The sequence below is a fragment of the Phyllostomus hastatus genome, unplaced genomic scaffold (genome assembly GCF_019186645.2).
Source record: "Phyllostomus hastatus isolate PE091 unplaced genomic scaffold, TTU_PhHast_1.1 phas_contig_41, whole genome shotgun sequence".
Lineage (NCBI taxonomy): Eukaryota > Metazoa > Chordata > Mammalia > Chiroptera > Phyllostomidae > Phyllostomus > Phyllostomus hastatus.
In genome coordinates, this window is record NW_025333876.1 from 11,845,060 (window position 1) to 11,986,079 (window position 141,020).

The window sequence follows — 141,020 nt, forward strand, 5'->3', positions numbered from 1 at the left end:
AAAGGATCCAGTGGACCATACCTGTAAGAGTGTTGCAGCATTTCCCAAAAAGGATATCAAAATGGTGGTGCTTTTTGAAGTTAAAACCTCTCTCAAATGGCCAGAGTCATAAGAGCATTGAATGGACTTCAGAGATTTTTTTCAGAACCTGGTCAGTGCTACTGTGTCCACCGAGTCCATCGCTCTGATTTTAGCCAATGTTGCAGAGAAATTACAGTTTGTACCTAGAGAGGAACCCAAAGCTAACAGCATGGCTTAGAGTGGCCACAAACTGGTCAGGGGGTGGGGTGGGGTGGGGCGGGGCTGGGAAAGGCATTGGTGTCAAAGGGATATGCACCTAAAATATGGAGAGGGGGTGCATCTGATTAGGTGTGGCTGCCACAAACTGGCTATTGGGCTCGTATAGGCTGGGTAATTCTGCATTATTGGCAATAAAATACAGGATGCCCAATTAAATTAGAATTTCAGATGAATAATGAATCCTTTTTTTAAACATAAGAATGTCCCAAATATTGCATGGAATATACTTTTACTAAAAAAAGTATTCTTCATTTATCAAAAACTTGAATAACATGACATACTATGTTTTTATTTGCTAAATCTGGTCACTCAGCCAAATGGAGTCTCAATGGGAAAGTTTTGTTTTCAGGCAAGTTCGTGACTGCAAGCTCAGGTATGTAACTGGCAGGGATGGCAGATGTTGGCTAAGGTAGGCAATGACTTGTGTTTTCTTATCTCCAGTGCATAAAGCCTCCAGCTGGCCTGATAGCAGGGGGCTCAAATCAGGACTCCCAAGACAGTAAGAGAGAGGCTGGCTTACCACACACTGCTTTAAACCTTTGGGATCTGTGTGCTTTGTGCAACATATCTTACTTGAAAAGCCAAAATCACCTAAAGACACACAGACTAGGTAACATGTGCCCAGAAGCCCTTAGAACCTAGCCCCTGGCCTCTTTCAGGATCACTTTTCTTAAATCCCTCCATCATGTTCTGTCCAAGATCAGCTACACAGAGCTCTTTAAATGCCAGCCTGCTTCATGATCCTGAGGATTTGTAAATCTGGCATCATCTCTTGTGTTCCAGCTACGATTGGGCCCCTGCATGGAGTCCTCCCAGGCCACTGCTAGCATCTCCCCTTTGTTTAAAAAAATGTATTTATTTATTTATTTATTTATTTATTTATTTACTATGTAGACATTCTAAATTTTCATGTTAAATGTATCAAATCTTTTTACTTTATGGTCTGTGCTTTAAAAATTCTATAACCTGAAGTGATAAAGACATTTCCATATACTTTGTTCTAAAAGTTTTCAGGTTTTCTTGCTTCTCATGTTTGGTCTTTAATTCATCTGAAATTATTTTCATTAATGGTGAGGGGCAGTGACCCTGTTTGTATCCCCCTCCATAGTTATTGAGTGATCCGTCCTTTCCTTCCCAGTTTGTAATGGCATCTCTACCATGTCTGCATCTGTGCCCTAAGCACATGTGCACACACCCTTCCTCATCTGCTGTCTTGCACCTGGGCAGTCTGTGCACAGGTCTCTCTTCTCCTGTCTCTGAGCAGCCCAAGGCCTTCAGAACTCAGCTTAGACTCAGATCTGCCTTAACTCTCTTATTCACTAGTTATGCAGTTTGAGACAGGTTAACTTCATCTGCCTGAGCTTCTGTCCTTCTCTGTAATGGGGATAATATGCCAAACTGATGGATTTCTTATGAAGATTAGACCAAATAATGCCAGAAGGGCTAATGTGATACGTGGCATGTACTCTACACCTGTTATCCAGATAACCTCTGTGTACCCTGAGCAGGTGCTGTACCTGCTCTCAGGGTGAATGGTGAACCAGGGAGTTGAGGGCTGGGAAGAGTACAATGTATGACCCAGAGAGACTCCCCACATCCTGAACTTCACCACCCATGCAGCCCCTTTCATCACTCTACCACACTTTATGCAGACCTTCCTTCTTCCTTGCTGGCATGTCTTTTTCCCTAGAGATGGTCCCATGTCCTCTGTGAGGCTGAGCTGGGCAGGAGTCTCCCCTCAGGATGTGGGCTCTACCCAGTTCAGCCTTCCCCTGACCAGTTTTTCTTGCCTAGTCTGGGGCCTTCTCCCTTTGGGACATCCTAAGTGAAATAAGTGGACATTCACCCTAGTGCAAAGGTCTCTGCTTACCTATTCTTCCAGCCTTTAGTTCCACACAGACCCTTTTGGGTGCCTGTATTTGAGGGTTCCTCTGCCTTTTGCAGATGGGTGGTCCACAAGTTATTGCCAGCTATCCTTGGGGAAATATGTCCCCATCAGAGCTGTCTCCTATTCAGCAAGCTGCCTGGGGAAGGAGAAGGCAGCCCCACTCTACCACCCTGGGCAGGCAGAGGGATGATAGGAGGGAGTCATGAGGCCTTTCCCTGAAGAGTCTCTGATGTGTGTAGCATTTGGGGCCATTCAGAGTGAACAGCACAAATGAATCTTCACCACTGTTACCAGGAAATCCTTCAGGGTTGAGGACTCAGTTTGGACCATTGAGTCATTGGTGAAATAATTGGACAAAGAAATAGGAATATATGCCATTAATTCCCTGTGGATACCTCTCCACTGTGGGCTGATGCCCAATCTTAGATTACCCCTTGTTCTTTTTTATCTCCTGGTAACCATATTATATCACCTATCTATCACTGCATACCAATTTCCAAAACTTAGTAAACACCTATCAACTATGTTAGTTTGGGTAGGTCAGGTATTTGGGTACAGATTGGCTTAGGCTCAGGGTCTCTCTTGAGGCTGGGGTCAGATGTTGGCTGGACTTGTGGTCTCATCTGAAGGCTTCACTGGGGCCAGGGATCCACTTCCACCTGATTCATTCCCTTATGGACAGCTAGTGTTGGCCACCCACTAGAGGCCTTGGCTCCTCCCCACCGAGGGCTCTCATGACATGGCAGCTGGTTCCCCAGAGCAAGAGATTCAGGAGAGAAAGGTAGAAGCTGCAATGTGGTACATGTCCTGGTCTCAGAAGTCACCTATTGCAGTGTCCTATTGGCTATGTTATAAGATCAACCCTATTCAAGATGGACACAGCTACACAGGTTCAGGATCACCATGAGGCGACCATCTTTGGGCCATCTTGGGAGTGTCTTCCACATGTTTCTTCTTAGAGAGTGTCACCTCCCTGGTGGAAATACCTCTTTCAGGATGATAGGACTCTTGAACCCCAGTTCTACTTTCTGGCCATGCCCCTTACCCTACTTCTCCTTCTGTTAGTCACCTACCAATACCCCTCACCTTTCAGGTCATTACACCAGGCCAGCCACCATGCTGCCAGCCAGTATTCACCTCTGCCTTCTTAGACAGTTTCTGATTAGCAGGGACCTAAGCCTGGGTCCCCAAGCTCTTATGGGGTCCTGTTGCCAGTCTCCTTGCTCAGGGACATCAGTTGGGAAATGCCTGTGCTGGGGGATGGTGTCGGGTGCTGTTCTTCTCCACATGAGCTGGAAACATCTGGATGGCCTACCTGCCACAGGCCAGGCCATTGTTTATCATAAACTCCAACCATGAATCCTGTATTGTCCTTATTTTATGAAATGAGAACTGGGGTTCCAAGAGGCTCAGTGATGTGCAAAATTGAAAGCTTGTGAGCTGGGATGTGAACTCAGGTGCCTCTGAGAGACTGGCTACCCATCCTGTCACCAGCTGGGTGGGATGGTTCTGAGTCCTCAGCAATGATGGCAGCCAGAAAAACCAGACTTGTCCTCACTTTGTTCTGCAGATTCCTGGAAGGAGTTGCACCTGTATGGAGCCAGGCATAGTTTGGGGTTGTGGAACCCCCAGGGCCCAGCACATGGTGGCTCTCATGGCAATTTGTTATGGAGGTGACCAGGTACTCATCAGCCTTGTTTGTAGAATCTTTGAAATCTTGGGTTGAAAGAAAGTATATCTGGAGGTGAAAGTGGGTAGCATCTCTCAGCCTACTGCCTCTGTTAATCAACTGGTAAATATTTAGAGGAACTGAGGGAGAGAGAAGGTCTCCTGTCCAGCTGCCTCACTTGGGAACCTGTGGAGAAACAGGGCTGTGCATTCAGGGTACATGCCAGGAGAGGTCAGTGTGGGACGAAGGAATCAGCTGTGGCCCCTTGTAGATTTCATTTGTCACACTCACAGGTTACCTGTGTAGGAGGTGGTATCCCCAAGGGGGATGCTACAGTAAGCCCATGTAACATTGAGGAAAACAATGCCCAGGAAAATGGCTTTGTTTTTCAAAAAGCCTGCAAGGTTGGGTGAAGAAACCGTTATTTAAACTTGTTCAGAATTTGTGATCTAAGCCTTGTAGGACCTCTGTGTTTTCATGTAAAAGGGTTGGCAAAAGTAGGTTTACAATTATGAACCTATACTGCAAAACACAGTATACTCATATAATTATTTATTAATTATTGTATCATTTATTTGTATTACAATTGTAAACATACTTTTGTCTGTTCCTATATATTTTTTTAAAGATTTTATTTATTTATTTTTTAGAGAGGGAAGGGAGGGAGAAAGAGAGAGAGAGAGAGAGAAACATCAATGTGTGGTTGCTGGGGGCCATGGCCTGCAACCCAGGCATGTGCCCTGACTGGGAATCGAACCTGCAACACTTTGGTTCGCAGCCCGAGCTCAATCCACTGAGCTACGCCAGTCAGGGTGTCTGTTCCTATATTTACTTTCTCCCTAAAAGTCACAGAGCCCCTCCCCATGGGTGCTAGGAGGGATGGCTGGGTGGAGCAGCCATCACAGGGTCGGTCTGTCTAGGGAGGAGGGCTGACTTCACCCCTGAGAACACCTTGAAATAGCCCATTTTCAGTGGAGTCTCTCAATTTTCTAATCATCTGTGGCCATTTTCACTGTTCCTGACAAAGAAGGCCCTGAGATGGAAGCATCTGAGATAAAGGGTGGTTGGGACCTTTATCTCAGCCCAGGAGGCTGTCGCCTGTGTGTTCTGGGGCTAGTCACACCACTCAGGTCTGCTACATGGCCCTCTCTGAGAGTTCTAATGGAGAGCGCTTTCAGGTTTGCTAAGAAAAGCCCACTGAGGTGGAGGTTGCTTCTTGCAGCCCAGAACCACTCAGGGGCACCACAGTATCCTGTTAAACTTAAAGCTACTGCAGGCTGCAGTGGACTGCTGTTGCCTAGGTCTCAGACAGCCTGGGTTCCAGCCAGTCTGAGCTGAGCTTTCACAAATGACGCAGCTGGAGCACCAGGAAGCTGGGGTATGTGACAATGCGGAAATGCATATGCATATCATTTGGTGACCCATATTGTGAAAACTAGCAAAAGGAAGTGTGTTCTGCTGCTGCCCAAAGTCAGCCCCAGGGAGAAGTTCGAGTGTCCTCAGGGGCAGGTGAGTGGTGCTATCTCCCAGGTCTCTGTGGCCCTGAGAGCTTGGGCTGGTCCTGTAAGGGGCACTTTTGGGTCAGGGGACATTCAGAGGAGGAGCTGTTGGGGACTTGTCTTCAAGGCAGGAAGCTGTCATGGTGACACTCTATGGTGTCTTGTTTTTGTACCTTTGTCTTCCTGTGGTGCCTCTGATATTGCTGTTAAAAGTCAGGTTATTGTGGAATGGCAAATATGCAATCCTTTGTAAACTTGGAGGGCTGAGACAGTGCTGGATGTCATCTGGGGCATCTCAGTCTTTAGCAAAGGTAAACCTGAGCCCAGGAGGGGCTGGGGTCCAAGTGGCTAATCGGTTGAGAGAGATCCCTGCTTCAGTCTGGCCAGCACAGTAGCCAAGTGCCCGGCTTCCCTTCTGTTGCCCAGGCCCAGGGCTATTTGGGTCTTCCTTGCCTGGGCCAAAGAGGGGTGGATGGTCCCAGGCACAGTCTCTAGGGGGCTAGGTCTTTTCACACAATGTGGCTCCAAAAGGTTGCTCAAAACTGCAATCTGCAGTTTTGATACTGACAGCCAGGGCTTGTCTGTGGTAGTGCTACTAGGAAAGAGGGCCAAGCCCACCAGGGCTTCCTCAGGACCCATGATTCACCTAGCGTGGGACAGTGCCAGGCGCACAACCCCAGCTCCATGACTTCAGGCAGCTGCTGACTGTCTCGCTCTGCTGTCTGTGATGTGGGGCCCAAGTGGTGTGAGGCTCCTGCTCTGAGCACAGAGCTCCAAGGCTGGTGTGCTCAGGGCATCGTCCCCAATAGCACCCAAGGCCCACTAGCTCAGCCATTCTTGCAGGAGAGAAAACTGAGACACACTGCATTCCAAGCTTGCCCTAGACCACCCAAACCCAAACCTTGGAGCCTGACAGTTTGCTAGGGCTGGGTGGGGCCTGGTGCAGGGGGAGGAAGTGGTTTATCCCCAGTTGTGTAGTTGCAGGAGGCCCAAAGCCCTGGTTCTGCTCTTTAGGGCTGATGTTTGTCTATGCTCAAAGACCAGCACCTCCTTATGTACAGTGGCTCCTGAAGCTGGACAAGACTGTGTACACCACACAGGTAGAGGCCTGGATTGAAGTTGGTCTGTTAAGGTCAGAGATGAGATAAAGTGCTCAGTGAGATCCCAGTGGATGAGTGGGGCTTTGCTGCTCTGAGCCCCAGGATAGTAACCACAGTAGTGGGAGTTCCCGTCTTGCTGCACCTTCTGCATCTGCCCCAGGTGGACTCTGATGACCCCCACTAGCAGTTGAAGAAACTGAGGCTCCAACATAAAGAGGATGAGGTTGGGAGTCAAAGTGCAGCCTTGGGGCATTACTGACAATGGCACAGATGTGAAACCCAGATCTGAAAGGAATATCATTCACTTTCATGGCCCTGTCTGTCCACCACAGTGAGATCCATCCTGGCTCCACTGTCTAGGTCCCACCTCCATCCCCTCTGGGCTTGGCCCTCTCTAACACACTGCCAGCTCTGCAGATGGCTTGGCTCAATCTTACTTGCTTTTGTGCCCTTCTCTCTGTTAGAACACTGTTTCCTCTGTATGGGATATGTTCCCTCTGTCTGGGATGTTATTTTTTCTGTCTTGAGGTACAGTTCCTCTGTCTAGGACACTATTCTTTCTGAGATACTGTTCCTTCTGTCTGGGATGCTATTTGCTACAGTTTCCTTTCTGTGGGATGCTGTTCCTTTAATCTAGGACTTTGCTTCCTCTGGGAAAATTTTTCCTCTGACTAGGACACTTTTTCCTCTGTTTGAGACAAGTTCCCTTTGTCTGGGATACTTTTTCCTTTGTCTAAGACATTGTTCCCTCTGTCTGGGACACTAGTTCCTCTGTCTGGGTTGCTGTTCCCTTTCTTTGGGGCAGTTTCTTCTGTCTGAGTCTCCATGTGTGGTGGTTATGACTGGTCACCTAGGTGTCCAGTGGATGGTGACCAACCTTACAAGTTAGCTCCTATATCTTAGAGGCCCAAGTGAAGCCTATCATTGCTCAGGACACAGACTTCCTTCTGGTCAGGCATGTGGCTTGGGAGGGTGAATTGCCATCTGGGCAGTCCTTTTACTGTAAATAACCTGATAGAGTGACGGTGCAGTTAAGTGAGGCATCCTGGAGGAGCCAGGCCTAGTGATAGGGTATAGGAAGTGGGCTGTGACCTTCTATACCGATTTGGAGTTTTTATTTTCAAAATTCGGACTTAGCCAGAGGGCATTTTTGTATGTTTATGTAAAAGTACATATTAGAAAAGAAATAAAGGCTGCTTGAAATGCTGATTCAATTCATCCATTCATTTATTCACCAAAATGCTTACTGGGTCCTGTTTGCCATGCAGGGACCATGTAAAGAAGGTGATGTTTTCACCTGTTTCCTCCAGTAGTCATATCCTGGTGTGGAGTGCAGTGGGAAGCTGTGGATGCCTGGGGAGCAGGGCATGTGCAGGCAGTGGGGTAGGCTGTGCCCAAGAAGCCTGAGCCCAGAGGATACTGAGAGTGGCAGAGCTATGTCTGTGTAAGGACTTCAGTGTTGATTGAAGCCTTTGAAGATTCTTGTTTGTTTTGTTTAATTACTTTTTTAAAACAAAAAATTTACAACATCATCAAAAGTAGAGAGAATTATGTAGTGAGCCCAGGGTGCCCATCGGGAAGTCAGCCCGAACTCATGGAATGGTGGTGGTGGGGTGCAGGGGAGGGGAATGGAAACAACTGTACTTGAACAACAGTAAAAAATGTGGAAAAAAAAAGAATGGAATGAGGAGTCCTCCTCCCTATTGCCCCAAGTGTGGACCCCCTGGGGTATGGGGTGCTGCAGGGGTCAACTACTTCATACAAAAACATTATTATACAAATTTTCAAATATTCAGCAAAACTCCAGGAATTTTGCAGTGTCCACCCAAGTTTTGATATGCTTTGTCGCACATCTAGCTACCTGGACAGGTAAAGATTTATTTAATTTAAAGGTTGTGATTTTATTTATGATTATTATCTTTTAATATAAACACCTGTTTCTAGTGTCAGCAGAGTTTTTTATTTTAATCCTCACCTGAGGATATGTTTATTGATTTTAGAGAGGGGGAAAGGGCAGAGAGAGAGAGAGACATCGATGTGAGAAACTTTGGTTGACTCCTGTATGCACCATAACTAGGGATCAAACTCTCAAGCTATGTTTGCACCCTGAGAGAGAATCTAACCCACCACCCCTCAGTGCACTGGACAATGTTCCAACCAGCTGAGCCACCTAGCCAGGGTGTGATTTCTTTTTTATTGTAGCCTTTTATGTGTATGACAATAGACAGTGACTATAGAATTTATATTTATACTCCTTCTAATGAAAATAAAATAAAACAGAAACAAAATAGAAAATAGAAATATAATAAGTATAGAAATTTTAAAAGAAAATAAAAATATGAAGTAAAGCATAAATATTAAGTATTTATATAAGTAAAAAAATTAAGTGGGAAGAGTGCAGTGCTCAGCTTCTCAGGCTCACCCAGCCCTGCATGCAGTGCACTGGACCTTCTGGTTAGCACTGTGTGCTGCACCCATGCATCCCTGGCCTTACTATCCATGAGCTTCTGTCAATCTAGCTGTGGCTCTGCTGGAGCTGAGGAGGTCCTGTGTCAGGGACCTTGGATCTTCATGCAACACTAATGGCCATGTTTGTCTGTAGGATATGGCCTATGGGGGAAGGTGCTGTGCTGTGTGCTGCCTTGGTCTTTAGGGACTTTCTCAGGACCATTGATGTGTTCATTTTACAGACAAGAAAACTGAGACTTGGAGAGGTTGAGGTTGTCTGGCTACCCAAACAGTAAGTGGTAGAAACTGATCAGACTGCATGCAAGCCTGGACCCCTGCACTGCTGCCCCTGCAGATGAACAAAGGAGGGCCTGTGATATGTCTTGCAGTGTGCACTCAGTGGGGGACATTGTGCTCTGAGGGACCCAAGGGGATAGTCTGAGGCCAGAGCAGGGAAACCCTCTGGGGTAGGAGGGGTTTCTATGTCTCCCCTCTTCCTTCCAGGGTGCCATCAGCTGAGGCATCCCCAGACTCAGGAATGCAATCATCCTGAGACTGATACAGGAAATCATCCTGTATTTTCCTAAAAATCATTTACTGAGTCTCTAATGATACCCAGACTCTGTGCTGGCCCCTGAGCTGTCCCTGAGCCTCACTCCTTCAGGTGGAGAACCAGAGGCCAGACCCATACAAAGTGTGGGCCATAGTCGCCACCCCTGCCCCAGGTCTGTGTGAGGCCCCACTCCAGCCTGTTTCCTGAGGAGCAAGGCAGGCAGTGCAGGTAGTGAGCATCAGCAATGGACTAAGGGGTTTGCAAGCAGTGCTGGATCCAGGCCAGGCCAGGGGTCTCACAGGTGGATGTGTAGAGAAAAAGGCCCAGGGGTTGAGGCCTAGGGTGACAGGGCTGCAGGGTGGAAAGTAAATTTTAGGTACTTTTGAGTCATTGTCATCTTGGCACTAATTCACAGAACTTCTGATGAGAAATGCATAAAGCTTTTAAAAATTGCAACATAAAATCTACCATTTAAACCACTTTTAAGTGTCCAGTTCAGTGGTATTAAATTCATTCACATCATTGTGCAACCTTCACCACCAACCACCACCCATCTCCAGAACTCTTCCTCGTGTAAAACTGAAACTCTGTCCCCATTAAACACTAACCTTCCATACCTCTTGCACCTGCCTTTGGCACCCACCATCCTACTCTCTATGATTGGACTACTCTAGGGACCTCAAATAAATGGAATCATACAGTATTTGTTCTTTTGTGACTGGATTATTTCATTCAGCATAATGTCCTCAAGGATCATCTATGTTGTAGCATGTGTCAGAATTCCCTTCCTTTGCCTTTGCTATATTTTATTTATATCCATTCATTGTTGATAGGCACTTGGGTTGCTTCTACCTCTTGGTTACTGTGAATAGTGCTGCTGTGAATATGGGTGTGCAAATATCTGCTCAAGTGTCTGTTTTCAATTCTTCTGGGAGAAATGCATCCCTGAGGATACAGTTGGATTCATGTTAGAACTTGGTGTTGAAACAAAGGCAGCTTCCCTAACACAAGCTGCAGCACCTGGGAGCATCTTCTTTGCTTAGTGTGCCCTGTGGCTTCCTCTTGCCCCAAGGTCCCACTGGCCTCCACCACACGCCAAAGCATGTGGCACCTCATGCATCTCATCCATCTCTGTGTTCTAGGCATGCAGGATAAACACCCCAGGCCATGCTGGCTGCTGCCAGAGGACTTCCAGATCCAGACCCTGGAGGGAAGTTCCCTGTTCTGGATAATGGGGTGACCGGCCATAGGTTGTTCTGTCTTGCATGGCCAGTGCAGCTGGGCCTTTCACACTGCTGTTATGGCTTGGTGGTTTCTGCAGCTTTATCTCCCAGTGTGTGGACCTGTGTGCAAGTGTGCCACACAGGGGTTCCTGGTGTTGACCCCTGGCACTTTCATTATTGTCTAATTACTTCCTGCATGTAACCAACTATCTGAACTTGGTGGAGTAAAGAGAAATCCCACTGAGCATTATCATGTCTCAAAATTATGGGACAGGCAGGGTGCAACTGAACATCTCTCACTGAGGTTTTGCCAAACAGGGTTGGGATAGTTCCAAAGACTTGTCTCAGGTGATTACTCTGGGCCGTCAGCTGGGACCCCATGTGCCAAGGTCACTGGGCCACATCAGTGACTGGACAGGGGAGTTCCCTGACTTCTCAGGGCCTCTGGGGTGCCAGATGACAGGAACAAATGAGATGGGTGTGGTCGTGGTTTTAGCAGGGGCTTCTGTGCTGCTCCTAAGGAGATGTCTGACAGCAGGTGCAGGTGGGCAGTAGGCAGTCTAATGGCCCATCTTTGGGATCATCCCAGTCCAATTCCAGTAGGCACCAAGCCATATGAGGACTTCAGGGCAGAGACCACAACGTTCATGCTACCCCTCCTCCTGCTACTATGCAGGAAACCACTTAAATGGTCCACCATGCCCTGGAGAGTGGGATGCATTTAATTTCTCCATACTTGTGCAGTCCTCACACCTACCCCAGTCCCAGTATTGAGGCCTCAGATGCTGAGTGATGGCAGCCCTAGCTGAGTCCTGCAGCATACATAGCTCACCTAGGGTTGACTCACCTGTGTGCAACTTACCTAGGCTGGGCTCACCTGGAATAGGCAGTTGTCAGCCTCACTCAGCTCAGGCAGCTCAGGGTTTCTAAAAGGAGAGCTGAGTGACCTGGTAGAATTGATAACAGCTCTCCATCACCTATGTGGTGACATGTCCCTTGTCTTGAGAGTATCAGAATGAGCCCAGAGCCCAGTCCTGAGGTTCAGAGCAGCATGTCTGCTAGGCCCAGGTCCTGGGGGCTGTTTTCCTCCAGACCAATGTGTGGCCAGGATCATCCTCACGTCCTCCTTGTCTGAAACATGACCATCACTCATTTCAGTGACTGAAATGGGTGGGCACACAAAAGTGCTTAGCATGGCTCCTGATACATGGTATGTGTAACTGTGTGTATGTGTGCATACATTTGTGTTATGGAGATACGTGTGTATGTGTGACATATGTGCATGTGTATCTCCCCTCCCCAAGGCCCCCTGGCTCCCCTGAGCAGTGTGGAGGGGAGGCTGAAACTGGTCTGGCCAGCTCTGGTGCTTCGTTTGGCCTGGGTAAGGCTTCTGGGGGGCCAGTCCTTAGCTGAGTGAGGCCATGGGTTGCATTGCTCAGTCTCCTGAATCAGATTGGTTGTAGTTTTGGTTGTTCCCCGCTAGGCCCTTTCCCTGCACTGTGCTCTGCTCCCTGACCCCTGGGCTCTTTTGCCTGCCCAAGTGCTGTTTGGCCGCCCTTGCACAAAAGTCCTTGGAAGATGAGAGGATCATGGCTCAAGAGTCTCCAATGGAAAAATGTGCACCTCTCTTTTGGATGGGACTATCATGCCTGCCTTACCACCATCCTCTACATGATTCATTGTCCCTTCTGTGATAAGAAAAATGGCACTAGGGAATGTCAGCAACTTGTCAAGTTTGCACAACTCAGAGGCATCACCTATAAGTTATAATTGACACACAATGAACTTCATGCTTAAAGTGTATGATGCAATGTTTTGACATACATATAAACCCTTGAAACCATCACCACAGTCTGTCACTCTTTAAAAGCTCTGTTGTAACCCCCATACCTCACCTCACCCATTCCCCCTTCCAGGCAACCCTCAGTCTGCAGTCTGATACCACAGATTAGTGTACATTTTCTAAAATTCTATGTAAATGGAAAAGCAAGTATGTATTTTCTCTTTTGTCGGTGTCCTTTCACTTAGCAGTTATTTCTAGATTGATCCATGTTGTGGGGAAATATCCTTTCTTTCCTGAATGTTCTGAAAAAGATTTATGTGGAACTGACACCATTTCTTCCTTAAATGTTTGATAGATTTCACCAGTGAAGCCACCTAATCCTGGAGTTTTCTCTGTGTAAAAATATTTAAATATAAATGTTTCTTGTGCTTCGTGTTTACTGAGTTTCTTAGGTCTGTGGGTTTATAGTTTTCATCAAATAGGGGGAAACTTTGGTTATTATTTCCTCAAACATTCTTCCTGCTCATTCCTTTTTTGAGATTTTAATTACATATGGAGTATCTGATCATACATATATTATGCTGCTTGAAGTTTTCCCTACATCTCACTAACTTTCCTTCTCTGTCCTTTCCTCCCTCCCTCCCTCCCTCTCTCCATTTTGGATAGCACCTATTATCTCTCCAAATTCACTATTTTTTCTTCTACAATGTTTAATCTACTATCAAGAACCCTTCCAGTGGGTCTTGATCTCACAATATGTGGGTTCACCTCCAGAAGTTTAATGTGCATCTTGTATATCCTCCATGTCTCTGCTGACCTGTTGAACATGAAGGAATGAAGACACCTTAGCTGCTTTAATGACCTTGTCTGCTAATTCTCACCTTGGGGCCCACTGTGGGTTAGTTTTCCTTCACTGACTATTCCTCTTCACTGTGGGTTATGTACTCCTGCCCTCTGTGTGCCTCATAATTTTTGGTTTGGGACTAGACACTGTGAATCTCACCTTGCTGGGTGCTGGCTATGTTTGTGTTCCTATAATTTTCTTGAGCGCAGTTCAGGGATGCAGTTAAGTTGCTTGTAAACACAGTGGCTTCCTGTTAAGATTCATCAATATTTGTTAGGTAGGACCTGAGTAGAGCTCACCATGGGACTAACTGTCCCCCACACTGACACAAGACCCTTCCAAGTTGTCTAATGTCCTGTATCTTGGGGTTTTCAGTCAGGCTGGTGGGGACAGACATATGCCCTACCCTGTGTGAATGTCAGGTCCTGTTCCCTTCACCTTCCCAGGATATTCTTTCTCCAGCCTCATGGTTTCCGCACATCTGTGCTGAGCCTTCCTCAAGGGCTCTCTTCACCTTTCCTCTCTCTGTCCCACTCTCTCCTCTCCAGTGCTCCCTCCTGTGACCTCCAGCCATCTGGTCTTCCTAAACTCCCAGCTCCATCTCTGCACTCAGGCATCAACCTGGGGTCCCCTTTTCCAGGCAGCTGGGGTGACATGGGCTACACTGCACCAGTTACTGCCTCTCAGAAGCATGGAGCTTCACTGGTTGGTGTAGGGTGTCTGTCCAGCCACTGTTTCACATGTTTTATCCAGGTTTTTCTGGTTTCAGACAAGAGGCTAAGGGCTGTGTCTGTCATTGTACCTTGACTAGAAGCAGGAGACCCTGAGGTGGAATTGGGGCAGGCTCCACCTGGTGCCAGCTGGCAGCAGGTGCACATACTGTGGCTGAGTGCCAGGCCTGCATTCCATCTGGCATATTTTTACTGTTGTGTCATGTCTGGTTTTTGGAAATTTGAGGTTACCTCTTGTGCTATGAGAAGAATGCAGCAAAGGATTTACTTTATGTTTATAAATCTTAATATTTCTCCTAGATTAGCTTGTTAAGAATGTGGCAGTGGCCAATGTTAAACATGCACCCTGCACTGCTTTTGGTGTCACTTAAAGAGAGGTCTGCTCAGAAGTAGTGAGGCCACAGGAGAATGCGAAGGCAAAGGGGGTTGTTGCAGGATTGGAGTTGGTGCAGGACCACTGGGGCTGATGCTTTACTTCCCACTGAGCTTTGCCAAGAGGCATTTGTGCCATGTGAGCAGCCAAATGTCACACTCTGGGACATCTTCCTGGTTGTGTGTGGGGGGACTTGCATCTCTACTGAGGGCTCTTTACTGTTTAGTGAGTGAGGAGCAGAGTGTGTGAAGAAGCTCTTGGCAGCACAGCCAAGTGAGAGAGTATCAGTGAGGTGTTCAGGGTGTGGGCTGAAAGGTATGTGGTGGTGTCCACCAGCTCTCCTCACACTGGATGGGCGCTGCACACTTAAGGGCACCCTGCCTCCCAGGTGTGGACCTCATGTGGCCAGAGACAGACTTAGTTCTAGCCTGAGAGTGTCAAGCTGGGCTCTAGAAGCTGCCCCACAACAGGGGTCATTACCTCAGGTGCTCAGAGCCAGAGAAGCAGCATACTCTGACTACCTATGGGCCTCTGTGACCTGCCTGGGGTCCACCGTGCAGGGTGGAGATGCCCGCCTTTCCATCCTCTTCATTTAGAACTGGGCTTGTCACCCTGGCCACTCTAAGCACTAGTGGAGGTGGCTTTCATTTTCCTTTCATGTTGCTTTAGAACCTCCTGAACTGCTCTACTTCAAACCTACTGGGCAAGAAAAAGACTTTCAGTGAATTCTCCCAGCCCTGGACAACCAGTTTAGACCCTTGGAACTTGGCCAGCAGGGAGCAGACATTCACTCACCATCCTCAGCACCATCCCCAGTGTCTCTGGGCATCTGGTAAGTGGCCTGACCCTCAGGGATAAGTGACTGTTGCTCCTGGTCCTGTCCTCCTCTGCAACACCACTGAAGGTTTAAAAGGAAGATTTCAGGGAATGTCTATCTCATTCTTAAAAAAAAAAAAGACTTTATTTGTTTATTTCCAGAGAGAAGGGAAGGGAGGAAGAAGGAGAGAAACATCAATGTGTGGTTGCATCTCACACGCTCCCCACAGGGGACCTGGCCCACAACCCAAGCATGTGCCCTGGCTGGGAACTGAACTAGTGATCCTTGGGTTCTCAGGCCAGCACTCAATCCACTGAGCCACACCAGCCAGGGCTATTTCACTTTTGTCTAGTCTCACACTTGACCCTCCTTGGCAGAACTTGCATGCATTCTCTGTGCACCTAGAATAATGCTTGAACTTGCCTCTCCTGAGTGAGGGCTTTCAGGCAAGGTACACTATTGGGGTGTGGAGGTGCCAGTGTCTCCAGAAAGTGCCTGGAAGTGGTGGTGAGTCAGGATCTTGACAGAGATCCTGCCTCACCTCAGAGCCACGTCATAGCATGAAAAGCACTGTGGCAGTACACATTGTAGACCTGATACTCTGTACTCACAATTGTTGTTACTATTACTTTGTGCATATATTTTGAATTCATTGAGCAGTAGGTAGTTTCATACTATAGGATTCCTTCCTTCTTCCCTTCCTTCCTCACTCTCTCCCTTCTTCACTCTCTCCCTTTCTCCCTTGTTCTCTCTCTTCCTTTCTTCTTTTTTACGTAAAAATTTATTTTTAAAATATAATGCTTTCTATTTGCCATTGCCCAAAGGCCTGTTTAGATAGAACCAGCTGAAGCTGGCCAGCTATTCAGTTCACACGAGGCCCAGCTCATTTCCTTCCTATTGACTTTCTCCAGGAAGCTGGAGAAAGCAACATCTGGATACTGCTTTCGGGGGGCCACAGTGGGAGTGGTCCACAGCCCTGCTGTCATTAACTGTGCTCATTTCTCTCTGACAGGAAGCCTGCCTTTCCCCGTCTTGCCCTATATCCAGCTGGCCCCTCCATAGAACTCAGAGAATTCGGCTTTGAGGATGGAATCAGGAGAGGGGGCCTCAACAGCACCAGCTCCTGTTGTCACCCTGGGAAGTCCAGACTCTGGGCCTGGCTGTTCCTCCCTGGAGCTGCCCAGCACAGACCTGGGGAAGCTCCAAGTGCTTCCCACTGGGTCTGGAGTCCACCATGAGGACCATGCCACTAGGAGTCCTGGTGGCCAGGCCGCTGTGGGGAACAACGTCCCAGACAACACTAAGATTCCTAACAGGGACAGTGGGATCGACAGCCCATCCTGCAGCATTGCCAGTGAGCCCTTCCCCTGCAAGGAGGCAGGCCTGGGCTCCACCATCCTGGGACTATGCCCAGAGATGACACCAGACAGCAAGACCCCCCAGAAGGAGGCTGGCAGTGATGTGGACAGGGACAGCAGCGAGGAGCCTAAGCCAAAGAACAGCCCCGCAAGGGCCCATGCAGACCCAGCCAAGGTAGGCTGCTGTCCTGACCAGGGTGGTGGGGTTCTTCCAAGGGGGTGTGAGGTTTGCAGTGGCATCAATCACACTTGGTGCCAGTAGTTGGGTGCCTGCTCAGACACCATGTTCAGAGAGACCCCTTCAATGGCTCATTGGGCAGGCCTTGGGGAAGTACCACACAGGCAACTTCCCCTGATACTTCAGATGAAAACCTCACTCCTGAGCCTGGTTTCCATGGCTACACAGTAGCACAGGGACCCCGCCCCAGGATAACCTGACCATCAGTCTTAGTATGAACAGTCCCGCCACCAGCACCCTTTGCCCATGCTTGCTGGCTACTTTGCAGAACCCCCATGAGGAAGGCAACATGAGTGTTACCTGTTTTGTGAAGAGGTAAACCCCAGAGAAGCCCACAGGGTGGGGAAGAGGTGGGAAGGGAGTCTGTGCACATGTGTGGAGCCCAGAGCAGGTGGCCTGGGGAGCAGCTGTGTCCACAGTGTGATGGGTTGGCTTTGAGAAAAGCTCCTTTGTATCCCTTTAGCATCTTGATCTCTGTGCTCTATACTGGTACTTGTGGGGACATATAAATAAATCAGATAGCCCCTGCCTTGGGGATACCACCTATGCATGGGGAAAATGGCATGAATAAGCTGTAAGTGAATGTGTCCAAAGAGAAACGAGGTAGTGTCTGATGGGTTAGGCCTCCTGGCTCTTGATGACTATGGTGCTGGCTCTTGTGGCAGCACCAGGAGACAGGTCTGGGAAGGCAAAGGGCAGCTGTGAGCCTGTACCCATGAAAGTCAGATTTCTGGCAGATGGACTGGGCCATGTTTTAATCTGGGTTTATTATTATTTGAGTATGGTGAGGCCAATAGATCAGGAGATGACAGCCACTGAAAAATAGTTTGTGTTCCCCTACAGAGGCCACAATTCCCCCACAGAGGCCATGTGGGGAGCATAAGGGTTGGTCTGGAGGCAGTCAAGGGAACTGAGGGCAAAAGCCTTTATAGTAGTTTCTTTGGGAAGGAACAGGTGAGGCAGCTACCACATTCAGGACACCAATTTGACTAAGTGCAGTGGATTCTGTGCACAGGAATGTCCCTTGGTGATCAGGGTAGCGGGGTAGTGGGAATAGCAAATATGAAGGAGGTGGTTGGGGTGTGGGCTAGGGATAGATTAGTTTGCGTAGGAAAGATGTGCTTCCAGGCTAGTCCTTTATATCCCTAGGAATCAGCTATCCCTGGGAGGGTAGTTCCTCTGGGGTAAGCAAGGCTCCAAGATGTCCAAACATCATAAAATAAATAAATGATGTGTTGACTACTACCTGTGACTTTCAAGATGCATTCCAGGGAAGCTGACCACCCCAGTCTCCCACATCCTGGGGGCAAGGCCTGACCCCATCCTGCCTGCACAGGCTCTGGGGGGCTCCCTGAGGCTTCCTGGGGAAGGCCCAAGCCTCTGTATTTGTGACATGAAGATATCATATTACATTGCCACTGGTGGGCATGGGTCTATGTTTTCTGTAATGGGAGTGTGGTTAGAATGCCTTTTATCAGACACTGGCTCGATCCTGGGGTGAGGCTCTGAACCAGGAGCCCAGGGACCCTTTGCCTCGTGTTCCCTATCCAGGTAGAATAAAGGATACTGACACAGGGAGATGATGCAGGTGTACACTCATGTCAAATTGGCCTTTATTACATGAAGTTCATTTTCTTCTTCTGATACTAATTTGTTGACTGTTCTTATAAAAAATGGATGTTAAATATTACCAAATACTTTTGGTGTGTCATTCCAAACACTCATGCATTTCCCCCCTCATTCTGTTAATGTGGTATATAATATGATTGGTGTTCATCTATTGAGCAATTCATGTATTCCAGAAATAATTTCCACTTGGTCATGGTATATGAGAAGGGACCCCCAAAACTAGAAATGTATTTATAAAAAATTGGATTTATTCATAAATGTTTAAACTTCAGTCACCTTCAAAGTACTCTTTATTTGAGTACTTTACACCTATCAAGGCTTTTCAACTGCTCAGAATCATTTTTGAACTTGCCAGTTTTGATGACTTAGTGCTTCTGCTGTTTTTTGTTTCACTTCTTCCACATTGGCAAAACGTTTCTCTTTGAGGACTTTTTTCATCTGGAAAAAAAAAGTTGCTCAGGGTGAGATTAGGTGACTAGGGATGGTGGGGATAGAGGTCATGCCATTTTTTTGTAAAAAAACTGATGAACACTCAGCATGGTGTGGACAGGTATACTCACAAATTACCCAGCATGAAATGGGCAAATGTGTTGAGTCTCCAAAGAAAAAATTCACTGAAGCTGAATGCAGCCTCTCATGACAATGCCAGCTGGTACATTAATGCAGATGAGTTTCTAGAACACTCACCTTGGGGGGAAAAGCCTATACTACAAGGGCCCACCCTCTAGAAGGTAATTCTGAGTTGTCTTTTTGGTCCCCCCTTGTATAATCCTTTTAATATGTTACTGAATTCAATTTGCTGATATTTTGTTGAGGACTTTTGCATCAATATTCATCAGGGATATTGTCCTGTACTTTTCTTTAAAAAATATGTTTTATTGATTATGCTGTTTAAAGTTGTCCCATTTCTTTCACCTCTTTATTCCCCTACACCCCACACCCCCTCCCACCAGCATTCCCACACCTTAGTTCATATCCATGGGTCATACATGTAAGTTCTTTGGCTTCTCCATTTCCCAAACTACTCTAAACCTCTCCCTGTCTATTTTATACATACCATTTATGCTTCTTATTCCCTGTACCTTTTCCCCTATTCTCCTCTCTTCTCCTCCCTGGTGATAACCTTCCATGTGATCTCTATTTCTGTGAATCTGTTCCTATTCCAGTTGTTTGCTTAGTTCACTTTTGTTTTTGTATTTTTTTTTAGGATCAGTTGCTGATAGTTGTGTTTGTCATTTTACTGTTCATAGTTTTGATCTTCTTTTTCTTAGATAAGTCCCTCTAACATTTCATAAAATAAGGGCTTGGTGATGATGAACTCCTTTAAATTGACATTATCTGGGAAGCACTTTATTTGCTTTTCCATTCTAAATGATAGCTTTGCTGGAGAGAGCCATCTAGGTTGTAGGTCCTTGCCTGTCATGACTTTGAATACTTCTTTCCAGCCCCTTCTTGCCTGTAAGGTTTCTTTTGAGAAATCAGCTGATAGCCTTACGGGAACTCCTTTGTAGGCAACTGTCTCCTTTTCTCTTGCTGCTTTTAAGATTCTCTCCTCATCTTTGATCTTGGATAACTTAATGATGATGTGCCTTGGTGTGTGCTTCCTTGAGTCCAACTTCTTTGGGGCTCTGAGCTTCCTGGACTTCCTGGAAGTCCCTTTCCTTTGCCAGACTAGGGAAGTTCTCCTTCGTTATGTTTTCAAACATGTTTTCAGTTTCTTTCTCTTCCTCTTCTCCTTCTCTCAACCCTACGATTCAGATGTTGGAATGTTTAAAGTTGTCCCAGAGGTCCCTAAGACTCTCCTCATTATTTTGAGTTCTTGTTTGTTCATTCTGTTCTGGTTGAATGATTATTTCTTCCTTTTGCTGCAAATCATTGATATAAGCCCCAGTTTCCATTCCTTCACTGTTGGTTCCTTGTACATTTTCCTTTATTTAACTTTTCATAGCCTTCACTTTTTCCTCTATTTTGCAACCATACTCAACCATTGTGTGAGCATTCTGGTTACCAGGGTTTTGAACTCTGCATCTGATAGGCTAGCTATCTCTTCATTGCTTAGTTGTATTTTGTTTTTCTGGATCTTTGATCTGTTCTTTCATTAGGGCCATGTTTTTTTGTTTTTTTGTTTGTTTTTTGTTTGTTTGTTTGTTTGTTTGTCTCAGTGTGCCTATTATATAGTAAGGGGTGGAGTGTTAGAGGTATTGGCCAGGGCAGGGCCACCCACATCCCTACAATGTGGCAGCGTATGTGGGGAAGGGATCTGAGAGGGAACAATGCTGCTTGCTCAGGTCTCTGCTAGCTTTCAGTCACTTCCTCCACTACCCACAAGCAAACTGGACCTTCTGGTGCTGATTCCCAGGTAGGGGTGTTTGTGTATGTTCTAGGACCCTGTGAGTCTCTCCAACAAACTCTGCTGTGAGGCTGGGGGTTTCTCCTGCCACCTCAACCCCCACAGATTTTTTCAGTCAGAAGTTTTGAGGCTTTATTTCCCATGCTGGAACCCTGCATATCATGGTCTATCTCACTCCCCAGGTGTTCCTCCTGGTTTATCCATAAGCAAATGTGGGACTGCCTACTCCACCAGCTGCTGCCTTGCTTACCCAGGTCATCCAGTCACTGCCTTGCAGTCATTCCTCTCCACTCCAGCTGCCTGTGTCTGCCCCTCCTACCCATTTGGATGAATGTTTCTCCTTTAACTCCTTGGTTGTTGGATTTCCATACAATTTGATTTTCTGGCAGTTCTGGTTATTTTTTGTTTTTATATTTGTTGTTATCCTTCTTTTAGTTGTGCAAGGAAGTAAAGTGTATCTACCTATGCTTTCATCTTGGCCAGAAGTTTATCCTGTAGTTTCCTTACTGTATCCTTCTTTGGCTTTGGTGTCAGGATAGTGCTGGACTCATAGAATCAACTTCATAATGTTCTATCCTCTTCAGTTTTTTGGAAGCATCTGAGAAAATATTCTCTAGTGTTATTAATTCTCTCATGAAGACACCTGGGTTTTTTCTGTTGGGAAATTTTTAATTGCTTATTCAATCTCCTTAGTCATTATTAGTCTGTTCAGATTTTCCATTTCTTTTTTATTCAGTCTTGGTAGGTTGCATTTTCTAGGAATTTGTCCATTTCTTCTATGGTATCCAATTGCTCATATTATCTTTTTAAAAATTGTTGTTGTTCAAGTACAGTTGTCTCCATTTTCACCCCTCTATGCTCCCCCACCCCACCCATCCCCACCTCTCACCCTCAAATCTACCTCTTTGGTTTTGTCCATGTGTCTTTTATACATGTTCTTTGATGGCCCTTCCCCTTTCATCCCTCTCACCCTCCTCTCTGGTTACTGTGAGTTCTTTATTTCAACGTCTCTGGTTCTATTTTGCTTGCTTGTTTGTTTTGTTGTGTAGGTTCCACTTATAGGTGAGATCATATGGTATTTCTATTTCACCATCTGGCTTATTTCACTTAGCATAATGCTTTCCAGTTCCACCCATGTTGTCATGAAGGGTAGGAGCTCCTTCTTTCTTTCTGCTTGTATATTCCATTGTGTAAATGTACCAACTTTTTCATCCAGTCATTTACTGACGGGCACTTAGGTTTCTTCTAGCACTTGGCTATTGTAAGTTGTGCTGTAAATTGGGGTGCACAGGTTCTTTTGAATTGGTGTTTCAGGATCCTTAAGGTATTGCTGGGTCAAAAGGCATTTCCATTTTTAGTTTTCTGAGGAAATTCCATACTGTTTTCCACAGTGGCTGCACCAGTCTGCATTCCCACCAACAGTGTACTAGGGTTCTCTTTTCTTTACAACCTTTCCAACACTTGTTCTTTGTCAATTTGTTTTGGTCCCCAAAATATATAAAGAACTAACATAACTCCACTCCAGGAAGATAAACAACCCAATTAAGGAATGGGCAAAGGACTTGAACAGACACTTCTCCAAGGAGGACATACAGAGGGCCCAGAGACATATGAAAGGATTCTCAGCATCACTAGCCATCAAAGAGATGCAAATTAAAACCACAATGAGATACCCCTTTACATTGGTGAGCATGGCCATCATAATATTCTCTTATACTACTTTCTATTTCTGTGGCATCAGTTGTCATGTTTTTCTTTCATTTCTGATATTAGTTATTTGAGTCTTCTTTTTTTTTTCCTTAGTTTAACTCAGGGTTATCAATTTCATTGATTTTATTTTTCAAAAAACAACTCTTAGTTCTGATTTTTTCCATTGTTTTTTTTTTCTATTCTCTGTTTCATTTATCTCTGCTCTAATTTCTATTGTTTCCTTCCTTTTGGTTGCTTTCAGTTGAGTTTTTGTTTTTCTAGTTTCTTGAGGTGTCAAGTTAGGTTGCTGATTTGAGATCTTCATCCCTTGTTCATATATGCATTTACAGCTATAAACATCCATCTCAGCACTGCTTTTGGTGCATTCCATCAATTTGGTGTATTGTGTTTTCAGTTTCATTTTTCTCAAGGTATTTTCTAGTTTCCTTTGTGACTTCTTTGACTCTTAAGTGTGTGTTTTCTTATTTTCACATAGCTATGGATTTTTTCAGTTTTCCTTGTTATATGGATTTAGTTTTATTCTATTTTGATTAGCAAAGGTATTTTATATGATTTCAGTATTTTTGAATTTGTTAATATCTGTTTTGGGGCCTAACATGTGTTCTTTCCTGAAAAATATGTTATGTGCACTTGAGAAGAATGTGTGTTCTGCTGTGTCCTGTGTATGTCTGTTGGGCCCCTGTGGTTTTAGAGTTGTTTAAGACCTCTGTTTTCTTACTGATGTTCTGTGTGTGTGTCCTATCCAGTTTTGAAAATGGAGTACAGAAATCTCCTACTATTATTTTGTTACTGTCTGTTTCTGCCTTGAATTCTGTCAAAGTTTACTTTATATATTTAGGAGCTCCAAGGGTTGGTGCATAAATATTTATAACTGTTATATCTTCTTGGTGAATTAGTCATGATATCCTTATATAATGTTCTTCTTTGTATCTTGTAACAGTTGTTTATTTGAAGCCTATTTGTATGACATATGTATAGCCACTCCTATTCTCTTTTAGTTACCATTTGCATGAAAATTTTTTTCCATCTTTTCACTTTTAGACTATGTGTGTCCTTAAATCTAAAGTGAGCTATTGTGTGGATAGCATATATTTTCAATACATTCAGCCAATTCATGTCTCTTGATTGGGGGGTTTAATCCATTTACAAGTAATCACTAGTACAAAAGACTTACTATTGTTTTCTGTCCCTCTGTTATTGTCTCCCTTTGTTTCACTGAATTTTGTACTGGTTTGCTTTGATTTTCTTCTCATTTCTTTTTATGTATATTTCATCGTTATATTCTTTGTGGTTACCATTGCAATTACATAAAATGCATTAAAGCTGTACATTTTATTTTGAACTGAAAACTGAAGTGCAAATACATATAAAAATTTTACTCCTTTACAGCTACCCTCCCCACTTGGTTATTGATGTCAGAAATGACATATTTATATATTGTATAACCATTAACAAATATTTATAGTTTTTAAATGATTTTATTATTTAAGTTCTATGTACCAAAATTACAAAAGTACATTTGTCCATGCATTTACCTTTACCAGAGAAACATATTTTTCTACAGCTTATATTTCTGTCTACCATCTTCACAACTTGAATGAGTCCCTTAAACATTTTTTTCCTTAAATATTTCTTGCATAGCATGTGTACTTTATTTGGGAAGGTCATATTTTCTGCAGTTTTGGATAGCTTCCCTAGATACAGTATTCTCAGCTGGTGGGTTTTTTTTTTTTTGGTTGTTGTTGTTGTTTTTAGCATATTAACTAATCATCTCACTCTTTCTTTTATTACAATGGATCTCAGTTTGGGTTTTCTGTTTCAGTTACATTTTATTGATTATTCTATTACTGTTGTCACATTTTTCCCCTTCACCCCCCTCCCCCCAGCACCCTCCACTACCTCAGGCAATCACCACACCATTGTTCATGTCCACTGGTCATGTGTATAAGTTCTTTGGTTACTCCATTTTCTATACTGTACTTTATTTACATCCCCATGGTGAGCTGTGACTATCTATTTGCACTCCTTAATCCCCTCACCTCTTCACCCATTCCCCCACATTCTCCTCCCATCTGGCAACCATCAAAATGGTCTCCATATCCACGATTCTGTCTCTATTCTTGTTTGCTTAGTTTGATTTTTAGATTCAATTGTTGGTAGATATGGATTTATCATCATATTATTGTTCTTTATTCTTTATTGTCATTTATTTATTCTTTTTCTTAAGTAAATCCCTTTAGCATTTCATGTAATAATGGTTTGGTGATGCTGAACTCCTTTAGGTTTTTTTGTTTGCTTGTTTCTTTGTTTGGGAAGCTCTTTTTCTACCCTTCAATTTTAAACGATAGCTTTGCTGGGTAGAGCGATCTTGGCTCTAGGTCCTTGCTTTTCATGACTTTGAATATTTTTTGCCAATCCCTTCTAGCCTGCAAAGTTTCTTTTGAAAAATCAGCTGACAGCCTTATGTGTATTCCCTTGTAGGTAACTAATTTCTTTCTTTTGCTGCTTTTAAGATTCTCTTTCTGACTTTAACCTTTGGCATTTTAATTATGATATGATGGGCCTCTTTGCATCCACCTGGTTTAGGACTTTCTGTGCTTCCTGGACTTGCCTGTCCATTACCTTCACCATATTAGAGAAGTTTTCTTTCATTATCCATTCCCATAGACTTCCAATTTCTTGCTCTTTCTCTTGTTCTCCTGGCACCCCTATAATGTGAATGCTGGACTGCTTGAAGTTGTCCCAGAGGCTGCTTATACTATCCTCATTTTTTTGGCTTGTTTTTTTTGTTGTTGTTGTTGTTGTTCTGATTGGTCATTTTTTGTTTCCTTATATTCCAAATCATTGATTTGATTCTCAGCTTCATCCACTCTATTGTTGTTTCCCTGTAAACTGTTCTTTATTTCAATCAGTGTAGCCTTTGTTTCTGACTAGAAAACAAATTTTTTATGCTGTTTTTTTTTTTTATGCTGTTGAGTTCCTCACTAAGTTCCTTGAGCATTCTTAAAACAAGTGTTTTGAACTCTGCATCTGATTGGTTGCTTATCTCTATTTTGTTTAACTGGTTACTGGAGTTTTGATCTGTTCTTTCATTTGGGCCATGTTTCTTTGTTTCCTCATTTTGGAAGCCTCCCTCTGTTTGTTTCTATATATTAGGTAGAGCTGCTTTGATTCTGTGTCATGATAGCATGGCCTAATGTAGTAGGTGTTCTGTGGGGTCCAGTGGCCCAGCCTCCCCTATCACCCAAGCTGGGTACTTGAGGTGCACTCTTAGTGAGGGCTGAATACTGAATACATCCCCCTCTTATAGTTGAATCTTGATTGCTGTTGGCAGGTTAGTGGGAGGGATTTACCCAGGCCAGTAAGCTCCAAGGACTGGCTGTGACTACTGACCACCAATGTCCCCCCTCCATGGAGGATCAGCTGTGCAGGGGCTGAGTGGTGGTGCTCTGATGTGTTCTGTAGCTCCCTGGTGGGTGTGCAGGCTGTGGGGTTTCCCAGGTGGTGCATGGCAAGGTCAGCCCCAACCTGTGTTTTGCCCTGGGCCACCCTGCCTGATCTATAAAGTAGTCTGAGATGACTACTTGTGCTGGGCTTGAAGATTCCCAGGCAAAGCCAAGCTGTGAACCTAGGATGACTGCTGGTAGTTCTGGGCCTGGCGTTCACTGGGGCTAGCTATTGCCTGTTTTAGAGAATTTAGGGAGTTGTGAAGCATGAGCTAAAACTGGCCATTCATATGGAAAAGCAGCCTGGGTGGGCCTTTAAGTTAGGTAGTGTGGAGGTTCAGTGGATTTCCAGGGCAGGGCAAACAGTGTTAGCCAGTTTGATGGAGTCTCAGATATGGCACCAACTTGCCAGCTCTGTGGGGGAGGGTTCAGAAAAAGGACAAGGTCCTCTGTTTGCCTTCTTGTCAGTCACTTCAGTTCTTCCCTGTATGGTACTTGTGCCTTTCAACCTGCTACCACTGACTTAATCCCTGCTGGTTTTTGCAAGCAGAAGTTGTGGGACTTATCTTCCTGGCACTGGGACCCTGGACTAGGGGTGTCTGTTATGGGGCTGGGACTCCTTCTTCCTGAGATATCCCTCCCAAATATTTATCCATCACATGTGGATGTGGGACCAGCCTGTTCTGCATGTTTGGAGACTACCAGTCTGGATGGATGTGGTTTCTTTAATTCAGGTGTTGTCAGACTTCCATTCAACTCAATTTCTGATGGTTCTTGGTGATGGTTGTTCTATATTTTAGTTGTAATTTTGATGTGGTTGTGGATGAAGGCAAGCCATGTCTGCCTATGCCACCATCTTGACTGGAAGTTGGTTTGTTTGTTTTTAGATTTATCCTAGTTGGAGTTTCTTGAGCATGTTGACTTTGTATGTCCATTTTTTTGAAACTCAGATTTGGGAATTTTTCAACCATTATTTCCTCAAATAAGCTCACTTCTCCTCTTAGGACTCCCATAAGGTATTAGTCTTCTTATTAGTGTCCCATAAGTTCCTTAGGTGCTTTTTGTTTTTATTCATTTTTTTGTTTGTTTTGTTTTTTGCTCCTCTGATTTGATGATTTCAAATGACCTATCTTCAAGTTTGCTGACTCTTCTGGCTGACAAAATCTTGTATTAAGCTCCCCTAATTGAGGTTTTTAAAAGTTTATTTACTGTATTTTTCATCTCTGTGATTTTTATTTGGATTTTTATAGTTTCCATGTGTTAATATTCTCACTTTTTTCAAGCATCATTTTTGTGATTTTGTTTAGTTGTTTATCTGTTTTCTTTTAGCTCACTGAGTATCTATGTGACAGGGTTTTTTTTTTTTATCTTTTTGGTCAGGCAGACAATAGATCTGTGTTTCTTTAGGGTTAGTTTCTGAAATTTTATTTTGTTCCTCTGATTGAGTCATTTTTCCTGTTTTGTTTTGTTTTTTTTGTAATTTTTGGCTGTAATTTGGGCATTTGGAAAACAATCATCTCTCTGATCTTTGCTTGCTGTCTTTGTACAGGCCAAAACCACCGATCAGCCTAGGACCTTTTAAACTTTTTCTGATCTCTCACTCCCCTGACACCTGCCTGCAGAACATCAGTTCTGATGAGCTGTTTGCCTCTGTTTTCAGTGGTTTTCAAACCCTGGCACTGGTCTTGTCAGTACTCCAAGTCATACAAGAGAGAAACCAATCCCTCAAGCAGCCCTCAAATAGGTCAGAACATTGGATACACACTTAATTCTTTTTTTTTTTTATCCTGAGGGAGGAACCCCCATAAAGGGGGTTTCCTTCCACTTGTGCCATACTGTGCTGTGTGGGAAGGGACATGAAAGGGCATACCAAATACTGCCATTTTCCTACTGCATTTATGAGGATCTCTTCTTCGTTTAATATGGCTTAGGAGCTGTAGCTTCTCATCTGGTCTCCAGAGTTTTCAGAGGTATTCTAGTCCATATATTGCTATTAAGTTTATGTCTCTGTGAGGGAAGGAGGACCTATATCTTTCTAGTCTGCCATCTTGCTGGCATCACTACACAATGTATTTGATGTGGCTGCTGCAGCTGCTCTGTCTTCAAAGCCCCAGGAAGGTAGAGTTGTTTCTGGACTGCAGAAGATTTTGAGGATTGGTGGGAACTGTTGTGCCTTCCCCAGAAACCTCCGTGGAAATTCCATCTGTGAGAAATGAGCCCCACATTCCAACTCTAGCAGCCTCCTCTGGCCCCACAGCACCCCTAGTTGTCCCTGATGTACAGCAGATAGCTCTTGTCAGATCTGCCTCGCCAAGGCTCATCTTCCCTAGGTAACCTGTGGCTTTTCTCTCCCCAGTGCCCTAATCCCCAGGAGCTGCTCCACATTGCCCAGGAACTTCTGCACACCGAGGAGACCTACGTGAGGCGGTTGCACCTGCTAGACCAGGTAGCCTTCCTGGCTGGGGCATACCTTTGTCTACTTCCAGAGTTTCAGTTAACAGTTTCACAGGGAAACTGCTTATCTTAGTATTGGCTAGTCCTTACATTTGGAATACAAATGACTGTACTAAAATTCAGACAATTTAAGTTTCCTCCAGAAACTTGTATTTTTTCTTTCAGAGCTATGGCACAGGTCTTGTATGGTACCTTGGAGGCCTTTACTCCTGGCAGTCACATTATATAAGCATGTAAATGGCCTCTGAATGTCTTTCTGCATAAAAAATTGGGACTGTGGGTGACAATCTCTCTGTTCATGTAGCAACATAGGGTTTATGAGCACAGGAAGTAACTCCAAAGGAATCTTTGTTTCTCACAAGCAGAGAAAGAAAATTAGGAACTCCCATTTCCCGTGAGAGGTAGATGGAAGATGGCTTATACCCATGTGGAGGGGACTGTCCTTGCCTCACCCCCAATCCTTAGCCATAAGTAAGCTTGCTTTAAGACCATAAACTTGCTTTAAGGCTATAAGGTTATTTGAGCCACTTTGATGAAATGGGAGGATCCTACTGATGGTGACCCACACTCAGTGACCATTATGTGCCCAGGTTTTCTGCACCCAGCTGACAGAAGCAGGAATTCCTCTGGAAGTCACCATAGGCATCTTCTCTAACATCTCCTCCATCTATCGCTTCCATGGACAGTTCCTCCTGCCCGAGCTGCAGAAAAGGATCACAGAAGAATGGTGAGTGTGTCTCGCAGCACCTGGGATATGGGGGACCAGCATCTCTAAGGGAGTACGGTTTCAACAGAGTTGACAGTTGAGTATCCTGGTGATTTTATCACAGTATTGTTTTTTTTTTTAAATTTTCTTTGCCAAGTGGCCTCTATCTTTGGAGTTTTTATGATCTAAAGCCAGGCAGGCACTTATCTCATGATGTTCTGTGCTCCTCCACAAGGTTCTGGGCCAATCTTGACCCCACCAACTCCACTGCTACTTAGTGTCTCCCAGCCTTAGCTCCTTCATTTGCAAATCAAAGGGACTTTAATACCTGCTTAGGGCTTCATGGGATTTAAATGGGTTTAGACATCTGCAAGCACCAAACAGACAGCAAACAGTGCTAGCTGATTCATTTTTCCTCTTAGGGTATACTTCACCTTTGCTTTAAAAATTAGATCCCCCCCCCCAATAATATACCTTGGATCTTTCCACTGTCCCTGGAGGCTATCCTTTTGTCCCTCTGCCACTTCTGTTCATTCTTAGCTCAGCTGCAAGTCATGATAATAAAACATCACAGGCAGGGCCCCCGCCTGGCCATTTTCCACCTCATGTGATTTCTGCTCTGTCCTGGGTACTACACCAGCTTTGTTTTGCTGGCCTGGTTTGAGCCAGTGTGCTGTTCTGTAACATCAGGAACACCAGAAGCCTGACCCCTCCCAGGTGCAACCAGGCCAGGGAGAGCCAAGCCAGAGCTGGATTGAGAGGATGTCCCGTCACCTGTAAGGCTCAGCCAGATGCGATATCAATTTGTAGCTCTTTAGAGGGGCAGGGTCCACCTATAGAGCAGGTGTCACCAGGCCATGGGGTTAAAGCTCAGGGCTGGGCTGGCCTTCTGGCTGACATAGTCCTTATGGCTATAAATGGGTCTTCGCCTCCAGGCCCTGGAGAGACTGTTAGTGCATAAGTGCCCATGCATTCCTGATACAATATGGAGTAGGAGTTCAACATCTGCTTGCTCTCTTTGCAAGTGCGGGGTGGAGCTTTGAGTGAAATCCCAAGTGCACATTTCCAGTGATGTTACAGTGGATAGCTTGCATGTGTGCCTTTCTTCTTTTTGTTAATTTACTCAGGTTAAATACCCATCACAGTTCTAAGGTTAAAGAGTATTAATATATTTTTATGCTTTTTGAAACATTTCTAAATCCCTGTCAAAACCATTTTCAGTAGTGTAGAGTACTGCTCTTCCATGATGGTGCCAACTTTGGGTTGTCCCACTGCTTCTGATCTTTTCTTATTTCAGGGAGTACAACAGAGCTTCTTTGCTTCTCCTTGATAACTGTGGCCCATCATGAGAGTGGCTCTCCATTACTACCACCTGGTTTTGAGCAATGGTTCTGCACTTGCACTGCTGAAGTGGTTTACATGATCCTCTCATTTGCCATGCAATAATACACTGTTTTTTACTCCATGTGATACAGGGAAAGAAAGACAAGTTTGCTTATTGTCACACAGAGCTGCAAGTCAGGCCATCCTCTCATAACCCCCTGGTGAAGTCCCTGTCCTATTCCAACCCCTCACCTGAGTTGTTTCTCTGATGATCTCACTCCCCCACGAAGGGACATGAACCCTCGGTTTGGAGACATCCTGCAGAAGCTGGCCCCCTTCCTCAAGATGTATGGCGAATATGTCAAAAACTTTGATCGGGCTGTGCAGCTGGTGAGTGCCTGGACCCAGCGTTCGCCACTGTTCAGAGACATCATCCACAGCATCCAGGTAGGGCCCTGCCATGGCCTCAGGGGCAGAGCACTAGATTGGTGTTTTCACATGGAGAAAATTAGTACTAGTGTGGGATATGTCTGGGTGCTCCATTGATGCTTCGATTCTTAAAATAACTTTCAGAGACAAATCATTTTTCTTTCACCAGTGGGGAAATCATGGTTCAAAGAGGCTGTGTAATCTGAGTTGTCACAAACTATTGTAGACAGAACCTGGATCCAAATGCCAGTTCTTCCTTCACAGTGCTCCTCAATGGTTAGGGCAGGCAGTTAGGAAGATGTTACATTGATCTATCTTTTTCTGCAAACAGCCTGTTCACATTTGGCTGCTGTTATCTGCTGCTGTATTGCCCTTTTTCTTATTGATTCACAACATTTTTATATGTTAAAAGTGTTAGCTGTTATCTGTCATATGTGTTACAAATAATTTTTTCTCATTGACTTTTGTTTTTTAATTTTATTTAGGAAGATGTTTTTATATAAAATTTTTGGGTTTTAATTAGCCACATTTTCCAATTTTTAAATAAAGTTATGCTTTAAAAATAAATTTATTTCTCACCCTCAAGGTTATAGAAATTATGTTTTCTTCTAATGTATAGCTTCATTTTAAAAATTAAAAATTAAAAATGTTATTCCAGAATAGTTTCCTGGTACATTGTGAGAATGTTCCAGGTATGAGATAAGAATCTAGTTTTATTTTTGCGAAGTTAGCCACTTGTTCCAATGTCACTAGTACACACGCACACACACACACACACACACACACACACACACACACACATTTCTCAATGTATCCTGGAGGGTTAATGGGTATAGAGATCCTCTGTGCTGAGGGTTTAGAGACCAGACTTAAGTTTGAGATGGCCCCTCCATAACTTTCTAAATTTCCTCAGATCCTCTGTCATCAGGTCAGCTGTGATTTCCTAGAGTCCCTCAGCATCCCTGTCCCTCCCCAGGAAGAACAGCTCTGTTACTGAATTCTTCCTTCTCCCTTCTGCCTGTACCTGCTGAACCCTTACTCCCTCACTTGTTTCTGGACACTCCCAGCTCTCCCCACAAAACAGTTTCCTCCAGTCTCCCTGAGTTGTGCACGTTGGCTTACCCACAGCCCCGAGTGACTGGAGACCAGATGGTCATGCTGTCCCTGTCTTCAGGGGCTGGTCACCCAGTAGCAGGGTTAACTGGGGCTAGCCCATGCAAGACATCCTAAGGGTGGAGGTTTAGGCTGGTGTGAGTGCTGTGGTTCCACACTGCTGTCAAAGCTGACAGATGGAGAACAAAGCCCCATTTCCTAGGACATAAATTACAGCACCATCTCCTTCCCCAGGAAGTGTGTACCTGTGTGGTTTTGTTAGAGTTCCCTGTCAGGTTAACTGCTGTCCTTGGAGAGGCATTGTGATTTTCAAGGAGAACTGTGGACCCACTCTCAGGGCCTTATAGACCCAAACTCCCCATGTCTCCACTATCCTTCCCAGCCCAGGTGCCTGCATTTGTTATTTTTCTTTTCTCTTCCTGCATTTATTAATAATAATAATAATAATAATAATAAACTATAATTGAGGAAGTTGAGGTCTCTCTAATTTGCATTGGGCAGTTGGTATCTGATTTTGGTTGTTTTGAGGATGACGAGAAGAAAAGACAAAATCAGGTTTCATTTGGTGTGCTTCCCCATTCACCAGCCAGCAACAACTGTCTAGACTCCAGAAGGAGGGAGGGCATATTCTGAGGACCTGCTCCTCCTTGATATAGCAGCTTCAAATCTCACATTCACACAGTGTCCCAACCTGATGAGATTCCATGCTTCCTATTGTCTCACTTCTGCAGGATGCTCATTTGATTCAGGGCATGTCTGCCAGACCTTTCCATGGTGAAGTTAAATTTTTCCCTATTAATAAGCTTCTTGTAGGGAGATGCTTTGAGATGGTATAATGCCCTGTTCCTCATCCTGCTGGGTACATCTTGCCTGAAACAACTGTTTGTATGGTGGCTATGGACTAATGCTCTTCCAGCCCTGCTAGGTCCAAGGCATTCTGAGCTCACTTCAGCTGGAAGCCATTTTGTTCCAGGCCCCGAGCTAGGCAAGGGTGACAGGGGTGTGTGTGTGTGTGTGTGTGTGTGTGTGCGCGCGCGCGCGTAGAGGGGTGGTGAATGGCTTGTGTGAAAACCTGGATGACTGCAGTGACTCCCCAGGTAGACACAGGGGTGGGATAGATTCTGTATGAGGCAGGCAGGCCTATCAGCCAAGACAAAGGTGCTGGGACATTCGTCAGGGGAGAAAGAGAGAGCAGCACAGGCAGGGACCCTTGTGGGTAGGCACAGAGATGGCAGGTGACAGTGTTCAGCACATGTGGTCTGGAGTGCAGATGCCCGATTTGGTCTGGAGGAGATTCTGAAGGGCCAGAAGGAGGGCTATGTTTAAGAAAGAGGGTGGGAACCTGGGAGCAGTGCTGGGCAGGGTCAACCAGAAGGGTCTCAGCCAGCTACCCCACCCTACACTCACTGTCATGTTCATAGGAAAGGAATAGATGGCATTAGAGCAATGTGTAGGCATGGTCCCTAAGGATTCCCTGTAGGGAGTGCTGAGGAAGCTCCTGATGTCCCAGTATGGGAAAGAGGCTCAGTTCAGGCCCCTGGGTGAATGTGAATGGGGAAGTCTCTCATGAGGGAAGGAGATGGTCTTTGTCCAAGCTTTTATTTTCTCCGACAAGGATGTATATAAAAGAGCCAGCACTGGGTCTAGAGCAGCCCATCTGGGTTCTCTGTCCTTGCTCCATTGCTCAATCTCTCCAAGCACAATTCCCCTTGCCACAATATGTGGTCTGCAGTCAGCAGGTGCAGATGCTCTGGGCAACCTCCTGGGTGGCTTGGAGTAAGGGTGGAGCCCAGGTTCACACATTAGCCCACAGGTGGCTCACACTGTCTGTCTTCCCTACAGAAGCAGGAGGTATGCGGGAACCTGACGCTGCAGCACCACATGCTGGAGCCTGTGCAGAGGGTCCCCCGCTATGAACTGCTGCTCAAGGACTATGTGAAGCATCTCCCAGCTGATGCCCCAGACCGGAGGGATGCGGAAAGTGAGCAGAGCCACCACTAGGCCATTGGGCTCCTGGGAAGTGGGAGCAGGGGCACCTGCCAAAAACCTATGTTGAGAAGGAGACAGAAAGAAAGAGACACAGACAGAGAGAGATTGAAACATAGACATATACAGAGAGACAGAGGGAGAGAGAGAGACTGAGATGGAGAGATACAGAAAAATAGAGACAGAAGCAGAGAGACAGAGGCAAAGAGAGACACAGAGACAGACAGACAGAGACAGAGACAGAGGGAGAAGGAGAGGAAGAGGGAGAGAGAGAGCTCCAAGTGTCCCCTAAACACATTTTGGCAAGTGACCGAGTGTCTCTGAGACAGAAGAAGATGCCCCTGCTCCCACTGCAGCATGAAGGGCAGACACAGGGTTTGGGGGGAAGCTACTAAGTACTGGCAATGCTTAGGCCTCAGGAAGGCCTTCACTGGGTGGCAGGGGTCACTGCTGGCCCAAGGATAGTGACTAGCACACAGTACAGGGCAGGGGCTACCCATGGAATGAGGTGCTAGCTCCCCAGGCCCCAGCAAAGGAGGTATGTCCTGTAGGGTTACTTCCCCCTCTTCCAACTAGCCAGGCCTTTTGAGCAGCCCCAATACCCTGGGAAATGGGAGAGCAGGGCAGATCATAATTCTTAGCCTCACTGGTCCAGAATGTGTATGGAGCCACCAGGCGTCCTGTAGCCTAACTCCAAATCTTCCTCCTGCAGGGTCCTTGGAGCTCATCTCCACTGCTGCTAACCACTCCAATGCTGCCATTCGAAAAATGGTGAGTGGGGAGGTGACTCCTGGAGGATATCTGAGGGACCTACAGTATGATGAAGGAAGGGTGTGGAGTGGGCCAGGAGCCATTGGTGTGTATGCATACTACACACAAACACCTGTTCCCAGGTAGGCTTCATCTGCATGCACACCCACCCACCTGTCCCCAGGTGGGCTTTATCGACACGGACACACATACACAAACACACACACTCATACACCTGTCCATAGGTGGGCTCCATCAATGTGCATGCACACCCCCCTGTCTTCAGTTGGGTTCCATCATCATGCACATATACACCTGTTCTTGAGTTGGCTCCACTGGTGTGTACACCCTCCCACCTGTCCCCAGATGGGCTCCATCAGCGTGCACATGCACCCACATGTCCCACAGGACAGACAGGGGCTCTGTTGAGAACTAGACAGGACCGCCTTGTGCCAGCTCGATGATTGTTGGTATGTTATTTAGCACTCTGTGCCTCAGTTTCCCCATCTGTAAAACACAGTTACTGACAGAACTTGTCTCATTGGGCTGTTGTGGGGAGTAAATCACTCCACATAAAATAGAACAGGACTGGGCACAATATTAGCTCTCAGTGCTCCCATCACTTTTCCATTTATTCAAGTTGTTTCAGTCAGCTCTGTTGGCTGTAACAAAATACCACAGACAGGACAGCTTAAACAACACACATGTGTTCTACCAGTTCTGGAGGCTGAGAGTCCCAGATCAAGGTGCCAGCAGATTCAGTCCTGGCTTGCAGGCAGCTGCCTTCACACTGTGTCTTCACATGGCAACATGTGAGAGAGAACAACAAAGCTTTCTTGGTCTCTTCTTATTGGGCTCTAATCCCATCATAAGCATCTGCTTTCCCAACTGTGGCCTTTCCTAAACTTAATTACCTCCAAAGACTGTACCTCCAAATATAGCCCAAAGGTGAAAGAGACATGTCTCCTTGTGGATCTAATGCCCATGTGTAATGGGGTTGTGGGTAAGAAGACCACCTTGAGCTCACTCAGATACCCTGTGACTCAGGTGGCTCTGCCCTGCACACTGTTCAGCTCTCCAGGCCACTGCAGTTCCCACCCAGCTCTGGTGTCTGTCTCCCAGTCCTGAGAGCTATTTACCTTCACACAAGCACTGTTTTTTTCTTTCCCAATTACAGTTTGCATTCAATATTATTCTGTAGGGCACTGTTGTTTTTTAGAGGAAAAAGAAAGTGAATTTTTGTTTTTTGAATCCCACATTTCTCAAAAGGAGAATTGAGAAGTGAGCAGCTTGTTTTGGGACAACTCTTGTTATGTGTGGTCTACTTCTAGTATCCTCATTACCTATCTGTCCCCAGGTCTGGGTCTGGGGCCCCTGGACCAGATTGGCCTGAGGTCAGGTCCACTGTAGAGTACCCATGGCAACCCTAAACAGGCCACATTTTACTCTGGATCTTTTTAAAATCTAATTTCCCTCCTTTTTCTCACCTAAGACTAAATCTAATGAAGGAGGGGAAAGCTGCTTTGCAGAATTCCATGGTCATGAGCCCACACAGAGCCTGTGGAAATGTTGGGGAGCTTCCATGGACCAACATCACTGAGGGGATGGACAGGACCTGAGGCCTCCCATTTGGTTGGACTCCCATTCCACTTGTAGCACACCTGCTGTGTGGTGGTTCTTTCCCCAAGTCCAGTGAGGCCTCTGCCCCCTAGGAGTGACAGGTGGGAGGCTACAGTGGGAGGCCCCCATGTAAAATCAGGGGTTGGCCCTAAGGATTTATCAGTGTATGCTCACTGGTGCCTCTTCATGCTTTCATCCATTCCCCACTTACCCTGAATCCCAGCCTCTACAACCTCCCCAAGCCTCTTCAATCCACCAGTCTTCCTGGTCTTTGATCCATCCTTCTCCACCTCAGAGATTCTAAGGGACACCTATCTTACCATTCTTTATTCAGAACCCTTCTGGACTGTAACTGCCTCCAAAGTACAAACCAGCTCTCCTACATAACAGGTGAATGCCCAACCCCCCAGTACACACTATGTGTGTGCCAAGCATTCACAATATGCCAGATGCATACCAGCCCACCCAATACATACCAGATGCACACCCAGCCCACCCAGTACTTATCAGGTGAATACCTAGGCCCTCAGTACCTACCAGGTGCACTCCCAGCCCCCCAAAACACACCAGGTACACTCACCCTCTGAAGTAAATGCCAGATACGCAGTCTCCTACCCAGTACACACCAGATGCACACTCAGCCCCCCAGGTAAACACCAGGTACATGCCCACCATACCCAGTATATACCAAATGTATGCCAAGGACCCCAATACATACCAGGTGTATATCTAGCCCCCTTAGTAAACACCAGGTGCATGCTCAGGCCCCCCAATACACCTCAGGTGCTCTCCAAGCCCTCCAGTACATACAAGGCCCTTCAGTCCTGCCCTCTGGTCCTCTTCACTTTCAATGCCAGCTCTCCTCCTGCCCCCTGCCACACCCACATGTACCATCTGCTTTGGTACCGAAAGCACAAGGGCCAGCCCAACAAGTCTGCCTCTGAAGTGTGCAGGCTGAGACTAGTCAGGTCCAAGGGCAGTAGCTGCTGCAGCACAGTGGGTCAATGCTCTATATCACTGGGCTGGGGTTCCTGTAGGCACAGCTCAGCCTCTGCCGTGTTCACTCCTTTGCTCCTGGCTCAGGCCCCATCTGGTAGCAGTGACAAGTCAGGGCCCATGACCTCTTGGCTCAGAGCTGAGGCCATAGCTGCTGACTATCTTCCATCACTCCCCAGGGGCACTTGTGGGTCATGTGACCTCCCAACCAGTCATGAGGCTAGAGGGAGATAAGCTGCAGATTGGCAAAGGTCTGGTCTCATGATGGGCCTGGTAGAGCAGGAAAGAAGGCAAGGCTACCAGAAGAGGAAGGATTGTTTGAGGTAAAAGGTGCAGCTTCCTGATGTGTCTCCCTGAAGGCTTTCATTGAAGCCCCATAGAAAGAGCTGGCATGCAGTGCAGAGGCTCAGAGAGCTGGTTTCAGTTCAGCTGAAAACACCTCCAGCGTGTCACCTGATTTCTCTATGCCCTAGTTTTTTTTTTTATCTGTAAGTTGGGGATAATAATGACACCTACCTAAGAGGGTCAGTGCTAGAATTACCTGAGCTAATACCTATATTGTATGTGGAATACTGCCTGGCATATAGCAGCAGTGTTAGCTGTTGTCACTTACTGTTCTGTGCACTGTGAACTTCTAGTTGTCTTTCAGTGCTCAACTTGAGCATTAGTTACCCCATGTTTTCCCTCCTACCCCATCAGTAGTTTCATTGTCCTGTCTTGGCTCTGAACCATGCTTGTGTGGTGGGGCTCTGCTCCCCTCTGGTCCCCAGCAGACCTACAGGCCTCCAGTCTTTGTGGCCATGCAGCTGTCTGAGCCCTGCGTCTCTTGCAGGAGAAAATGCATAAACTCTTGGAAGTGTATGAGCAACTGGGTGGGGAGGAGGACATTGTCAACCCTGCCAATGAGCTGATCAAGGAGGGCCACATCCAGAAGCTATCCGCCAAGAATGGCACAGCCCAGGACCGCCACCTCTTCCTGGTAAGCCCCACCCCATCAGGCCACGCTCAGCCCTGCCTAACTCCATACCCGCCCAGCCCCAGAGCCACTACATACCTCCTCCCTGGGATGCCTTCTCTATGGGGTAGGCTGGCAGCCTGCCTGCCCCTTACCCTGCCTTCTCTATCAAAGTTCAACAGCATGATCCTTTACTGTGTGCCCAAACTGTGGCTCATGGGCCAGAAGTTCAGTGTTCGGGAGAAGATAGACATTTCAGACCTCCAGGTGGGTGAACCCCTCTTTTCCTCCCCACTTCCCTGGGAAGGCACACACCAGGGGTAGGGACAAAGTCCCCAGCCCCTGCTGTGCACCTGGCTGCTGGCCCACTTCTCTAAGCCTCTGCTCTATAGTGTGACCCAGACATGGCTGGACTGTCTCTGAGGGTGCCTTGGCCTATCGTCCTGGGCTGGTTGAGCAGGATCCCCTGTCTCTCTACTTTGCCCATCTGCCAGGGCACTGTGGGCTTTATGCTCACAGGGTGAAGGATGGCACTAGGAACTCGGCTGACCCCTGTGCCCTGTGAGGTCAGCACTGAGGACCCCATTTACAGACCTAAAGGTGAAGTTTGGGGTGAATGCCTGATACCCATTCATGCTCTTCCCACTCCTGCACCACCTCTGTGCCCAAACAAGTTTCTACAGGTACCTGAGCTTGAGATCCAGAAAACCTGTTGTCCTCGAGGTTCCAGTTCCCTGAGCCCGTCAGTGTCTCTTGGCATGGAGGCTCCAGGACCTGGAATCAGTTTTCACTCTGGGGAAAGACTGTGAATTAATAGGTGATCAAAAATATAGTGGTTATATCAAAGTATTTAAATAGTTCTAAAAAGTGAAGTTTTGCCTTAGTGATACAAAAAAAATCCCTTCTTACCTTGAAATTCTCTGAATCCATGTTTAAGAAATACCATTAAAAGTAATGACTAACTAGAGAAAAACTAGGTTCTATCTCAGAGTTAAAAGAACACTTTTCTAGTGTTTCTCTGTTAAAAAAAGAAAAGGCAGTGTGTGTAATTCACTAGGTATGTTAAAGCAATGTTTCTCAGTCTTGGGCTCTTTGGAAAAGTTCTCGTGTGAGGCTCAGTGAAGATCCTGAGCAGGTAGGTTGCTATACCTCACACGCAGGTGCTGGTTCTGACAGCCACCTGCCTAAGGGTGACATCTAGCCATGGAGCTCAGGTATTCATTCCTGTAGAGCAGTGGAGATCATCCCGGCCTTTCTCCTAAGAGTCCCATCCCTCTGTCAGGTGTCATACCTGTGGGTTCCTCGGTAGAGAAATGCTCAATTTGGTCAGGGGCTGGCTACTGACTTCCCAGGAATCCCAGAGAGCAGGCAGGTTTGGCAGATGAGAGGTCCTAGGCACTCCTTAACAGGATGGTCCACCCTCCCCAACAGACTTGCTCACAGAACAGCTGTCCCCCAGCCATGACATAGAGCCAGGCACCCTGCAGGTACACTGAAACACCTCTGCCCCCTCATCAGAAAAGACCTCCATGTTTGAGAGCATGAGGCCACGGCTCAGGGCCTGCTAAGTGACTGGCTGTTCTGTTTTGCCCTTCGTCATATGCCTTTAGGTGCAGGATATCAGCAAGCCACACTCACCCCATACATTCATCATAACAGGAAGGAAAAGGTCCCTGGAGCTACAAACCCGGTAGGCTCAGCTGTGTTAGTATCTGTTGCAGTGTGAATTGAATATCTTTGACCTAGAATTTTAGCAGGTGTCTTCTTTTTCTAAACCAGATAACCTTGCTATGTGTTTTTATTTATTAACTGTATTCACTTGTTTGTGGTTTAAAATGTGCCAGAATAAGGGCAAGTCAATGAAAGTTAAGCCTCTGCCTACCTGTTTCTCCCCACAGTGGACTTTCTTAACTATCCCTTAAATATCCTTACAAAATTTCTGTGCTCATACATATGTATCCATTTGTAAAATCCCAGATGACTATTTACTGTGTAGCCTATTCTGCATCTAGCTTTTTTTCACTTAACTTATCAGAAATCATCTTAATCTGAGCACCATTTCCTAAAGTAGTATAATTCTTCATTACGATCATTGATCAGTTCTCACTGACACACACCTAGGCTCCTCTGGGGTATTGCTGTCTCATTTTCACACCAGGTTTCATGCATATGTGCATTCTATCTGTCAGATGGACTCCTGAAATAGAATTGCTGGCTATTGGGTAGCATGTCTGCTTTAAGTTTTCATGGCTGTTGTCAAAATACCCTGTAAGGCAGCACCAGGGCTGTGCTCTGACTAGTGGCAACATGTGGGAGATCCTTCCTCTAAATTCTACCAAGGACCTTTGTAATAACCCCTTGTGGCCAAGGGAGACATTGATTTACATCCAGAAAAGAGGGCTCTGCATACCACACCTGTGTGCACCTAGACATACCTGTCCCCATCTGGCCACACCTTATTCCATTTGATCCCATGTAACTATATCTAACTGCATCTGGTCACACCTAACCCTATCTGGCCATATCTGACCTCATCTGGCTATACCTGACCCCATATGGCTAAGCCTGACTCCATCTAGACACACTTGGATGGACACTGGCCACACCTGATCCTACCTGGACACACATGAGTCACTTGGATAAACCTGAACACATTGGAGCCTACCTGGCCACATGACTACACCTGTCTATACCTGACTCCACCTGGTCACACCTGGCCACAGCTGACCCCACCTGAACACACATGACTCCATCTGGACACACATGACTCCACCTGGACACACTCCACACACCTGACCCCACCTGGATGCCCCTGATTGCATCTGGCCACAGTGTTCTGAAGCCCTTCAGTACCAATCTTCTAAGCCTTGAACTGCACTTCAACACAGTGAACAGTTCAGGCATGTGCTGCAGGGCTAAGAGGAGTCTGGTGGTTTATAGTCAGTATCCAAGACTGAATTAATAGAATACTGTTTCTGTTTTTCATAGGACAGAAGAGGAGAAGAAAGAATGGATTCAGGTGAAGCTCCTAAAGTTTTAAAGTAACAAAACCACCAAATTCTTAAGTAGTACAGCCATTTCCTTTTGGAACAAGGAATTAAATAGCTCCATGATCTCCAGACATTGACCTACCTATCTCTCCACCTTGAAATGATGGAGTACTTATGAACCAAGTTCATAAGTACCTTAAGGCACAAGCCTTTCAAGCCATTTGCTTGTTTGGCCCCCCAGTAAATAAGTAAATATAAAGGGCCTAGAGGTGAGCAGGCAAGGAGGTACCCTCACCCTGGGGGTGGATCTCTGATGTCTTATAGTTCCAGAGGGATCCCATGTTGTCCTCTCTCCATGGCCAGCAGTTCGAGCAGGACAAACAGTGTGACCTATGGGATAGAGCCTGTGCTTCCAGGGACAGGCTGGGCAGGGAGGAAGGAAGTGTCCTGGGACAGTCAGAGCAAACTCGCTTAGGACTGGCCACAGTGGGGATACAGGGTACAGACAAGCCTGTGAGGGCAAAGATCAGCAGGCTGTGTTAAAGCCACAGGGATCCCAGATTTGCCATGCTTAGGTCAAACACTGTGAGAGACTGTGGCTTCCAAAATGCATAGAACAGATATCTGGATGAGAAGAAAAAAGAAATTCAGAGATGCGATGAACCTGGAAATGCTGATGTAGGAAATAGAAACATGGCCTCAAATCCACATTCCCAGAAAGCATCAACCCATGGCCTGGAGCATCATGGGAGGGAACCCAGCCACTTGTGGTGTGGCACTGGTACCTGTGAGATGGGGTGTGGGGACCTGTTTGGCTGTTGGTCATGTCCCCGGGCCTTCTATATTTCCTCATTTTAGAGGGGTCTTTTGCCAATGTGCAAAGTCAAGGGTTACCATGGTGACCATGGGACCCCCCTCCCCCCTCATCCTCAGAGACAGAGGCACCATGTTGGTTTTCCCTTAAGGGCACACACGCTGAGGGCCTTTGTTCTCTGTGGTCTGATTTCAGGTCATTGAGGCCACTATTGAGAAGCACAAACATAACAGCCAGACCTTCAAGGCCTTCAGCCAGGATGAGGACTCCTCCCTCCCTCCAGACCTACCTGTGAGCACCAGATCCCTGGAAGTTATGGGAGGGATCTCCTGCCTGCTTCATGAGTCTCACCTGGATGGGTTTGTGGCTGTAGGGAGCCAGGGCCCATCACAGCCACACAGGCCTGTTATACAAGGGCTGGTGTCAGGGAGGGAAGCTGGCCCCTCATGCTAAGTTATCCTCATGCCCAGGACCAGGAGGCTGGCAGACAGGTGATGTACACTCATTGCCCATTCTTTACTGAGTACCCACATGGGGACCAGTGCACTTCGAGACCAGGTGTTTCTCAGGCTTAGGAAGGAAGGCCAGGCCTGGATGAAACTGCCAAATGAAGAGTTTCTTCATCTCACATGAACCTGGGCACTATATTCTTATCAGTAGGGCAGTCCACTGGTCCCCATGCAGAGCCACCTGGGGCAGGGGGTGAGGGGCAGTCAGGGCTGCAGCCATCCCTTATTCCTTGGGGGGCCCCTGGAGCCTCAGGCACTTCCTCAGTCTGGGCTTCCAAGTGAGGCTACCTCATTCCATGCTTCTCATCAGAAGTGTCCCTGAAGCTGGAAGATGCCCAGTCCAGTTTGGCTTGGCAGCCAGAGACCCAGATGCCAGGCCTAGCTGGACTTGTTTATGGCTTAACTGGGTCTTTAGCCTGCAGGCCACCTTGTTATCTAATTAATGTTTGCATCAAATCTACTTGCTTTTTTCTGCTTTCTGGAGTATTTTGAAAGAAAACTGTATCACTCCTGGACAGGGAATGTACTATCCCTTGCCTTGAACAGAGGTGACCTGGAAACAAACCCCACTCCCCCAATGCCTGCCATTAAAGTTAGCACAGAGGCCAAGCCTGGCAGTAGAGGGCAGGTGCAGAGTTCCCCACAGGATACCTGAGGGCAGAGCTAGAACTGGGGCTGCCTCCCTGTGGGGCTGTGATAATCAGATTGAGGGCTGGGGTCATCCCAACACTGCACTGGACTTTAGCATGTGGCCATGGAATCTCCACTCATGCCAGCTGTCTCTGTCCCTTTCAGATGGTAAGTGCCAGCTCTGAGGAACCTGCGATGGCGGTGGACAGTAGAGGGAGTGCCGCAGGGGTAAGTGACATGCCAGCAAAGGCAGAAAGAGGAGGGTTGGGTCAGACAACCATAGCCTTGAAGGTGGGGTCAGACCAGGGTGACCCATGTGACACAGGTCCCCACAGTGATGATCCTGAGACCTGTTGGTGGATGTCTAGGGGGAAGCTAGGGGGACCTGAATGTCTGTGTCCTCAGCTGGGTGGAGGTCCCTGCTGAGTTTTGGAGACCTAAACTCTTCACCTCATGTGAAATATGCTGAATATATGTGAATCAAGGCAGTGCCCAGCCTTTAAAGGCCCCATGGACTGGGGATTCATTATTCAGGCAGTCAGGGGCCCTGTCAGGAGAGCCTGCAGGGGTACTATCAGGGAAGGCTTCTTGGAGGCAGCATCTGACCAGTCAGTGGGCTCTGGAGGATAGAGGGAAGCTCTCTATGCTGGCCCAGGAGGATGGGTCCAGGGAGGCGTTTGTGCTTAACTAAGATCCCTAGTCTGAGCCTACTCACCTTCTTGTAGCCTGGGCAGTGTAGTGTAGCCGGGCTCCTTTCTGGAACAGCTAGGAACATAATGAAAAGCACCTCACACCCAAGCATCAGGCATGTAACTGCCTTGAGCAAACCACAGGTGGGACCTTCACACCTCACATGTAGGTATGTGAGGCACTCTCTAATCTACTCCTTTGCCTTTCCCAAGGCAGGCATCTCTGACAACCTCTGTGAAAACCCCCTGCCTCCTACACTGGGGCAGCTCAGCTGGGGAGCTGAGCTGGACCCTATGCTGGGCCCTTCACCATCTAGCCATTGTGTGACCCCGTTCTTTGTTGTGTACTTCCCAGGGTGAGTCCACATGTAGCTGGAGACGGGCTTGAGTCCTGAATGCAGAGTGTAGCCCATGGGCCCTTGGTCAGGGAAGCCAGGCTGGAAAGAACCCAATCCCAAGGCAGGGAAAAAGGAGCAGGAGGTGGGTGGTAGGTAGGCAGAGCAGGTGAGGCATCCTCAGATATTCAAAGGGACCTGAAGGGCTATGTTTTAAATGCCCCCCCCCCAACAAGATTTTATAAATAGAGGGAAAGGAAGGAAGAAAGAGAGGGAGAGAAACATCAATCACTTGCCTCTCGCATGCTACCACCCCAACCAGTGGATGTTTGTGGAAGGCACTCAAAAGTGGGTTTTAATTCTGACACCAAAATGAGTGATCTTTGCTACAATGTGTCAGACATAAGCTTTTTCTTAGCATATTTGGAGAGGAAGAGTGAGACTATTCATGGGGTGCTAGTCTGATTTCCTGGTGTTCTCAGACACACAGTCCCCATAAGCCCTTCTCTCCTAAGAGAGGCTAAATTCTACCCAGGCAGTTCTGCAAGAGGGTCTTACATAAACCAGATCCTTCCCATTCTGCTAGTTGTGTCACTCTTTGCAGAAGCATAGAAACACAATGCACACCTTTCTGCCCTTCCCTCCTGGGCCCAGACCCTCCATGGTGATACAGGAACCTCTCTCTGGAGCTGAGTAAGCTCCTACAAGAAGCTCCTCAAATAACCTGGGTGTGCACAAAGCTGGCATTGCCCTCTGCCCCTCACCTACCCTGCAGGGCACCTGGATGGAGATGCCTGCAGGGGCAGAAGGCCAGGCCTGAGACCAGAGGATAGCTGTGTGACTCCATCCTCAGTGCTGGCTGTCAAGGCTGCTCTTTGGGATCTGATTCTTACTAATGTGATTCCTACCTCCTTGCTGTGTAACCAGATTTGCTGAAGAAAAATTGCTGAGTGAAACAGATCCATACCGGCATATTCAGGGAGCTCCATGTGGACTCACTAGGCTGTGACCACAGAAGCTAGTGCTGCACCTCTCTGAGAAGACCTGGCCCATGCCTCTCTCTATCTTGACATCCAAAAAGAAAATATGAGCTGCTCCCTTTGGCCAAACTGTCAGATATTCTCGCTCAGAAAGAAAGTAGGGTTGACCAGGAAGATGTGTGCCTGAGATGCTGGTGGGCTCTCTGCCATTCAGCCACATAGTCACTAGCCATCTGATAATCATGCAAGACCTTAGTGTCACAACTGTCTTCAGGAATTGCCTCAAGGGTCTGTGATGGTGGGCCATGGTGCTCAGCACCACAGAAGTTGGCATCCAGTTGGGCCCCTGTCTGAGTGCCTGACTCAAATCAGCTGATGTGTTGGTTGGTGGAAAACTTGCCTGGCAAAGGATACTGGGTGGAACACTCCTCCAAACCCTACCCTCAAGCCACCCTGCTCTGGGAACTGCTTTCTGTCCTGTCCCTGCTGGCCATCAGGTGCCACAACCCTGGCTCCATACCTCAGCCCCACAGCTGCTTCTCCTCCATCTCATGTGGGTTGGCCCTACACTTCATCCCTTGAGGACACCCTGTTGGCCCCCATGGCCTCCCTGTGTTCTCAGCAGACATGCAGTGCTGCCTACAGGGGCCCGAGAGCTATGGTTCTGCCTTTGGGCTAAGGTGCATGTCTGGGGTCACAGGCAAGATAGTAGGTCTAGCTGCCCTACTGCCAACCACTCCCTTCTGGTCTTCCATGTTCTCATCTGGAAAACAGGGACAATAGATTTGTCCTGGATACCAGTAAAGGGCAGGAGCTGCCCAGCCACAGCAGGCCCTTGGATGGCCTTTTTTCTCCTCTTCTTTCCTTCCCTGGGCCTCATGCCCCTCCCTCCTCCTCTTTCTTCACATCTGGCCCCCAGCAATCCTGAGAGATGGTCTCCAGGGGAAGAAGCTTGAGTAGGGTGAGGGGCTTCAGTGTGGCTGGTGGCCAAGGCTAGAGGTGGCCCCAGGGAGAACACACGGCTTATGGTGTCTGTGATGCCCATTCTCCCCTTGGCAGGTCCTCTGTGGGATAAGTTGAGAAGAGCCTCAGGGCTGTCTTACACCCAGTGTCCATGGGGGCAGGGAGTCAATGACACAGAGGAGAAGCTGGGGCCTTGGGCAGAGCAAGCATCTCCCTCACCCTCAGAGTAGCCAGCCTGCATCTGGGGTCCTCTTTCCAGACTGGTGTAGGCCTCACATTGGTGGGGCCCATGAGGTAGGAGTGAGCAGATAGGGAGCTTGTGAATGGAACCCACACACCTGGGAAGTACAGGTCAGAATTTGTACCAAGATGTCAGTATTAGTCAGCTCAAGCTTCTGTAACAAAATACCACAGACCAGGTGACCTAGACCACAGACATTTACTCTGTCTCAGATCTGGAGGCTGGAAATTTGCTTCTTGGCCTCAGGAAATCACTCTCATACATGTGCCCAGTGAGGAGTGTGTCCCAAGCTCCAGGGACCCATGAAGAGCAGAGCATGGAAATGAGGGCCACATGGCCAGATGCTCCAGGTGCCTGACTCTGGGACGCTATCTCTCTCAGCCACTGTCTCTCTCAGTATGTGCTCCAGTGGATATCTTTTCAGATACAGTAGGTTAAGTCACTGGTTTCTGTGTAGGGCTAGTTATCCCAAGCATATAGTTCTGGATCCACTTAGAGTCTCACTCTCTGTGACAACAAGATAGCCTCTGGGGGAAATGCTAGGCAGACAGTGGCCCACAGAACTCCTGCTTCACTCCCTGGTCCACATTTGGCTTTTTTCGCCCTGTGTGTGTGCCGTTCATGTATCACACAGCTGCCCACCATGTGCTGAGAAGCTGATTGCCACCATTTGACCCCACAGCTCGAGCCCAGGAAAGGGTCCTCTAAGACCAGGCGTGACAAAGAGAAACAGAGCTGCAGGATCTGTGGCGAGACCTTCAACTCCATCACTAAGAGGAGGCACCACTGCAAGTCATGTGGGGTGGTGAGTCTGGGCAGGAGGAGGCTAGCCCTGGGCCATTTCATTCATGGTGCCTCCTCCCAGTCTTCTTTCTGTGCATACAGGCACCTGGACTCTGAGCCCTCCAGCCTCAGAGTCTCTACCCTCCAGCAAGGTTCCTGGCCCCCATCACCTGCAGAGAAGCCCTTCCCCTTTGCCTGTTGTGTTCCATCTCTCCTGGCCTTGTGGCCTTTCTACCCTCTTCTGGGACAGTCATTTGTTCCTGGAAGGTAGGGTCACAGGTGCTCTCTGTCTGGCAGGTCATCTGTGGGAAGTGCTCCGAGTTCAAGGCAGAGAATAGCAGGCAGAGCCGAGTTTGCAGAGAGTGTTTTCTGACACAGCCAGTGGCACCTGCAAGCCCCAGCCCCGAGGGGCCCACTGAACCCAAGGAAAGCATGGAGGTTGGTATCCTGGAGCCTCATAGACCTGAGTTCCCCATCCCAGCAACCTTGGCATGCTGTGCTGGCTTCCCTAGGACCACAATTGATTTGTTCCATGGGGCTCACAGGTTGTTGGAGCAACCAGCAAGGGAATTCCTAATATCATGCCTGTGTGTGTTGGGATTCTCAGGGTCTGGTCACAGCCAAGGGCTTGGGAGCTACTTGCACCCAGGAGTTAGATGCTTATTAGTCAGCTCAAGCTGTGTGACAAGTACTATAAGCAGAAGTTTATTGCCTCACAGTCCTGGAGGCTGAAAGTCTAAGGTCAAGGTGTAGACATGGTTGGTTTTTCCTGAGGCCTCTCCATCATTTGCAGATGACCATCTTCTTCCTGCGTCCTCACACAGTTGTTTGTACCTCTCTGTGTGTACCTGTGCCCTAATCTTCTCTCCTTATAAGGACACCAGTCATAAGGACTGGTGACCTCATTTTGACTTAATTACCTCCTTAAAGGCCCTTTGGAAAAGGTCCCATTTCCAAATATATTCACACAGAGGGTTAGGGCTGCAACACATGGATTTGGGGGGACGCAATTCAGCCCATAGCAGATGGGAACAAGTGTCATCTTCACTCATGGTCTCTGCGATTGGAGGCCTGGAGGGGAGATGCTGCCTGTGCCTCGCAGAATCCATTGAGGGCCAGGAGCAAGGAGGGCACCAACTTCCTCCTCACCTCCTTCCCTCCAGAGGATGGCCACTGCCTTTGTGGTCCTCCTTCAAAGGCACAGTCCCTATTTAATGGAGTGGCAGGAAAGATGGAAAAGAGAAAATGTAGCTTTCCAAAAAATGCATTTTTCCATTCCCTGTATGTAGCACAGTCCATGGTTCTAAAGCCAGATTCATCTTGGGGTCTCCTGGGAAGTCGTTTATAAGTTTGGCTTCCCTTCCCAGAAGTTGCAAGGGGAAGGTCCAAGTGGGCCATAGCTGTGGCTGGAGCCCCACCTGAGTGTCTATCACAGAGGTCAAATGTATAAATATATCAGAACCAAATATAGAATGATATTAACAGGGGAGCCTCTCTCATGGCCCTGTACTTTAAACACTGAGTACCTGGAAGACCCAGGTCTGAGCAGGGACCAGCCCTGCCAGTTGTATCTGAGGTGCTTCCAAATGACACAGGAGTTGTGTTCATGATTGCTCTAAACATATCATAGGTGGGAAGGAGTGTGTGTGGTATATGGTGTGTGTGTATGTTGGTGTAGACGTGAGTATAAGCATGTATGTGTGTGCACAAATATGTGTGCATGTGTATACGTATGAGTGTGAATGTGCATGTGTAAGTGTGTGTATGAGTGTGCGTGAGTGCATATGTATATTTGTGAGTGCGAGTGGGTGTATGCATGTGGGTTCACATGTCTGAGTGTGTGTGCATGCATGTGCATGAATGTGTTTATGTGAGGTGTGTATAACTATGTATATGAATATATGTGTATGTGTGTATATGTATGTGTGGGTGTGTATATGAGTGTGTGTGTGTTAGTGTATGTGCATGTCTTTGTATGTGGGTATATGTATTTGAGTGTGAGTGTGTGTTGTTAACCGATGGTCACTGTTGTCAATTTAATGCCAACAGGAACCCCCAATTTGGGGTGCAGTGAAGAAGAAAACTTTATTCAGTGCCAAACCGCTCAGCTGTGGTACAGCAGGGCTATAAAAAGAAGAGCAGCTGTGAAACCAGTACGGTGTAGAACAGCTCACTTGTGATACAACACAGCTGTGAATGCAGCAGGGCTGTACACCAGGCCCTATCTACTGTGGCCTGTGTTGGTCCACTCCACTCTGATCCTGTGAGACACCTTGAGTGTTTTAGCTCAACCAGGTGTTTTAGTCCTGGATGGAAAGGAAAAATGCATTCATAGACTCCCCAACCCACAGGGCAGCTGGCTTACATAGAGGGAGAAGTCCCTGCTCCTGGTCCCTGATTGGTTTGTCCCTATGTAAATGAGGACTCCAAATCTTAGCAGTTTGATTGGTCCAAAAGGCACTGTCCTGATTGGTGAGGATAGAGCTGCTTTGGTTGTTCAGTGCTGTGCAGCTCTGATTGGTTAGTGAAAGCCTCAGTTCTATTGGTTGAAATAGGATTCTAGGAACTCCTTTGTAAGGGCTTGCTCAGAAGGCAGGGACACAGTGCAGGCAGGCAGTTTTGGTTCAAGCTTTGTGACAGAGGTCACGGTATAGAAATGGCTGCTAATCTTTTTTTTAGTATTTTTGATTTGAACCCAGTTAGCCACCAGGATCCCTTCTTAGTAGGTGTCTTCTTTCTCAGAGTCCACAGTGTGTATGTGAATATGTGTGTATGCATGTGTGTGAACAGCTGACTCAGAGAGCTTTCCCAGTGAGTTGTGCTCTGACCCTAGCTATTTCATTTTTTCTTATTTTATCATATACCTGTCTTGATCCTGGTGGTAGCTTCATTTCCTAGGGGCTACAGCCTAATCCAAGTGTCCCTGAGGTGATCCTATGAAGGGTCAGCTGACTCATGTCCTAGTCCAGTTCATCTTTCCTTCCCACTTCAGTCTCTGGAGGTGGCCCTGGCACCCTCCATGAGAATAATGTCAACAAGAAGTCTGCATTTGACCTAATCTCTGTGTCCCCAGAAGCCAGCCTCGGCAGGATCCCAGCCCAGCCTGCTCTGTGGCCCTCTGTGGGTATCAGATGGTGGCATGGCCTAGAATAAGGTTTGGATCACCATTCTCATATTGGATACCTTAAAACTGGTGTTGTGCTGAGAGTCTGATTGCTTCTACAATCCAGAGCCTCAGGCCCACATGCCCAGAAGGGACCCAGACCATGCTGCCTGGGACTAAGCTCTTGCGGATGGCTCACATAACCTTGGGGCCTCTATTTCCTGGCCGCCCATAATCACCCTTTTGCTGCTTATTTGAGGGTGGCAGTATTTGATAATGCCAGGACTCCAGAAGCCAGGGTGCTGACTCTCCTTTCCTTTGTTGCAGGACAGTGGGCCACCATATACCATCCCCTCTCTGGCTACACAGTGAATGCACTGAACCTGGCACAGAGGCCAGACGCCGGACACGTTTGGCAGCTGCAGCAGGCCCAGCAGTCCTTGTGCTCAAGTATCCCATCCACCAAGCTGCAGCAGTGGTAGTTGGAGGCCCTGAGCACAATTATCATGGGGTCCTGCCCCAGGCTAGCCCAGGAGTCCTGAAGCCCCAGGCCCCAGCAGCCCTATGAGCTGAGTCTTGGCCAGATCTCTGGCCCTACAGCCATCACAGCAGGGCCTATGCTCATCTGGGAGGTGGCTGTGGAGGCCATGTACAGAGGTGAAGTGTGCCCCAACTGCCACAGGACTCTTGGCCCTGCAGGGTGCCTCTGCTTCAAGAGAAGGAAACTGAGGCATAGAGAGGGGTGGTCACCTGTCCTGGGACACCTAACACTTCTCAGAGAAATGCCCAGCCTCTACTCTCAGGCCCAGCAGTGTGGCTCAGAGAGGGATGCAGGGCAACTGTCAAGTGAACCCTGTCTGGTGGGGTGAGGAGGCTTTCAAAGGCAGAAGAAATATCATTGATGGTGCCCAGGGACACCTGGTGGACATCTGCAGTTGTGCCGTCTTTCCAGGTCACTGTCTGCCTGTCTACCCCATCAATACTATGTGAGCTGAGCTGTGACCAGTCCCCAGACTCTATCTCCTCTTCTGCCCACTCCTGGCTACCAAGCACCTCATTGCCCCCACATTGCTTTGAAGCCACCATCCCACGTGGAGCCACTCACAGGACAGGGCGAGTGGTGTTCCTGGGCTAACCAGGAGGGACAACCTCATCAAGAAACTCAGTGGGAGGCCCCCCCAGTGTTACATGGGTGCCTGAGAGTAATGCCTGGAGGGCAGTGGGCACTGCTTACCTGCTTAAATAAATATTGGCAGTCAGGAGATGAGCATGACCTCAGTGTAGGGTCCTGCCAGTTGGGCCTTCTGGTGGTTGGGTGGTGGATGAGGGTGACAGAAGGGCACAGTGACCCAGGCTTGGGTGGGTGCAATGAGTGGGGAGGAGACAGGGCCCCATATCCTCAGCAGGTGTTGATGCAGGCCCCTGCAACAGGTATCCAGAGGCCAGCAGCCAAGGCAATGTGGGGACTCCCCACCAACTGTCTCCACACAGTCAGGACCTGTGTAGCTGGTGCTTCCAGCTTTTCAAGAGATGAAAGAAACACAGATGTTCCTATGAAATTCCTGAAAGATGTTAGCAAATATTGCAAAATCTGATCTTGGGGTGGGAAGCTACCTGGAAGTTAGAAATTGGGGACAGGGGACAGGGTATGCCCCCAGGGTGGACCCTCAGCCCAAGGGCCTGAGCCCATGGAAAGCCAAGATCTGAGCTCATTTTGGCTACAGGCTGTCCCCACTTTTTCCAGAAGTGGAAGCTGAGGCTCAGAGGTAGCGGAGGGATTCATCTACACAGAGATCTGTGCTACACCCTTTTGGGGGCTGACCTTCCTAGGATCTGTCCCCAGGGATCTCTGGTTGAAGGCATCTGCCTTGTCCCACTGCCACTGGGCAGGAAGGGCTGTGAAGAGTGTATTTCCCTTCCTGGGGCTCCACATACTGCTGACCCTCTCAGCTCTCGCTCATTCTGCACTTGCAGGAGTCAGGGACTTAAGGCAGTGGCCTTTTGTGCCCCCAGAGGCTGCTGCCTGCCTAGCCTGTAGGCCAGGCAACCCTGGTAACAGATCCAGGGACTGTGGTTGGAGTACAGAATGCACCTGAGCAGAAGAGTTTCCACAGTGGCAAAAGTAGAGATAAAAGAAAGGAGAAAATGAGGTAGTAGGTGAATGGTGGCTCTTTGGCAGAAGTTCCTACATGGTGGTTGGAGCCCAGGCTTCTGTCACGGGTTCCAGAGTGGCTCTTGACTGCTCTACCAGGGTAAAACACATCCCCACTAGGCCCAGAGTGGGTGTTGGTAATGGCACCCACAGTCCTGGGAAAAGGAAGGAGCCAGCCTCCACATGGACCTGCAGCAGCCAGGCACCCAGCCCAGCCACCCACTAAAAAGAATTATGACCCAGAGAGCACCTTAGCAGTAGTGATACTGAGGCACAGAGAGGGAAATACAATTGCCCAAGATTACACAGTAACTTAGGGACCCTGCAGGAATCACTTGTCCACTCTTCATCTATTTGTTCACACAGCAGGCACTGGGAGGCCAATCCCTTGGATTTCTGGGACTGGAGGCTTGGGTGATACCCTGTAGCCTCTGGCCCACCACGCTTCCAGCCCATTTTCTCCTGCTTCCCTCCCCATGGGCTCTGGTGAGTGGGCCTTCAGAATACACTAGCTCCTTGCCATGTTGGGGCCCTTGCACATACTGTTCTTTCACTCTTCCTATAGGTCTTTGCAAGACTGCTCAGTGCCATCTCCACAGAGATCCCTTGCCCCAGTCTCTCTACTTTGTGTTTGGGTATTTGCCTTCTTGTTTAACATCCTCCCCATCTAGTTCTGAGGGCAGGATGCAGCACCTATAACAGTGCCTGGCATGTAGAAGGTGCTCAGATAATATCTGCCAGCAGCCTTGTGTGGCCCCTGATCACTTTGGGCCTGGAATCCTCATTTTACAGATGGGGAAATCAAGGCTCAGAAAAAAGTGGTGGCTGCCTGGGGTTGTAAAGGTTCAGCACTCTCTTGACTCCCCAAGGTCTCCAGGTCTCAGGGACCCAGAGCCAGTTTTTCCTTAGACATCTGGTCCTATTGCAGAGATCAGCACAATGAGACCCAGAGGAGCTGCATGCCCCAGAACACTAGTGGAGGGGCATTTGGACACAGGTGGGTTCAACTTGCAGCTATGCCCACTCACAACCCTCTCAGGGGACAGTGGGTCACCACTATGCACAATGAGGTGGCAAGATGAGCCCCCTAAAGTCCCAACTTACCTGCAGCCCCAGAACCCAGGCCACGGGGCTCAAATCCTCACCCCTATTCAAGGAGCCTCTCTAGTCCTTGGATCTGATGACTCCTGGGAATCCAAGTTCTTCTGAAAAACCAGTCCTGATGCTGAAAATTCAGGGAGGAAGGAAGGCTTGCTTTGCCCCAGAGCTGCTTGGAATGTGTCTGCAGATATTATTCTACTGCATGATCCCTCTGGGGAGGGCCAGCTGCCAACTGTGAGTCCTGAGGGGCTCCAGGTTGTCCCAAGAGGTCCCAGGTGATCCCTGGATGTTTTATCCTAGGTGGCTCCCAGAGGCTCCAGTTGGTCCTTGAGAGGCTCTAGATGATCCCAAGGGATTTTAGGTAGTTCTTGAGGGGCACAAGGTTATCCCCGGTTGTTCCAAGTGATCCTGAGGGGCTCCAGGTAGTTCTGAAAAAGCCTGCCATTCCTTTTTCACACTCTCTCCCACCAAGACCACTTTCCCATTTACAAGGGGGAAGTATGAAGGTTAGGGGTGAGGGATGGTCCAGGAGGTGGGAAGGAGCAAGGCAGGCATGGGGAAAAGCCCCACCTCACATTCTGCACATGTCCTCCTGGCTACCCACCCTTATCTCTAACCAGATTGACCTCTGGTGTCAGCATCCTGCTTATAAGTACAAAGTTCTGATGGAGGCCCCTTGAGCTGGGAAGGCATGGTCTTTTGCCACCTGTGCCACCTTCTGACTTTTGGGTTTCTTTCTCTTGAAGCCCAGGTGTGCTCATGTCCCTGCCTGCTGTGTCTCAGTGGCATCCCTGGTGGGAGTATCTCAGGGGTCCTTGAGAGAGTGGCACACCCATGCTTTTCCCTTAGCCCTGTCCCACAGTCCCAATGCCCACACCCCACCCTCTCCCTCCCTAACCTTCCCTATCCCTGCCCCATGCTGGCCCCAAGCCAGACTCGGCCCTGTCTGACCAGCAGGGGCAAAGACATCAGGCTGTGCCTGGGAAATTTCTTGCAGAGGAGAGGAGCTGGCAGCTGGGGTGAGTCACCAGACCCCAGAGATCCTGAAAAAGAGAAGAACCTCACCTCAGCCTCCTGTGTCACAGACTGTTGGCCAGCTTTCCAACTCTCTGAACCAAGTTTGGTCCAGATTGCCCATATGACCCAAGACATCCCCCAGGCACAGTGGATAGACCAAGCCAGCACAGCTGTGCTCAAGAGGCTATTGTGAAACCAGATAGAAGGGCCCCCTGTGGGCCCAAACCAGGACTGGAGAGCAGAGGCCAGAAAAAAACCATCTCTGACTTAACCTGATGCAGGAATGTGAGAATAAAGCATATTTGGAGTCAGATTTCATGTTCATGGTGGCCCTGACCCACTTGTAAGACACCATTTGCAGGGATCAGCCTGCACCCTCCATAGTGTTCCTGCCTTGGTGCTATCTCCCAACCTGAATCCAGGCTGGCAGTATCTCTAAGAGGGACAATCCCCTAACCTCTACTGTCAGGGCCAGGCTTGCCTGGGAGCCCAATCCTCAGGGCTCCAGCTCTGCCCCTGTAAACATGCACACACTTCCTGTGCAATCATCCTGGACACAGAGCTGTGCTTCCCAGTGCCTTATCAAAGTTCAGAGAGGAAGTGATGCCCCACCCCCAAATAACATGCCCCCAAAGGGGAATCAGAAAAATGATGACAACTGAGCAGTCCATCCACTTCTAGGAAAAATATAATTGGGTCATTTCCAAGGACCCTACTTCCCAGAGGCAAGGAGTGGCCATTGACTTTGTGGCTCTAAGCCCAGAGGTCCACAGTGTTTTCTTCTCTATCATTCCAAAAATCTCAGAGGAAGGGGCCTTGACTTACAGAGGGGAATACTGTAGGACCTAGAGGGACTCTCTTAGGTGGTCCCTAGAATCTTAGAATGGGAAAGGTTTATGTTTTAGGTGGGTCCCAAGTAGTTCAAAATGAAGGACTTTTGTCTTAGGTGGGAGCCCAGTGACTCAGAGCAAGGAGTATGTCTAAGGTGAGTCCCCAGTAGCTAAGAGTGGGGGACTTGTACCAGGTGTGTCTACAGTATTCAAGACGGTGGCCTGTGTCTTACATGCTTCAGATGGAGACAGGGTCCAGGCTCTTGGTGGTAGTGAACACAGAGTTTAATGGACCACACAAAGATAAGTGAAGCAAGCAAGAGAAAGTTTCTGGCATCATAACTGATAAATCCCCTGAGAAACAGGAGAAAGTCTAAAACCAGGAACACCCATTAAAGCCAATATTGACCATCAAAATATCCAGGGAAGTAAGTGGAAAAACTAACAATCAGGGTCCACTTAATTAGGGAGAGTCCAACACCTGAAATGGCCCCACACCTTTCTGCAGCTGAAGTGGTCAGGCAAAAAGACAGGAAAAACCTAAGCCAGTTAAAGGGGAATGCCATGATCTGTTGTATTTACAGTTTTAACATAGCAAACCAAGGTGAATAACCACTAGGTGGAAAGCACATCATTACAGTATGTTAGGAATCATTTCAAAAGTTCCAAGTCAATTATTTCTTTGCTCTTAGTAGCTAACCCATTCCTTACTTCCAGCCCTTGGCCTAATCATCAAGAGATGAGATAAAAAGGAAAAAGGGGTAGGGACTCTGATCATGCAGAAAGTGTCAAGAACTGAGTTTTACCAATTAAGAATTATGTGCAGAAATGCAAGTTATACCAAAATATGTAATTACAAAGTAAACACACATCTTACAAATTCCAAAGTCAAAATCATCCCGACTCACAAGATCTTTATTTCTTCCAGGAACTAAAGGGATAATAGCTTCAGCCTTGGTTCTCTCCACTTCATCACCCCAAGATAAGAGAGTGGGTCTTTTATGATCAGGGAATGGCTTTCTTCTATTGAACAGCTCAGGCTTTATAGGGTTTTTACTTAAGCTTCTACACATACGATTTCCCACAATCTTTCTAGTTTGCCCACTTTGGGAGGAAAACCAAAATGCTAATTATTATCAGGTGTCAGAAGGCAATTCTCAGAAATCAGGATGCTGACTGATGACAGCTGCAGTGTTTCAGGATTTCCTATCCCCTGCCTCATTAGGTGGGTCACTAATAGCTCAGAGCAGCAATGTGTGTCTTAGATGGGCCCCCAAAGCTTAGAATGGGTTGCCCATATGTAGGTGCATCTCCAGAAGCTCAGAGTAGAGAGGGTGTTTTGGGTGTTTCTCTAGTAGCCCACAGCATGGGGTTTATATCTGAAGTGGTCCTCAGTGGTTAGAGCAGGGGCTCTTGTCTTTGGTGGGTATCCAGTACCTCAGAGAGGGGGAAGGGTCATGCCTTATGTGGGTCTAGTAGTTTTGCGTGGAGGGTAGCATCTTAGGTGAGTCTCCAGTAGTTCAAAGTAGGGGTTTGTGTTTTAGGTGGATCTCTGCTATTTCAGAGAGGGGGTTTATACCTTAAGTTGGTTCCCAGTAGCTCAGAGAGAGGGTCCTGTGTCAAGGTGAGTCTTTAGTAGATTACTGCATGGGGGCTGTTCTTAGGTGGTTCTTCAGTAGTTCAAAGTAGGAAGGAGGCTATGTTTAGGTAAAGTTTTCCCAGTAGCAGCTCTTGCTACAGGTATTGAATGCAAGGAGTTTATTTGGGAGGTGACCCAGGAAAAATAGAAGGGTTAATGGAGAGTGAGGCAAAGAGGGGCAGAATACCAACACAGTTTTCCTGGGTTGAATGGTGCCACCCTAACATTCATGTCTCCTGGAACCTCAGAATGTGGTGTTATTTGGAAATAAGGTCCTTGCAGATGCAGTTAGTTCTGGGGACAGTGTGGGTCCCAAAACCAGTGACTGGCATCTTTATAAGAGGAGAGGACATATAGGGAAGGCCAACTGATGATGGATGCGGAGACTGGAATGGTCAGTTATGAGTCAAGGAATGCTGAAGATCACTGAGCGTGGCCAGCAGCTGGAAGAGGCATGGAAAAATCCTCCCCGGGAGGTTTCAGAGGGAGTACAGCCTTGCCAACAGCTTGATTTTGGACTCCTGACATCTGAGGTAATAACAGGATGACTTCCTGTTCTTTTAAGCTGTTAACTTTGTACAGCAGCCCTAGCAAAGTAATGCAGATTTTGTACTAGGAAGAAGAATGCTTCTAAAAATGTGGAAAATGTGGAAATAGCCACAGAGTTGGGTGATGCGTAGGTGCTGGAAGAGTTTTGAGGCGCATGATTGAAAATGCCTAGATTTCCTTGAAGAGACGGTTGACAGAAATATAAATGTTAAAGGTGATTCTGATGAGAGCACAGAAAGAAGTGAGGAGAGTGTAGAGGAAGTTTCTGTTGTCTTAGAGAATACATATATCATCATGAACAGAATGTTGGCGGAAGTATGAACGTGAAAAGTACTTCCAGTGAGGCTTCATAGAAAAATGAGGAACAGGTTATTAGAAACTGGAGGAAGACCATCTTTGTTGTAAAGTGGCAGAATCATGGCTAAATTGTGTTCTAGAGCTGAGCAGAAAGTAGGAATTTTAAGGGATGAGTATTTAGCTGAGGAAATTTCTAAGCCAAGTGTGGGTAATGTGGCCTGCATTCTCCTTGTTGCATGTAGTGAAATCTGAGAAGAAAGAAAGAACTTGGGGAAGGAACTATTAGGTAAAAAGGAGCCAAGACTTGATGATTTAGGAAATCCTTAGCCTGTCCAGATTGTTAAAATTAGAAAAGTCACTATTCAGAAAGTGGGGTCTGAAGAGAGCAGCAAAGGTGTTGTGGGAGAACCTAATTACCGAGGAGATCAGGTATGTGACTCATGGGTCCACTCCACCATCTCAGGAGAATGAAGGAATAGAGATGAGGATACCCAGGAAAGATCTGTGGAGCCCCTGGTTTGATGGTGTGGACCCCTGTGAATTACATAGGAGACCAACAAGGTTTTTGTTTGTTTGTTTGTTTGTTTTTTAAAGAGGATCTGTTTATTGATTCCAGAGAGGGGGGGTGGAGAGAGAGAGAGAGAGAGAGAGAGAGAGGGAGAGAGAGAGAGGGAGAGAGAAACATTGATTTGTTGCCTCCTGTATGCACCCCTATCAGGGACTGAACCCACAACCTAGACATATGCTCTGACTGGAAATCAAACCCATGACCTTTCAATGTATGGAATGATACCCAAGCCACTGAGCCACACTGGCCAGGGCGAGACCAACAAGGTTTTTGACAATGTTATGCCAGTAGAAATCCTGCCGACCTGGATTGAGGGACACAGAGATAAATGAACTAAAGGAAGAATAACTTGGAGTTCACAGCCATGAATGCAGAGGTAGAGACCAGAGAAGGTGGTGGTGCTGTAGCTGCTGCCAAGGCCCAAAAGAGCAGGGCACCACCATGCAGCCAGACAACAGAGCATCAAGCCACAAAGGATTCTTCTCAGGCCTTCAGTTCTAATGAAACTGGCACTGCTGGGTTTCAGACTTGCTTTGGACCAGCTATTCCTTCCATTTTCTCCCTTTTGGAGTGAGTTAAGACTCTGAGAGATGTTGAGGTGGGGGATGTATTTTAAACATGGGACCAAAGTGATTTTTGATGGGGATAGAGGGGAGATTGTGGTGGGTAGAATAGTGTTCCCCCAAATTCATGTCCACCTGGAATGTCAGAATGTGACATTATTTGGAAATAAGGTCTTTGCAGGTATAATTAGTTAAGGTCATACTGCATTAGGGTGGTCCTTAAATCTAGTGACTGGTGTCCTTATAGGAAGAAGGAGAGTTCACACAGAGATGTGATGGTGGAGGCAGGAATTGCAATAGGCAGCTACAAGCCAAGGAGACCTAAGGATTTATCTGCTGTTTTAAGTTCCCTGGTTTGTTGTACTTTGTTGTGGTGGCCCTAGGACACTGATACACAAAGTGTGTTATCAAGCAATTTAGGTCTGGAGGCAACTGGAACTTGGCTGCAGGGAAGACTGGGTGCCCTCACTCACAGCAGAGCCCTAGGAACATGCTGCCATTGACACGCTGGATTTCTAACCTTCCATGGTAAAGTAAAGCACACTGTTGCAAAAGTACCTGGTGTGTCCATGCAAAAGTACTCCCTGACATTGGTCAGGGAGGACTGAAGGAGGGTTTAAGAAAGCAGGGATGGGAAGCTGTTAGGAAGGGGGGCTCATTCTATGCTTGAGTATCAATACATTTTATTAGAAAGTGGGGAGAATGAAGGTAGGCAGGAGCTGTAGTTGGTAACAAATCAGCAGCCACTCACATTCCCAGGATGAGGACTCTCAGTATATTATTACTGTATTTTTCCATGTATAAAGCACACCTATGTTTTTGGCCCAAACTTTCAGGAAAAAATATTTTAATTCAATTATTTATTTATTTATTTATTTATGTATTATAAAGGGTATTATTTTGCTTATGGATACTGTTATTGCTTTTTAGAGTTACACTTTTAATACATAAGCACAAATAATATAATTAAAAATACTTATATAGATATGGGATTAGTACTACCCACTTATAATGTGCATCCTTATTTTACCATAAAAAATTTGGGCAAAAAAGTACACATTATATATGGAAAAATGCAGTATTCACCCAGTGACCTTGTATTTTCTATGCCTAGATAAGATGCTAAAGTAGTATTGTTTCTTTCTCTCAGAGTGACCTCTCTCAGATGTTCACATTCTGTGATTGTTCCCCTTTAATGGAAGAACTCCATGTCCCAGCTTTCTCACAGTGTAGAACCATCTATCTGAAGGAGAGGGAGCTGGGGCAATCACACCATACAAGGATCCTAGTTCTCTAATTTGGGGATAGAGGGGAGCAGTCTGTTGGGGAGCAGAAGCCCTGAAGACACCCAAAAAGAGGTTGGGATGAGCTGGCCCTATGCTCAGGCTCTATGGTGGCCCTCAAATTTGCTGATGATCCTTCCATTGAAAGGTGAGGTCTCTGTCTCAACTCCTTGAACCTGAGCTCCGTGGCTGCTTAATGAACAGAATATAGCAGAAGTGACATTCGGGCCACAGCCTGAAGAAACTGGCAGCTTCCATTTTCTGTCTTTGGGAATGCTTGCTTTCAGAAGCCAGACACCATGTTGTAAGAAAGCTCAAACAACCCTGCAGAGAGGCATTTATGCCCTGGGATGAGCCTTCTCCACGTGAGCTCCTCCTGGACCACAGAGTCATGAGCAGAAATGCCTGTCGCTATTCTAAGCAGTGCTGTGGTTATGCAGCAACACTGAGTGACTCCGCCTGGCCACACGTGTGGTCAAATGAGCACATGGTTTCTGGTATGAGGTGTTGAGATTCTGGGAGAGTTGGTCCTCCTGCTCTAGGATGCTGAGCTACAAGGGCCTCCCTCAGAACTCTGAAGCTGCCAACAGCCATTTCCCCTGGGTTGGTGTTGGGTTTCTATCCCTTGCAGCTAAGGCAGCCACTCAGCAAACAGGACTGAGCCTTAGTTTCTCATCTGTAAAATGAGGAAAACAAAGCACTCATGATTACGGGAAAAGTGCAGTTGTCAGTACAGGGACCGAGGGGGCCAGAGCAGTTATATAGTCAGAGACTCAAAATAGCCCCTTCCCACTTTGCTATCCTGCAGACTTGCCCCTCCAATGAGAGCACAATGCCCCTCCTACTAGCACTGACTTTGGACCCCACATATTGAACACACTGAGAGGCACTCACATTTCATCCTTCTACTCTGGTAGGAGCCAGCATACCCACTTTGCAGGTGCGGATACCAAAAGGCATTGAAAACCATACCATCAGGGCGCAGAGCCCAAGCCTTGGGAAGAATGTTTGGGATGAGCTGTGTTGCTAGGAGCAGATCCTTCCCCTGGGCCTCAGTCTCCCCCTTTGTGAAATGGGAGCCCTCCAAGCACCTGTCCCAAGCCAGGTTTCTGATCTGTCCATTTGGATAGCCTTGGTCAGACTTCTAGCCACAAGGCCACCCACAAGACCTCTCACAAGGCCACCCCCTAAGGCCCCAGGAATACCTTTCCCCAAGGTGTGAGGCAGGCCCCATGCCTTGACCGTTGATGTGGTCCCTGAACAAAGAGCTTTGAGCCTCTGTGGGTTTGGCTTGGGGGATGTGGGAAGACACAGAAATGGGTCAGGGCTTACCTAAGCCTGTCCAGCAGGGCAAGGAGAGTTGCTAAACCTCCTGAACCTAAAAGGCTGGTGAGAGCCCAGTGGGCATAGGGTCTGTCCTGGGCAGTGGGGAAGCCAGCAGGGAGCATGGCAAGGCAGGAAGTATGGAGAAGCAGGCTCTCACACTTCTTGGGTGACTTGGTCTCCCACTTGTGCTGGCTGGGCAGCTACAGGGCATCAAAGAAGCTTAATTGGCTCGTGAGCACTAAGCCTCTGGATTGCCCTTGACTGGTGTGAGCACTTCTTTTTTTTTTTTTAAAGATTTTATTTATTCATTTTTAGAGAGAGGGGAAGAGAAGGAGAAAGAGAATGAGAGAAATATTAATGTGTGGTTGCTTCTTGAGAGCCCTCTACTGGGGACCTGGCCTGCAACCCAGGCATGTGCCCTGGCTGGGAATTGAACTGGCAACCCTTTGGTTTGAAGCCAGCACTCAATCCACTGATCTACACCAGCCAGGGTGGTCTGTGCACTTCTTACCCGTGGCTTTCCTGGATACAGCTGGGGCTGTGAAAATGCACCCCTACCCTCAATAGGGGTTGCCAAATCCTGTCATTACAAGTGAGCTATCAGGCCACAGTAATGTGTCATAATCCTAACAAGTGAGTGAGGTTGGACAGAACAGTTCCTACTTTCCGAGCCTCAGTTTCCCTGTCTGTAAATGACAGGTCAGTCCGTGTCTTTTTTTACAGGTGGAATTCAGAACTGCACCCTTAAAATCTTTATTAGTTTCCTAATTTCTGTTTAGATAATAAATTCATGCCCATTGTAGAAAGTACAGACTATGAAAAGTCATGAAGCAGGAAAATATAACCCATAGTCTAGCTGTTCAGAAGTGGTGGAGGAGGAGTCCTGGGGAGCAGCCAGCCAGGCTTTGTCCCTCCAGGTAAACTGCGTTCCAGCTCTTGAGTAGGCCTGGCACAGCAGAGGGGATGGTTGGATCTGTTCTGTGAATCTGCCACCTGTTTTTGCCCTCTGGGGAAGCATGTAGCCCCATGTGTCTTTCCAAATGTCTCCAAAGTGTCACTTTGAACCTGTGGGCAGTGGCTCCATGTTACCTGGGGTGACTCGACTGTCTCCTTCTTGAAAGCCAAGGCAAGCCTCACTTGTGCAGGCCCTTGGCCAGGGCACACCACCCCATGGCCAGAGCTGGGCGCCAGCAGGGAGTAGGCTCTGGGAAGGGGCTACCTGCATAAGAGTAACAGCTCTTCCCTGTGGAATGGCTAGAAGATTTATGTGCATAGAGGGTGCCAAACAGCTTGGTGGAAAGCATTTTAGGGGAAAATTTCTTTTTCCCCCAAATATCTAGCTCATTGGAGCTACAAGGTCAGATTATTTTTATATAATAAAAATGCTTTTAATTTTTAAAAATTAAAAGAAAAAGATTTAAAGCCCATGAGGACCCCCTGTTTGCAATGGAAATTTTGTGGACTAAAGATGACAATCTCATTTTTCTATTGAGTGGAAGTAAAAGGAAAGATATTAAGAAAAACAAGAAGCATTTACACTTCTACAGTGATTATTTGATTTCAGGGAAATGCACCAATAACCACCTCTCCAACCAGGGCCCATGGATACTGTGTCAGGTGAATGGGGGCACTGAGTAAGGCTCCCTGGGGCAGGTAATGCCTCAGCTAAACTTGGCAGGAAGAAGAGACCACCAGAGCAGATCCTAACCATTCCCTTGAAATCTCTGGAAGCATATGGCATCCCATTTTACAGAGCAGAACACTGAGGCCCAGGGCTTTCAGGCTCCTCCTACTGCACCAGCTTCCCTAGTTCCTTACCCCATACTGTGTTCTCCTGGCTGCAAACCTAGATGGGAAAGCTAGTAATGGAGTAGGGGCTGAATCCCCAGATGCAGACAGACCAAGGCTACAGTCAGTTCCTTGGTCATCTGTGTTGAGTTCTTCTTGCCTCCCTGCCAGCTGTCCACATGTTGACTACACCAAGGAAGCCATGTGCTCTCTCCAATTCACAGACATGGCACAGACTTTGAGGTCACAGGACAGCTCTGTTGGATCAGGGCATCAGGGAGGGCTCCCTAGAGAAGATGGCTGAGGCCTTAAGGCAAGTAGGCACCAGTCTGGCATAGCCCAGGTACTGCTCCAAGTCTGGGTCAAGATGCAGAGAGCCTAGGTAGCTGGGAGAGCCAGGAGTAGGTGGCAGGGTGCCCAAGTCCAAATACTGACAGGTCCTGCATGGCCCAGCTATTCCATCTTTGATCGTGTCATGGTCTCCCTCACCTCAGGAGGGTGGCAGAAACTTCTCCATCCCTCTGATGTGAACACCAAGGCCCAGACACAAGGAGGCCTGTCAGAGCCACAGTCCCTGCCATGGATGGGGGGAGTGGCACTGGGGCGAGGAATGGCCCAGGTAGTCTGTTGTCTGTGATGGGCCAAGTGCCTTCCCCTCCCTGGCCTTAGTTTCTCTCTCTATGCATAGCATTGCTGGCATGCTCCAGAAGTGTATTATCCCAAGAGGTCCTGGAAAAGGTGGATGAGGTAGCCAGACCAAGGTTCACAGCGGCTGAGGTTCCACCTCCAGAACCAACCCCAGTGCCTCCTGTTGCTTCTGAAAATGACTTTGGTGGCAAGTGGGTGTCCTGAGGTGTGACAAAGCATATGGTTTCCTGTAGCATTTGAAAGAAGTCTTTGGTCACCCCCAGCTCCCTAACGGTGAAAATGGATACTGGCACCACATGCTTGAAAAACCCAGAACATGTAACCAAGCCACAGATGGCTTAGAAAACATGCTACCCCCATCCTTGACACTGTCTGCCATGGGCTGATCCATGTCCCTCCCCCCAAAAGTCAAGTGCTTAAATCTTAATGCCCAGTACCTCAGAACATGCCCTCTTTTGGAAATAGATACAATCAAGTTAAAGTGAGATTATTAGGGTGGCCCTAATCTAATAGAACTATGCACAGAGGACAAAACAGCCAAGTGAAGTGGTTCTGTCACAAGTCAAGGAGCTACTGGAAGCTGGAGAAAAGCCTGGAACAGACACTTCCTGGCATGTTTGGAGTGAGCACAGACTTGCTGACATCTTGATCTTAGACTTCTGGGCTCCAGAGCCCCCAAACAATACATTTCTGTAAGCCCTCAGGGACCCAGTCTGTGGTACCTTGTTACAGCAGCCCCAAGAAGCATACCCACCCCAAATGGCCAGGCCTGAATTCAGCATCTGGGGCTCCTGCAGTCCTGGGCCAGAATGTGGTAGTGTAGGTAGCCTGCAGGCAGCTCCTATTAGCTCCATCCTGCAATTCAAGGGCCACCTGACCTTCCCTCCCAGCCCTGTCCCCTGTCTACAGGCAGCTGCCGTCAGCACAGTGGTGTGCACAGGGGGTCAGACCCAGTAAGGTCAAAAGGCCCTGGCGGGGTGCTCAGGGAATTCTGGGTTTCTGGGTCCCCAGTTGTGATCTGGGAGGGGCTTAAGGGATCACTGTGGGCCCTGCAAATTCACTTGGCTTTCAGAAGTGATAGATGGGACATATATGCTTGGTTTCACATCAAGGAAATTGAAGAAAGTCATCAGGTGTGGTCCACATTCTGAAGTGGGAATGAGGGATTATGGGGTGAAACCAACCCTGACTCAGAAAAGGGAAGTATCCCTTACTTATCATATTGAACCTCAGCTTCTATGGGCTCCGACAGCAGAGGGGGGAATTCTTCCCTGTTGGGACACTGCTCTGTGGTCCCAAGAGAATACTAAACTCTTCTCTCAGGCTAGGCCTTTTAGAGCCAGTCCTGTCCATATGGCCATTTTTCCAGACCTCCTGTGCCAGCCACACTAGTCTGCCCTTCAAACTTTCACAAGTGTACAGACCTCAGGGCCTTTGCATCTGCTGTTCTCTCTGCCAAGGACTGTCTACCTCAGCTCTGCCTGTTAGGTGACCCCAGCTCAGGTGTTTGTGGTCTGAGACCCCCTCAGTGGTGTCTTGGGCAGGGTTCTGCACCTAGACTGAGTGGGGCTAGAGGACAAGGCAGGTTTCTGCAGAGGGATCAGAGCAGGATTGGGGAAGCAGAGAAGGGCCGGGTCCGTGGGTGTGTGTGCATGTGGGCCCTGTACTAGATCTGGAGGGTCTGAATCCTGCCCCCATCACCCTGGGGTCTCTTAGTGAAGACCTACAATATCTGTACCCACTACGGATGGTCTGGCCCACAGTGACAAATGAGGTCCACCTGACACCTGGCCTGGGGATGCCTAGCCGGTTGAAGAGGCGGGGCAGAGGTCACCACCTGCATAAACCCTGGAGCAAGACTTCCTGCTCCCCAGGCTCCCGTCCTCTAGGACTTTTGGACTCCCGCGGGGCTGGCCCAGCCACCAGGCTCAAGGAGAGCAGTGGGCGGGGCTCTGGGAAGGGCACTCCCAGGATGCCCCGCCCCGCCTGCTGCTCTGTGGGCAGTCTGGCGGGCCCCTGCGAGGCGCTGGGGAATGAGTCTGGCTGCAGCGACCCAACGCCGCAGGCAGAGGCCTGGAGGCCACTCGGAGGACTCCACAACCGCTCCCGGGAACCGTGCAGGTGAAGGCCTGGACCGAGGGACGCGAATCGGGCTCCACATCCTTTTACCAGACGGGGAGTACTGCACAGCTGGGGAGGCTGGGGTTGGCGCTTACCCGGCTAGACGCCGCACAGCGGGGCGTAGGGAAAGTGGGATGGGCGGCGGGTGCACTGACTAGGGAGGTGCACTGCTGAGAGGTAGGGAAAGCACGACTGGGCTGGCGGGGCCCATAGTTCGGGAGGGAATACAGCTGGAGGACCTAGATAGGAGGGGCGGCTCACAGCAGGAGGGCAAACCTCTCCTCCCCTTCTCCTCCCCTATCCTCTCCGTCCAGCGGGCGGCTCAGGAGACAGAAGGCAGGCGTCGAGCAGCCTGAAACCAGGCGGAGGCAATAGCCTCCTGCTTGCCCAGGTGCGCGCCCTTACCCTGTACTGGCTTCGGGCTCCAAAGGCCCCCACGCCTCAGCTCGGGAGGAAGTCGGCGGATGTGGGGAAATCGGAACTAGCATCGCATTGAGGGAAGGTGCTCTGGTTCCTTGGCTAGCTCGCTAGCCCCACTTCACTGGTGGGGTAACTGAGCCTGGAAAGGGGAGCGACCTCAGGCGATCCCATGGTCGCAGGGCGTGGCTTGAAGCTCCGGAGTCTCCGGAAGAAGGGGCAGGGCAGGCTATTTTTACTTTGTGTTTGATTTCAAGAATGATCTGAAAAGGGTTCACCTTCGTGCCCTGGTTCTGATGTAGAAAACATCTGAAGTACCAACTTACAATGCCGGTTGTGTTCCATGAATGCACCTAAACTATAACCTTTTTAGAAACAGAATCAAACCTGGACCTGTGCCCTAGATGTCCTGGAGGCTCACTTTAGTGGACACTTAAGCACAAGGGTCTCAGGGCACCTGTGTCTGAGTCCAGGTGCAGGACTGGGCTCTCTGCACAGGTAGAAGTTGGCCCAGATTACAGTCTGGGGGTGTGGCCAGTCTTGCTTAAACAGTGACACCTGTCAGCAAGGAGGCACTAGGGGGTCAGCTTTCTCTCAAATACGGAAACTGCAGCCCAGGGAATTAAGTCACCAAGTGGGAGCTAAGACCTGCCCCAGCCTGGTGGGGTGGGCTTACTTTGTTTGACTGTTTGACTCCCTATGGCAGCCCAGACCTGAAATGGGTGGTTTGCCCAATGTGAGAGGAAGACAGTGTGTATGCTTGAGTGCTGGGGAGGTGAGTATGGACCAGAGGTGGAGAGACTTGCCCAAGGTCAGCCAAGGACAGGGAGAGTTGCCCTCACATGTTTGCATACAAAGGCTGTTTGAAGAAGACTCTGGTGGGGGTTGGGGTGCTGCGGAGAGGGTCTCAGAGTACAATCTTTGCTCTCTGGCTTGCCAGCCTTACCCCAGCCCTGATGACCTGCTGTAGCTCAGCCTCTTGCCAGACAAGAGAGAGACCTGGGGTCCCACCCGTGAGCCCTTCCCTGAAACTTGGGACTGGAACTACCCCTACCTCCACTTTTTTCTGGGGTGCATCTCTGCTTCTTTGTTTCTGTCTCCAGGCGTGTTAAATGGTGGGCACTGTCTCTCTGCCCCCAGGCCCTTGGACAGGCCATATAGAGCCATCACATTGGCTGTGGTTGTTTTGCTTTGGGGTAACACCATCCTTAGGAATCCACCACTCCCCTACCCTGTGGCCCCAGTCTCTTGGGCAGTGAAATGGGCATCCACCTCTCCCTGTGTGTTGTGAAGGGATGGAATCTTTTGGAGAGTTTGGCACTGTCTGACTTGCTGGTTTCACAGGGACCAGGCTAGGCACCATGGGCTGTTTGTTTTTTCTGCAATCTGTAAAATAGGTGCATTACTCTGCTTGTCCTGAAAGTCCAGCCAGATGGATGCGGTGTCCTGGGGTCTGTGCCCTTCCCTCATCTCCCTTGCAAGGCCCAGAGGGGAGCCTGGCTCAGAGAAGGGTGGTAAATGTTTTATTGAATGGCTGACTGGGAGGATCTTGGTGCCCAGCTCATTGTAGAGACCACCCCGCCACTGCCCACAGGTGCCTGACCCTACTCTCAGGGCAGCTCTAGCACTCCCTGATCTGGGAGATTGTCCAGGAACATGGCCTAATGGAAGGAGGAACGCAGGGTTCCAGAGGCCAGGGATGATCCTTGCATACCCAATACCCTGGAAGGACCGTGGAGGAAGGGTCTGAAAAGGAAGCAGCAGGAGGACTGCCAGATGGTGAAGGCATGCTCTGGCATCCTCTTGGCTTTACTCCCACAGCCATGCCACACAGTTGGCCTGGGGCCATTTCACAGAGGTGACACTGAGGCCCAGAGGGAGCAGTGGGAATCCAGATGAATCATGTGTGTCCTCAAGACTGGCTCTGGCCAGGGTACAGGCAGACCTGCTGGAGGAAGGCAGCTGCCAGAGCCTCAGTGCTCTGCCACTGTCTCCTGAGGAATTTGGGGGCACATTCTTCCTGGCTTGGAATTAGCCTGGTTCCATTCCTGGGAGGTGTTGGCTGTGGCCAAAGTCCAGGCCTGTAGTGGCTCTGAACCCCATGCCCCTCCCCCATGGGTGGAATAAACAGACTCAGAGAGGGCAAATCTCTTGCCCAAGAACACACAACCAGGGCTGTGGGCCTTTTGCATGTGGCTCTCCTCACTACAAGGGTCTTATCATACTTTCAGACTGCCTGAGAAATTCCTCCTGAGGATTCTCCTTTCCATTTGGGGAAACTGAGATTCAGAGGAAGGAAGTGACTTGCTGGTTTCACAGGGACCAGGCTAGGCACCAAGCCCTGGGTGAGCTGGCCAGTGGCCTGCCTCTCCCCCACCGTGGCCAGTGTAAAATATAACTTATTTATCTGGTCCACACATGGTGAGGTCAAGGTTTGGGGACTGTGTGGGCTCCAGGAGGGAGGATGAGAAGAGCAGGCGTGTGTTCCTGGTTTCCAGATAAAAGATTAACAGGCAAGACTTGTTCTCATCCAGGCTGACTGGGGAAGGCTGGGTCTGGGAACAAGAGGGGTAGAATGGAGGGAGAGGGCTAGGGAGCAAAATGGGTCATTGGGCACACCAAACTGCCATGATGGGCAGGTCTGCCCTCTTCACTGTTCAGTGAGCCCATAGGGTTGTTTTTGGTCTCTTGTTTACATCAGATATATTCCCTTTGTTTTTCTGCTTCCTCTCAGTTAAGATTTATTTTCACATAGTAAAAAAGAAGTGTCATCAAGGGTGCTGAGGAAAAGTAGAGCTAAGGGTGTCCTGCTGAATGGGGCTGCAGGTGTGTGGCCCGGCTCCAGGCAGGGTGAGGCTGGGGTTAGGGGAGCTAGGAGGGGTGTTCTAGGGCATCTGGGTATCTGTGAAGGTTTTCCAGCAGGGGAGGGAGGAGGTGGGATTTGCTTCTTAGGCACTAAGTTGTGGGGGACTGTTGGGGGCCAGTGAGGGGTGTCTGGGGGGTCGAGGGATCCCTGGGCTGAGGAGGGGCAGTGAGGGTTATTGGGGGTTCAATGAGGGATGGGCTGAGGTCCACCAGCTGGGGGGTTGGGCAACAAGGGGACTGGGACTCCAGCCTGGGGAGGGTGGCAGTGAGAGGTGTTCTGAGGTCTCTAGGGAGCTGTAATAGACATGACTGAAGCCCCTATAGGCCCCAGAACCTCCTTGCTCATTCTGACTTGGATCATGAGTCCCATAGAAAGATCTAGTTGGGGTGATATCAGGGTACATCCAAGACTTTGGGCAGGTCTGTGGGCATGAATTTCTTATCTGGAAAATGAGCTCAGCCCTGGGGAGTTCTTGCTGGCCTTCTAGGCCCAGGTAGGGGATGCAGGAAATCCCATCAGGGTCAGATGGGTAGGAGCAGGTAGAAGTCTCCTGGATGCTGTGGCCTTAAGCCCCCTCCTGGGGAGCATTCCTGAGCTCTTGGCACTGCTCTAAAGTCTCTACAGGGTTGTTCCCCCTTCCTGTGACCCTCAGGGAGCAGGTCACCCCATTTTTCAGTTGGGGAAATTGAGTCTGAGTAAGGTGAGGGTCAGGTCCAGTATTTGTGGCCAGGAGGTGGTTGAACCAGTGTTAGACCCTGTGTGATGGAGGCTGGGGGCTAGGGGGTGGTCTGAGCAGACTTGCCGTAATGGGGTATAACTCTGTTCTCCCAGGTGGAAGAAGGCTAGAGTAGGTAACACTCACAACAGGGTGGCCTTGAGCAAGGACTTCTCTCTCCCTCCACCATTCCTTACAAGGGTCATTTCCTCAGACTTTCCATTTTCCTTTTTCTGGAAAGACCGGTTCGAACAACACATGGCTCACACTTCTACCAGAGCAGGGGCTCCCTGCCCTTGTTGGAAGCACAGAAAAGGGGAAAGGGGGTGGGACCACATTGGAAACACCTCCCCCCTACCTCCAGCACTTCTGAGAGACTCTCCATCCCCAGATCCCAAAGGGGCCTAGTCTTGAGGTGGCCTTCAAGAGGCAGGACAGGCTCAAGGCATCTTAGGGAGGGTTAGTTCCATCTTTTCAAATGAGTGACCTCCATGGGTGGTGAAACCACCTGCAGTGCCATCTCAGTGCAGCATAGGATGTGGCTATTGACAGCCAGTCCTGGCCTCACTGCGTTGTACACTCCAGGTACTCTTTCTGAGATGACAGTAATGTTTCCTCACTGGGCTGGGACTACACATCATCTTGGTGAGCCCTTATCCTGCCTTGCCCTGGCCAGGAGCAAGACAGCCACCACCTAGGACCTGGTGGGTAAGGACATACTAGCTAGTTAGTGGCTGGGCTTCCTCTAACATTTTTGTAATCACACACCCCCTTCCCCAGCTCAGTCCTACCTTTAACATGTCATTAGGCCTGCTTCACCACATCTCTTGCCATCTCTTTGTTCATCCCTCAAGACTTCTTAACTTTTTTGATGAAGTGCTAATTGTATCTTTAAAGGATGAACATGAATTCATCCCTTCTTCCTTATGTTCACAGGGCTCTAGTGTAGGTCCTGAGCAGACAGCCACAAGCACCACCAGAACTCTCACCCTTTCTGACCACTTCCCCCATGGGACCTCCCCTCCCTGAGGGCCACATAGGATTGGGAAGAAAGAAAGAAGGTGCCTACAGCAAAAAAACCTTCAACAAAACAAAAAGGCAACCCACTGAATGAGAAAATATATTTGTGAACGATACATTCAATAAGGGATTGATATCCAAAATATGTGATACAACTCAATAACAACAACAACAAAACAATCTGATTGAAAAATGGGCAGAGGAACTGAATAGACACTTCTCCAAAGAGGACACACAGATGGCCAATGGACAGATGAAAAGATGTTTAATATCACTAAGCATCAGAGAAATGCAAGTCAAGACACAATGGGATATCATTTCACACCAGTCAGAATGGCTATAGCAATAAATCAACAAACAAATATAAGTGAGGACGTGGAGAAAAAGAAACCCTCATGCATTGTTGGGATGGTAAATTTGTGCAGCCACTAATGGAAAACAGTATGGATATTCCTCAAAAAACTAAATATTGATAAATCATATGACCCAGTGATTCCATTCTGGGTGTTTATCCAAATGAAAACACTAGTTTGAAAAGATATATGCACCCTTATGTTCATTGCAGCATTATTTACAATAGCCAAGATATGGAAGCAAACCTAGGTGTCCATTGATAGATGAATGGATAAAGAAGAGGTGAAATGTATATACAATGGAGTATTTCATAGCAATAAAAAATGAAATCTTGCCATTTTCAACAACATGGATGGATCTAGAGGGTATTATGCTAAGTGCAGTAAGTCAGAGAAAGACAAATAGCATATGATTTCACTTACACATCAAATCTAAAAACAAAACAAAAACAGACTCATAGAAACAGACTTAAAGGGATGGTTACCAGAAGGGAGGGGGTGGGAGGATGGATGAAAAAGGGGAATATAGTCCATAATATTGTGGTAAGTTTGCACAGTGACAGACAATTACTGGAATTAGTGGGATGATCACATGTAAGGTATAAGAATGTCAAATTGCTATATTGTATATCTGAAACTAATAAGACTAATATAAGATTGTATAAAAAATGTACACTAAAAAAAAAAGATGCTTAGCTACAGAAAAATGCAGAAGTCACAGCTCTAAATTGAGAACTGGGAAGTGTTGTCTTCCTGGCAATCCTGGGGAAGGGGCCACGTGGCCAGCTTGTGGCTCCCCTGCTTTGTTTATCCCATTCCAAACCCATGTTCACCATCCTAGCCAGAAGGACAACGCATGTCCAAGTCCACAGATCTTGGAAAAGAAAGGAAGTTCTTCTTGGGGTAGTACTAATCATAGCTTTCATCTATTCGATCATCCATCCATATATTCATTCATTCTTGCATGCCTTCACTCACTCCAGCTTTTGCCCCTGTGGAGACATGGTGGTTAATTAACAGCCCAGACAATGGGCTCAGATTTGGCATCCCGCTGCACCTCGGAGTGCTGGGTGACCCTCCGGCCAGTGAGGGTGAGGTCAGTTTCCTGGAAATGTCCAGATGGGGGCACAGGAGTCATCCTCAGCCTGCCTGCCTGGGACACCCAGCTCAGCCACCACCCTCCACCCTACCCCTGCCTCTGTAGGGTGAAGTAGCCTCTCAGGCCCTCCCTGTCCTCCACCCCAGAGTTATGTACTCCTCCCTCAGACCCTCACCAATCTGGTGGGCTGTTTGTCTTTTTAATCCTGAACAAGCTAAGAGGCCAAAAACAGTATTTTAGGTTTCAAATTTACATTTCCTTATATATATTTTTCCTCAATTTTTCTAACAACTTTATGGAGGTGTAAATCACATGTCATATGATTCACCCATTTAAACTTTGCATTAAATGTGTGCAATGCTTCAATGGCTTTTAACATTTATTGATATGTGCAACCACCATCAATTTTAAGATATTGTCATCACTGCAGAAAGAAGATTCACACTCCTTAGCACAGTCACTCCCCATTCCCCCACCCCTCAGCAACTACTAATCTACTTTATGTCTCTGTGGATTTGCCTTTTCTGTACATTTTAGATAAATGGAATCATACAATATGTGGTCTTTTGTGACTGGCTTCATGCACTGAGCATAATGTTTTGAAGGTTCCTCCACGTTGTAGTGTGTGTCAGGGCTTCATGTTTTTATATTGCCAAATAATATTCCATTGTATGGTTGAGCCATATTTTATTTATCCATTTGTTGGTAGATGGACATTTGAGTTATTTCTACTTCTTGGCTGCTAATAGTGCAGCTGTAAACATTTGTATACAACTTTATGTGTGGACATGTGTTTTCACTTCTTTTGTTTGTATTTCTAGGAACAGCGCTGCTGCCTCCTGTGGTAGTGCTCCATGTTACTGTTGGAGAAATTGTCCAAGCAGCTGCCAGGTTTACATTCCACCCCCTGGAGCATGTGACAGCTTGGTCTCTGCACATTCTTAGAACACCTGCCTTTTTTGTGTACAGCCAACTCGGTGGAGGTGGAAGAGACCTCCCTGTGGATTTGGTTTGCATTTCTTTGAAGCTGATGATGTTGAGCATCTTTTTATGTGTATATTGGTGGCCATCAGTAAACCTTTAGAGAAATGTCTAGTTAGCAAATTTGGCTGTTTTAAAATTGGGTTATTTGTGCTTTTAGAATTCAGTTGTAATAATTTATACATTCTAGATACAAGTCCCTTAGAGATATATGATTTGCAAATATTTTCTCCCACTCTGTAAACCTTTTCACATTTTTTAAAAATATTCTTTTTGTTTTGCTTTTTAAATTTTATTTATTGATTTTTAGAGAGAGGGGGATTCTAAAAATCTCTCTCATGCATTCATTGGTGATTCTTGCATGTGCCCTGACTGCAACCTTGGTGTATCGGGAGGAAGCACTAACCAAGATACCTGGTTACAACCTCCTTTTCACTTTCTTGATTATGTCCTTTTAAGTACAAACATTTTCAACTTTAACAAGGCCCAGCTTATTTTTTGTTATTGTTATTTGGCATTTGATATCATATCTAAGAAACCATTGCCTAATCCAAGCCCTATGCTTTTTTCTAAAAGTTTTAAAGTTTTAGCTTTTACATTTAGGTCTTTGATTCACTTTCAGTTAATTTCTGTATATGACAAGAGAAGAGGTCCAACTTTATTCTTTTGATTGTGAGTATCATCCCAGCACGATTGTTGGAAACCTATTCCCTGCCCATTGAATTGTCTTGGCACTGTTGTCAAAGATTGAGTGACTAGAAGTAAAGTCTATTCCATTGGCCTATATGTCTGTGTCTATGCCAGGACCACTCTGTTTTGATTTTCATAGCTTTGTGGTAAGTTTTGAAATAGGGAAGTGTGAGTCCTCTAACTTTGTTCTTCTTTTTCAGGATGGTTTTGTTTTGGCTTTTCTAGGTCTTTGAATTTTAGGAGCAGTTGTCAGTTTTTGCAAAGGTGGCAGCTGGACTCTGCACATCAGCAAAACCAGACTATTGCCCTCTTAACAATGTTAAGTCTTCTGACTTATTAACATGTGGCATTTTCCCATTTATTTAGGTCTTCTTTAATTTCTATCAAGGATATTTTATACTTTTCAAAGTTTAAGTTTTGTACTTCTTAAGTTTATTTCTAAAAAATAAAAGTAATATATTTTTCTTGATGCTCTTGTAAATGGAATTGTTTCCTTAATTTTGATTTCAATTTGTTCCTTGCCACTGTATTGAAATACTATGGGCCCTGGCTGGCGTAGCTTAGTGGATTGAGTGTGGGCTGCGAACCAAAGTGTCGCAGGTTCGATTCCCAGCCAGGGTACATGCCTGGGTTGCAGGCCATAACTCCTAGCAACCGCACATTGATGTTTCTCTCTCTCTCTATCTCCCTCCCTTCTCTGTCTAAAAATAAATAAATAAATAAATAAATAAATCTAAAAAAAAAAAAAGAAATACCATGGGTTTTCATGAGTTAATCTTGTATCCTGCAACCTTGCTGGACTTATTTATTAGTTCCCATAGATTTTTTAAAAGATTTTATTTACTTATTTCTTTAGAGAGAGGGGAAGGGAAGGAGAAAGAGAGGGAGAGAAACATCAATGTGTGGTTGCCCCTCACGTGTCCCCAACTGGGGACCTGGCCAACAACCCAGGCATGTGCCCTGACTGGGAATTGAACCAGTGACCCTTTGGTTTGCAGGCCCATGCTCAATCCACTCAGTTACATCAGCCAGGGCAGTTCCCATAGATTTTTAGCAGATTCCTGGGGATTTTCTGGACAGAAGACCATGTTGTTTAATAGAGAAGTTTTGCTTCTTTCTTGATGATTTGGGTGCTGTTTATTTAATTTTCTTAACTAATTGTCCTGCATCCTGATTTTGGGGCTATCTCTGTTTTTCTAGCTTAACTCTTGTCTCTTGTAAATTTTGTCTTATTAATATGTAAGTGGTATTTATATGGGAAGGACACTCTGTTGCAAATTCCCACACATAGTAGTAGGCTGGAGTATCCCCCCCAAATCTACCCCTTGTTCTGCTGTTACTGTAGGAATTTTGAGTACTGCATCCATTATCAGCTGCTCTTTCTCTGTCTTGGGCATTGGACATGTCAGCCACTTCTCTGAGCTTGATTTTCTCATGTTAAAATGGAGATAATAATGACTTCTTCCCTGCTGTCTTCTGGATGGTTCTGAGTGCTGCACAAGGTCAGGAATGTGGGTACAGATTTGTATTGCTGCAGTAGCAATGATGCTGATGGCAAGCACCTGGGAATGAAGGCACACTGGGACGTGCAGCTTCCGTGGCACTGTGGCCCAGCACAGTTCCACCCCTACCACCTTCCCAGTGGCCATTCTTGGTGTGTCAGTTTCCATTCCTCAGTTTTCCCATTGCTAAGGTAGAGATGGCCACCTTCTTCATAGGACTGCAACCCAGCAAACACCTATTAAGCACTCAGAGTTGTTTATGCTTATCCAGAAGTGAGCCCTCTCCCCTACAACTGCACAAACCACAAGGGCCCCCCAGGCTCACACTCTACCCGATGAGGTCCCCCAGGTTCCTAGTAGGGCAGAGGTAGGGTGGACTAATGCATCTTGGCTGAGCACAGCCAACCCTGGCCTTCCTTGTTACCACCCACAGTGAGGGTCTTGGGAAGCCTCAGCCTCCCTGATGGCAGAATACATGACCAAAACTGAAGCTTGGCTCTGCTGCTACCTCTGCTGCCACCCTCACTATAAGTGGGGTAGGGCTGCATGGCAAGGGCTGGGGTGGCTTGGCCTCTCTGAGCCTTGGGGCTGGCTGCGGACCATTGTGTGAAGCACCAGTGTGGGGTATGTGAGTGTACATATGTGGCCCTCCAGAGTGATAATCACTGTTCTGGGCAGTCCTGGGTGTGCTCTGTCCTGATGGTTATGTCCTGATGGTTATGTGCTCTGTCCTGATGGTGAAGCAGGGTGCTCTGTATTCTATAATGGAGCCCTCCATGGCTGCTTCCAGGTGGATGTGGAATTTGTGGAACACTCCAGCCCAATACAAATGTCCTGTGTATACATATACTTGGAAAGCAGTTTTGCTGGAGGTCAGTTGTGGATTAAGAAAGAGTCCAGGTAAATTCTCAAATTTGGGGCCAAAGCAAGTAAAGGATGGAGGGTTGGTAACTAACATCAAAGATAAAATAGGGGAAGCCATGGGATAAGTCAGTTGGCAGCACAAGAGCTTGGCTGGGTCATGGTGGGCCAGGTGGACAGCAGGACATTCATGCCTGGCCTGCAGCGGGTGGTCTTGGCTGGAGCATCACAAGGAGGACAGGTAAAGTGTTGTTTCTGGTCAGCATGGAATAATTGGGCCTTCAGCCTGGAGGAGCTGGCCTCTGTCCCCCTGCCCTCCCCACACATTGTTCCAGCCTTAGCCGCTGTGCAGAGGATGTTGGGCACTGGGCCCCTGCAGGGCACTTCCAGGTCAGTGTGTCTGCTGGCACAGGTTGGACAACCAGCACATTGAATCTGTCTGTTCTCCAAGATGAACTGCTCTGCCTTCTTGCACTAGTAGTACACATCATGCTCAAAATAAGAACATTTCAGAAAAGCAGAAGGAAGAGCCTCTTGCACTTGGGCTGAGGAGGCATGAACATCCATAGCAGCTCATGCCACATACCCCAACAAGCAAACAGCTCATATGCCCAGCAGCAAGGGACAGAAGCAAACAGAGCATGTGCAGCATGGCACCTCCCACATTGTGCTGACCAGGGGAAACTAGGCAGAAAGGGTATGTGCTGTGCGTGTGCACATATCTATGTTTGTTTGTGTGTGTGTGTACACATGTCTGTGGGCTTGTGTGTTGAGAAGGTAGGACAGAGTTATCTTTCCTTATTTTGAATTTCTGCCCTATAACGTGAGCTGTATGACCTCAGGAAATGACTTAACCATCTGTGCCTCAGTTTGCTCACTTGTGAAGTGAGGAGAATGATGATTCTTTCCTGCAAGGTGCTGTGCAGATCAATGAGTTAATGTAGGTAAAGCAGATGCAACAGTGTCCAGCTCACAGTAAGTTCCACATAAGTGCCAGCTGTTGTCATTGTTATTATTTTATAAAACATGCTTGTGATTGCCACTTCATGCAGTAAGCACACTGCAAAATTTTAGGATGCCATTGCTGACATTCATCACCAGGATGTACCTCAATTTGCTACACCAAATCCCCACAGCTGGAAACGTTTCCACTTCTCACTCTTCAAAGGTGAACATCCTGGTATAGAAATCCTGGCAGCATATTAATAATTATTTCCTTTGGCTAAATCCTCAGATGCATATACAACATAAGGATCTTAATACATTTACCAAAGTCCATCCAGAAGGTGTCGATCTGCACCCATCAGTAAAGTTCCTAAGAAGTTGCTCCCAGGACCTTGCTAACTCTGCACTTGGCCTATTTTTTTTTCTTTTTGCCAAGTTGAAGAGTAAAAGATTTGCATTAATTTGAATTAGTGTTTCTTCAGTTATTGTGAGGGCAAGCTTTTTTTCCCCATGTGTGTTGGCCCTTTATCTCTTTTGTGAAATGCTTGCCCACACATTAGTCTGTTCTTTTTTTATCTGGATGTTCAGCTTTTACTGATGTATAAGATCTCTTTATAAACTAAGGGTATTGAACCTTTGTCCTGTATTATCCAACTGTCTTTTCCAAATGTTTTCATCTGAATTTGTTTGTTTTCAATTATTAAGTTTGTAACAAACTTAACAAAAGTTTGTAACAAAAAGTTTTATAACAAAAGTTTTGTAACAAAAGTTACTTATGTAACAAAAGTTTCTGCTTCTTACTTTTTATACAATCACATTTGTTGATCTTTCTCTCCCTCATTTTTACTTCTTAATTCTGTCATTGGAGCTATGCTTGAGTTAACAAATTCAAGGGGTTCACTGCTTGGGGTGCTCTATTCAGGCTGCTGTACTCAAGAACAATGTTACAGAACAAAAAAAAATGGGGGTTTGACTGCCTGTCACCACAAAAGCCAAACTCATGAGGTGAGTCCTGATTCAAAAGGAAAAAGGTTTTGTTTGGATGCTGTGCCATCTTGGAGAATGGGTGACTCCCTGTTTCAAATCTCATTTCCTCTGCAAAACCCAGACAAAACTCTGCCATCCTCAGCAAAACCAGAACAAAAGGCAGTGCTCAGTATTCTGGCTCCATTTTAAAGTACCATCCTTTGGAGCCTGAGGCAGCTGCTAAATGGTCATCCAGGTAGCTTAGCTTGTTCCCAGCTGCCATCTGGCTTCAGACTCCCTCCTGGAGCCTGTGTGTGGAGCTGGCATGACCATGACCATGTGGCTGTTAGGGCCACAAAATCACATACTTCTGGAAGGGAGAGCATGTTAACACACCAGTGAATGCTTCACCAGGTCTGAGAGAGAGAGACTCCTTCCTGGATACAATGGGCTACGTGACTGCTAACATCACGTGGCCCATGGAGAGGACAGGCCAGTGCACTGTCTAGCTGCAGGTCCAGAGCAGCAACTGATGAGCAACAGCAGAGCGGGTCCCAAGTAGTGAGTGATGAGCAAGAGCAGAGCTGGTTCAAGCAGTAGGCAAGGAGGAAGATAGAACATGTGTTTCTCTATTCCCCTGGGGCAATATCTGTTTCTGGTGTGGGACCAGCTATGTACTTTTTCAGAAAGACCAATTAACTTCCTAAACTTTCCTGTGCTTTGAGTGGGTCCACCTCCCAGCCAATCCCTTCTTTCCCTAGGCTAGACTGACAGGCCTCTTTAGTTCAGCACCACTCTCTGCTGCCCTTCTGACTTCTCTGGCTTGTGTGCCTGCCTTCTCCTGGTCCCACCCCCAATCTGATACCAGAAGAGCAAGGGCAAGGGCTTTTGTCCTTATCCATTCCTCTTCACCTTTCCTTGGGCTGGGGCCCTATCTATTCATCCTTTTAGCCCCTAATGCTGTAGTGCTGGGCCCCATCCATTCATCTTCCTAGGTTTTAGTGTGCTTAGTGTAAGAAACTCTCCCTGCCATTGGTGATGGAAAAATGGAGGCAACTGTACTTGAACAACAAATTTTAAAAAACTCCACAAAACTCCCCCTACTACCATCCCAGGAGACTCCCCCTGACTCTGCCACCTCCATGGCTTCCCTGCTCTTGGGGCCTCAGACTACGTGGTAGTGGCTGTGGAGGCTCAGCCAATTCCAGGAGAATGCTCTGCTGCAGCCCAGCCCAAGTACTGAGGTACAGGCTTGTCCACCTGTAACAAGACTTGGTTGTCTTGTTGCAAGGTAGTTTTTACTTGGAGCAAGTAAAGGGGACCAGATTCACTTTTAGAGCTCTGTCTCCCCAAAGGGCAGCCTAGCCATTACATACATACAGTACTTGGTTAGTTACATGTTGATTTTTTTTTCATTGCAATTGGCTACCCTTATCTGGTTGGATTCCTGTCAAGGTCATTCTGTTTACAGTTAGTCTGCAAAATATTGTACATTTTAACATTTATAGCTAGAATAGCAGTTACTAAGAAACTCCCAGACCTTGAGATCCTTGTCCTAACACTTGGGTAATCATTTGCTTTTATTTTTTTATTGCTTTTATTTAACACTTGGGTAATCATTTGCATTTATTATATTTGCTTTTATTGCCTCCTGATACATGATACTTTTTAATTTTTCTTTTTCCCTGTGTGCCAAGCTTTGCACATGCATTTTATTTTTTAATTTTTTCCTATACCTACAAAATCTACCTTTTGATTTGTAGGTTTGTGTTACATTTCTTCTTTTTTTAAGAACCTTCTGCTCAAAATTCTGTTTTTTTATATATATATCAGTTTGTCTCTTTAAAAAAAATTCACCCATCTCCCAACTCTCCTCCCTATTAGCCACCATCAGCTTCTTCTCTGTATCTATAGGTCTGTTTTTGTTTTTTGCTTATTAATTTGTATTATGTTTTAGATTCCACATGTAAGTGAAATCATATGGTATTTGTCTTTAACTAACTTATATCACTTAGCATAATCCCCTCTAGGTCTATCAGTGTTGTGGCAAGTGGAAAGATTTTACTGTTTTTATTGGTGAGTAATATTCTAGCATGTTTCTATTTTCAACACTGTGGTCCTCATAATATTGAGAGTTCACTTAAAGTAGGGAACTTGTTCCCAGGCCACTGGTTCTGTGGCTGCCACTCCTGGTCTGGATGGCTGGTTCAGCTCCAGAGCATCACAAAGCCATTGGGGCAGTGGTACCTGTCCCATGTAGGGGTTCCTGCCAAGCCCCTACCTTCCAGGGTGGGGTCCTCATGCTCTCTCATCTCTCTCTTCCTAGGTATGTGCACTCAAGTGCAGCCACCCAAAAGGGGTACCCTGCAGGTCCTTCATGGTGATGGCACTTCTGTGGGGACTGTAATCATATTCCACTGCCCCTCAGGACACCAGATGATCGGGTCCGGCCTCCTCACCTGTACCTGGAAGGGGAGCATCGCTGAGTGGTCTTCAGGGATCCCTCTGTGCAAGTGTGAGCCCTGATCCCTGGAGATATCCCCAGATCGGCTGTTGCCCTGGGTGGGAGGGGCCTGATGCTGTCACATGAACAGTGTGGTGTTCATAGAAAAGATGCAGTGGGTGCCAAGTCCCAGCTGGGCCTCTGTGTAAGGCCCTGCTCATGGTGCTGGTGGCCCTTGGTGGCTCCACATCCACAGTGTGGATGCAAGTCCTAGCAGGTGCTCCAAATCTTAGGTCTGTCACTGAATTGGCCTGTCACTTCCAAGAGGTTACTTGTGTTGTCTGAGCTGGCACTTACCTATTCTCTAAGCATCCACATGGCAAACCTTAATAGGATATTCCATATGCCAAGAATTCTAGAACTGGGGACACTGAGGGCCAGGATGCATCAGGCTCAGGAGCCCCAGTCTAGAGGAGGAGATGGTTTTTTATTTACTTGTTGTACACAGGGTTAAAGGATAATACCCAGCATGGCATTGTTCAAAGGGAGGACATGTGTGTTATGCAACAAAAAGGCTCAGTAATCAAAACAGTTTGGAAAAGGCCACATTAATAGGCTGCAGGACTTCTCAGGGCTTTTAAATGCTCATATGCTGGGTTCATCTCCGAGGGGATTTATTAGGATTAGATTCCTAGAGATACAAAACCCAACATAACAGGAGTTAGCCAGAATAACAGGGGCTACGGGAGCTTTCTCTTACCCATAGCCCTCAGATTAGGCAGTCCTAGGCTCATATGGTACCCCACAGTGGGGACCCAGTCCCTTTCCATGTTGTGGCTATGTTGGGTGTGATTTCAACTCTGTGATCCAGGTAACAGCAACTGTGTTCCAGGCAGTAGTTGTGGGTTTAGGGACATGGCAAAGAAGGGTCTTAGAAGTTGTCTCCCACCCCTTCTCATTGTAAACCACTGTCTAGAACATGGTCATGTGATTACATGAAGCTGCAAAGGAGGCTGGGAAATGTAGTCTTCAGTCTCAATGGCCAGTGTCCATCTAGTGCCAGGGGCTGAGGGTGTGAATGGTGCTGCAGGGGAGAGTAGCTGGCATTTCTTAAATTAGGATTCTGGGCCTTGTTTTCCCAGAATATCCTTTACAACATAATAGAACTAGTTCTTAGCCCATAGCCTAGGTCACATGGTGGATATGGGGCAAAGGCCTTTTCCCCCAAAGATGGGCATTTTTCTTGATTTTTACCTTCTTGAGGTGGGTCCCTGAAGGTCTTTGCTAGCTTGGGGCATTGTGAAAACAGATTGAGAACTCTCTTGTCATCTGGCCTTCGGAGCCCAGGCTGCAGTGTGTGTGAAAGTCAAAGGGGCCTCACTGAACTCTCTGTCAGATCTTTTCCCAGTGTGCCACTGTGAACTCTTACACACCCTCCAAAACCCTACTCAAACACTCCTTTATTGGGAGGCAGTCTTCCCTGATAGCCCCACTCCTATGGCAATGTGCACAGGCCTTACCCTTAGCAGTCAACACCTCCCTGCCTCCCCTACAGAATGGGGCTTACTGAGGGCAGGCTGGGCAACCACCGCAGGGCCTGGGTGAGCCATGCCTAAGAGCTGCTCTTGTCTTCCATAGCTGTGACAGCTCATGAGACCTTCGGCTTCAGGGTGGCCGTGATCGCCTCTATCATCAGCTGCGCCATCATCCTGCTCATGTCCATGGTCTTTCTCACCTGTTGCCTCCTGAAGTGTGTGAAGAGAACTAAGCAGCAGCACCTTGACAGGTACAGTGACCCTAGCATCCTTGTAAGAGGTGTGCCTATGACCTTGAGCCCTGACTACTCCCCAGAGCTAGGAGCTGGCCCAGCACTACCCAAGGGGTGCTAGCACCCAAGGCCATTCCAGGCCTCATAAGGGTGTCCACGGGACATGAGGAGTGGGGTCACTCTACCAAGAGCTGCCCTTACAGCCCACACTGGCTGCAGATGAGGTCAGTCAGGGTCTCCCGACTGCTGTTGAGGCTTGGCATTCTGGTCATTGAGTGTCACGGTCATGGAGGGCACATGGGCTGCAGGTACGGTGATTGTGTCATCCTGCAGTATAGTCTGCCTGCACACAGTGTGTGCTCTGCTGTGTTGGGTGTGCAGGGCTGGTGAGTTGCAGTTATCTATAGGCTGCAGGTGGAGACTGGTCCACAGCCATCTGCTTTTTCACTGTAAGTTCTGTTCTGGGGGAGTATTTTTTAAATAGTGGTAAAGTGTTTATAACATAAAAGTTACCATTTTAATTATGTTTAAGAGTAGAATTCAAGGACATTAGTTCCATACACAGTATTGTGCCACCATTGAGGCAGTCCATCTCTAGAACTTTCCACAGCCTGCCTTTGGAAGTAGAGTGTTCTGGCTCCTGATCATTGGTGACGGCTTCTACCCTCCAGTGGCAGAGCTGAGGAGTGGCAATAGGGCCACCAAATTCTCACAGTGTGGCTTGCAGAGACTCAGGGGTAGCAGCCTAGACACTTATATCCCTGAATATCCTCCTGTATCTTTCCACAGAACTGCCCAGCTGTGGCTCCAGCTGAGAGATGAAGATTTGGAGATGGTACAGGCCACCTACCTGGGCCTCAAGAGCTTGAATAACAACAACAGTGGCCACTTTGAGTCTAGGAGCTGGCATGGCCAAGGGCGTGACAACCACAGCTTTACCACGTGGGCATGGGCCTAAGGGTTGGGGCAGGGGATGAAGGGATCCCTGGCTTGGTCAAGACAGCGCCAAAGACCAGGACCCTGGGGGTACTGGCTGCCCTGACATGCTGAGCAGGCTCACCTGGGCTTCAAATCCTGGCCCAAAGATAGGCTGATGATCCTGCTATCACCCAGTCCTGACCTTGCACCTTAGCACACAGAGCCACCACCCACCCCACGTCTTTATCTTCAGAATTCAAACCTGAGGAAAAGGTGAAGCTTCTGAACATGAGTATTCTCTTCACCTAGACCCAGCAGGTCTCCACGGTGTGCGCACAGGCTCACTAAGTCCTCCCATCTCCCTTTCTCTGCCTTTTGACACAGAGGATTTTTTCTTACACACCCATTGCTGACTCAGGGAATCTAATCCTGGCTGAATGTGGATTGTGATATTGTACATCTTCCCATGCAGGCATCTGCTTTGAGTGTACACTGTCTCACTCAGGATTCCATGTGGCACTGACAGCAAGATCTCTAGACTCCATAAATGGGGACAGGCTTTTTGTCTTGGTGGCCAGTGGTCCCCTACAGAGGCCATGCTTCAGACTGTCTGGCATTGGTATTTGGCTCTATTTCTTTTGCAGGTGCTGTGGGTGGTGCTGGTGCAGGTCAGACTGGTCCCCACGGGCATGTGCGGTGGGGTGTTTGTGAAGGCAAGTCCATGTCAGGCGATGAAAAAGGGAGTCTGCAAGGGATCACTCTGCTGCCCCCAAACCATTGACTTGAGCCTCAGCATCCAGAGATGATCTTGCTGGTATCAGTTTTTCCCCTGGGGCTTACAAAATAGTGATTTTAATTCTGTTGTTATTCTGTCATTTTTTTTTCCTATAAGAAATGAGAATGAATTCTGTTTATTTCTGAACTTTTTATTTTGTTGTTTTTTGTATTACTATGAACTCATGGATATTTTTTCTAGAGCTTTATTTTGGGGAAATTTCACAAATGTACAAAAGCAGAGAATTATAGTGTAAGGAGTCTCCCATCCCCACCTGCCATCCTCAGCAGTTTCTGCCCCCACATCATCTGGACACAATTTCCTGTGGGCTGCAACCCACCCCCTACTCATGGCCCTTTTCATTCCTTTCTTTCACAAGACATCCCAGCCCATCTAGTGCTTTCTCTGCCCAGGCCTGCATGGCTGCCCCTCCATGGAGGTGGGTGGAGTGCAGCATTCAGAAACTGGGCCTGCCTCATGGAGGCAGGTGGCCTGTCCCCACAGGAAACTTCCCAGAGAGGCAGGTACTTATTTCAGCCTCGGTTTCCTCCTCTGTACAGTAAGCATCTTGGCAGTGCTCATCCCCGGTCCTGTTGAAGTGATTAGAGCAAGGTTAGGGCTTAGTGAGTGCCAGCTGTTGTTAATTCTGCTCTTATCCCTCCTGCACAGATGAGGAAACAGACAGAAGAGGTAGTGACCTGTTTGGGCTTGGTGTGGGTCCATCTGGTCCCATGTCTCTCTGTCTGTGACACTCTGGGCATGCCCTGTGGGTGGAACTGGTCCCAACTCCTTCTCTTGAATGTCAGACACTATGCCTGCCTCACGGTGGTGCTTCATGCCTGCTGCTTCATGTCCTTTCCATGTGATGTGACAGGCTGTCATGTTGCTCTGGTGGTCAGAGAACCCCAGAGTTTTGCTCCAGATACTCCAGTGTTTGTGAGACTCTCCCTGGCTATGCTCTGGTTTTGGTAAATGTTGGTGATTAGAGCTACTTTTCTTGACATTTTGGGGTGATCCTAGGAACAGACTGTTTAGACCAAATAGTCTCAATATTTTTATTACCAAATTCTTTCTTCAGAGACCCTGCACAAGTGAGTGGAGACATTTTCACAGCTGTGCATCACTGAGTGTTAATGTGCTATGTTTCTATTTGTTGACTTAGCAGGTGTCACCCTCACAGATAATTTTCATCAGCATTTCATTCCATTTCTATGATTAACAGTGAAGAAGAGCATTTTTCTCCAGCCCTTTGCTTACCAGTTGCATTCCTGGTTTTAGTCATTTTGTGTTTGCTGTGCCTAATAGCCTGCTGGTGTTTTTCTAATAAATTCTAGGAGCTCTGTATACTGTGTGGAAATGAACCTCATTCAAACATTGGCTGCAAGTACTTTACTTTTTGTTTTAGTCATGTTATGGTGGTCTTGCTCATGCCTTTCCTTTTCATAAAGTCAGATTTCCTTCCAGGTAGCCCCTTCTTCCCATGCAAGGTGACAGACCCTCCTCAGTATAGACCTATGTCAGATGGTCCTGTATTTCAGTTGGGAAGCATGTCAGTGGAATGAGGGAAAGAGTTACTGCCTCTCCCAGTAACTGGAGTCCTGGATGAGGCCACACAGCTGCTGCAGGGACTTTATTAGCTGCATTGAGGCATTGGATCTCCCAGCGGGACTGCAGGGGGCCTGTATCAGTACCACATACACCTGCTATTAAACCTGGGGGGCTGTTCTCTCTCCCTCTGATGGCCAGCACAGAGCTGTGCAGAAAACTCTGTGGCTAGCTTCTCTGAGGGCAACTTGGGGGCCACCAGAATAAGCTTTAGTTAGCAGCACAAGGCAGAAAGTAGGAGGTGAGGCTGAGGGAACATTGGGGTCAGAGCACCTCCGCTGAGCTCTCCTACACATCTCCCAGGCCCCAGCTCTGAGTCCAGCTCAATGGGGACCCAGGGAAGGTAGCTCCTGCCCAGGGCTTCACAGCTTGATGGAGGAGACAAGGTCCTCCAGGCCCCTGAGGCCTCTGGCTCCCAGGCAGGGACACTGATTGCAGCCCAGGGGCCTCTGGATGTGCCATACTAGGCAAAGTCCAGGTGCCTCTATTCTCCCACCAAATGGTGGTAAAACTGTCATTAGTAAGACAAGGTTTGCCCCTTGACCTTGCTTGTATTGTATAAATATTTCTCAGGACTCAAAACATGCCAGGTGCTGTTCTAAGCTCTTTCAGATATTCCCTGTTCTAACCTTAGTGGTAAGCACTTTAAAAAATATATATATTTTTTCCCTGGCTGGTGTGGCTTCGTGGATTGAGTGCCAGCCTGCAAACAAAAGGGTCACTGGCTCAGTTCCCAGTCGGGGCACATGCCTGGGTTGCAGGCCAGGTTTCCCAGTATGGGGTGCATGAGAGGCAACCACACATTGCCGTTTCTCTCCTTTTTCTCCCTCCTTTCCCCTCTGCCCAAAAATAAATAAAATCTTTTAAAAATATATATTTTATTGATTACCCTATTACAGTGTTCTCTCCCCACCCCCACACTTTATTCCCCTCTGCCTGCAACCCTCTCCCACCAGCATTCCCTCTCCTTCCCTCTCCTTAGTTCATGTCCATGGGTCATACATATAAGTTCTTCAGCTTCTCCATTTCCTGTACTATTCTTAACCTCCTCCTGTCTATTTTGTAACTACCAATTATGCTTCTTATTCCCTGTACCTTTTCCCCCATTATTCCCCCTCCCCACTGATAATCCTCCAGGTGATCTCTATTTCTGTGATTCTGTTCCTCTTCTAGTTTGCTAAGTTTTTTTTTTTTTTGGTTCAGTTGTTGATAGTTGTGAGCTTGTTGTCATATTACTGTTCATATTTTTTATCTTCTTTTTCTTAGATAAATCCCTTTAACATTTCATATAATAAGGACTTGGTGATGATGAACTCCTTTAACTTGACTTTATCTGGAAAGCACTTTATCTGCCCTTCCATTCTTAATGATAGCTTTGCTGGATAGAGTCATCTTGGCTGTAGGTCCTTGCCTTTCATGACTTAGAATACTTTCTTCCAGCCCCTTCTTGCCTGCAAGATTTCTTTTGAGAAATCAGCTGATAGTCTTATGAACACTCCTTTGTGGGTAACTGTCTCCTTTCCTCTTGCTGCTTTTAAGAATCTCCCTTCTCTTTCATCTTGGGTCATGTAATTATGATGTGCCTTGGTTTCTGCCTCCTTGAGTCCAACTTCTTTGGGACTCTGAGCTTCCTGGACTGCTTGGAAGTCTATTTGCTTTGCCAGGTTGGAGGAGTTCTTTATTATTTTTTCAACTAAGTTTTCCATTTCTTGCTCTTCCTCTTCTCCTTCTGGCACCTCTATGATTCAGATGTTGGAATGTTTAAAGTTGTCCCAGAGGTCCCTAAGCCTTTCCTCATTTTTTTGGATTCTGGTTTCTTCATTCTGCTCTGGTTGAATGTTTCTTTCTTCCTTCTGATACAAACCATTGATTCCAGTCCCAGTTTCCTTCCCTTCAATGTTGGTTCCCTGTACATTTTCCTTTATTTCACTTTTCATAGCCTTCACTTTCCCCTCTATTTTGTGGGCATATTCAACCATTTTTGTGAGCATCCTGCTTACCAGTGTTTTGAACTCCTTATCTGATAGGTTGGCTATCTCTTCATCACTTAATTGTATTTTTTTCTGGAACTTTGATCTCTTTTTTCATTTAAGCCATAAATATATATATATTTTGTTGTTGTCTTGGCATGCCTGTTACATAGTAAGGGGTAGAGCCTTAGGTATTCACCAGGGCAGGGCTACCCACATGTCACTGTGTTGTGGCACTGTATGTAGTGGAGGGGTCCGAGAGGGGAAAATGCCGCTTGCTCAGCTCTTGGTTGACTTTCAGTCACTTCCCCCACTACCCACAAGAAAATTGGGCTGTTTTGGTGCTGATTCCTGGGTGGTGGGGTTTGTGTACATTCTAGGATCCTCTGGGTCTCTCCAATGAACTCTGCTGTGAGGCTGGGAGTTTTTTTCTGCCTCCTCAACCCCCACAGTTTTTTTCAGTTAGAGGTTTTGAGGCTTTGTTTTCCACATTGGAACCCTGAGTTGTATGGTCTGTCTCACTCCCCAGTTGTTCTTCTTGGTTTATTTGCATGCAAATGTAGGACCTCCCACTCTGCCAGCTACTGCCTCCCTTGCCCTGGACCTCCAGCCAACACTTTATTGTGAGTCCTCTCCACCCTAGCTGCCATTTCTGCCCCTCCTGCCTGTCTGAATGATTGTTTCTTCTTTAACTCCTTGATTGTCAGACTTCCATACTGTTAGATTTTTCTGGCAGTTCTGGTTATTTTTTGTTTTTAAATGTGTTGTTGTTTTTCTTTTGGTTTTGTGAGGAGGCAAAGTGTATCTACCTATGCTTCCATCTTGGCCAGAAGTCCAGTAAGCACTTTTCTTATCCCATTTCTTCCTCATGATTCTGTGTCCAGAATCAGACACAGCTATTAAGTATGATGCTATGTTTGAATTCAGGCTGTCTGACTCCAAAGTCCACAGACTGCTCACTAAGCTGTTTCCTTGTCACTGATTGATTGATTGATTGATTCACTTAATAGTCAAACCAACAAATAACTTTGTAATTCCTACTACTTTCTATAGCTTTTCTGAGAATTAGGTGTGGATGGGAACAGAGATCAGGAAGGCTTCTTAGAGGAGGTAATACCTGAAATGAACAGACTGGGAGAGCCTGAATTTCAGGGAAGGAGAGAAACAGCATCTTAAGGGGAGGGAGCAGCCTTGCAGAGGGCTTGAGGTGGAGCAGCATGGCTCTTCTCAGGGAGCAGATGCCAATGTAGGGGGAAGGCAGGGTGAGCCAGGTGACAGAGTCAGGCCAAGGTCTGATCAGCCTAGAGAATGTCTTGGTTTCTGGTTTAGGGAGTAGGGGAGCCTCAGAGAAATGAAGATGTAGAAGGTGGGTGATCCAGCCCCCAGACCACCAGAAGATAGCCTGGCAGGAGCCAAAGTATCTCCTTGGATGGTCCTTCAGTGTCCTGGCCCAGGGAGGCAGCCTGACCTCTGTGGTTTTCACATACTCTGAATAAGCTGCCTTCCTTGACACAGCCCTGGGAACCACCCTACTCCCAACCCTTGGAGCACCTCTATGGAGACAAGGTCCCCAAGTCCTGGGCCTCTTGATGGTTCACTCTGGCTTAGAGCAAGGCACTGATGGAGGGGCTTCCTCAGGCTTGGGGGCCTGAGTGCCAGGCAGCAGAGCAGGGTTGGAGCTGAATGGGATCCTGGCTCTTCCCTCACCTCATACCTCTTCTCCCTGCAGAGACCTTGGTAAGAGTACCCGAGAGCTGGCTGGTGCAGCCTGCAGCATAGACAAGGACCACTGGACCCCCAGCAACCTTGCCTGCTCACCGTGGGCCCAGGTGATGGTGCACACACTGAACCCAGGGAAGACCCTGCCTGCCACAGGCCCACTGTTGAAATGCCCAAACAGGCCATGGCCTATGTCCCAGGATGACCAAGGCCCAAGCCAGAGATGCCCTCCACACTGAGAGGACCAAGCCCACCCTTCAGCAGGCCACCTATACCTCGACATGTGTCCAAGTCGAGACTAGTCAGTGAAGTAAGCTTCTGGGTTTAGGAATTCCTCAGGACACCTTCCTGATTCTGAAGGCTGAGAGTGACCTGTCCTGGGGAGCTCAGCTGTTGCAGCTTTTATAGGTAGGCTTCCTTGAAACCACCACTGAGGTTTACAGATCCAACTATAGCCCTGCTTCAGCCAGGGACCTTTAAAGAGACTGGGGACATTTTAAACATGTCTGGTTTTGCATCGCAAAAAAGGAAGAGGACAGCCAAATTCTCAACATTATCAGCAATCACAGAGATGAATCTTCTTTCACAGAGTCAGCCACCCATACAAAGGAACCCAGCTGAGTGCTCTATCCATTAACTGTAAAGTTGTGGTGAAGGCTGTGAAATAAAGAATTCTAACACTGAAAATTGCAAAGGTAAAAATCACTGGCTCAGTTTTCAGTCCCTGCATAACAAAACCTCAAGCATAGAAGTCTAAAACTATAGTCCCTTGTATTACCACTAGGACCTCTGGGCAACTAGGACTCAGGAGGGCCAGTCTGAAGGGAGCCTCTCATGGGGAAACCTCCCCATGGTGGCTGCAGTCAGCTGGTGGCTAGGTTTGGGTCATATGAAGGCTGGTGGGGTGGCTTACATATGGGGTTTGCTGCTGACTATCAGAGACTTCACAGGGTGGTGGCACCTTGTATGGCCTGGGCCTCCTTGAACAGGGTAGCTGGTTTTCACAGTGAGGGTCCCAAGTGTGAACCTTGTGATTCAGGCCCTAGGAAGTTGTACTGGGCCACTATAGATCAACGTGGGAGGCAGTTATACCCCACTTTTGGGTGGAGAGTACCAGGCACGGGCCGACACCTTTAGAGCCATCACAGTCCCCTAACCTGTCGCTGTCAAAGCAGTTAGATAAAAAGATGCCATGTTTTTTTGCCCCCCACCTCCACCCAGCCCTGTTTCCAAAGGGTAATAGTTGGTGGGAGCCCTCAGGTGGGGCTCAGTGTACACCTACCTGCTCTGAATGGCCCCAGCCTCCATATCTCTTTCACCAGCAGAGCCCACATGTCCCAAGCCAGTTAAAATCTGACCTTTGGCATTCTGCAATTTGCAGTGTGACCTGTCTAGACATTGCAGGTACTAGCTAAGGTTTGTCTTCCTATTTTCTTCCCTATTTCCTGCCTGGATGAGTACTGACTAGAGGTGACTTTCAGATTGGCCCCCAAGAGGCCACTGCCTGAAGGCCTTGCAGTCATTTGGGGGCTGCTATGAGAAGGGGAGTCTGCTGAAGAAGAGCAGGCAGTCCTGAAGGAGCCTGCACTGCCCACAAAGCCACATTCATTATGTTTTCCATCACTTATATACACGTTCTGACACAGGCTACACAGAGTAGTCTGTCTGTTCTGTGATACATTAGGAAGCCCCCAGCGAGGGTTGTTGGATGTTCCCACGTTTTCAGCTGTTACACTTGGTGCTGACATTCATTTTGGTGTGAGGTGTTGTTCTGCTGGGTAGGTTCCACAGTGGGATCCTGAGACCAAAGGGTGGCTATGGTGCTAACTTTGGTCTGTGGTGGTTTTTACTTGGGTTCCTGGGGAGACAGACCCAGCAGGGACTCCAGGTGGGCAAGCTCAGACTCTGCCCTAAACTAGTGCAAGCAGTGCTCCTGAGGTCTTGGCAGACTTGGCTCTCCCACCTTGTCCCAGAGTGGTAAGTTAGGCCCCTCAGCCATGTGCCTATGAGGGTCCTGTGGACAAGGCAGGGGTGGATAGCTGCTCTGCTTCTTGATTCTGTTGAGAGTGACATGGATAGGTATCATAACTGTCATAAATTGCTTAGCTCCTTATAGGGCTCAGCAACTCTGCCAAAGGTCAGCACTAATGAGAAAAGGCTCTGAGTTGGCTTCATCTTCAGTCCTAAGTGTGAGCGAGCCCTACCAGGCCCTGCATGCCCCAGCCCTTGTTAAGAGGAAGTGGTGAGAATCTGAGGGCAAGAGGACTGCTGTGAGTGTTTGGGGATGACTTCAAGGGGAGGCCAGTGTTTTGTGCCTAGGTCATTGACCCTGGGCTACTGAATCAGAGGACAGGAGGATTGGGGGTGAAGTGGCAAAAGGAGGTAGCCCTCTCCCACTCCAGCTCCCATAAGCTGAAATTACAAAGACAGGTATCCAGATAGTCACAAGGGGGCTGCCAGGGGTAGGGGGTCAGAAGGGAGGGAAAAGATGTGGTGCCCAGCTGCAGAGGGTACAGCCTAGATGTAGAACCATTGCCCAGGACAGCTGGGGGTCAAGAGACCTCAGCAGTGCAGCATGCTGGCCCCCTGGCTGTGCTGTGGCCTGGGGGTCTCAGGTAGACTCAGAGATGTCCCCACGAAGGAGCAGAGAGAGATCTGTGCCTTTCCACAGGCATTTCAGAGCAGAGTGGCTTCACTCAGGCATAGATGAGAAGGGGGAGGGGGAGCTAGCCCCAAATTCCCCCTAAAACCAATTCTAGCTTGTACTGAGGAGAGGGACCCCTTTTCTTGCTGTTTCTTGAAACCCCTACCTCACTGAGAGGATTTAGCACCTACTGTTCCCCTGCCTGCAACACTGCCCTTGCAGTCCACATGGCTCACTAGTACACTTTCCTTCTCAGCTTGAGAAACATGAACTTCTTTTGCTGTTATAACATTCAGGATCAGTTAGGTCATGATGCTGAAACAGATAACCCTTGAGCTGCCATAACAAATGTCACAAACATTTCTATCTCATAGTATCAAGGCAAGAAACTCAATGTCAAGGGGCTGATCCATTTGGTTTCTGGTGAGGGCTCTCTTACTGGCTTGCAGATGGTCTCCTTCTCTCTATGGCCTCACATGGCCTTTCCTTGGTTCATGTACAGAGAGAAGAAGAGGAAGAGACAAGAGTGAGCTCTGATGTCTCTTCTTATGTGGACATGAACCTTATGGGGTCAGAGCCCTACCCTTAAGACCTCATACCCTAATTACTTCCTTAGAAGCCCATTTCCTAAGCCCATTCTTAGAATACAGCCACAAGGGAGGTTAGGGCTTTGATTATATGGATTTTGGGGTTACACATTCAATCCATGACAAACTCTTCCCTCCACCAGTCTCAAAGGTTCAAACAACTTCATTTATTTCTTTCTTGTCCAGTGTGATAGGCAGGGCTCTGCTCAGTGGAGGCTGATGGTCCAGTCCATTCCAACACAGGGCTCTGTTACTAGACTAAAAGGGTCTGTTTGTGCACATTAAAACCCAATAAGACATGAACAGGAATTTGTAGCAAGGAAAACAAGGGTTTATTTTTAGGAAGTGGCCCACAGCCAGAGGCAGGTTAACTAATGCTTGAAGACCTTGCTCCCCTTGATGGCTTCCAGGGGATGGGTTATATAGGGAGGAAACCCTTGATCATGGTGACTAAGGGAGCTAAGGTGGTGGTCAAGGTTGTGGTCTCCATTGATTGGTTGGTGCTCCGGTAGAGGGTAGTTGATCAGTGCACCTGGTCCTGATGTCAGCCATGCATCACTTCATCTGGTTTCAGTGCTTTTCTGGGTCTGGAGCTGAAACACAACAGAGGCCTATATGTTTGACCAAATTTGGTCTCTGGAGTCAAAAGACCCAAGGCTTTGTTCCTAAGATTATGTGATGCTGGTCAGAACTACATGGTCCTGAGGGTTTAATGATTAAGGGAGTGCACGCGGGAGGGAGGAAGCAGGTGAGTTAGGGTGCTGGATGAGGCAGTTTGGATCTAAGGGAAAGAAAGAAGAAAAGGTCATACTAAAATACAGTTTCTATGCGGTTACACCTCCAAGATCTCTGGGAGGGGAAGGCCTGCCCAGGGGCTTACAATAGCAACAGTATGATCTGATCTGGAGGGGACACACCTCACTTGTGTGTGCAATGCACTCCTGGTATTGACCTAATGGACAGGATGGTAACTCTCCTGGATGTGGGGAGGAAGAGGAAACAGTCAGTCGAGAGCAATACTGTTACATCCATGTCATCCTCTGAGGCCTGCATAGCTTTTTCATATACGGTGCTAGTGAGACCCACGATTTTAAGTAGATGTGACCGTTAGGTTATCAGAGAAAGCATCAGTCAGCCTTCAGTACTGAAGCAGTGTCATTCTTGTCCCCAAATGAGGCTGAGCAGAATAAGGCTAAGATGTCACAAAGAAGACCTCATTATCAGGCAGAACATCCCCAGTTGGGGTACAGTGGTTGGAAAAGACTGTGCCTCATGAGTTAATTCCTCACAGTTACCTAAGTGTCCCATTCATCCACTGCAAGATAGTGAGTCACCCTGACTCAGTGGCTTAAAACCACAGTTGCTATGTTGTCATTATCTCTCCTGTTTCTGTCAGTTCTTGCTGACACTTCACCCTTATGAGTAGAGTTGGCAGAAGCTGGGAATGGAATCTTCCATAGGCATCTCCAAGTCTGGCAGTAGACACTAGCTGTCTGAGACCTCAGCTGGGGTGCTCAGCAGGAACATTACAGGTGGCTTGAGCATCCTTCCTGCATGGTGGCTGGCCTTCAAGGGTAAATGTCCCAATAAATAGGAAGTGGGGGCTGTTGGCTTTCTAAGGCCTAAGCACAGACTAGTACCCTACTGTGGATGGGTACACAGAGATGTGGATGCACTCAGACTTCTGAAGCCAGCTTGCTAGAGAAGAACTACCTCCTTCTCCTCCCTCAGGCCAAAAATCCTGACTCTGTTTTCTCTCAGACCCCACATTTAATCTTCCAGCAAGTCCTTTTGGCTCAACCTCAAAATTCATCTGGAACCCACCCAGTCCACCCTCCTCCACAACCACCACTCTGATTCCAGCCTCTGTCTCCTCTCACCTGGACCATAGTAGTTAGCCTCCTCCTGGTCTCCCCTTGGTATTGCTGTCTCCATTCAAGCTCCACCTCTCCCCCAATTCCTATACAGCAATCAAAGCCTTACTTTTTTTTTTATTGTGGTAAAATATATATAACACAAAACTTACCATCTTAACCATTTTTAAGTGTAAAGTTCAGTGGCATTAAGTACATTCTCACTGTTGTACCACTATCCCCACCATCAACATTTGGAACTTGTTCATCCTCCTAAACAGAAACTCTGCCTATTAAGCACTACCTCCCCATTCCCCCTCTCCCAGCTCCTGCAACCACCATTCTACTCTCTGTTTCTATGAATCGACTACTCTAGGAACCTCATATGTGTGGAATCATACAGCATTTGTCTTATTCTGACTGGATTATATTACTGGGTATAATGTCTTTAGGTTCATCCTTAAGATATGTGGCAGTTTTCTTCCTTTTTCAAGGCCAAATAATATTTCATTGCATGGCTATACCACAGTTTATCCGTTCATTGCTGATGGACACTTGGGTTGTTCTCACCTCTTGGCTACTGTGAATAGTGCTGCTATGACCATGGGTGTGCAAATATCTTTTTGGGACCTTTCTTTCAAATCAGAGCAGATAACCATGTCTGCCCCTCAGCTCATAAGCCCTCAGACTAGGGCTCCTGGCTGCTTGGCCTGCATTACCTACTCATCATAACCTGACTTCATCTTCCTGCTTACTCCACTCCAGCCAAACTGACTGTTCATCAAATACAGAAAGGTCATGCGTACCTGGGGCTCCTGTGAACACTGTTTCCTTTAGAATACTTCCCCCAGCCATCATGCAGCTTGCTGCCTCACTTGAGCTAGCCCTCTGCTCAGACGTCTGCTGTATTAGTTATGTACTGCCATACAACCAGTTGCCTCCAAATGTAGAGGCTCAAAAATAATAATAATTTATTGTCTCACACAATTTTGGGTAAGGCTTGGCAAGATAATTTTGGCTGGAGGGGACTCTCCTGAGGCTGTGGTCTCATCTGAAGGCTTGACTGGGGCTGTGGATCCCAGTGAATCTCATCCCATCTGACTCACTCCCTCATGGTCAGCTGATGCCGGCTGCCAGCTGGGGGCCCTGGCTCCCTCCTAAATAGGGCTCACTTCATGACAAGGTGGCAGGGTCCCCAGAGCAAATGACTCAGGAGAGAAAGGCAGAAGCCACAATGTCCTTTTATGACTCAGCCTTAGAAGTTGCACACTATCACCTCTGCCACATTTCACCAGTTGCACAGACATGCCTGATTTGCCACAGGAGACTACAGAAAACTGTGACCCAGGATATGATGATCATGGGGCCATCTTGGAGTCTGAGACCCACAGTGGCCCCTGTCCTTGGGAGCTAATGTTCTAATGGGGAGAGAGATAGCAGGAAATGCCCAGGGGCAGGACCAGGAACCTACAGTAAAGCCCTGTGGCAGGGTATTGCTCAAGGTCTGATCAGGTCCTTGGATATGTGCCAGATGGATCCATGAAACATGACATTCTTATTATGAATGGAATTGAGCAGCTTAGTATGGTTTCCTCTTTCTCTGAACACAGGAGTGTTGACCTCTTGCTTTCTGATTTCTAGGAGCTCTTTATTAATTTGAGAGATGAGCTGCCAACATTTCCCAGGTTTCTTCTTTGCTATTTGGCTTTGATGACCTGTTGGAGTGGAGGCTGAAAATAGGCCTCAATAAGAAAGGGGACTCTGAGAAAATCAGGGAAATAGCAAGTGCAGACACCATGTTGCATGATCTTTCCTGGTGGTTTAAAATTGTATTTACTTTTTGATCAGGTAAAGCATGCCATAGTTACAAAATATGAAAGAAGCAAAAGACGGGTGGAAGCCATCAGGGTTGGGGGATCTGGGCCAGTGCATATGTAACACCCAGGGTCAGGCGGTGAGCAACTTGTTTACACAGTGCAAGGGGAGATCCAGTCCTTTCCATGTGTAAGACCCACAGTGCTAGTGAAGCAAGTGAAGGTTTCCAAGATCCCCTGCACTCCCACTGTGAACGGCTGGGCCTCCAGACCCAAGCACTCACTTCTGTGGCAGGGAAGCAAGTGAGAGTGTTACAGGGTGCAGCCAAGAGGGGGGACCCCAAATGGACATTTGAAATGGGGTCCAGAACTTAAGGTGTCCAGGAGATTTTAAGATGTCTCCATCCACCTACCCAGGGTGTGGGTTGGGGGAAGTGACAAATGGAGCAGGGCCATTGAGATCTGTTTTGCATAGCAACAGCCTTGCAGCTACCCTCTGGCATGGTCATTTAACATATCTATAGCCTTTGGCTGGTTGTATGGATATGTTAAATAGCTGTGATCATCTCTGAGCCAGGGGAATGGAAGTAACTTCCCCACCAACACGTGACTGGGGGCAGATTCCCCCCCCCACCCCCCCCCCCGTCCCCCCCAAGCTACAGCGCCTGCATGGGAGCTCGGAGAAGATTGGCTCCTGGACATGGGTCCACGCCTGCCCAGACTCAAGATGGCAGCCCAGTAAAGCTGGAAGGATACGAGTTCTGGCATGTGAAGCCGAGTGTGGGAGGAGTCGGAAATGAGGCTGCAGAGGAAGATTGGCCGCGGGGATTTAAAAACCGGGACTTGGCGGCCATGGAGAGAAAAAAACCACGCGGCTTTGACGGAGTGGAGACTCCTGCATCCCAGAGAGAACCATGCTGCTTTAGGAAAGAGAACCACGCGGCTTTGGCAGAGTCAGGACTCTCCCTTCCCGCAGCCCTGAGAGGGAGAACCACGAGGCCTGGACAGAGTGGGGACCCCCGCAGCTTTAGAAGGGGGAACCACCACCTGGTTTTAGAAGAGATCCCGGCGACTCAGCCGAGGGTGCCGGGAACCCAGGGAGGTCTCCCAGTCAAGATGGAGTATTAACTGAGAAGAACCAGAGGACTGCCTGAGCCATGGACTTCTATTTCCTTTCCTGAGATACGGTACTCTGGACTGGGAAAAGGGGGAAGGAAGGACTGTGTCTGTTTGTGGGTGTTTTAAGGGACTTTAGGATTTTTGATGAAGACATTATTAGGTCACTACTTTAAGTTAGTATAGCATTAAATAAACATTTCCTTTCCTTTTCACGAATCTCTGGCATTGAGAGACGTCTTTCCTCTGGCGGCGGACATAATGGACCCGGGGCCTTCTTTCAATAATAGCATATTGTCCCAGGCCCCCCTTGTTGTGTTCTGTAACAAGAGGGGAGGTCTCTGTGTTTTGTGCCCCTCAGCCAAGGAGAGAAGTGACCGGGGACCACCCTTTGACCCTGGGGGTGCTGTGTGTACCTACCTGCCGCCTAGGGTAGGGATCCAGGCTGGTAGCCTAGCCAGTGCCACAGGCTTCCGCCACTGCTGGCTTTGAGTGCCCATCTGAGGGGCACTGGGCTCTGTCAGTGAGCTCTGGGGCCCTTGGAGTGAATCCTGCACCTGGAGGTCTGTGGGGGAGCTTTGCCTGCAGAGCCCCCCATCTGCCATGGATGAGAATAAGTCTACCAAGACATGATCTTCTTGGGGAGGAAAGGTGGCTGATCTCTCGAAGGAGAAGGACCAAGACCCTTTTTCTCAATGGCTTTTATTGGGTTCATTTACACAGGAATTCAGGTAAAGCTCATTACTCATTGCTGGGAAGTAAGGATCAAATAACAAGGAACTCTGAGGACCTATTTTGAGTCAGGGTCAGATAGCTAAAGAGCTGTAAAAAACTTTAAGGAACAAACTTACTTCTTCCTTGGACCCTTATCATTCAATTGAGAGCATTCTAAACAAAGCAGGTTTCACAGGATTTTACATATTCTTTCTTAGGCCTGATCACCCAGGGAACCCGCCCTTTCCAGCACAGGGCTGCACCACCCTCTGTCATTGTTTCAGGATTAGGTGGAGCAAGGGAACTAAGGCAACCAAGAGATTAGGAGATTTTCTCAAAGACAATGAAGACTCAAGTTTTTTCAAAGCCAAGGGGCGAGGGTCTATCACCCCCTTTTGCTGTAGACCCCAAAGTCCTTCCTTGGGGGCCTCCCACGTGATTGTGCCTGTCTTAGATCGTCCCCCGCCTTGGGGAATCTTACCCATCATTGGCTAACTGACCAAGCATTGGGGGCCAGGCAGGGTGAAGTAAAAGGAGCAGAAGTGGTGCTCCTGCTAGGGAGATAAGCTTTTGTCTCCTTGCTGGCTTACAGTCCAGGTCCAAGGTCATTCCCTCAGCCTTAGCCTTGGCGGGGTTACGGCTTCTGATACCAGGCAGGGTGGTTCCCAACAGAGGTCCAGTCCTGTGAGGAACTCCACCTCTCTACACCTGTTTCACCTTCCATCCTGTAGCAGAAGCTGTGAAGGTTGGAATGATGGCCATCTAGGAAGGGGTGTGGGCTCCTTGATCTGAATGGGGCTGGGAGCCCTCACTCCCAGTCCCCTTGCTGTTCCTATTGCAGGGGTGTCTAACCCATGCCATGGCCCATGATGGCTATGAATGTGGCCCCACACAAAATCATAAATTTACTTAAAACATTACTTAACTTTATTACTAAGTTTTATTACTTAGATATGTACATTTTCTGTATTAGTGATCACAAACTTGGGACCTGCTCAATGATTTTAAAAGATTATTGAAAGGGATGCTGCATAATTTGGGTTATTATGTGAGAACTTTTTTGATTATCTGTGATGTCAGATATCATGAAAATTATGCATGGACCTTTTTTCTGGTCATCAGTTTTTGTTAGTGTTTGTGTGTTTAATGTGTGGCTCAGAGACACCGAAAGATTGGAAACCCCTGCCCTACTATGTCTTGTCCATCCAGATCCCGCCATTATGGCACTGACATTACTTCTAGAGGATGAAATGAACTGAGAGGTAAATGTTAGGAGCTGTGACACAAGGTGAAGAATGTAAGGTAATGGGGTTCAGGCTAAGTTCTACTATGCTCAAGAGGCCCTACCCAGAGGCACCTGGGAAGCAGACTTCCCAAGAGGAAAGGCTCAGCGTGGGCCTTTCAGGGAAGTGAAGCCAGGTGCACCCTCAGTATTTGGGGAGGAGGTGTCTCTCACCACCACTCAGCCCAAGGGGTTTGGAATTTCCAGGAGACAACTGCACCCATTCTCTAGATGCCTCAACTGCACAAACTTTGATCATTGGTCCCAGCCCTGTTTTACAGGGGACAACCAAAGCACAGACTTGGGATGTGGACTGCATTGACTTGGGGACCTGAGCAGCACTTGTGCTATCCAAGAAGTGAGTACTGAGCTTGGGCCCTGACGGCAGGTCCAGCACCAGCATCTCAAATTTGAGCATGCTAATGGGGGAACAGCCAGTACAAGCAGAGAAGGAACCAGGTATTAAACCAAAACCCTGTCCACAATGGCCGCTGTGAAAGCACTGCTTTCCCTTTTCACCACAGCTCTCCATTTTGTGGTGGAAGCCCTGCACATTCACATATCATGGGGCTGAGGGCTTCCTGGGATAGGCGCTGTTGGGAACAAGGAAATTAAGAACTAAATTTAATCTTAATAGACAAGAACCACATTGTAGCTAAAAAGAAATGATAAAAGAGCCAGAGTACAGTTAAGCAAACATCCTGTGTCTAGCAGATGCTCTCTCCTGGGTAGGCTAGATAAGCAATGCTTTGTAGTTTTAATCAGAAAATAAGAACCTAGCTAGCTAGAGCCAGGAGATTACTAGGTTAATGAACAAACATCCTGCCTTCCCGCCTTATGCAAGAATGCTTGGTTTGAAATTCCCTCGCGTGGTCTTTGTAAGCGAATTACTAACTGCCACGTCTGCTTCTGTATAACACTTGCTTGCCCGCCCATATATAAGAACGTAGTTGTAAGCACTTGGCGCGGCTCTCGTTTACAGCTCCTTGTGGGCACCGTGTCTCTGGACACTTTGAGAGTTCGCCCCTGTGCAGGTTAAACTTGGCCAATAAAGTAACATCTTTGATACCCTGAAAGTCTCCGATATTTGTTCTCTCGTTTGCTGGATGCTACAGGCGCCAGAGCCAGAAGCCCAAACTTGTGACAGAAAGCGGAGTGGACCCAAGGCCACTCATTTTAGAGATTGGAAAACTGAGGTTTAGGCAACTTAAATGACCTCCTAGTCAGGGTCACACTGACAGGCTCATGCCCCTCTTTTGCATACAGGGCCCCAGAGAGGAGTGTGGCCACCCAAGTTACACCATGGAGTCCAACTCCTTCTCTGGATTGGTGAGCATCATTGTGCATGCAGGGCCTTTTTTGGCTGATTCTAATCTTTGGCTGAAGAGTAGTGGACCCTCACCACCTTTTGCTCCAGGCTTGGCTCTGTACCCCACAACGACCTGACTTTCTGCATGACCTTAGGCAAATTACTTCCTCTCTCAGAGACCCAGTTTTCTCATTCCGGGGGTAGGGCATGGTGGCGCGGGAGCGGGGCGGGCGGGTGATTGTGCCAGGCAGCTTGTAGCACGCTAGACCCTAACCAGGCTGGGTGGGGCCCAGGAAGGGACCAACACCCAGACCGAGTCAGTAAGAGGGCAGGGCAGAGCCAGGAAGTCGCACGACTGCTCTAGCAAAGATTGCCTAGGAGCTGAGGGCGGGCCTAGAGTGAGCGGAGGGGCTAAGGGCTTTTAAGGACACCATGCCCTAGGCGCGCTGGATCCTGGCACCAGGTTTCCTCAGCTTTCTTAGCTGGCGAGGGCGGGGTTCAGTGAAAGGTGAGGACGTAGCTGACGTCAGCGAGGGAGGGGCTCAGTGAGGGCGGGTTTCAGGGCTCTAGTTGCCACGTCACCGACGTCGGGGGCGGGGCCTAGGGGGAAGAGTAACGCTCTCAGCCCCAGACTGCAGGGCGGTTGTTCAGTTGGGGGCGGAGCTAAGGGCTACTGGAGACCCAGTAGCTGAAGGCAAGGCTCGGTAGGGGGCAGGGTTTAGAGGCGCTGAGGGAGTGTCCTAACAGGAATGTGGTGCAACAGCGAAGGCTGGGTTAGGGTTGTGGAAGTGACTGGGAGGGGCAAGTCCGGCGGAGCGGGTGGGCGGAGGTTATCGAGGGTCGGACAGAGGAAGGCCGACCTAGGGACGGGCGGTGGCGGCAGGTGGGCGTCAGGCTTGTAACAGTTGGATTCACGCCGTGCTGTCGCCATGACAGGTGAGCGTGGGCCTAGCTGCGGTTGTGCCTGCAGTTCCGGGAAGGGCAGGAGACCCCGGCGGTCCCCAGAGCTGCCTTGTCGTCTCCCAGGGTGCTGCTCCTGGCTGCGTTGGCCCTGTGACCTTGTCCGTAACCCGCGCGTTCTTGTCCGCCTCCTCCGTCGGTGGGACTAGGGCGAAATGGGGGTGTGGTCAGGCCCTGGAGGGCTCTGGGGAGCAAAGGCAGATGTGCGTCTGTGCGCAGCGAGGGGCTCGGGTGAGTGTAACGACTGACAGAGTGGGAGGCGAACATAAAAACGGTGCCAGAATTACTGTGGTCCTAATGTGCCTTCAGTAGGAGAAACAGACACTCCATCCTCAACAGCCACCTGACCAGGAGGCCAGACAGGCGCTGCATTCTTGGATTGTGTGTGCAACCTCGGAGACTCTCTGGGTTGCACTCCTAGCTCAGGGACAGGCCCAGAGAAATTGGGGACACAGATTGAGCCCCCGAAGGCTTTGTGCTCCACGGTGGGCTGCCTCAGCCACTCCAACTCTTTTTCCAGTTTAGCAGTCCCCCTAGTGCCTCTCTGAACTGGGGTTTTCACCTCCCTCCTGACCCCAACCAAGTAGGGCCACACTGCTTTGTGGACCTTTCCCTGCTGGAGAAGTCCCAAGGGTGATGGGACCAGTGATGGACCCATGGCAGAAAGGTCAGGGAAGGCTAGGGCTCCCAGAAGCTACACTTCATCCCTAAGGGACCCACTCTTCTGCCTTAGAGGACAGAAGGCAGTTAGGGGTGCACCAGGGAGTCAGAGAGGCCCCAGAAATCTGTCCTTTTTTCTCCAGAACTCCCTGGAGTCTCAGAATGGATCCTGCACACATAGGATTTCATGGGCTGGAACCTGGTGACTTCCAGGACACCAGTGTCCCAAACTAGGCCAGAAGAGACCCCAGCTGCCACCTGCTCCCCTCTCATTCCTCTGAACCCTTTTTATTTGTGGCTGTCATTTCTGAGCCCCTAATATGCTTTTGGCCCTGCAGTGGGCACCTCCCATCCAGCAGTACCATGTAGGGACATATGGAATGTCATATCTAAGTGTGGGTAAGGAAACAAAAGCTCAGATGGGGAAGGTACCAGGTGCCAAGCCCCTCTGGTGGTCATTGGCAGAGCTGAGACTAGACTTGTGGTCTGTACCAGGTTCCCTGATCTCTTCTCTCCCTTCCATCTTTGTATGCTGGACTTCTAGAGACCTCTCCCTGCACAACCCTTCATTTTGGGATGGGGAACTGAGGCCCAGAGGGCACTGCCCCGGAGGATCAAATGGGCAGCTCTGCCAGGCTGTAGGCCTGTCATCCAGGGCTCATTGCCCCTGTCACTGACAGGAGCCTGCCTGATGCCGGCTCTGGGGTCTCTGTGATGGGTTGTGGAGTGATTGTGTGGGACTTGCTGTGTCTGCACAGGGCAGGTACTGGCCAAATGTTATTGTAGCTGTTACTGTTGCTATAGAACCAGTCCCTGCCTTGTGTGCTGGAGAGTAAGCAATCCCAGCTCTTCCATGCCCAAGGCCAGGTCAACCTCTGAGACCGGAAGGAATTTTGGGAGATTCCATTCAGGAGGGGAGGTTAAGGCCCAAGCATCTGAACTGCAGTGGGGGCAAGGGCCAGGGGAACTAGGAAATCCCCTGGGGGGAGGACAGGGAGCTGAATGTGAGTTAGCCAGATGGAGACCACAGAGACAGTGCTCTTTGCCTGGGGCCGGGGTCCTGGGCAATGTGGTGCAGTTGGAGGCTGCCATGTAGGAAGGCTTAGGGGCCTGGTGGGTGAGGTGAGGCCAGGTGGGGCTGGTTCCCACAAGGCCACTAGTGCAGGCATGGGTAACAGGTTGAGGAGTCTATTGTCTGGTGCCAGCTGGGCACAAAGGTGAGGGAGGTAGGGCTTAACAAAGGGAACTGGCAAAGTTCTGGATTTTGTACCAGAGTATTTTTCTTCCTTTATCCTGTAAAAACTATCTGGGACTGCTTATCAGGACCTGGGACCAAAGCATTTCTTTTTTTTTCCTGTGCCCGTTTGTGCTTCCCAGTGGCCGCCTGGTGTGGTTTACATGCACAGATTATAGTGACCACAGGAAGCACTGGGTGCAGCATAACCTGGAGCCTCATATTACTTAAATCACAGGGGTGTCAAACTCATTTTCACGTGTGGCCACATCAGCCTCATGGTTGAATTCAAAGGGCCGACTGTAATTGCAACTCCTTAACAGTTAAGGAGCAGCTACATTTATACAGTCCTAAAATTATTTAGGACTGCTTCGAATAACTGCTTCAGTTTTCAGTATTGTTGACATCTTGCATCAGTGTGGTGCATTTGTTGCACTTGATAAACCAATTTGATAGTTAGTACTAACTCTAGGTTACAGTATGGTTTACATTCAATCCTTGTGTTGTACATTCTTTGAGTTTTGAAAAATGCATAATATCCTGTATTCACCATGATGGTGTCATACAGTGTAGTTTCACTGTCCTAAAAATTCTTTGTTCCATCTATTCAACCCTCTCTCCTCCCTAACCCTTGACAACCACTGATCTTTTTACTGCCTTCAGAGTTTTGCATTTTCTGTTGGATCATGCAGTATGTAGCCTTTTCAGATTAGCATCTTTCAATTTTAGAAATATGCATTTAAGCCCTGGCCAGGTAGTTCAGTTGGTTAAAGTGTTGTCCCAATACATCAAGTTTGTGAATCTGGTCAGAGCACATACAAGAATCAACCAATGAATACACAAATAAGTGGGACAAAAAATTGATGTGTGTCTCTGTCTAAAATCAATACATTAAAAAATAAAGAGGCATTTAAATTTCCTCCATGTCTTGTGACTTCATAGGTCTTTATCACTGAATCATATTTTATCATATACATCAACTACAGTTTATTCACTAACCTTTTGTGTGTGTGTTACCATTTTAACTATTTCAGTGGCATTAAATACATTTACAATGTTGTGAAACCATCACCACTATCCATTTCCAGAACTTTTTTTGTCATCCCAAACAGAAACCCTATCTCCATTAAACAGTAATTCTCCTTTCTTTCATCCCCCCAGCTCCTGATAATCGTCGTTCTACTTTCTGTTTCTAGAATTTGCCTGTTCTGGATATATCATATAAGTGGAATCATACAATATTTGTCCTTTTGTTTCTGACTGATTTAAACTTAGCATACTGTTTTCAGTGTCCATCTATGTTTATAGCATGTGTCAGAATTTCTTTTTAAGGCTGAATAACATTCCCTTGTTTTATACACCACATTTGGTTTACTCATTCATCCATCATTGTTTCCACCTTTTGGCTGTTGTGAATAATGCTCCTCTGAACATTGATGTGCAAGTATCTGTTTTAGTTCCTGCTTTCAATTCTTTTTGATATGTACCTAGAAGTGGAATTGTACTATCCTACGATGACTCTGTGTTTAGCTTTTTGAGTGGCTGCACCATTTTACATGCCCACCCACAATGCATGAGAGTTCCAATTTTTACATCATCATTCTTCATATATATATATATTTCCAATATTTTATATATGTGTATGTGTATATGTGTGTGTATGTCTATATATAGATAGATAGTCTGGCACAAATAATGCCCCTTTTTATTACAAAACCTTTTATTACAAAATCATAAGCATGTAATTCTGTAATATAACAATATCACACTCAAGCATGCCATATGACATTTTAAGTGAAATGTTCAAATTAAAACTATAAATTATTACATCTGTATTATTACCCTACCCAAGCAGGCCTTACTTCTATTGGACCCTGTATATTACTAGCAAAATGAATTCAGCAGCACATTAAAAGATTTATTTCTAGACTGCAAGGATGTTTCAACGTATGAAAATCCATCAATATAATAATCACATTAGTAGTAATATACATACACACACACACACACACACACACACACACACACAATCACCCTAATGAGTATGAAGTGATATCTCATTGTGGTTTGATTGACATCTCCTTAGTGACTAATGATATTGAGCATCTTTTCATGTGTTTTGTAGCCATTTGTATATCATTGGAGAAATGCCTATTCAGGTACTTTGCCCATTTTTTAGTTGAATTGTTTGTGGGTTTTTTGTTGTTGAGTTGTAGGAGTTCTTTATATATTCTGAATATATTCCCTTATCAGATATGTGTTGTGCAAATATTCTCTTATTCTGTGGGTTGTCTTTTCACTCTGTTTTTTTTTCCACTCAAAATACTGTTTATTCTGAACTTTATCCTGGGCCATTGGTCTATATGTCTGTCCTTATGCTATGACTACACTGTTTTTACCCCTGTAGCTTTGTATTAAGTTTTGAAATTAGGAAATGTGAATGCTCCAACTTTGTTCTTTTCAGGATTGTTTTTGCTATGAATGTTCCTTGATATAAGAATTTTAGGATGGCTTTTTCTGTTTCTGGAGAAATCATCATTAGGTTTTGGATAGGGATTATATTGAATTTGCAGATCACTTTGGGTAATATGTCATCCTCCCAACATTAAGTCTTCCAATCCATGAACATGGGATATCTTTCAACTTATTTGTGTCTTATTTTATTTCTTTTAACAATTTCTTTTTTGTAGTTTTCAGTGTACAAGTCTTTCACCTCGTTGGTTAAACTTATTCCTTAGTATTTTATTCTTTTTGATGGTACTGTAAATGGGATTGTGTTTTTCTTTTTTTAATTGTTCATTGTTAACGTATAGAAATGCAGCTGATTTTTGTGTTGCTGATTTTGTATGTTGCAATTTTCCTGTGAATATATTAGTTCTAACAGGTTTGTTTTTTTTTTTTTTTGACTTTGGGATTTTCTATATATAAGATCATGTCATCTACAAACAGATAATTTTACTTCCTCTTATTTCATTTACCTGCACTCTAGTCTGTATTATGTCCTTCCTTGCTCTTGCCACTTGGGGTTTAGTTTGCTCTTTTTCTAATTTCTTGAGGTGTAACTTTAGGTTATTGATACAAGATCTTCTATTTTATTATGCACATTTACAGCTATAAATTCCCCTTCCAGCACTGCTTTCACCACATCCCTTAAGTTTTTAAAATTAAAAAAAATATTTTATTGATTAAGTTTTAGAAAGAGGGGAAAAGAGGGAGATGGGGGGAACATCAGTGTGCAAGAGAAACATCAAACATCGATTGGTTGCCTCTCATGCACCCCCAACTGGTGACCCAGCCTGAAGCCCAGAAATGTGCCTTGACTGGGAATCAAACCAGTAACCCTTAGGTCCACAGGCCAGTGCTCAATCCACTGAACCACACCAGCCAGGGCTATAAACCTTAAGTTTTGATATGCTGTGTTTTTATTTTCATTTGTCTCAAGGTATTTTCTAATTTCCCTTGTGATTTCTTCTTGTAAGAAACAATCCATAGGTTGTTTAATTTTCACATACTTGTGAATTTTCAGTGTTCCTTCTGTTATTGATTTCTAGCTTTACTCCTTTAATTCCAGATAAGATCTTTTGTAGAATTTTAATATTTTTAAGCATATTAAGACTTGTTTTGTGGCCAAACTTCTTTTGAGGTCTATCTTAGAGAATGTTCCGAATGCCCTTGAGAAGAATGTATATTCTGTTATTGTTTGGTGCAGTATTGTTTATATGTCTGTTAGGTATCATTAGTTTATGGAGGTGTTTACATTCTTTTGTTCCTCATCTTCTGTCTGTTGTATCTCTTAATGAAAGTGGTATATTGAAGTCTCAAACTATTATTATAAAGCTGTCTATTTCTCCCTTCAATTCTGCCAATGTTTGCCTCATATATTTTGGGGCTCTGATATTTGGTGCATATATATTTGTTATATCTTCTTGGTGAATATCCCTTTTATATGTGCTTTTTATGAAGTACTGATTATTTTTAAGTATATTTTATTGATTATGCTATTACAGTTTTCCCAATCCCCCCACTGTATTCTCCCTCCGCCCTGCACCCCCAAACCCTCCAGCATTCCTTCCCCCTTAGTTCATGTCCATGGGTTGTATGTTTAAGTTCTTTGAATTCTCTGTTTTCTATACCATTCTTACCTCTTCCCATCTATTTTATGCCTACCAATTATCCTTCTTATTCCTTTCCCCTCATCCCTCCCCTTCCCCTCTGCACTGAAAACCCTCCATGTGATCTCCATTCCTGTGATTCTATTCCCATTCTACTTGTTTGCACAGTTTTTGTTTTCATTGTTTTTCTTTTGTGTTTTAGGTTCAGTTGTTGATAGTTGTCATTTTGTTGTCATTTTACTGTTCATAGTTTTTGATCTTCTTCAATTTCTTACTGAAGGGACTTAAAGATAAGTCCCTTTACCATTTCATATATTAATGGCTTGATGATGATGAACTCCTTTAACTTGGCCTTATCTGGGAAGCATTTTGTCTGCCCTTGCCTGCCATTTATTCTAAATAATAGCTTTGCTGGATAGAGTAATCTTGGATGTAGGTCCTTGCCTTTCATGAATTGGAATACTTCTTTCCAACCCCTTCTTGCCTGTAAGGTTTTTTTTGAGAAATCAGCTGATAGTCTTATGGGAACTCCTTTGTAGGTAACTGTCTCCTTTCCTCTTGCAGCTTTTAAGATTCTCTCTTTATCTTTAATCTTGGGTAATGTAATGATGATGTGCCTTGGTGTGCTCCTCCTTGGGTCCGACTCCTTTGGGACTCTCTGGGTTTCTGGACTTCCTGGAAGTCTATTTCCTTGGCCAGATTGGGAAAGTTTTCTTTCATTATTTGTTCAAATAAGTTTTCAATTTCTTGCTCTTTTTCTTCTCCTTCTGGCACCCTTATAGTTCGGATATTGGAATGTTTAAAGTTGTCCCAGAGTTTCCTAAGCCTCTCTTCATTTTTTTGAATTCTTGTTTCTTCATTCTGTTCCAGTTGGATGTTTATTTCTTCTTTTTGTTCCAAATCATTGCTTTGAGTCCTGGTTTCCTTCCTGTCACTTGGTTCCCTGAATGTTCTGCTTTATTTCACTTTGGGTATCCTTCATTTGTTTTTTCATTTTTTTGACCAGGCTCAGTCAGTTCTGTGAGCATTTTGATTACAAGTGTTTTGAACTCTTCACCAGATAGGTTGGCTATCTCCTCATAGCTTAGCTCTTTTTCTGGGGTTTTGCTCTGTTCTTTCATTTGGGCCATATTTCTTTGTCTCAGTGCACCTGTTAAGTTGTAAGGGGGTGGGGCCTTAGGTATTCATCAGGGCAGGGAAACCCTCTTTGCTGTGTTGTGGTGCTGTCTGTGTGGGAGTGGTCAGAGAGGGAAGAATGCAATTCGCTTGCTTGGCTCTAGCCCAACTTTCCAATGAACTCTCTTGTGAGACTGGGAGTTTCTCCTACTGTGGTAACCCTTGCTGTAGTCCACTGTCAGCTTTGAGTCTCAGTTTCGTGTTCAGCCAGTCCTGCTCACATGGTCCACTGCCTTGCTGTGGGTTTTCTCTACCAGCCCATCTGCCCTTTCTCCCTCCTACCAGTCTGGTTGGTCTGGTTGACTGTTTCTTTAATTCCTTGGTTGTCAGAGTTCTGTGCAGTTTGATATTCTGGCACTTTTGGTTGTTTATTGTTTTTAGATTGGTTGTTATCCTCCTTTTGGTTGTGCAAGGAAGTGAAGGGTTTATACCTACACCTCCATCTTGGCCAGAACCATATAAAATGTGCTTCTTTGTCTCATATAGTAATTTTTGACTTAAAGTCTTTTTTTCCCTCATACTAGTATGGCCACCTAATTTCTCTTGGTTACTATTTGCACAGAATGTCTTTTCCCATCATTTCATTTTCACCCAATTTGTGTCTTTAGATCTAAAGTGAGTCTTTTGAAAATAGCATATATTGAGTCATACGATATATTTTTTTAATCCTGTGGGAAAACCAATTTCTTCTCTACCTCTACCCAAAACACTCCACTTCTTAATACTTTTGACACTTATGGTTACCAAATGTGTGGGATTTATTCCTAATCCCCAAACAATCGTCCAGTTCTCTGGTGGACACGAACTGGACACGAATTGAGTTACAATTTAACTCAATTCCCACACTGTCTACCTGGAGATAGTATCAGATCCCACAGGTTAAGGCCTCAGTCCCAGAAGACTTTTCTCAGGTCAGATGCCAATCATAAGTCCAGGTTTTTGCCTTTCCAGGTTATAAATTAGATTTCCCACAATCCCCTCATTGGGTTTGATCATTTGCTTGAGTGGCTCACAGAACTTGGGAAACATTTTACTTATGACTGCCAACTTATTACAGAGGATATTTCAAAGGGTACTAATGAACAGTCAGATGGAATAGATACATAGGGCAACACATGTGGGAGGGGTATAGAGCTTCCATGCCCCTGCTGCATGGGCCACTCTCCCAGCACTTCAGAAGCTCTGCAAACCTTATCCTTTTGGTTTTTATAGAGGCTTATTACATAGGCATGATTAATGAAATTATTGGCCAATAGTGAATGATTCAACCTCCAGCTCCTCTGCTCTCCTCTCCCCGGATGGTTGGAGTGGGACTGAAAGTTGCAGCCCTGTAGTCACTTGGTTGGTTCTCCTGGCAACTAGCTCCCACCCTCTGCTTTTTTAGGAGCTTTCCAAAAGTCATCTCAATACACAAACTCAGGTGATGTTGAAAGGGGCTTGTTATGAATAGCAAAAGACTTAATTGTTCATCAGTTAAGAAATTCCAGGGATTAGGAGCTGGTGTGCCAGGAAGTGGGCTGAAGACCAAATATATATTTCTTATAAATCACATCACAGATTCATTCTGCCAACTTCTGCCTTTTGATTGGAGAATTTAATTCATTTAATTTATTGATAGGAAAAACATTTCTACCGTTTGCTATTTATTTTCCATATATCTTGTAGGTTTTTTCCCCTTCATTTCTTCCCTTACTGCCTTCTTTTGTGTTTAGTTGAGTTTTTATAATAACACATTTTGAGTATATTGTGTGGATATTTTCTTTGTGGTTACCATAAGATTATACATAACCTCCTAAAGTTATAACAATCTAATTTGAGTTGATACCAATTTAACTCCAATCACATACAAAAACTTTTCTCCTATAGAGCTCTGCCCACCCCCTAACCCCCGTGTCCACCGGAAAGCAGGACAAGCTGCCACAGGTAGGTAAATAAGGTGGTGCACCGATTCAGGCAGCTGGTGCCAAAGGGACTTGGGATCCTCCCTTGGATACCCTGTGTCCCCCACCAGCCGACCTCTATCCCATCCATCGCCTTTAAAGGCTAGTCATTCTAAAGAATGTTTTTAATGGGAAAGAAGGTGCAATGATGACATTTTAATGGTGATTCTTAAAGACCAGACAGGAAAACCCTTTCCCCATACCCTGGGCAGGCACTCAGTGGTCTGCTGTTGGTACTTCTTAGGGCTGTGCTGACAGAGTGAAGGGTGATCCTGTCCACCTGCTGCTCACATGGTCCTGCAGCCATGCCATCTCAGCCTACCCTGAGCCTTCTGTCCCCATGATAGGCACCCCGTGGTGCCTGTGGAAGCTGTAGGTCAGGCTGCCCATTCCCTTCCCTAGGCCTGGATATTTCCAGAGGACCCTGTAGGGGCCTGTGAACAGCAACCTCTTAGCCCCTCAGAGTTTATGTTCATAAAAGAAAGGGAGCAGTGGCTCTGTACTGTTTTTGAGCACTCTGGACAGTTCTTACCACACCCCCCTACCCTATTTTCTGAAGACATGGAGGGTTCTGGGCTGTGTGTGAGGCCCATGCAGGCTGGGATGTCAGTAGTTGTCCAGGTGCTTACAGTTGGTGTGCTGCCCATGGGCATGGGGCTGTTGCTGTGAGAAGTTCTTGCCAAGGCTGCGTCTTTGTGGTAGACCTGCCGCCCTCCTCTGGCCTTGCTGGCTCATGCTCTCCCCCCGCCCCCCGCCATGTTTTCTGCCTGTTTCAGAGCAGACCTACTGTGACCGGCTGGTCCAGGACACACCTTTCCTGATGGGCCACGGGCGCCTGAATGAGCAGCAGGTGGACAAGATCATCCTCCAGCTGAACCGCTATTACCCCCAGATCCTCAGCAACAAGGATGCAGAAAAGGTGCTGAGGGGCGGGCCTGACATGTCTCTATTCTTCCTTTCTTTCTGTGCTGGAATAAAGTGGGAGGTAGGAGAGCTCAGAGGTGAAAACCTGTCTCTTTGTAGTGACCTTGGGCCCAGAACATCAACTTTCTTGGTCTCAGTCTTTTTATATCTCATTGTGCATGCTGGCCTCTTTCAGAAATGATCAGAGTGTCACAGGAGGCATGTGACAACAACCCACAATGTGACAAACCTGGGAGGGGGGCAAGGGGATGGGAGTAGGGGCACTGGCCAGTCCCAGACAGTTCTTCACTTTGCCTCTTCCAAAAGTTGAAAATGGGCAAAAATTTTATTTTTTTATTTTTTAAAGATTTTATTTATTTTTAGAGACAGGGGAGAGGAGGAGAAAGAAGAGAGAAGCATCGATGTGCCAGAGATACATTGATCAGTTGCCTCTCACACGCTCCCCCACTGGGGACCTGGCTCGCAACCCAGGCATGTGCCCTGACTGGGAATTGAACCTGCGACCTTTTAGTTCACAGGTTGGCGCTCAATCCACTGAGCCACACCAGCCAGGGTAGGCACATGTCTTAGATGTAATCTGGCCCGTCCTGTTTGTGAACACTGAGTAAGAGCAGGTGACACTGGCTTGCTACTCTGCTTTTCTGACCCTTGTGTGGGGCTGAGGATGGGTTCCAGAGGCCAGCCAGGGCTTTGGGGTTCAGGGCTTGCCTCCTAGATGGGTGACTGGCAGGACCCTTTTGGAGCTGCAGCTTCCTGCCATGGCACAGGTAAATGTCACTAGATGTAGGGCTGTCTGGAGGGTTGGTGCCTCTCTCGGGGACAGGTAAGGTTGATCCCTGACAGAAAACGAATGCACGTGGACCTGGTACTGCTTATAAAAGTAATACAGGAAGTTAACAAAGTAGGAGCTCAAATTTGTCTCTTACTGTTGTAATTGAAAGTCTAAAACATATTCACTGTAAAAGAAATTTGAAACATTTTCGACCTTTGGACAAGAAAAAGGAAACTCCTCAGCAGCTGCTTTTACACCAGCACAGTTCCGTTCCTCCTGGGTACTGAATTCTGGTTCCATGTAGAATGGTATGCTGCCACTAGGTGGCAGCACCAGGTCACATGCTCCAGGGCCTGGGGGTGAATGCCAAGTGCCCTGTCCACTGGCCTTTAGGACCATCTATTTCTCCATCAGACATAATGAAAGAGCCAATTCTTTTCTCCTTAACTGTTGATTTATTTTTTTATTTTTAAATATATTTTATTGATTATGCTATTACAGTTGTCCCATTACCCCCCCTTCATTCCCCTCCACCCTGCACACCCTCTCCCACCCACATTTCCCCCCTTTAGTTCATGTCCATGTGTCATAAGTTCTTGAGTTTCTACATTTCCCATACTACTCTTGCCCTCCCCCTGGCTATGTTCTACCTACCATCTATGCTACTTATTCTCCATACCTTTTCCCCCTCTCTCCTCCTCCCACTCCCCTGTTGCTAACCCTCCATGTCACCTCCACTTCTGTGCTTCTGTTCCTGTTCTAGTTTGCTTAGTTTGCTTTTCTTTTTGTTTTAGGTGTGGTTATTAATAATTGTGAGTTCGCTGTCATTTTACTGTACATGTTTTTTATCTTCTTTTTCTTAGATAAATCCCTTTAACATTTCATAAAATAAGGGCTTGGTGATGATGAACTCCTTTAACTTGACCTTATCTGAGAAGCACTTTATCTGCCCTTCCATTCTAATGAAGGCTTTGCTGGATAGAGCAATCTTGGATGTAGGTCCTTGCCTTTCATGACTTGGAATACTTTTTTCCAGCCCCTTCTTGCCTGCAAGGTCTCTTTTGAGAAATCAGCTGACAGTCTGATGGGATCTCCTTTGTAGGTTACTGTCTCCTTATCTCTTACTGCTTCTAGGATTCTCTCCTTCATTTTAATCTTGGCTAATGTAATTATGATGTGCCTTGGTGTGTTCCTCCTTGGGTCCACCTTTTTGGGACTCTCTGAGCTTCCTGGACTTCCTGGAAGTCTATTTCCTTTGCCAGAATGGGGAAGTTCTCCTTTATTATTTGTTCAAATAACTTTTCCACTTGTTGCTCTTCCTCTTCCCCTTCTGGTACCCCTATAATTCAGATGTTGGAACATTTAAAGATGTCCTAGAGGTCCCTAAGCCTCTCCTCATTTTTTTTGAATTCTTATTTCTTCATTCTTTTCTGACTGTATGTTGTTTTCTTCCTTCTGGTGCACTCCATTGATGTGAGACCCAGCTTTCTTTCCATCACTTACGGTTCCCTGTGAATTTTTCTTCATTTCACTTATTGTAGCATTCATTTTTTCATCTAATTTGCAAACAAAGTCAACCAATTCTGTGAGCATCCTGATCACCAGTGTTTTGAACTGTATATCTGATAAGTTGGCTATCTCTTGGTTGCTTAAAAGTATTGGTTCTGGGGCTTTCATTTGTTCTTCTGTTTGAGCTCTCTCTCTCTTTTTTTTTTTTTTTTGTCTCGCTGCACCTGTTATGTATGAGGGGTGGAGCCTTAGGTGTTCACTAGGGCGGGGCAACCCTGTGGCTGGGTTGTGACACTGTATGTGGGGGCGGGGTCCGAGAGGGAACAATGGCGCTTGCTCTGATCTCCGAAGGATTTCAGTCCCTTCTGCCACTTCCCCCAAGCAAATTGGGCCTTTCTGGTGCTAATTCCTGTGTGGGTGGGCTTGCGCATCCTGTGGGTTTTTCCAGCGACCTCTCCTGTGAGACTGAGAGTCTCTCTCTTCGCCTCAACCCCCACAGGTGTTTTCAGTCAGTGCCCTGAGGCTCTGTTTCCTGGTGCTGGGACCCTGGGACCACCCGGTCAGCCAGCCGCCTTTTCCACAGTGCCTTGCTTCACAATTGCTGCCTCTCTGGGTCTGCCAGTTGCCACCCCTCAGCCGGGGTCTGCCAGCCACTGCTTTCGTGCCCAGGGTCTTCCCACTGCGGTCTTCGGTGCCTGGGATGCCTTATGCCAGTCCCAACGTTTTTTGTTCTGCCACCCCTCTCTGCCCAACTGCCTGACTCCGCCCCTCCTACCGGTCTGGATGCACATGTGTATTTTAACTCCTTGGTTGTCCGACTTCCATACAGTTCAATTTTCTCTCAGTTCTGGTTGTTACTCTGTTTCTAAATTATTGTTGTCCCTATCTTGGTTGTGTGAGGAGGCACAGTGTATCTACCTACTCCTCCATCTTGACCAGAAGTCCCTTGTTTTATTTTTTAAACACTTGAATCACATTCCTGTAGACTGTAAACTACTAGAAGTTACCACACTATCACTTTGATTCCCTGCAGCAGCACTACAGTATGGGCTTATTATTCCCTTTTTACAAATGAACAAACTGAGTCTTTGAGGGTGAAGAGACTTACTGAAGTCACACAGCAAGCTACCAAATTTCCGCACTTGCAATGATGTCACTGCTGCCTTTCTTGGTGACTTGTTTTCACCTTCATGTGGAATGCAAGGATTAGCAGCCATGCTGTGAACCCAGAACATTCTTGGGCACCATGAGGCCATGGTTCACAGCCACTGTTTCCCCAGGGGTGTTTGGAGGGCCTGTATGGAATCACGCTCCTCCTCCCCCAGTGAGGAAGCCAGAGCCAGAAGGAATGGAGGAGCTGACCCTGGAGCCCACCTATGCCCATCCCACAGCTGCCTTTGGCCCAGTCCTCTGTACCCTGACCTTCCTTTGTTTCCCTTATGCCCCCAGTTCCGGAACCCCAAGGCATCCCTGCGTGTGCGGCTGTGTGACCTCTTGGGCCATCTACAACGGAGCAACGAGAGGGATTGCCAGGAGTTCTACCGAGCTCTATACATCCACGCCCAGCCCCTGCACCGCTGCCTGCCCAGCCGACGCACCTTGCGTAAGTGCACGTCCCAGTCCTCAGGGTTTAGCATCAATCTCCTCTGGCCACATCTCATCTTGTATAGTCCCTAGAGAGTAGAGAGAGTATTCCTGGCAACACAGATATCTCTTGTCTCCCTGTTTGTGTGTGTGTCTGTGTCTCTTTTGTGCCAGCTTTTACACAAAAGGTAGAATCTGCCTCTTCCATCTGTAACCTAGTGCACTATGGAAACTCTTCCCCTTATGATCACAGTGGCTCACAGTTGCACCAGCCTGAGTGAACTGGCCCCCATGCTGGATACTGAGGTTGTGTCCACCCTTCATCCAGGTAGATCCCTGGTGTGGGTTTTTCTACAGGACAGTCTCAGGACTAGATGGCCAGCTTAGGGTGTGTGTGTTTCAGTTTATAGGGTCCCATCTTTGGGCCTGGGAGGTATGCAAGGGTCCCTATGATGTGCTGGGAATAGGATGGGGAGGTGCAGGCAGTTCAGTCTTAGGCTTCTGCGCCCTGATCCCCAGGAGGCGTGGCTGCTCTCTCGCAATTCTTAGAAGAGGCCAGAGGCCCCAAGGGATGGGATGGCTCACCCAGGCCACTTAGCCATGACCTGTGGCTGGTGTCTGTGACCCCAAAGACAGACCTGCAGGACTATCTCTGAGCTCTGGCACCAGATGGTCCTGTTACACTAGCCCTTAGGGCCCCACATCCCTGCTGGGAGTCAAGCACCTTCCCAGCTCACGGCTGCCCTCAAGGGCTATCTGGCATGTGGCTTGTTGGGGAGGCCTGGGAAGATAAAGCTGACACATGGACAGTATCAGAACTTTGACAGGCAGGTTTTTGCACTGCATTTGGTGCCTCATGGCCACCAGGTAACAATGCCTTCCCCCTATTCCATGGCCCTCAAGGTCCCAGGGAGTGGACTAAAGGGGATGACCCCAAACTGTGCAGGGGTGGTGCTTACTCCACCAAACAGGGCCAGAGGGCTCAGTGACAGCACAGCCTGGTCCAGCTCAGCCAGGGGCTGGGTGGTACCAGGAGTGAGGGACCTCGTCAGCCCCTTTGGTTTCCTGAGGGCAGGCGACCACTTTCCTCTCTGGCCCACCCATGACTAACTGAACCCTGTGATTTTGTTTCCAGAGATCTCAGATTGCACAGAGCTAGACTCGGGCACCGCAAGCCATGAGCTCAGTGACAGGGGTAACCGCCTCCTGCTTCCCCCTATCCCCTTACCCAGGGCCCCATCTCCACCTGGGGTCTTCTCCACTCTAAGTTGGGCTCTGTTCCTGGCTTCCCATGGACACCTTTCCCCCCACCCAGAGTGTTCATTGGGGGTATCCTCACCCAGCTGACTCCAATGTGGGGATCTAGCCTGTTCCTTGTGGCCTGAGGACCTCTCCCCACCCTCAGGTGCAAGTAGCCGCTGATACTTATTTCTCCCCCAGGACCCATGGCCTTTCTGGCCTGTCTCGGCCTGGCTGCGGGGCTGGCACTCCTCATCTACTGCTGCCCTTCAGGTGGGTGTCGCTCAGTCTCAGCCCAATCCACATGAGACCACAGGTCAGAGGTGGTTCCCGTGCACATTGGGCACACTGCCCACTCAGCTCTGCAGGAAGGCACGAGTCCCTGGCTTCATCATGCCTCAATTTGCTCAACCAGGAGTGGGACAGGGACTGGGCTCAGGAGAAATAGAAAGTGTGGGGCTTGAGCCCGCCCACCAAACCCAGTGGTGGTGGGTCTCATTTTCTTCACATGACCCTCAGTAACCCACCACCCCCAGGGGTCAGAGAATGGTGGCCCCTTGTGGGAGGAGGAGTGCAGCAGGGCTTGGGTTAGAGAGCCTTGCCTGGAGCAGAGCAACCCCACAGTCTCAGGTCTGCACCAGTGTCATGGCCCTGATGGGTGGACTGGAGCCCATGGCTGAGGCCCCCTCCAGGCCCAGCATGGCATCCCTGCTGTCCCTTTCTGACCATGCTGAAATTCCTGAGGTTATGTGGGGTCAATGCCTCACAGGCCCCCCTGGGGGTGCTGACCCCATGCCACTTGGGTTTGGGGCTGGCAATATTGTGAGGCTGAGAGAAGGCATCTCTGCTGGATTCTGAGACACCCCCCCCATCACCATTGTGTTCCAGACTCCAAGGTGCTGCCAAGGGCCCGGCGTGTCCTGGGCTTCTCCCCCATCATTGTGGACAGGCACGTCAGCCGCTTTCTGCTGGCCTTCCTGACAGAAAACCTGGGGGACCTTTGATGGACCAGGCCCCCTGCTGCCCATCTCACACCAAAGAGCCCCAACGTTCCGCCCACCCAGGGTCCTACTGCTTTTCTAAATGCTTATATTTCACTTTACAATTATTGTTCTCACTTTACAATTACTGTAAGAAGCACTTCACCTACTCCTTACAATGGTGGTCAGTGATATTAAAAGTGGGAGTCTTCTCCTTTCCATCAGGAGTGTTTTCTGGATAATTCTAATTTGAGACTGCATATGCCTCTAGCAGAGGCTGACCCTGAGGGCTCTCAGAGTTCCTTAATATCCTGGCACCAGGTCATGCTCAGGCTACACTCCCAGTCACTGTGGGACTGGGCCCCACCTTTCTACCTGCTCTAGCCCCTGCACCCAGATATCCTCCCACCCCACTGTTCCCAAAAATACTCCCAACCTACTGCCCATGCTGTATGTCCCCCTTCCCTCCCTCCGTGGCCTTCTCCCACAGCTCTCCAGAGCTCACACCTCCCCACATCCACCCCTGCCCCTCATCTCTGCCTCCTGGACCTTGTGGGGCCCCTGTGCTGCCCCAGTGCCCATGTATATTTACCTGATTCCTCTGGCCACTCCAGCAGGTAGGAGCTGCTGTCCCTGCTTTCCTCATGAGGAAATAGGCCAAGGTGGAAGGTCATGCAGCCAACAAAGGGGAACCCTGCACTTGAGGGAGTGTGAGCCCAACCACATTCTTCTGTTCCACAACCTGTTCCCAGGAGATCCTCCCTCAGGCCCTTGTCCCTTCCTGGGGCCCCTGCCTGACCACACATCATCCCTGTGACAGCTTCTTTTTTCCTTCACCCTCACAGGAGTTGATGACAGGTTCTTTTGTAGTTCAGAGCCTGGAACTGATCATAAAGTTTCCTGGGATCCCAGGAGAAAGGGAATCCAGACTGAAAACAGCCCAAGGAACATTCTAGAAATTTGGAGTGAAAAGCATCATTGTGTTTTCCTTGTCCTGAGCTCTGGCTCCTCAATCCCTGCCTGGGGTTTGGCCACAGCCTTTCCACTTTCTCCTCAAAGCATGCCCCCTTTGGACCAGTGTGTCAGCACCTGCCTCTGACCTTAGTGCTGGACCCCTACTTGACCAGGCTGTTCACGAACCTGTGTCTCCTGTTGGACTCGTGCTGTGGAAATGTTGCTCATGGACAGAAGAGGGTGAGGATGCAAGTTCTAGAGGGTCTGGGGTTGCCCTTGATTTTCAGTGTCAGGTCCCTGGGGGTGCTATGATACCTGCTCTCCTGAAGACCTAATTGAGCAGCACTTTTCCCTTTTCTGTGCCCTGTCACCACCCTTCTTACAGGTGAGGAATCTGAGGCTCAGAGCCCAGGATCACACAGCAGCCAAAAGTAGAGTTCCACCCACCCTCCTCACACATTCACGGGTACATGCACAGGCAACCATATGCACATTTGCACATGCAAACATGTATACACATACATAGCTCTCCCATACACATGTGCATATGTATGAAGAACATGCTGCTGTGCCTCAGCCTGGCGCCCAATGGATCCCTCTTTTGATTGTCTCCCTCTGTCAGCTCCCCACCTTACAGCCTCTTTTGAGGGAAACAAGGTTATTTATCAATCTGAAATCAAGAGTTTGCATTTTTCTTTGGAGGTTTCTGGAGGTGCTAGGCAGGCCTACTCTAGGAATAATGCAATTGGGCCTGGGCACAGGCAGTGGGAAACAAAATGGGAGCAGAGGAATCAGCTCCAGGATATGGTGTATGGCCCCATGTGGCCAGCTCAGGTGATAGCACTCATTTGTGTGCCCCTCAGAGAAATGAGGGTGCCTGTAAGGGAGAGCTCTATGTAGGAGCCTTCCTGCCTGCCGGGTGGTGAGGACAGTGGCTGACCAGTCCACCACCCCTGGGCTACAGGCAACTGGGCATCTGTGCAATGAGCACCTAATCTGGGTGTGCTCCTTGAGCACAGCTTGGGAATTGCTCCATTAATTGACCACTTGGCTGGAAGTTGTTACTCATGCAGGCTTCTGGTGCAGCGAGAGCAATTATTGCATTGAGCTGGGCCAGCTGAGCAAAGCCTTGCCAGCTGTCTGTGCCACACATGGAAACCTTCTGGATCTTTCACAGGGTCCCGGGTGAGGGATGTGAACCTGACCACTCCCCTCCAGGCTTTCCCTGGGGCCTGTCCAGGGCTAGGAGAATGCATGGTGCTCTACATCCCTTGTAGCCATCCAATCCCCATATGAACCATCTCCCATGCTACAGAGGTAAGGCTGGAGGCTGCCTCCTGGTTGGCAGCCAGATAGGATACTAGTCCCTGTGCCTCCTCTGGGCTCTGAGCTTTTAGGTGGGAGTGCAGCAGAGGTTCTCAAGGTCAGTAGACTCCTGTGGCTCAGCTTGGCATGTCCTGTCTAGTCTGCAGCTCCTCCAGCCACCATGACCAGGCAAGATCCTGATTCCTAGCTAAACATCTTGTGGACAGAAGCCCTGGGGTGCTCTCCATGCTTGTCCTACACCCTGAGAGACAACTGGGAAAAGGTAACAGACACATTTGGGAAAATGTGATGGAGATGAAATGCCTGTGTGGAGGTGACAGACTTCTAGGTAAAGGTGACAGATGCCAGGGTAAGGGTGACAGAGATGCCAGGGTGAGGACAATGGAGACACTCGGGTGAAAGTGACAGATGCCAGAGCTGCCAGAGCTGCCAAACCTGCATGCTCCTTTATCTCACACTTGGAGGCTCCACAGTGAGAAATAAATGTTCTTTGTTTAAGCTGCCCAGACTGTGGACTTGGTTATAGCAGCTTGGATTGAGGAAATGTCCATTAGACAAGTAAGCCCAGCTATCTGTCACCTGAGACCTACAAGGCCACAAGTCTTTAGGGCCCTTGTAGATCTCAGGTGACAGAGACCTGAGACTTTAGGGTCTGTGGCAGGTTACAGCCCTGAGTGAGGCTGGTCAGTTCCTATCCCAGGGCCTCAGCACCTGTCTGGTTAGCTGTGATGGTCCAGGGTGCTCATCTGGATTGGGCTGGGTCACTGCCTGTGACTGCTGACTTCTTTCAACCATGACCTACCAAAGTCCAGGCTGTGGACCCTTCCCCAACTCTTCGCCTTGATGGTCCCTTCCTTGATGGTGCCTTGACTCTGTGCCTGGAGCTGAGATCTACAATGGCCTAGACCACTGGCCAGGCTTCTCTTGTAAGGCCTTTTCTCCTAAGTTGGGACTTGGGGAGGAAAAAATATGTGGCAGCTGTGTCTAGGATCAGCACTTCCTCCTATGAGGCCCCTACCCTGCAAACCACCTGATCAGTCAGTGCTTGTGGCCCAGAATGAATTAGGTCCATCAGGGCATGAGTGACCACAGCCTTCTTGACACTTTTCCCTCAATGCCCTCATTGTCCCTAGCTTTTCACCTTCACACTCCAATGATGGTAACTGCTCATGATCCTCTGCACCTTTGAACATGTTGTTCCCTTTTGGCTGGAACACTCCTTACTAACCCCCTATCTACTCACACTTCAGGTCTTGGAGAAAATGCCTCCTCCTCCAGGAAGCCCTTCTTAACATTCTAGTAAGAAGGTTATGTGTACCACATAACATTTTGGCCAACAATAAACCACATATACAACAGTGGTCTCATAAGATTATAATTGAGCTGCAAAATTCCTGTCATCTAGTGATGTCAGAACTGTTGTAACATCATAGTGCCACGCATTATTCACATGTTCATGGTGATGCAGGTGTAAACAGACCCACTGTGCTGCCAGTCATATAAAAGTACAGCACATGCAATTATGTACAGTACATAGCATTTGATAATGATAAGAGATGACTGTTACTGGTTTATATACTTACTATATTATACTTTTTATCATTATTTTAGAGTATACTCTTTCTACTTATAAAAGTTTGCTATAAAACAATATGCCATGTTAAACTGGCAATAGCCTTATACATCTCATGTTTACCAAGTCTCTTGATCACATCATTTTTTCCTCATGCTTGATTTAATCTTGAGTTGTTTTGTTCATCATGGCCACTAAGCACACACAATCCACTGCTAATGTTGCCCATAAGAGGCCATGTTCAGTGATTGACCTGAAAACAAAATCAGAAGTGATAACAACTAGGAACATTGAAAGTCAATGATGGGTATTGTTCGCCAGTCAGGCATGTCCCATTCCACCACAGTCACAATCTTTACCAACAAGAAAAAAGTAACAGAAGCTGTTACAGGACTGCTTCACTGAAGGAAACGAGACAAACAGAAGTTCAAGAGCCCATATCAGACATGGAGAAACTTCTAATTACCTGGCTTGAAGACCAGACAGAAGCCTGTCCCTGTCCACACCGTGATGACCACAGCCAAAGGTAAAAGTTACAATGTTGAAAGATAAGGCTGGACCAACTATGATGTTGAATTTACTGCTAGCTCTGGGTAGTTTAAACAATTCAGGAATTGTTCATTACATAATGTGAAAATGATTGGTAGTCAGAGGGTACTGATATGAAGGCAGCTAAAGAATTTTTGGAAACTCTAGAAGCTGATTGTGGAGGAAAATTACTTGCCAGAGAAAACATTCAATATGAATGAAATGTCCATATTCTGTAAATGAATGCCAGAAAGGACTTTCCTTTATAAGAAGGCCAAGTCAATACCAGGTTTTAAGGCTTTTAAGGATGGGTTAATAATCTTGCTTGGAGGCAATGTCACAGGCTACAAACTGAAGCCCCTTGTGACCTGGCACAGTGAGAACTCCAGAGCCTCCAAGCACATCAATAAGCACACACTGCCAGTGTGTTACTACAGGAGCAATAAGAAGTCATGATGACTCAGCTCATCTTCCAAGATGTCCTCCTGTATTGCTATGCCAGTGAAATGGAGAAGTACTGTTAGGAGAATAAGAGTTTGCAAGATTTTGTTTGTTGTTGACAATGGTCCTGGACATCCTTTTTTTGTTGGTGATCTTCATACCAATGATCAAAGTGGTGTTTATCCCTCCAAATACTACCTCTTTAATTGAACTAGTGGATTAAGGAGTTGTAGCAGCTTTTAAAGCATACTACTAGCTCTGGCTATTGCTGCAACTGAGGAAGACACTGATGCAATTCTGGAAAGATTACAGCATCTATGACAACATCAAGAACTTTCCTTGGGGTGATTTCACCAAGGGGTGTATGAGTGTCATCCAGAAGAAGATGCTCAAGAGGTTCATCCATTACTTCAAAGGATTTGCCAAGGATAAGACTGGTGCAGAAATCAACAACATTAACCTGGGTTTTGATGAGGATGACACTGAGGTCCTAGTGGTGGTTCCTGAGGAACTGACTAATAAGGAGTCATTGGAACTGAAACAGGAACACCTAGCTGAAGAAGAGACCAGAGAAAAGGAAACTGCAGGAAAAGAAAAAGGAGAAAACCCTTCAAGAAAATTCACAAAAAAGAGTTTAGAAGAATTCTGGCCCCTTCTCTCTCACTGTGGCTCAGCTGGTTGGAGTGTGTCCTGTAAACTGAAAGGTCACAGTTTTGATTCCTGGTCAGGGTACATGCCTAGGTTGTAGGTTTGGTTCCCGGTCAGGGGGAGTATAAGAGGCAACTGATCAATGTTCCTCTTTCACATCAATGTTTCTCTCTTCCCTCTCTCTTCTTTTCCCTCTCTCTAAAATCAATAAGCATGTCTTCAGGTGAGGATAAAAATAAAATAAGAGTTTAGAAGCTTTTTCAGAACTCAGCATGCTCCTTAAAAAGTTTGAAAATGTGGACCCCAACAATGAAAGGTTTTCATTAATAGAGAGGAATGTCCATAGTATATTACCTGCTTACAAGCAAATCTATGATGAAAAAAAGAAATCAAGTACACTACCATCGACATATTTCTGAAGAGTGATCTCCAGAAGAGCCTCAGCCAAGTCCTTCAGGAGGTGTTCCAGGAGGATTATTATCATAGGTATGACAGCCCCATGTGTCACTGCCCCTGAAGACCTTCCAGTGGGACAAGATATGGAGCGGGAAAACTGTAATATTGATGTTCCTGACCCCTGACCCCTGGTAGGCCTAGGCTAGTGCATGTGTTTATGTCTTAGTTTTTAGCAAAAAAAAAGTTAGAAAAGTAAAGCATGTTAAAAAATTTTTAATAGAAAAAAGCTTATAGAACAAACATGTAAAGAAAAAAAATGGCCCCAGCTGGTGTGGCTCAGTTGGTTGGGCATCATCTCACAAATTGAAAAGTCACTTTTTGAGGTCAGAACACAGGTTCAGTCCCCAGTCAGGGCATGCACTGAAGGCAACCAGTTGATGTTTCCGTCTCACGTCAGTGTTCTCTCCTCCCTTGCTCCCCTCTCTCTAAAATAAAAAGTTAAAATTTTAAAAAAGAAAGAAAAAGTTTGTATAGCTGTACAATGTATTTGTGTTTTTTAAAGATTTTACTTATTTATTTTTAGAGAGAGGGAAAAAGAGGGAGAGAAACTTCAATGTGGTTGCCTTTCATGTGCCCTCTACTGGGGACCTGGCCTGCAACCCAGGCATGTGCTCTGACTGGGAATCCAACCATCACCCTTTGGTTTGCAGGCCAGCACTCAATCCACTGAGCCACCAGCCAGGGAAATGTGTTTGTGTTTTAAGCTAAAAAGAGTCAAAAAGTTTAAAATACTTTTTAAAGTGTATAGAGTAGCCCTGGCCAGTGTGCCTCAGTTGGAGCACCATCCTGTAACTGAAAGGTTGCTTGCAGGTTTGATTCCTGGTCAGGGCACATACCTAGGTTATGGGTGCCATCCCCAGTCCAGGAACATACGGGAGACAACCAATCAATGCTTCTTTCTCGCAATGATGTTTCTCTCTTTCCCTTCCTCTCTAAAAGCAATGAAAAAAGTGTACTCTGGTGAGGATTAAAAAAAAACCCATTTATAAAGTAAGAAGTTATAGTAAGTTAAGTTTAATTTATTATTGAAGAAAAATATTTTTTTAAACAGTATAGCCTAGGTGTATAGTGTTTATAAAGTATACAGTAGTGTACATAGTTTCACTTACCACTCACTCACTGACTCAGAACAACTCCATTCATGGCAAGTGCCCTGTACAGGTATACCGTATTTTTACTGTACCTTTTCTATGTTCACATACACAAGTACTTACCATGTATTACAGTTGTCAACAGTATTCAATACAGTGACATGCTGTTCAGGTATGTAGCCCAGGAGCAATAGGCTATACCATACAGCTGAGGTGTGTAGCAGGTTGTACCATCCAGGTTTGTGTACATGCACTCTGTGATGTTCACACAATGATGAAATCACCTAATGAGGTATTTCTTAGAATGGGTCCCTGTCCTTAAGGGACCCATGATTGTAGTTCCTCATCGTGTCTACCAGTGTTGGGATGCCTTTTCCACCTCCAAAGCGGAGCAGAGGCTTGGAGAGGTTGTCTGGGGTGGGGAGAGAGCTTCCATTATCAAAGGTATGTGGGGAAGAGGTGCATGAGGGGTGTGAGTGAGCGTGTAAGAGTTGTATGAGGGAACTTGTGAGTGCAGGAGTTGGGTGTGTGTAAGGGTGTGTTTGTAAGAGTGGAGAAGGGTGTGCGAAGCAAAGTGTGATGACAGTTGTGAGGGACTGTGTGGGGGAGTGTGTGAGTAGGATGTTGTGGACTCTGAGAGAGGAATCCTGCTAAGAGGGATTCCTGTTGACTAATTGGGCTCAAATTTGAAAAATAAAGCCTAGCAGCCATTTTCACATGGGACCTCTCACACAAACTGCACTTTGTGGAAAAGTCTTTACACTGAACTGCCTGATGCACTGTGTTTCTGCCATCTAAGTGAGCCCTTGTAAAGGCGTTCCTGGAATCCTATTTCAATGAATTGGACTGGAACTTTCTTCATCCAACTGGAGCTGTGCAGCTGTAGTCCCATCAGTTTCTTCACTGACCAAAGAGGCTCCATTCTGACCAATTAGTACAGTGCCTTTGGACCAATCAAACTGCAAGGATTTGAGTCCTCATTTAAATGAAGACAGACCAATCAAGGACCAGTGGTGGGGACTTCTGTCTATATAAGTCAGCTTGCCCTTGGGTTACACTTTCCCTTTCAACTGAAGATTGCTTTTCTCTGGATGGAGTTGGGACACCAAAGATGAAACACCCAAGATATCTCACCAGACCAGAGTTGAGCAGAACAGAGCTGTCCTCCCAAGGGCCGCTTCAACCCAGGGCCTCACAGCCATGCTTGATAATTTAGTTGTTTGCACTCAATAATTAAGTTGCCTTCTACACTGCACCCCAAACTGGGGATTCCTGTTTGTGTTGAATTGATGTCAATGACCATGACCCATCAGTGTGAGGAGTTGGTTAGGCAGGGAGTTGGTGTGTGTGTTGGGAGCAGGGTACTATGAAGGAGGGCATGTATGTTATTGATGACTGTGCCTGTGAGGAAGGGAGTCTGGGTCCCAGTTACTCTTGCCCAGGAAAGATATGGTCACAAGCTGTGTATGACATGAGCTCATGTTTTCAGAGTCTGGAATGCAGCTGCATCTTGCACAATTCAGGGTTCCCCTTGGCAAGAGTGTGGTGTTGACTCTGCAGGCACAGGGTCCAGGCAGGGGGCGCTGACTCTGCTGGAATTGGGGGTGGTATTTATAGTTTCCACAAGTCAGCACTCTGAGGCAGGGCTCAGAGGAAACCCTGCCCAGCCATGTTTCCTTGTATTCCCCACCAAATTTCTGCACAAACCCCAGGCCCTAGGTCAGGCCCTTGCCAGATGAGCCCTGGAACCCACAGTCTCACGGATGAGCATCTGTGAGGGGTTGGACTTGGAGGGGGCTCAGGAGACGAAAATCTAGATGGGCCTGTCCTGCTCCAAGGCCTGCCTGCTGGAGCTTAGGTTAGGTTACCTGTACAGTAGGAGCAAGAAGGGGACCCATTTTAGGGACAGGGGGCACTTCCTCAGCACTGGACAGGTGGCAGTTGGGACAATTGACTTTTATCCCACCTGGAGGCAGACTAAGCCCCTCTCCCAACTGAGAGGACACCAAGAACAGGGCCTTGGGGCTAGGGAGGGGCCCTGCTGCCCTGGGGCAGCTCCTTGTGCCACACAGACCCAGCAGCTTACTTAGTTTACTCCTGAAATAAATCCTTGAGAAGGAAAAACATTAAAACATTTAGCTTCCTGATTTTTAAAAGTAATGCCACGAGGAAAAAGGAATTAAAATCAATTAAAGGCGGTTGGAAGGCACCTGAGGGAGGGAGGAGGAAAACAGGCAGATGAGTGTGGCAGATGTGAAAGCAAATGGTCACCTTCTCAGTCCGTGGGCTTCACCTTGGCTGTCACCTCCTGGGGGTGAGGAGGATTGCCTGACCTGTCCTGTGTTTCCTCCTCCTTCCTCAGCACCTGTCAAGTGTGCCAGGGTCTCAAATGTGGATGGTGAGGATGAAGAGGCAGGTGAGGGAAGCCTGTAGAGGGACCCACACCTAGGGGACACACCCAGAGTTTGAACTGGGCAGGAATAAACTGTGGTGTCTTGGGTTGCATGCAGGGAACCTGAGCCTGAGGAGATACCAGCTCCCCAGGGATGGAGGGGCCCTGCCTGGGTTTTAACTGGTACATAGCTACTTCCTCACTCCTATTCCTATCTGTCCGTCATCTATCTTTTATCTGTCAACCTACCACCTATTATCTCTCCTTTATTTATCCATTAATCTTTTCTCTGTTGATCAAGTATTCAATTAATTACCTATTTCCCTATATCCATCCATTTATCATCTATCTATCATCTATCAATCAATCTATTACCTACCAATCGATTAATTGATCATTTCTTGGTCCATTCATCCATCATCTTTTACAGTAAGAAGGTTAAGCATACAATTTCCCTGCCATGTCTCACCCACCACCCCACTCTAGCTTCACATGACAACTCCCTCCCCCACCTGACCATCCCTGGCTCAGATCCAGGCCCAGGTCACAAGCTTTCAGGGTTTATCCTCCACAAGGTTCCATACTGCCATCAGACATCAGGCATCATTCTTGAGACCTCCCCAAATGCCCCTCTCTATGTATGTCCCTCCATGACAGCCCCCCACCTTGTTTGCATCTTCTTGCTCCTCAAGCCCCTTGCTCACTCTCAGGGTCTCTGATATCCCCCTGGGAGGACAAAGCTGAGTTTCAGGGTGGAGGCACAGGGTGGGAGGGAGTTGGGTGGGAGTAGGGTGTTAGGGCCCAGGAGAAGCCCCTGAGAGTTGTCACACCAGGGAGGCTGGCCCTGCTCTGCCCCACCCTGTGCTGAGGCACACATGAGTGAGTGAGCAAATGCTATAGACACTTATTGAGTACCTACTGCATGCTGGACAGTGTTAAGGACACAGGCCATGGGTGGTGGCATCCGATGGAAGACCCAGGCCAGACCAAGATCCTACATAGAAGCATAGGCATGAATGAGGCCTACCTCCCCCATTTCAGGCAGAACCTCTCTGCCCTTGGGGGGACTGGTGGGCAGGACTTTCCTTTTTGGGGGACAGCCCTGGTCTTAGGCCAGCATGGCAAGGATGGGTGGGCCTCAGATAATGGGGAGGGGACATGGGGGTCAGTGAGGCCAGCTCATAGTACTAAAAGCCAAGTAAACCCCAATGGCTCCCTGTGACAGTGGCCAGTAGGGGAGAAGAGTTGGAGGGTCTATGGGAAAGGACCTAAGGGCTGAGCTCTATCCTCAGAAAGTGGCAGACTATTTTAAGGCCCAACATGAGGACATATGTGCAATGAGGGGTCAAGGTGCCAGAGTGGCAGTTGAGGTTTGAACCTGGGAGCTAGTGGGTGGGGGATGAGGTGTCATCATGTGTGCCTGGTGAAGACACCTTGGGATGGGACTGTTGGGGCTGGGGAACACACCCTGACCTGCCCCCGATGCCCAGAGCACCCATGGAAGCCAGGCTGGTTTGGTGGCCCAGTACTCTGTCCAACCATCTGGGGCTATCTCTTTCTGGCTACTATGTTTGGGCAGACTTCTGGTCATGGCTGAAGGAGGAGCCAAGCCATCTGTTGGCCACATCTGAGATGCTGCCTCATAAGACCGGCACACAGGCTGGTGTTTCTCCCTTGTGACTGCTGGCCAGCCACACCACAGGCTACTTCAGGCCACCCTAGGAACAAGGTTCAGGTGGAGTCCACCTGTGCCAGGCCCTGGGTAGAGCTGGGCCTGGAGGGATGGGCCCAGATACTGTTCTGGACATACTGGGATGGCTAAGAGCAGGGGCAAAGGAGATGCAACAAGGTACACCAGATAGGTTAGGCCAAGGGCCAGGGGCTGGGGCAGCTCATAGCTGGGAGCCTGACTACCTGCTGCTTTCTGTCATAAAGCAAGAGGGGAAGGTAATGTGGGCTCACAGTGACAGCAAGAGAGGTGGTGTGAGTCTGAGAACCTCCTCACCACTCCAGAGCCTGGTCCCATGCACAGCTTATATACCTGCTCCACCAGCCAGAAATGTGTCCACCACTGCCCACTTGCTTCTTCTTGAACCTCATCCCACATGGGCTCACCTTTAAAAATCCTCTTTATGGGGCACTTACTCACCAGAGCAGAGTCATCCTGTGGCACCAACTCTGTAGTCACCAGTACTTCTTCAACCCTCTTTCATCATTTCCTATGCTTATTCCTGGAGTATTTAAAAGCAAAGCCCAGGGCTGAATGTCTCACCCATAAGCACTTATGTTTATCCACAATTTTGTGCCAACCTGATCTTTCAGCTCCACAGACCAGATGGCAGGGTCATCTGAACATCTTAAGGGAACAGGGTGTTAGAGCTACCCCAGGCTCAGATGCATGTGAAGAGAAGCAATGGGGAGAGGAGGAGAGGCAAAGGCCACAGGGGTTCCCAGGTATCCCAGGTTCTTGGAGGGTACCAGATGTGGCCAGAACTGCCACCTCAAGGAGATGAGGGGGTGGGGCAGCAGGGTCATGGTGGAGGGGATAAAGGGCAGAGAGTGAGGGTTCAGGTCCTGGAGGCCTCTGGGGTGAATAGAGGGAGCTGGGGATTCCAGGCAGGTGAGGTGAGGACCCTCAAGATGGGCCAACCCCCCAGATAGCACCTGGCCCTTGGGGTTCTCTGCAGGGTCTCAGCCTACCTGGCACCAGCCCTACTCTCCTTGGCCCAGGAGGCATGACTGAAGGGCAGTGCTGGGCACCACATCGGGGGTGGGTCATGGCTGTGAGTATTGAGGGAAGACAGGCGGCATGTGGGCTGCAGGAAATGGTGAGAGTGCTAGAACTTTTCCTGAGGGGCTAGTCACGGGTCACCAGGCTAAGTGCCCTGAGAACAGTAGGGGTGACATCTGGAGATGCCAATGGAGGGAATTTCCCCAACAGCGCATCCTGCCTGCTATTCTTCCCTTAACTCCTGCAGAGGGTCCAGTCTTGGCTTGACCCCCAAGGTGACATGGGGACTAGCCATGCCCACCTCCAGCCCTGACACAGGCACCCAGAGCCAGTCACCTTAAAAATGCACCACCTGAACCAGATCCAAGGAAGTACCTGGGAGCCTCTGAACCAGAGCAGGGGGCAGGACCTTGGGGTTTTGTTCTGTTCTGCTACAAATGAGCTAGTGGAAAGCCTGGCGACACATGGATGAGTCTGCTGTGTAGACAGCAATGTATCTGTGCTGTTCTTCTGACCTGGTCATCATGTATGGTCAGGGCAGTGAACCCATTTCTGGCAGGGTGAAACTGAAGTTTTTACTTAACAGTAGTGTGCCACTCACTGGAGCCCCAGCTGGGTGGGAGGTAACCCCTGTGGGCAGGCTCCCAATATAGCAAATGATGGCCATGGCGGGACTCCCTGCCAGGCAGTCTCTGGGCTGGGCTACTGGAAGCTCTTGGAACCATTCTTCTGTGACCTGAACTAAAAAAGTAAAAGACACTGGACACCAGAGACTCAAAACCCTGGTCTCAGCCTGAATATCTGACCTGAGACATCAGGCACCAAGGAGCTGCCCAAGCTCACAGTTCTGGAGAAGGCTGGGAAATGACAGCATGTCCCCATGGCTGCTCTGTGCAGGGAGGGAGGGAGGCCAGCACAGGCTGGGGCTCAGGGTACAGTGCAAGGCCAGGCCCAGGGGAGGGACAGTGGTGCTGGAAGCTACACAGAAGAAGCATCTATTTTATTGGTCATTTGTGCTTAGAAAAGTGGGGCTCAGGCCCCAGACCCTACTCAGTTACTACTGGTGGAAGGTATATGCAGGGCCCACAGCCATGGCTGGGGCATGGGTCAGGAAGGGCAGAGGCCATGGGTCTCCCAAGGGTGCATTGGCTGAGGGGGACATCTTCTTGTCCCTCTGAGAAGATCCTGAGACTAAGGCTGGCCCTGGCCGCTCGCTGCCCGTCTTCAGGCCTGCTGTGTGTCTGTGCTGGCTGTGACCCTTCTTGGGGATCTCCAATTCTGCCCTCTGGGCCTTGCTGGACCTTGCTGTCTCTGCTCCAGGAGAAGGAACCACCAAGCACAGAGCAGGCCTCACACTGGCCCAAGTGTCCTCTAGTCCAGTCCTGGCTTTGGTGGTTTCAGGGACCGCCACATGTAAGCAGGTGGGCCTCAAGGGTGAGGCAGCTTTCCAGGCCGCTGCAAAGGAGAGGAGAGGTGTGAGGGCAGCCCAGGCTAGTGGGGCCCTGGTGCCATCCTGGTGACTCCGCCTCAGTGCTGTGTTCTGTGACCAGTCCATAAAGTGTCAGGACCACTCTGACTCCAAAAGTTTCCAATTCTGATCTAGGCAAGTCTCAGTTTTCCTTCCTGGGTCACTGTGAGGATTTAGTGACTCAGCCCCAGCACACTCTTCTGGGTGACCCCAGGGAGCAGGGACTGGCAGGGGAATCATGCCAAAGGACTGATGCTTGGGAAGAGTCAGGGTGTGTTTGGGGCATACATTGAGCAATTAATGGTCTGATTGCCATGCCATGAATGAGGGGGCAAGTGGTATCCAGATGGTTCAGTGGGGTTGCCATCCTGCCATAGGACATCCCTGGGGGATAAATAGTTGTCTGTTAGTGGTATCTACCCATTCTCTGGGGTAGGCCTGTGGCATGACCACTGGGCCACAGGTCACATGGATCTGTGGTGTGCAGCCCTGGCCAGGTTCCAAATGCAAGACACTGGTACCTCAAGGCCTGGTTGATGATATCAAGCTCAAGAGAGTGTTGAATTCTGCTGACCTTCTGTATCAGCCTTTGAGACACTCAGGGTGCCTGTGTCTGAGCCTACTGGCTCCACACAATAGGGGCTGCTTTGTTGAGCATGTTATAAGGGTCACTTGACCTCCCTTGGCTCCTGCTCCCCAGTGAGGTGACTTTTGCAGGTACTCAGCCCTTGTGAACAAGGGTGAGGGCTGAGTGTGGTGTGGGAATGTGCAGCCAGGATGCCTACCCCACGAAGCCCAAGCAGGAGCAGACACAAGGTCAAGGGGGCTCTGTATGAGAGGCCCCAAGCCTCCAGCCCTGCTCATGGGTCAGTGGCCAGCAGGGTTTGGGGGCAGGCTTGTGGTGGTGTGGAGTGCCCAGGCTGGCCCTTAAAACTCACCTGAGCCCTACTGCCGGGGTGCCACGTCCAATACAGGCTTCTGGACACCAAAGGCAGTAATGAAGATATTGACCACAACAATGATGAAAACCAGGCCGGTGGCCAGGTTGTTGAGGAAGTCCAGCTTGGCGTGCTTGGCTGGGTTGTTGAGGTCGTACCTGACTGTGGGAGAGAAGGTATGGACACTGCCCAGGCTGCCTACACTGGGTCCAGCACTGGGTCTGATAATGCTGCAGGGCCCACTCTGTCCATCAGGGAGACATGCCTGCTCTAATGCCCTACTGACAGTGGGCATGGCCTGTGGCATTGGTTGGATGGGAGCTCAGAGGGGCTTGGCATCTGTGGACACAGAGTAGGAGGCACCAACCAAGGGCCCAGGTTTGGATTTCAAGGCACAATGTGCTGAGCACACAGAGACAAGCACGTTTAATCAGTGTCTTGTATGTGGTGACCTAGCAATCCTCACATTTACCCAAGGCCCTGTCTTTAGGTCCACTTTATAGGCAGGGAAACCAAGGTCAATAGGTAAAGTGACCTAGGTTGAGGTTGCACAGCCAGGAGGAGGTCAAGGCAACCCTGGAGACCTTGCTGCTCCTAGCCCTGACCTTCAACTGGGGGGACAGGGATCCTGGGAGCACCATCTAGTATCTGTAGACCATTGTAAGAATTAGACACACAGGTGGTAGGCACTCAATACATGTCAACTCTCAGTGTGTTTATGATATTTTTCTGCATTCTCAGCTTGGGGGGTTAGAAGGACAGAGCCATGGAGGGCTTTCTGGGGGCTACATCCTGGACTTCATGGCCAAGTGAAGAATCCCACCCCACCTTGTGCAGTTCTATGAGGGCTCCATGCTCAGAGGGTGTCAGGTGGTAAGCACCCTATCCCAGGAGGTATGCAAACAGAACCAGCCAGGCATGGGGCAGAGCTGCAGGGCCCTCTCAGCACCAGCACCTGTCTAGGCACATACCCAGGAAGATGAGCAGCACGCCCACGCAGATTTGTAGCACAAGGGAGATGGAGATGAGTACCACCAGAGGGACAAAGAAGGCGAAGCTGGGGCCCTGGTCGATGACAGCTTTCAACTGAGAGGCATTGGCCATCAGCAGCGCGATGTCCAGCATGCTTTCTGCTGCACTCTTCTTGTTGGCATAATGGTTCACGTTGATAGGCTGGCTCCTGCCCCAGCGGGGTGGCTGTGGGGAGGGGGCAGTCAGCTGGTTGGCCACAGGGGGCAAGCAGGTGCTGCAGGCCTGAGCACATCCCAGGTCCCCACCCAGATCTCCCGGAATGGGCAGGAAAGTGGAGGCTGATGGCCTGCAGGTGTGGGCCCAGGTGAGGCTTGAGAGGGAAGTGCTTATTAACAGAACAAGAGGCCCAGAGAAGGCTGTGCAGCCCCTGCAAGACCCTCCCTAGAAATCAAGTCCTGGGAGAGAAAGGAAACATAAATACAACCTAAGCACACACTCTGATTTCGGACTGGAAAGTGCCACCAGTGACTGCCTGCCACAGTGTGGTTTGGCAACTTTCTCTGGATACCCCTGCCCTTGATGCCCTGTGTACCATCTCCTCCAGGTCTGGGTAGGTGGTTGATGCCAGGGCAAAAGTGACTTTTGGGGTGGGAATCCCTGCACATTCGCCCCACTGTGAAACAAGTGTTCTCTGCCCAAATCACCTCCCAGGTGAGCAGGGCACACAGCAGAAACTCAATAGATTCCTTGGCATTCTATGCTGCAGTTGAACTTAGATCTTCCTTAATTTTTATTTTAAAAATTGTAAACCACTTTATTGAGATGTGGTTGACAGAAAAGCTATACATACTTAATGTGGACAACTTGAAGAATTTGGAGGAAATTGTACATGTGCGATGCATCCAGGCCCTCTACATGTCAGTTCCTGCCCCCTTTATTTACTCAGATTTGTGATAAGACCCCTTCACTGAGACCACCCTTACAGTGCAGCACTGATGAGAGACACATGCCAAAAGAGGAGCTCCTGCACAAGTTTTGCCCTCATGTGTAAGGCCATAAAACAATATGAATCCTGACCCCTCCTCCCACACTTCTGCCTGGGAACACCCCTGCCTCAGGGAAGGTTTCCTGTCACTTCCAAGTACCTTCCTAGTCAGCCCATCTCAAAGTGAACTCGAACTGCCCCAGACTGAGACCCTCCCCACCCTCCCAGGGCAAATTCATGCCCCTGGGTCTGGCTCTTTGTCCACAGGAGCCCCAGAGATGTCAGGCTGGAACAGTGGCCTCCTGGGGGTCAGCAGGTGGCCTCCTGAGGCCACCAAGGTGATCCTGTTTCTATACTCATAAAAGATGGGGACTGGGAGGTGGATGTTAGGAGGGGCCACATGGTGCTCAGTCCACGTTCACTTTCTGCAGCTGGAAATTTCACCCTGGAAAATATAGTCTTACAGAAGGGTGGGCCTCAGTTTTACAGTGTGTCTAAGTTTAAATTTAATCTAGAATAACATGCCTGGGGGGAAGGGAAGATAGGCACACAGAACTCAGGTGGTTCTGCTACCTGCTCCACTTTCTCTCATGTGAGTGGCTCTGAAGTACCAAATCCACTTGGTTTAAAATTTTAGACCCAAAGGCGGGCAGAGAAGGCTGCCTCTGTAGACCCAGGCCCTGGCCCAGCTCTCTCAGATGTTCCACACACAGCTAAACACCAATGGATCTCCCTTTGTCTCCCCATGCCAGGTTTCCATCTGCACTCACAGCTAGGGGGGCTGTTCCCCAGGCCTCTGCACCTCCAGGATTGCTCTCCCTACTAGAGTCTGGGCACAGTTTGCCAATGCCCATGGGCCTGTGCCCTCCCATAGCATGAGGCTGTCCTCTAGCTCCATACCCACCCATGTGTATGCTCCCCTGGCAGTGGGCGGCTGGGAGGTACTGGCCTGAATTAGGTGTGTGCTCCCATGTTTCATAAGCCAAAAGTGCCAAGGTACCTTCACTTGAAGCCACCCCAGTGCTTATTCCAGTCTCCAACCCCAGAGAAAAAGCCAGGTGCAGACTTTACAAAGGGCTCCTGCTTTCTGTTCTGTGGGCCATAGATATGCATACACGAGTTTATATATATACATTCACACATGTACACATACATAAACACATGCCCACATACATCATGTGCACAAGCAACATGTATATGCATGAATAAACATGTATACACACAAACATTTAAGCCTGTACACACATATAACAGACATATACATATGTGGACATACAAGTACTGGCATACACATCTAAATATTCATATATATATCATAGACACAGGTACACATGCATAAATAAACACACACATATATGTTCATGCCCAGGATAACTCTGGTGGCTTCTGGGCAGGAGGAAGAATTCCTTTTTATTCTGAGCTCTCTTGAACCATTTAAATATTTTATAACTATGTGGCCACATACACATTCAAATAGAGAATGACACTGTCAGTGGCAGTGTCTTCAACATGGGGAGTCTGTGCCATGCTGTCTTCTATCCTGAGAGAGGACACAGCCTACCATCTTCATCTTTCAGCTGGGTACCCTCCTCCAGGGAGACTCCCTAACCTCATACTCATTTACTGGGGGTAAACTGAAGCCCCTTGTCCAAAACCAGTAGCAAGTGATGGCTGCACTACGATTTGAACTCAGTCCCTGGGGCTCAGAATCCCTGGTGGCTAACACCATGGTCTCCTCAGGCCCCATAGAGGGGCTGGGGTTAGGGGTCACCCTGCGGGGGCTGACCACTCTTAAGTTCCCCTTGCCCAGGTTCCAGCTGCATGACATCAGGACAGCCAGCCCCCTCAAGGCCTCAGTCATCCATGTTTGCAAGGGGGTCATGGAGCACGTGCCCAAGGGGGTTGTGGGGTACTAACTGCTGCCTCAGAACCCCAGCCTACACACCCCTCTCAGTGCAGGGCACTTCCTGCCCACTTGGTCATCTGGTTCCTGTTCAACCTGCACAGTGATAAGGGCAGCACAGGCCATGGTCAGAGAGGCCCAGTCAAGGACTGGCTCATGACAGCCTGGCTGTATGGCTTTGAGAATGTGCACCCTGCCTTGCTGGCCTTGGTCTCTTCATCTGTACTTCCTGGGCTGCACTCTGTGAGGCTCAACTACCTACTGAGTTCTCTGCTAACCCTGAGAGGAAGTGTGATTTTTCCCTTTCTTCCCTTCTACAGAGTGGGAGACTGAGGCTCAGAGTCCTGCCAGGGCCACTGTGAGGGAGGGGCAGATCAGAATTCAAACCTGGCCCATCTGCCCCAAAGCCTAGGGCTGCCTAGTATGAGGCACAGCCTCACATCCACCTTGGGGAGGGGCTCTGGGCTGTTGGGGTTGGTGCGGGGAGCTCTGGGCCCTCCAAGTGACACTGCACAGGTGAATCCCAAGGAGGCTGCTGTCTTGCAAACCACATCCTGCAGGTCTGGAGCTCAGTGGCCTGGCTACCCAGCTGCCAGAAGCCACTCTGGGAACCTCCTACTAAGATTTCTGCCATGACCTTGGCAGTACAGGGAGCAAACACCCTGGTTAATGTGTTTCTTGGGCCAACAAAACTTCCCAAAATGTCAACTATGGTCCCAGGAGCTGGGCTACTGGATTTCCCCCGTAAAAAGTCTTGGAGACAGGGAGCTGACTCCATGCAGAGCTGCCCACCTTCTGTGGACAAAGGGTTTTATGGGTGCTCTTTGCAGGCAGTTTGCAGGGACCCAGGCCATTTGGCCCAAAAACATACTGCTGGGCATCCTCAGGTTGAGGGGAGGGGAATTAGGACTAGTTTTGAACACAGATCTGAGGCACCCTGGGCACCCAGTTCTGGTCACAGTTAAAGTATGCTCTGGTCCAACCCAGGCTCAAATGGGAAGAGATGGGGGCTGCCTGGGGCCCCAGCTGGCCCCAGACTGTGTGACCCAACCTGAACCTCCTGCCCCCACACCCTCGGCTCCTCTGGGAGGCCAGGCCAGGGCCAAGGCCCACTGAGGTCCTATAGACCTCAGGGGTTTGCTTACTGACTCCTACCAATCCTGCCTGACCTCCACTGTGTCATGGACCCCAAATCCTGTGTACAGTATGGAACACGGAGACTGTATGGGAATTCCCATCTGTCCTCCCAGAGTCCATTTCCATGTTTGCTGACAGAGAGACCAAGGGCCCCAACAAATCTATGAGGTTCATCAGCTGGCTTGCTAGGAGCTAGGTGGGGCTGCTACTGGCACCTCCCTCTATCATTCCAGCATCTCACCACACAATAGGCCTGAGGGTGATTGCCCTGTGCCTCAGTTTCCTCACATCTGTAAACTGAGCTGACAGGAAACTGAGGGAGGGGCTCAAGAGACCTGGGGGCTGGTCAGAGCACAGCTGGCTGCGACAGGGCCAGACAGTCCTCCTTGCCACCCAACCCTCATAGCTTTGAAAGACTGTCTTCCAAATGAACTACACCAGTTAATTAAATAACTCCATAAAACAAACCTATAACAAAGAAGAAAAAGAACAAGCCTGGGGAATAGGGCTGTGTGAGCCAAATGGCACTGGGGGGCCCTAGGTGTCCAGTTCCAGCTGCTGGCACCTTGAAGCCCCTCTTGCATAGGGAACCTCCACCTTGGGCTCAGTTACCACCAGGTAACTGAGGAGGAGGCTCTGGTGTCCTTCCTCCAAGGTGGGAACTGAGAACAAACTGGCTCTGGCAGGGACTGAGTGTCCCTTGTCTGACCCACCAGGGCTGGAGCTGCCATTGTGCCCACTTCACAGGCTGTGTGAAGGCACCCGCCTGGGGCCACACAGGCCCACACCCAGGGAACTGTCCCCATTTGGCCAGCCAAGAAGTCTCCTGCTCCTTGCAGGAAGTTTGGTGGGGGGTGGGGATGGGGGGTATTTCCTGTGGCAACTAGGCTATGGGCTGGGCACACTCACTTCCTGTGGGCTCAGCACTGACAGTCAGTGACCCTGTGGCCACATAAAAATCACCTTTTAGAACTTGGCCAGGACCCTGTCAGCCTGGGGATCTGCTGGAAAAGCAGAAATGAGAAGAGCAAAGTTCCCCCAACAGCTCAGGCTGTGCATGGCCCAGATGTGGCCTCTGGAGCCTTGTTCCTACACGGTCCCACCACCTCCCTGCTTGTGTCCTCAGCTGGCCACAATCCCAGCATCTGCTGCAGGGTCCAACAGAGCTACTCCCAAACCAAGCCACCTGGGGCATGACACAGCCATAAGCCACTTTCACAATAAAATTAACACCATTCCCCTGCCAGCAGCAACAGTGAGTTGACTTAATAAAGACGCCAACTCACTCCCAGGGCGGACCCTGGGCAGATGGGCCTACATAGGGGCCATGGGAGCTTCGGAACATAGAGAATGACATCTGTGGATCTCCCCACTGCCTAGTCCCAGAGGGGCTTGTCTGACCATAGGTTAGTCATGTGATTGCTCTGTATGCCAGGCCACCTGGGGAGGTGAGCCAGAACCTCCCCACTTCACAGAAGAGAAAACTGAGGCTGGATTGGGTCTGCACTTGCCCATAGTTGCACGGTAAGGCAAGGACTTCCACTTCGTCTTCCCATGGTCAGGGGCACACTGGGGACACAGCTTACCCAACCCACCATCCAGGATCCCCTGAAGACACCCTGGTTGATCCTCCTAGCAAACCTTTCTTCCCACCCCCACCCCTGCAAGCCAGGTGCCTGAGGCTCAGATTCTGGCAGGGCCACATGGAGAGAAGACCTAAGAATAGCCAGGAGAGATGTAGGGTAGGGCCATACACATCCAGGGATCTCCCTGATGAAGGCACTGCCAGGCATCATGTGGCAGGTGGGGATGTTAATGACACAGTGTGACTGGCTAGTTGTGTCACTTCACACATAGCTCCCATAGTCCTCTTAATGATTTCTGAGGGATGCACTGCTACCACCCCATTTCATGGATGAGAAACTGAGGCACAGTGTGATGTGCCTTGAACACAGGCAGGTCCTAGAGGTGGGAAGGGAAGGGAAGAGGCTGGGGCACAGTGATGGGGGTGGGGGGCCTGCTAAGCTGAGTGGCCTTGAGGCTGGCCATCCCTACAGGAGCCTCCCTGCCTGTGACTAAAGACTGCGGGACAAATGTGTTTACTCTCACACAGCCTCCCAGCCTGGCCTGAACTCCTATCACACTCTTATCACACCTCCTTTCTATCCCCAATGTGCTGGGTGGCCCAGCCTCTGGGCCTTTCTCTCTTAGCTCCCTCTGTCTGAGATGCCCTTCCCCATGTGGTGGAAGGTCATGCCTGCACCCCACTCCAGTCCTCCAAGGCCCAGTGCTGATGTTACATTCCCACTACTGTCACGCCCAGCCCCTGGGAGTTCACAACTTTGGCAGAGGCTTCTCTGTCTGCTCTGCTTGCAGGTTGCAATGTCTCTTCCTCCCAGCCCCCCATCCCATCCCAGAGCCAATGCAGTGCTCCCTGGAGGTGAGCAGAGCAGGTTTAGAGTGAAGGGTGTAGCCAAACCTGGGAGGTTAACAGGATCCCTCCTTTTCAAACCTACTTCCAACTAACCTGCCCTGTTTGTTACCTGACCTGCTCCCCCCACTCCCTGAAGTCAGGCAGTGGTCATTTGTTCTTCCTTTTCAGACCATGGACAGAAGGCCCAGTGAGGGGAAGCAGCTTCTCCAAGCACACTCAGCCCTCTGCTCCAGTGTTCACATGTCAGTTCAGGGCCACATGTGGGCTCCTCTCAGTCCTCAGTTTACTCTTCTTTAACCCAGAACAAACATCCTGGGCCATCCCAGGGCTGTCAGGCTTTACTAAAGAGCCAGCAAGGTGGCTGGGGCCCTGGAATGATTTACTATGAAGAATGGAGACGATTATTGTATGGGTCCAGGGGTTCACGGGAGGGTTATTCAAGCCATCTGGGACCTTGCTTGCCCCACATCAGACTCCCCCTGCCCCCAACCGCAACATAGCCTGTCTAGTTACTCACACTTGGGCATTGTCATCTCTGCCCCAGTCAGGTTCACACTGAAGAGACACCACTGGCCCTGCCCCCATCCCCAGGGGGTCAGAAACTGAAAGAATGTCCAAAGTCAACCAACCAGAGGGCTGTGTCCAGGACTGCTTCACAAGCAGGGACTGGGCAAGTGCTAGGCCTCTGAAGTGGCAGACCACTGCTCAGGTCCCGCCCAGCAGCGGGATGGGACCCTGTGGCGGGAAGGCACTGGCTCTAATGCGGGGGCAGGGCCACTGCCAGTGTTTGCCTGGTGCCCACCGTACTCTT

General features: G+C 48.0%; 4 protein-coding genes across 14 annotated transcripts in view; 3 read left to right on the forward strand and 1 right to left on the reverse strand.

The window, feature by feature from the left end:
• The first annotated feature begins 5,259 nt into the window (after window positions 1-5,259).
• Window positions 5,260-54,909, forward strand: FGD3 (FYVE, RhoGEF and PH domain containing 3). 3 transcript variants are annotated; one of them, XM_045844950.1, is made up of 17 exons: window positions 5,260-5,366; window positions 15,081-15,243; window positions 16,241-16,761; window positions 28,316-28,405; window positions 29,004-29,140; window positions 30,733-30,889; window positions 33,827-33,965; window positions 34,683-34,741; window positions 38,169-38,315; window positions 38,466-38,558; window positions 39,902-39,981; window positions 41,280-41,310; window positions 42,291-42,386; window positions 43,400-43,462; window positions 47,125-47,247; window positions 47,523-47,663; window positions 50,656-54,909. In XM_045844950.1, exons 3-17 carry the CDS (start codon window positions 16,315-16,317, stop codon window positions 50,698-50,700), a joined length of 1,848 nt encoding a protein of 615 aa, XP_045700906.1. In that variant the 5' UTR covers window positions 5,260-5,366; window positions 15,081-15,243; window positions 16,241-16,314; the 3' UTR covers window positions 50,701-54,909. The 3 variants fall into 3 exon arrangements, with proteins under 3 accessions (XP_045700906.1, XP_045700907.1, XP_045700908.1); XM_045844951.1 differs by having other exon boundaries at window positions 30,733-30,832; XM_045844952.1 differs by lacking the exon at window positions 38,466-38,558.
• Window positions 54,910-66,070: 11,161 nt separating this feature from the next.
• Window positions 66,071-90,510, forward strand: SUSD3 (sushi domain containing 3). 5 transcript variants are annotated; one of them, XM_045844835.1, is made up of 6 exons: window positions 66,071-66,210; window positions 80,952-81,140; window positions 82,707-82,854; window positions 83,626-83,671; window positions 84,399-84,467; window positions 89,834-89,995. In XM_045844835.1, the coding sequence occupies exons 1-6, from the start codon at window positions 66,123-66,125 to the stop codon at window positions 89,843-89,845; spliced, it is 552 nt and encodes a 183-aa protein (XP_045700791.1). In that variant the 5' UTR covers window positions 66,071-66,122; the 3' UTR covers window positions 89,846-89,995. The 5 variants fall into 5 exon arrangements, with proteins under 5 accessions (XP_045700791.1, XP_045700787.1, XP_045700790.1 ...); XM_045844832.1 differs by lacking the exon at window positions 84,399-84,467 and adding an exon at window positions 71,145-71,269 and having other exon boundaries at window positions 66,086-66,210; window positions 83,626-83,778; window positions 89,834-90,510; XM_045844831.1 differs by lacking the exon at window positions 84,399-84,467 and having other exon boundaries at window positions 83,626-83,778; window positions 89,834-90,510.
• Window positions 90,511-101,861: 11,351 nt separating this feature from the next.
• On the forward strand, window positions 101,862-118,459 carry CARD19 (caspase recruitment domain family member 19). 4 transcript variants are annotated; one of them, XM_045844958.1, is made up of 7 exons: window positions 101,864-102,078; window positions 111,151-111,207; window positions 112,001-112,143; window positions 115,879-116,032; window positions 117,149-117,208; window positions 117,454-117,525; window positions 118,141-118,459. In XM_045844958.1, exons 1-7 carry the CDS (start codon window positions 102,072-102,074, stop codon window positions 118,254-118,256), a joined length of 609 nt encoding a protein of 202 aa, XP_045700914.1. In that variant the 5' UTR covers window positions 101,864-102,071; the 3' UTR covers window positions 118,257-118,459. The 4 variants fall into 4 exon arrangements, with proteins under 4 accessions (XP_045700916.1, XP_045700914.1, XP_045700917.1 ...); XM_045844960.1 differs by lacking the exon at window positions 117,149-117,208 and having other exon boundaries at window positions 101,862-102,078; XM_045844961.1 differs by lacking the exon at window positions 111,151-111,207 and having other exon boundaries at window positions 101,865-102,078; window positions 112,006-112,143.
• Window positions 118,460-131,351: 12,892 nt separating this feature from the next.
• NINJ1 (ninjurin 1) overlaps window positions 131,352-141,020 on the reverse strand; it is a 10,430-nt gene continuing 761 nt past the window's right edge. Inside the window, exons 2-4 of one of the 2 annotated variants that reach the window (XM_045844829.1) lie at window positions 133,750-133,975; window positions 132,779-132,940; window positions 131,352-131,827 (exon numbers count right to left, since the gene is read on the reverse strand). In XM_045844829.1, the coding sequence (XP_045700785.1) occupies window positions 132,786-132,940; window positions 133,750-133,975 (381 nt within the window). In that variant the 3' untranslated portion in view covers window positions 131,352-131,827; window positions 132,779-132,785. The other variant, XM_045844830.1, reaches the window with a different exon arrangement.

Coding starts and splice junctions, on each gene's coding strand:
- SUSD3 (XM_045844831.1), top strand. CDS start 66,123: ATGAGTCTGGCTGCAGCGACCCAACGCCGCAGGCAGAGGCCTGGAGGC. Junction 66,211..80,951: donor CGCTCCCGGGAACCGTGCAG/GTGAAGGCCTGG, acceptor CTCTCTTCCTAG/GTATGTGCACTCAAGTGCAG. Junction 81,141..82,706: donor AGGGATCCCTCTGTGCAAGT/GTGAGCCCTGAT, acceptor TGTCTTCCATAG/CTGTGACAGCTCATGAGACC.
- FGD3 (XM_045844950.1), top strand. CDS start 16,315: ATGGAATCAGGAGAGGGGGCCTCAACAGCACCAGCTCCTGTTGTCACC. Junction 38,316..38,465: donor AGGACCGCCACCTCTTCCTG/GTAAGCCCCACC, acceptor TCTCTATCAAAG/TTCAACAGCATGATCCTTTA. Junction 43,463..47,124: donor GTAGAGGGAGTGCCGCAGGG/GTAAGTGACATG, acceptor TTGACCCCACAG/CTCGAGCCCAGGAAAGGGTC.
- CARD19 (XM_045844958.1), top strand. Junction 111,208..112,000: donor AGCAGGACAAGCTGCCACAG/GTAGGTAAATAA, acceptor TGCCTGTTTCAG/AGCAGACCTACTGTGACCGG. Junction 117,209..117,453: donor CCATGAGCTCAGTGACAGGG/GTAACCGCCTCC, acceptor TTTCTCCCCCAG/GACCCATGGCCTTTCTGGCC.